The 136,432-nt window shown below is 41.5% G+C and overlaps 12 protein-coding genes across 21 annotated transcripts; 7 read left to right on the top strand and 5 right to left on the bottom strand.

Annotated features, from left to right (window-relative positions):
- The first annotated feature begins 20,198 nt into the window (after positions 1-20,198).
- Positions 20,199-30,944, top strand: LOC113135847 (uncharacterized). Of its 3 annotated transcripts, none has more exons than XM_026316159.2 (12): positions 20,199-20,375; positions 21,347-22,211; positions 22,415-22,595; positions 23,261-23,400; positions 24,511-25,073; positions 25,325-25,598; positions 25,788-25,983; positions 26,159-26,343; positions 26,830-26,925; positions 27,212-27,376; positions 28,328-28,421; positions 29,105-30,944. In XM_026316159.2, exons 2-12 carry the CDS (start codon positions 21,386-21,388, stop codon positions 29,166-29,168), a joined length of 2,784 nt encoding a protein of 927 aa, XP_026171944.1. In that variant the 5' UTR covers positions 20,199-20,375; positions 21,347-21,385; the 3' UTR covers positions 29,169-30,944. The 3 variants fall into 3 exon arrangements, with proteins under 3 accessions (XP_026171944.1, XP_026171943.1, XP_026171942.1); XM_026316158.2 differs by having other exon boundaries at positions 20,199-20,493; positions 24,508-25,073; XM_026316157.2 differs by having other exon boundaries at positions 20,200-20,375; positions 24,508-25,073.
- Positions 30,945-31,477: 533 nt separating this feature from the next.
- On the top strand, positions 31,478-40,925 carry nlrc3 (NLR family, CARD domain containing 3). The gene is made up of 19 exons (XM_026315889.2): positions 31,478-31,721; positions 32,991-33,155; positions 33,461-33,724; positions 33,991-35,734; positions 35,816-35,902; positions 35,980-36,063; positions 36,628-36,711; positions 36,809-36,892; positions 37,008-37,091; positions 37,323-37,406; positions 37,555-37,638; positions 37,724-37,807; positions 38,063-38,146; positions 38,642-38,725; positions 38,974-39,057; positions 39,223-39,306; positions 39,696-39,779; positions 40,255-40,338; positions 40,483-40,925. The coding sequence occupies exons 2-19, from the start codon at positions 33,035-33,037 to the stop codon at positions 40,571-40,573; spliced, it is 3,399 nt and encodes a 1,132-aa protein (XP_026171674.1). The 5' UTR covers positions 31,478-31,721; positions 32,991-33,034; the 3' UTR covers positions 40,574-40,925.
- Positions 40,926-41,446: 521 nt separating this feature from the next.
- On the top strand, positions 41,447-57,734 carry wdr90 (WD repeat domain 90). Of its 3 annotated transcripts, none has more exons than XM_026316196.1 (43): positions 41,447-41,719; positions 41,801-41,892; positions 42,142-42,318; positions 42,482-42,620; positions 42,704-42,874; positions 43,318-43,444; positions 43,585-43,652; positions 43,734-43,846; positions 43,986-44,222; positions 44,377-44,433; positions 44,542-44,610; positions 44,686-44,796; positions 45,000-45,145; positions 45,275-45,332; positions 45,453-45,571; positions 46,531-46,692; positions 46,806-46,936; positions 47,023-47,139; positions 47,529-47,761; positions 48,173-48,309; positions 48,640-48,770; positions 49,104-49,234; positions 49,569-49,730; positions 50,119-50,247; positions 50,631-50,764; positions 50,850-50,890; positions 50,991-51,113; positions 51,743-51,904; positions 51,999-52,081; positions 52,170-52,272; positions 52,701-52,822; positions 53,083-53,239; positions 53,388-53,578; positions 53,837-54,005; positions 54,202-54,325; positions 54,567-54,738; positions 54,872-54,994; positions 55,212-55,380; positions 55,612-55,742; positions 56,440-56,583; positions 56,737-56,853; positions 56,963-57,047; positions 57,166-57,734. In XM_026316196.1, the coding sequence occupies exons 1-43, from the start codon at positions 41,656-41,658 to the stop codon at positions 57,321-57,323; spliced, it is 5,589 nt and encodes a 1,862-aa protein (XP_026171981.1). In that variant the 5' UTR covers positions 41,447-41,655; the 3' UTR covers positions 57,324-57,734. The 3 variants fall into 3 exon arrangements, with proteins under 3 accessions (XP_026171981.1, XP_026171979.1, XP_026171982.1); XM_026316194.1 differs by having other exon boundaries at positions 50,991-51,116; XM_026316197.1 differs by having other exon boundaries at positions 42,139-42,318; positions 50,991-51,116.
- A 1,001-nt stretch (positions 57,735-58,735) lies between these two features.
- On the top strand, positions 58,736-66,149 carry rhot2 (ras homolog family member T2). 2 transcript variants are annotated; one of them, XM_026315141.2, is made up of 19 exons: positions 58,736-58,946; positions 59,659-59,717; positions 59,863-59,944; positions 60,120-60,163; positions 60,510-60,563; positions 60,676-60,728; positions 61,016-61,124; positions 61,307-61,408; positions 61,653-61,751; positions 61,854-61,962; positions 62,049-62,169; positions 62,391-62,475; positions 62,587-62,732; positions 62,878-62,978; positions 63,410-63,540; positions 63,688-63,768; positions 63,860-63,982; positions 64,120-64,328; positions 64,486-66,149. In XM_026315141.2, exons 1-19 carry the CDS (start codon positions 58,910-58,912, stop codon positions 64,601-64,603), a joined length of 1,863 nt encoding a protein of 620 aa, XP_026170926.1. In that variant the 5' UTR covers positions 58,736-58,909; the 3' UTR covers positions 64,604-66,149. The 2 variants fall into 2 exon arrangements, with proteins under 2 accessions (XP_026170926.1, XP_026170927.1); XM_026315142.1 differs by having other exon boundaries at positions 58,748-58,782.
- A 1,165-nt stretch (positions 66,150-67,314) lies between these two features.
- Positions 67,315-68,666, bottom strand: h1-0 (H1.0 linker histone). The gene has a single exon (XM_026315144.2). The coding sequence runs from the start codon at positions 68,390-68,392 to the stop codon at positions 67,805-67,807; it is 588 nt and encodes a 195-aa protein (XP_026170929.1). The 5' UTR covers positions 68,393-68,666; the 3' UTR covers positions 67,315-67,804.
- An 8,930-nt stretch (positions 68,667-77,596) lies between these two features.
- rhbdl1 (rhomboid, veinlet-like 1 (Drosophila)) lies at positions 77,597-108,663 on the top strand. The gene is made up of 8 exons (XM_026315145.1): positions 77,597-78,041; positions 84,901-85,059; positions 91,904-92,128; positions 93,038-93,186; positions 93,287-93,399; positions 104,552-104,652; positions 106,583-106,643; positions 108,039-108,663. The coding sequence occupies exons 1-8, from the start codon at positions 78,003-78,005 to the stop codon at positions 108,308-108,310; spliced, it is 1,119 nt and encodes a 372-aa protein (XP_026170930.1). The 5' UTR covers positions 77,597-78,002; the 3' UTR covers positions 108,311-108,663.
- Positions 108,664-113,616: 4,953 nt separating this feature from the next.
- Positions 113,617-115,874, bottom strand: LOC113135310 (uncharacterized). The gene is made up of 6 exons (XM_026315227.2): positions 115,772-115,874; positions 115,538-115,689; positions 114,812-114,905; positions 114,484-114,643; positions 114,093-114,245; positions 113,617-113,896 (listed from the first exon to the last, which is right to left on the bottom strand). Exons 2-6 carry the CDS (start codon positions 115,660-115,662, stop codon positions 113,715-113,717), a joined length of 714 nt encoding a protein of 237 aa, XP_026171012.1. The 5' UTR covers positions 115,663-115,689; positions 115,772-115,874; the 3' UTR covers positions 113,617-113,714.
- Position 115,875: 1 nt separating this feature from the next.
- wdr24 (WD repeat domain 24) lies at positions 115,876-121,823 on the top strand. 3 transcript variants are annotated; one of them, XM_026315225.2, is made up of 11 exons: positions 115,876-115,945; positions 116,638-116,724; positions 117,033-117,517; positions 117,902-118,079; positions 118,267-118,939; positions 119,214-119,326; positions 119,418-119,545; positions 119,670-119,774; positions 119,903-120,237; positions 120,664-120,848; positions 121,234-121,823. In XM_026315225.2, exons 3-11 carry the CDS (start codon positions 117,037-117,039, stop codon positions 121,400-121,402), a joined length of 2,367 nt encoding a protein of 788 aa, XP_026171010.1. In that variant the 5' UTR covers positions 115,876-115,945; positions 116,638-116,724; positions 117,033-117,036; the 3' UTR covers positions 121,403-121,823. The 3 variants fall into 3 exon arrangements, with proteins under 3 accessions (XP_026171010.1, XP_026171008.1, XP_026171009.1); XM_026315223.2 differs by having other exon boundaries at positions 119,900-120,237; positions 121,234-121,822; XM_026315224.2 differs by having other exon boundaries at positions 115,906-115,945; positions 116,569-116,724; positions 119,900-120,237.
- A 602-nt stretch (positions 121,824-122,425) lies between these two features.
- Positions 122,426-128,659, bottom strand: anks3 (ankyrin repeat and sterile alpha motif domain containing 3). Its single transcript, XM_026315226.1, has 16 exons — positions 128,601-128,659; positions 128,051-128,248; positions 127,612-127,810; positions 126,817-126,938; positions 126,656-126,737; positions 126,363-126,480; positions 126,098-126,247; positions 125,717-125,839; positions 125,426-125,541; positions 125,170-125,334; positions 124,946-125,070; positions 124,715-124,856; positions 124,330-124,603; positions 124,174-124,245; positions 123,990-124,081; positions 122,426-123,912 (listed from the first exon to the last, which is right to left on the bottom strand). The coding sequence occupies exons 2-15, from the start codon at positions 128,215-128,217 to the stop codon at positions 123,999-124,001; spliced, it is 1,938 nt and encodes a 645-aa protein (XP_026171011.1). The 5' UTR covers positions 128,218-128,248; positions 128,601-128,659; the 3' UTR covers positions 122,426-123,912; positions 123,990-123,998.
- A 406-nt stretch (positions 128,660-129,065) lies between these two features.
- c19h8orf33 (chromosome 19 C8orf33 homolog) lies at positions 129,066-131,824 on the bottom strand. The gene is made up of 5 exons (XM_026315553.2): positions 131,624-131,824; positions 130,949-131,406; positions 130,781-130,871; positions 129,746-129,892; positions 129,066-129,650 (listed from the first exon to the last, which is right to left on the bottom strand). The coding sequence occupies exons 1-5, from the start codon at positions 131,649-131,651 to the stop codon at positions 129,439-129,441; spliced, it is 936 nt and encodes a 311-aa protein (XP_026171338.1). The 5' UTR covers positions 131,652-131,824; the 3' UTR covers positions 129,066-129,438.
- A 1,045-nt stretch (positions 131,825-132,869) lies between these two features.
- h3f3d (H3 histone, family 3D) lies at positions 132,870-134,739 on the top strand. Of its 2 annotated transcripts, none has more exons than XM_026315138.1 (4): positions 132,870-132,956; positions 133,699-133,841; positions 134,059-134,212; positions 134,305-134,739. In XM_026315138.1, the coding sequence occupies exons 2-4, from the start codon at positions 133,714-133,716 to the stop codon at positions 134,431-134,433; spliced, it is 411 nt and encodes a 136-aa protein (XP_026170923.1). In that variant the 5' UTR covers positions 132,870-132,956; positions 133,699-133,713; the 3' UTR covers positions 134,434-134,739. The 2 variants fall into 2 exon arrangements, with proteins under 2 accessions (XP_026170923.1, XP_026170924.1); XM_026315139.1 differs by having other exon boundaries at positions 132,872-132,956; positions 133,706-133,841.
- A 278-nt stretch (positions 134,740-135,017) lies between these two features.
- uqcc4 (ubiquinol-cytochrome c reductase complex assembly factor 4) lies at positions 135,018-136,182 on the bottom strand. 2 transcript variants are annotated; one of them, XM_026315911.1, is made up of 2 exons: positions 135,976-136,182; positions 135,018-135,489 (listed from the first exon to the last, which is right to left on the bottom strand). In XM_026315911.1, exons 1-2 carry the CDS (start codon positions 136,065-136,067, stop codon positions 135,153-135,155), a joined length of 429 nt encoding a protein of 142 aa, XP_026171696.1. In that variant the 5' UTR covers positions 136,068-136,182; the 3' UTR covers positions 135,018-135,152. The 2 variants fall into 2 exon arrangements, with proteins under 2 accessions (XP_026171696.1, XP_026171697.1); XM_026315912.1 differs by having other exon boundaries at positions 135,018-135,486.
- Between the last annotated feature and the right edge of the window lie 250 nt (positions 136,183-136,432).

Here is a 136,432-nt window from a genome sequence, read left to right as displayed (position 1 = left end):
CTTATCACAGCAAAAAAAAAAAAAAACTGCTGTCAAATCCTTGTCGCCTTGCTGGGGTGTATGACTGAAAGAGAACTTGAAGGAAAATAAATAATTCAGGTTTACTTACAGCAAATCAGCAAATACAGCATTGAATTTTTTTTTTTATTCAACCAGCTCATCCAAAAATGTTGCATGTGGCTTTTAAACGTGGATGTAGAGTGTTCAGCTCAAACATCTGGCTGTGCATGTAGATCACAACCTCCAAATTCCTGCCTTGCAATACTAGAGAAAGCTCTGTGTCTTTTCCATTCACAGATGAAGATCAGGACAAATTTCTGCAAACTGAGGTCATGGACGTATAATTCCTGAACTTTACTTGAACAATAAAGACACGCAGCTGCTGTTTAAACCAATTACTGTGGGTTTCTTTAGTGGAAATTCAGTCGTGGGCATGCAATATACAGCCGAAGTATTCTTCTGTAGGTGGTACATATAGTAAACAAAGGAGGCTGGTATTTTTAAGCTTCCTAAGTTGCAGACTACAAAGTAATGTTATTTTCTGCTCATTTTAACACTACAGGGAACATATTGTACAGTGTTAAACCTCTGCTTCTTGACTCCACACCTACACATGAATCATTCTGAAACCGTCAGATGCACCATGAACTACTCCACAGTCCCTGATGTATTTTGCAAAACAGCTGCAGGCATGACCAAGAAAATCCAGCCAAAGATATGACAGTCAGAATCTCAGATAGTGATCCTGGTCTCAGTTCGGGCTGACGGCTAAAAGCGTGTTCTCTGCTCCTTAAAAATCTAGACTCAGACGTCATGTGAAACAGTGGCTGATCAAAGCTGTGGAGCTGGGAAGAAAAAGGAAAGAAAAAGGGTGAGAGGAGAGAGAAAGGGGTGTGAGCAGGAAGTGATGTGTCAAGTGGGACAAATTGTTTGTGTGTGTGCTAGAGAAGAAGTCACACAAGGACAAAGTGAACAGCGCAGAGGAGTCGTTAGAAAACCTTGTTTATCCTCAGTTGTTTTAAGGCGTTTCCATCAGAAACCTATTTCTGTGTCCTGTACCATATGTGTGTGTTTATGTCCGTGCCAGACATAAACTCTCAGACAGTGTGTGGTCGTCTGCCACCATTGCTATAGCAACTGAGACAATCCCAGTTTAGAAAAGCACTGAAATTTCTTTCTTGTTTTAGAAACCAGAAGCACATTCATCGCTGTGAAGCTACTGTATGAGCAATTTCTGGAAAGGTGACTGTGTATTTTTGTTTTGATTAACACGACTAAAACATTTTGTTCTTTATGTCAGAGTGGGTGTTCTGTCTGCGTGCATGCAAGGTTGTCACAGTCGGATTAAAAAAATGGGAAGCAGGAACATCATTGATAACGTTACTGATCTTTTAAGACTCTCTAAAACCTTTGCATCTTCCATCTTCATCTATGAACTTTCCTCTTGTGCCACCCTCAGGCCACAATGTCAAACTAGCACAAAAAAAAAAAAAAAAAAAATCACTTCATAAAAATCATAACTTGTCACAGTTATGGTTAGATATGGGCATCGTTTTAAAAGGTTTTTTTATTGTTTAATTAAGAAATATTAAATGTTCTGGTCAAGACTGTCAATCTCCAAGTGTTTCTCTTTCAGCCCTGCAGATTCCTTTATCAACATTAGAGAAGGCAAACTCAATAGCTCGTGTTGGAGGTCAGCTCTGAGCTGTAGACAAACACGGTAAAATGCATAAGAAATCATCATTTTCTTGCCTGTTAAATGCACAAATCCCTTTTGGATTGTGCTAGACAATAGCATCGTTTGCATGTCATTGCCAGCTTGTAAACTACAAAGACCCCTGGGATGCTGCTCAAGCGCTTCTCATAATCAGTGTCGTTATTTTCAATTATCTAGTAATGAGTTTCGCTAACAAGTGGGGAAACAAGAGGTGCAGCTGTGATGGAAGAATTACAGCTAGAGGCTCCACAGAGATGATTCATGTCCACCGTCATTTCATGGTTGCAGTAAAGCAAACCACCATCTCCAGTTGGACATGGGAGATGATTTCCTGCATCGTCGTGGCTGAATGATTTAAATGATCTTTTATTTGGCCAAGACAAGCAAAGAATAATCATTTCACCAGATTACAGGCCTGAGACCTACTTTCTCTAAGCAAGCCAATGCTTGAACCACCCAACTCAATAGTTGTGACATTTACCATAACATTACTGCATGGTAGGAAACACTTTTCATCAATGCTTTCATTTGCAGCCTTATTCAGTGACTCCCAGCCAGTCAGGACTTTCAATTAGTGTGAGGTGTATTTAAGACTCCTGCTGGGACATGGATTTTGTATCATTACTGCTGGTGAGGATTGCCCCCACTAGGCAAAGTCCCCTTGCTGCATACTGTGGTTAAAGAGCACAGGAATACAGTGAGACTATTAATGCACCTGTGACTAAACGGCATCACATTTACCTATTCAGTTTTATTCTCCCACCATTTTACTATTCTGAATGTCAGCTTTTTAATCTCATTGTCTTTTAGATATGTTTCATTTTCCCTGAATCCAGCGGAAGAAGCCTCAGTTGATTATTACAAACCTGTCCAGTACACACAGCAGACTTTCTTACAAACTGCAGACGTTTGTGTTGCCTGAAGCTGCAGTGACCTGGATGGACGGAGGAGCTCAGCCTTCTCAATATGAATGCATTTATCAGACTGGCCTCTTTTTCTCACCCTGCGTCAAATAACTGACTGCTACTATATATCATGTCCATGTGGTTTTTGAACATCGGTGGCTGGTTGATGAAGCTTGGTGCCCCGCTGCACTGACAAGTTTATGAAGAAGCCTCAGCGTTGACATAGCACACTCACCTCAGCACCCATGGCACCACCATCAGCTGTGGGTGAGTGTGCACCGGAGGGACTCTGGGAAAACACTCTCCTGTCTGTAACAGATAATTCAGCCAGCGGTGACATGGCACAGCACACACTCTGCCAGTGAAACAATGACTCTATTTCAGTCACTGTGTGACACACTTATAGATGAGGACTAGAGCCAGGAGAGATGGTACTGGAATTACATACATTTGAATTTGTCACACTCGGGTTTAATTCAAAAATTGAAAACGAGACGAAAAGTCATTTTCTAAAACACCTTTTAAAATTAAACTGCACAGGCTTAAAATCCAGTTTTAGTTGTTCTTAGTAACTGAAACATACAAGAATGAGATTATTTCATTTCTTAATTTAACTAACCAGAAAGGCCAGGTTCCAAACCCGGGACCTTCTTGCTGTGAGGCAAGTAACAATAATATACAAATAAAATACACATACTTTCACCACCACACACAGTACAGCAGTAAAGTACATGTGTTGCAGCAATTGAGTGGAGATACAGGCAGTTACTGCTGCTTATGTGGCCGAAAATAGCTTTGAATTGAAAAAGTTAAGACGTGTGTGTGTGCTACAGGCAGAGACCTGAATGAGTCATACTGTACACCCCTGTGAATGAACCGAAGAAATGAATCACCCTCACTGATTTCACTACCGACAGCTCCGCGCTGCTCCGCATCGCTTGTCACTCACTACCTGTGATCTCAGTGCTGTTTTCTGTGAAGTGGAGGCAAAGTCTGACTGGGGTGACAGCACACACCGCTGGTTTACAAACGGCGATTAAAAACAAGTCCGTTTCGGTCTGAAGTTATTGCTTTGCATCTGGTGTAAACACACAATCATGTTGACTGTGTAATCTCAGTTCATCACCCTGCCTGGTAACAGAATATGACAGGATGGTTGTTGTTTGTCATTAAAACGACTGAGGAGAGAAACAGCTTCAGTGAAGAAACAGAAACCCCGCTGAGAGAGCCATCCACTCCCTGAAAACGATGATACATCATGAAAAGAGATGAGATGCTTTGGGAAACGAGCAGCTTGGAGCGTTTCTTATTTGACTGCCAGACGGCCAATCTCAGAGTTTTGTGTTGAGAAAAGAAAACAAATGACTTCACTTATTCTTCTCAAAGCAACACTAGCTCACTAACCGAACAGTTAGGAGTCCAGTTGCATTATGGGAAATATCTCCGGTTTTGCTGCATATAATTATTACAAAGTGATATTATTCACTCTTTTTATGCTAACAACATTACATCTAAATATCCTACATTTTACACCACTAACCTTTAACAGCTTTAAGGCACCACTGCTACCGTCTTGTACAGTAACATGTACTGTAATCCCAGACAATGTGACGTTAAACTCCTACATAATATGTGATGTAATCTCCTGCATTATTTTTTCTCCAGTGATGACTACCTACGTTGCACTGGGCAGGATTCACATGAGAATTGTTGCGTCTAAACTCCTGAATCCGGGAAAAAGACACAGCTCCACCTACAGCAATCAGGCCAGAGCTGTCTGTAATCAGAGCTGATGAAGACCAAGCCCAACCTAAGAATAAGCTCTGGCAATACAATCAAAATAAAACATTACACCTGATTAGGTATCAAATGAACCATTATGTCCTCTATATTGGGATAGGGTCGTCTAGATATAATCACAATATGTTCTGAGGTTCTGGTGTAAGCTTGTTATACAACGCACTCAGTGGTTGATTAAATTTTGTCCTATTATGTAAGCGTTTCTTGAAAGCTGGGTTGCCAGCTCTGTACAATGGTAGGCAACAGGAAGAGTTTAAAATTTAATCATTCTTAAAGTGCTTCGGCCTGTCTGATGGAACTGTCTGCGTCTTGGCGGGTTTGGCCCACATCAAAACAGACGGAGCAATGCTGGGGTGCAGTTTGGAAGTTAAAAGCAGGCTTGACTGTAAACATCCATAGCACTGCTCATTTGAAAAGTACTTTAGAAATGAAGACAGGAAGTGTAGTTTTGGGATAAAAACGGCGGCGACCCCCTCACACTCAGCTTTAAAGATGAGGTTGCCTAGCAGCAAATAAAAGACCTCCAAGCTTCCGCCTCAGAAAATCTCCTGTGCTGCTGCGAGCACTGCTCCTTTGGACAAATTAGTGTGATGAATGAAAGCAGGAGTATTGTCTGCTGTAAGCATATTCATTTTCATACTGCACAAATCTATGTGCTTCATTGTGCTAATAATAATGCAGAGAACATTTTCTACTGTGATACTGACAGTACAAGACATATAACTTTCATCATAATAAAAAGAAAATACATTGATATTACAGCCTCTGTTTGATGTGTTGATTAGCATTTTCTTTTCAAATGTGTAAGGAAAAAAAAAAAAGTTTTCTAATTTATCAACACAGCATGTTTACAATCCCTGTCCAATCAGATTTCTGGGCCGACCCATTGTATGAGATTAACATGCATTTTTATTTTTGCAGTTACTCAAACCCAACCAGTGAAATCATGCTTACGATAACAAATCTAAAGTACCTATGTGAATTTAATTAGCATTTTGTGTTAGTCCTTATAAAGCACCCTATTGATTTACTCATGCATTAAGCCACCATACTTGTACATTAATAAATGCAGGTACATCTCTTTCACCTTGCTGAGCTCAGCTTTGCTGCTCATGTTTATTTGGCTATTTTCTGTTCTTCTCATAAATAAGTATTTGATAGAGAGCCAAAATTGCAAGATCACATTAGCACCCTCTGTCTCCTTCATAAATATTTCCTTATCTCCTTCCTTTTTCACACATTAAGGGTTTATTCCCAGCTGCCAATGCTAAAGTGTCGTACATGCAGTTTACAGTAAGGTCAGTGATGTCATTTCATACTTGAATGATTAGCTCAGGGCAGTTGGGACACTTTAAAAATATGATAATAGCGTTTTCATGCCATTCGTCTGCCGCGCTTATGTTGAGTAGAGAGCAGAGCACTGGTGTGCATCATTGCAGTCATCCTCCTCATAATCAGCTAAACCTTTTAAATAAGTAAGTCACGTATGTTAGTGTTCCTGTCATCAAGAGGACCAGCTCTGCACACACATTTATTCTGTTTACCCACAAGCTGTAGCTCATATCCTGGTCCAGGTTAATTCCTGGATGTACTCTGGCACGATATTAAAACGGACAAACAGACCACAATGTTTATAAATACAATCACTTAGAGAGACAGGGTTTATATTGCAGCTCTTATGTGAAGATAACAGGTCAGACGTAGGAAAGAAGAGATGTATGTGTGTCCATATCCTGAGCACAGGTGCTGTAGTCATCATTGAGGACATGTCCAAAAGTATTTAACTGTAGGAATAGGGGAGTCTTAGCGACACCAAGGAAGTTTACATTGCACAAATAAAATTTCACACAGTGGAATTTTTGTGGTTAAATATTTTAGCACTTCAGACCTCAGAAAAAAAAGGACTTCTTTAATTCCAACAGAATAAACAAGAGATTCAATCTTTATTCAACTCTATTTAATGATTCATGATGTTGATGGCAACTTTCTACTTTCAGATGTAACTTTTTTGGCAATGTACAAATAATCACTCTCAGACATCGGTTAAATAATTTAACTTTATTTTGATTATTTTTTTCAGTCTGAACTTGAAGACAAAAACAATGAAGAGCTTTGAATCCAAACGAATGCCCCTCCAGCCTCTTTCTAAACATCACTTCAATTTGAAACACTTGCTTGGTGTAGTAAATTGGCATTTGCCTCGCCGTGGCAAACACAAACATTTATTCATCAATCTGTCCCCTCTCACATTCCCCACTCTTCATCTGTCTCTCTCAGACGCCTCCCTTTCCACTCCCATTTCCTTGTCTCCTTTCATTTCTCGCTCTTCTCCCTGCCTTCCTGCACAGTCCCAGTCCCCTGTTGCCACCTCCCCACTTCTGCCTGTTTCTCTCCTGAGGTCTACACCACCTACTCTCATGAATCCATCTGCGTCATTCTTCCAATGCAATTACGTCAGACCTACTTAAGGATCCCGGAGGGAGGAGGGGGTTCTTTTTGTAATGCACCCTCATCCATAAAGACGAATATGTTGAGAGAAGAAATGGGGATGAATGAGGCTAAAGTATGGGAATAACTAGAGACAGGAAGTTATAGAGGAGAGGGATGGGTGACAGTGAGAAATAAGGCAAGAAAGAAATCTGATTAAATATGGGGTGCAGAGACTTGTGTCAGGATGAGGGTTCTGCTGCACGAAATCTATATAGATCACATGGTACAGCAAGTTCTAATCATGTTTTGCTCCCAGTGCCAATCTGAGTTTATGCCAATATTTCTCACACAACACGTTTCCAGTTTGGTACATATGACACTGAGGTGTTTTTGACAGTTGGTGTAACCAAACAAAGGATATGAAATGGGGCTTCACAGTTGTATATGAGGAGGAGAGAAAATTTAGAACAGTGTACAATCTGAATGATGAACGAAATAGAAAACAATGGTTGGCTGTCTTTATTTATCGTATTTTGATAAAAATGTACATGTCTCCTGTAGCAGAAGTACTATAGTTTGTTGTTACTGCTATTTGAGACAGACTTTTTATTTTTATGTGTCACATTTTCCTAGTTGAAGTTTGTTTCATTCAGTTTTATATTTTTTTTTTGCTCCAGGTTCCGTGTTGGATTGAATCTGCATTTTCTTTGTTTGTTTAATGAATATTTGCTGTGTTATGTGTTATGTTGTTGTCTTTGACGCATTTGTGTGACTGTTCAGTGAATTCCCTTATGACATAATGCGCCTTATTTTTGCTCTTCGCATTTTGATCCCATCACAACCGTAGGACTATACTGAGCTTTCATTCAGTAGGCTGACAGAAATCCTGGAAGGCGATGACATTAGAACGATGTCAAATAAGCAGCTTTTTGGGGAATGCCAGAAGGGACTCTCAGCCCTGTCATTGAAGTCTGGCCTGCCATTCATGCTCTGGGGCATCTCTCCCATTAATCTGACTTCTCTTATCTTCAAAGGACAATGAGCTTTTAGAAATGGAAGATAGCACAGAATCTGTAGCCTCTTGATATTTATATATATTAATTTGTCATGATGCATAGGCCTAAAAAGAGAGCAATACTCTTTTGATTATATTTTTATCTTTTGCAGTAATTTAATATAAATGTGTATCTGTGTTGTGTTGTGTTTGCATTTCAGTCCCTGCGAAAATGTCAGAATGATGGGCCCCTCGCAGTCATGGCCCACTGAAGCTCTTACATCATCATCAGCGTCAGCGATGCCCCCAGTCTGGAAAGCTAAAGATGGATCACATCTTAACTGGCAGTTATTAAAAGAAGACCAAAAATACTCTACCCTGCACTCATGCCAGGAAATCTAAACAGGGAAATTGTGGCTAAAAAAGGATTCGCTGAGGTGATCGTGTCAGTAATATGACCTTTGATCTGTGAATCAAACCTGCCTCGCTTTTTCTTTACTATATTCTGAGTTGTTTGGTCTTTAGCTTGTGTTTTTTCAGTCTTCTTTCTCTTTCAGTCTTTTCGCTTCATGCCATCTCTTTAAAAAGCTTAAAGAGGAAGTGCCATCTGTCCTTGGCAGACTCAATCCTGGCTCTGATTCTGACTAGCCACTATAAATATGATCAGGGCATATGTGATGGAAACACATACGTCTGTAGAGATTAATTGACTCACATGATTGTGATATGTATGTGGCTATGTCAATATTGACTGTACATTTTAGGCGGCTATCTGCAAATGCAGCGTGTGTATAATGAAAACTCGAATAAAGGAATTAAATTGATTCTGTTAAATGACAAAAGAAACTGATGATTAAGAGATAATCACCAAACTGAGGAAGCAGTAACAGACACTGCATCTCTGCAAAATACAGCTGTGTGCCTATTAAAACACTAATATGCATTTCAAAACACACACACACACGGTCCCTGACACATCATTCCACCCTCAGGGTCATCAGACATTCATCTGCAGCTCAGCAATATTCTTGTGGACAATTGATTTCCCCAAAGCACTGAGCAGCCTCTTCCCTCAGCACAGGAGTGAATGTATGTGTGCGTGTGTGTGTGTGTGTGTGTGTGTGTGTGTGTGTGGGTGTGTGTGGGTGGTGTGTGTGTGTGCGTGTGCGTGTGTGTGAGGGTGTGTGTGTGCGTGTGTGTGTGTATCTGCATGTTGAGGCGGCGTGCTGAGGCCAGCTGTGGGCTTCAGGGTTTCTGTCCCACTTCACTGTCCCTGTCTGACCTATTTTACTTTCCCTATTGAGGCTGCTGGGAAAAAAAGATAGACCACATGTGAAGATGAGTTGATGAAGCGAAGGGATGAACTGTGCGAATGTAAATGGCTGAGGAAGAACAGCTGACCATGTATGTATAATATGCCAGTTGGGACTGTCTCCCACAGGATGCTTCCCTTTGAATAGCTTAGTGAATCAGCTGTGTGCTGCTGCGGACATCTGCCAAACCGATCACTTTGCCCCTGAAGACTACAGTCTGGTCAAACCAAAACACTCTAATGTATTTCTGAAAAAGTTACAGATATCTAGTCCAAGTTTGCATCTATGGGGGAAATGCCTCATTGTTGCCGTGTGTAGATATTTGGGAAAAACCGTTCTGATACAGTTCTTACCAGCCGCAGCCTCGGGGGGCAGTAATGAGCCCATTAGAGCAAGGAAAAAGTAAGAAGTATTCTCCAACTGTATGTTTTAGTTTTACAGAAAGTATTTGTAAAAGGGCTAACTGGCCCATTTGGCAGACACGTTTCTTATTAACTTCTCCATCTGCATTGCTAATTCTCTAAGCTTTTCATGAGGAGGAACATTTGGATATGCTTCAATGGGCTGGACTGGGGATCTTGCACTCGGGTTGTTTGAAGATTTTCTTTTCGTCAATTTAACATGATGTTTTGAGGTAGCACGCTCTGACAAGTGGCTTTTCTCTCTATCGTGATGACATCATATGGGACTGCCATATGAATAGAGAACTGATTCACAAACCAAAGCTCCTAATTTCCCAACTGGTCCTCATCCTGTACCTCCTGCTGGACAGCACACGAGATGAGGAGGGGTCGGAATGAGAGCTTGTTTGAGAGCATTGGTACAAACAGTAGGGAGGACACCACGGACACACCGGGGGTCTACATGTTCCAGGTTTTGTGGGAGCATTTGGGATTTCAACAATGTTGCTGGGGAAAAGGACGCCTGAGTGCCACTGATCACCCAGTTGCCACGGCAACCCAGTACCGGATAAGGAGTGAAGAAAGTGATGGATTAGTACAAGTGAAAAGTTTTAGGGTCCAAGAATTTTGCCCTGATGGGAATAAAATTTTAACTAAGATATAATTACATGTAAATCAAAGCAAGAAACTGTCAGCAAAATAATGATGAAAACTGTGCCTTTTTAGCAAACCCTTAAATAAACACCTCCACTGTGTAAGACGCCTAAGAAAAAGCTGGGAGATATTGGGTTTGTTAACCAAAACATGAACAGCATGATGCAAAATGTAAACCACTTTGCTGAATTCATTTTTTTAAATATAATATGTAAGTTGAAAAAAGCACATGTAGAAACAACTTTTACTGCAGGCAATGATACACACCTAGTGACAATGTTTTCTTATTTCCATGTTTTAATATATACCCAGGGTGGGCCACCCATTTGGGGTTATGGTTGAAAGATCAGGGTGACTAACAGCCACTCACACCCATGGGCACACTAAATGGGAGAGAGCTGGGACTGCTCCAAGGGCCCAGGAGAAATAGGGCCCTGCAAAATGTATATATAACATTACGCAGGGGGCCTAGAATTATAGTCCTTCATGCCCCTCCTCACATAACAGAGATCGTGTAGAATACATCTAAAAATCAGTTTTTGAATGCATCTTATAGTTCTTTTTAATCATGGGGAAGAATTGTATGCTTGACAGCAGAGAAATGAGACCTGGGTCTCCCCACACCCTAATGAGGACCTAGTGTCGAACTAAACAACCTTCGACGTGATTAAATTTGTACAACTCATTAGGCAGCAGTGATTGAATATGCAGACGTGTAAACGGTGAGGCTTATGAGACTGCGACCTTGCAGACTGGGAAAGCACCCAGGTTCTGTGCATGGAAAAGCGCCCTTTAACATTCTTAAATCTGCTATGATCATTTTCAGCACAGCCGGCGGCAGCCAATCCCAGCTGCACCTCTGAACCATATTCCCTGGGTGGTGACCAATCAGGACTCCTGTCATCAGAGCAGAAGAGTTAGACTTAACAATCGATTCATTTCTGCTGACAGCATGGAGCCTGGGGCAGGAGCTGAACTGAAGAAGGAGTGTGGAAAAATAACCTTCAGGTTTCAATGTAAAAACAAAAAAAAATCTACTGTGGTGGCTGTGGGTGATTGAAAATGAAACAGAAACAGACCACTACAGTTCATCTTGGTTATGAGTTATAGTTTCATTGTATGCAGCTTATCGGAGGCTATTAGGACATCCTAGCAATAACCTGCACATATACTGTATAGAAACCTCCAGAATTGGATATCTTCACAAATGTTGTGAAGAACTGTGTGACAGGATGTGCTGTTGATGAGAGGTTTTAAACAAAAGCTTCCCCCTGCTGTTCAGAAAATAATTATGGGAGGAGGTGAAAAGGGTCCAACTGGATTTTTCCATATCAAATGGTGACACAAAAAGAATTTTTAAAAAGTACTGTATGTTCTCTCTGTGAGCATCCCATACTGTATGTAAATGGGTATTGTCACATGTTGACTTTCCATATTTCTCTGCAAAATCTCTATTTATGCATGCAGCAATGCCCTCCAAACCAATGACAGCTATTGATCACACTGTACTTTCAAGTCTGTTAACACTAAATTGCTCTGGATGAAAATAATGACAACCGTGGGAAAAACAATGCAACCGGGCATGGAGGAAAGGCTGCTAAATGAAAGAAGACATTCCAATGTGATTAATCCGGGAGCCAAGTCAACCAGCTCTCCTTCGGCTCAGGGTAAAAAGAGAGAAAGGGCTCCCAGCAAAGAAGGTTGTGTTGATTTGTTTTCTTTTTTTTTTTTTTTTTCCAGGGGTATTCATCAGTCAAAAATAACTCGCTCATGTTACAAATGGAAAGATGAAAGAGTGAAAAAAAAAGTGACTTCGGGGAGAGAGAAGGCTTTCCAGGCTAATTGTGGTAGCTTCTCATACATAGTGTATCAGCATGCACGGTGCTGCGTCTGCAGCTGTGAGGAAATGAACTGTGTCTAAAATGAAAACATGGGAGAATTTGTACACAGCATTTCTTTCAGAAGTAACACGGGAGGAAGCTCTGTAGATTTGAATGCACTTTTGTTATACAGTGTTCTTACATCTTGAAGTCAGTGCAGAGATGCTACTGCAGGGAGTAAGAAAATGTATCTAAGAGTTGCAAAAGAGTCTAGTTTTTCTATATTTTGAACATGATCACTAAGTGGGCTCACTGAAGGGTGTCACCTAATATTGTTTGTGCTGTGACGACCAAAGTGTGATGCATTGTCTTGCATAATTTCCCCCCATTCCCTGTTCTGGAAAACCATTAAAAGTTAATGAATCCTCACAAATGGTTGCTCTTCAGACTATAAATTCCATTTTTAATTATTATGATGACACTTTCAGGCAAACAGATTCACTGACCACATGCAGCTGAACTGGCAAGATATGAAACCAGTCCCTGGAAGAAAAGATAGTAAAGGTGAAGATGTGCAATTATGGCCTAATGCAGAAATGATATTTGCTTAATGTTGCTCAGGCTTTGGGCTCTCAGATGCTTCACCATCTATACAATGAATATGTTGTATTCCTAATTAGGGTCACATGGATCTGCTGGAGCCTATCCCAGCTCTCTTTGGGTGAAAGGCAGGGGTCCACCCTGGACAGGTCACCAGTCCATCACAGGCTGCTTATACATGCTATTCCTATATTTTCATAGTCTTCATATTTTGTCCCAGGGCTCAATTTATTAAAGACTGACAGAAGTAAGAAGGGAAAGAGGTCCAAAAACATAAAATGATTGTGAAAGACAGACCCATAAAGTGTAGAGAACACAGTGTGAAAGCAATAGATTGCATATGCTGGTCTTAATATGCCCGTTACCTTCACATTTGTTGTAGCACTTAAACAATAGGTAAGCTCTTCATTTTTCAGGAAGTTATATATCTTATATAAGTCGAACAATTTTAGCATTTTAGCAGGCTGTAAGACATACAAGATATACAGAGTTATGTAAGGAAATTATAGATCATACTGATAATTGTATGATCAAACTGTCAAAGACTTTAGCCTGCTCATGCTAACAGGCAACTGGAATCTCTGAATCAAAATGAAAGGGAATAAATACAAAATAGTATAATTATAACCACTATTAATTGTATTTACATGAAAAACTTCAGGGTTCATTTGGTGGTTTGCTGCTCATCCAGGTGCACCTACTGCATATGCTACTTTTTTGGCCCACTTTCCTCCATTTTGTGGATATATTTGTCTGGGTAAGAAGTGGGCCAGAACCTTCCCATGAGCCTCCACATGTAGACAGGAATTAGATTTATTACCCAGAATGCCCCACGGGGGAGCACTGTCCCCTGCCCTGTCTAGGTAGAATCGATGAAACATGCAGGAGAGGGGAGAGGAGTGGAAAAGAGCAAGATGAAGCAATAGCTAATTTGGATGACAGTACACCCATGAGAAAGAGAGAGACGGAATATATAGTGAATGAAATGGAGAGTGAAAGCAAAATGGGGCGATCAAGGGGCAAAAGGGGCAACTTCTTTTAGACCTAGAGCTCCATGAATCTGCGGGCGTGGCGCTTATACTTGCTGTTGTCACACTTTTTAACTTCCTATCCCCGAACTTGAAGTGACGCTCGCCTCCCAGCTCCCACGTTTAAAGCGGTGAGAAGTTCAACCAAAGATAGACTGTTTTATTTAAAGCAGCCACAATCAATATTTAATATTAATAGTGGATCATATCACTAATTCTATGTAAAATGAGTAGCTCATTGTGATGAATCCAACCAATTACCACCCAGCAGTAAAACTGTCTCATAATTCTCTTCTCAAATCCCTGTTATTCAAATGGATTAGCTTTAAATGATGTTTCTTTAATGATACTCGTAAAACTGCAAGTGTTGTCATCTTGTTTAATTATCTGTCAACATATTTATAATAATACCATTGTGTTTACAGTGGCTGTTGTAAACACTGAATGGCTGCTTGTCTCGCTGTCTTTGTTGACACAACTCATTGACAGCTTTTCAGAAATTGTGAAAGCAGCTCCTGGCTCCTCTGGTTTTGTTCTCGCCGTGTCTGATAGACTCATCCAGCAGCAGCCCAAGGTCCCCCACGAGCTGCTGTACGAAGCACCAGTAACAGATGGCTAGTGCATGTTTGTGTACATACAGCACATATATAGGTCAGGTACACCACAGACTCCGGTTGCCATGGGAACTAGGTATCAAACATGGCTGCAATCTCTCTGAGAAATCGGCTTGTGGCCAAGCTCCTGCTCTCGCACGTCTCATCTGTTCATTCCCGTTATGTGGGAATTATCAGTCGAGAAACGTGCCATCAAAACAAGCTCAGACTGAGCCCGCGAGGAGAAGGAAGCCGGAGCAGCACTTCAGATCAATAACCCAACACACATCTGGTAACCACAAGTATATCAGTGAGGCCTGTGCTGCTTACAATCCCACACTCTAACTTCAATATCATCTCTGCCTCACACTTAGTGCCTGTTTCAATTTTGTTCACAAGTCCCCATACATGACCTTGGGGGTTCCACAGGGGACACAAAAGGATTTTCCCTGCCTGTCTCCCACACACACACACACACAAGCATTCACTCTGTATGGTAAGTGCACGTGAATGGATGGAGTGAGCTGGTGATGTATGTTGAATGTTGATGAGGTTCTGTGGGTGCCTCCTTTAAAGAAAAAGGAGAAGTGGGAGAAAGCCTCCTCTGTGACTGCAAGACAGAGAGGAAGGAAAGGAGCGAGAGAGAAAACAGAACTTCTCACATTTTTTTCAGACGCCCTCACCTCCTGGTTAGACCGTGCGTGCGCGTGCAAACCACATATCCACACACATAGGTAGAAATACATCTGCACGTGTGGGATTTTCCGTGAAGTGCTGGATGTATTCGCAAACCCACATTGTCCTCGGTGTCCTAGTTGTATGTATAACCAGGCAAATGAGGTGAAAATTTACCTTGAGGCACACCGGGAAAGCTTTTAGGGTCAGCAGCATGCCAAGCAATTTTTGATGGGAGATAGCCGCAGATAGAGCATTGCATATTTATGGATATGTATCGGATGAATAAAAAATAAGAGCAAGGTTTATAAGGTTCTCCCAGAGAAACAACTCAAAGAAATGTGCTATTTTTTAAATGAGGTTCAACTATAAAAGCCAAGAGAAATTGAGACACAATCTGTTCTGTATTTATACTGGATGAAATCAAAGAAATCACATTTCTCTTATGTTAATCAGACTGCATATTAGCAGAACTGCATACATGTGGCTGGAAATATTCTGATATTGTAATACTGTAATGTAAGAAGCCTGTATTTTAGACTGTAATGGTCTACCATGTGGAGTCTGGGGCAGGATGTTCTTTGGTTTTATTTGATCATGTCAGCTCTGGTATTTGATCTGTCTAGAACTTGGTCCTATTCTCTCCAGGAGTGAAAATGTCCTCACAGTGACTGAATCAGCAATGATGCTTCCTTCACTACCGACATAAATGACTCAACACTCGCATCCAGCCGTTGTCACATCCTTCACTGCAGATCAAGCAGGTGACATGACAGCACATTCATTTGAGATACTATGTGCATCCTGCTGTTTAATGCTGAGTTGGATGCATTTTTGATTTTCTGGCATGCAGATTCAGATTCAGATTGTTTTGTGTAGCTTTGTCTTTTCCCTAAAAATGACACACCAAACCAAAGCAAACCAAAGAGTCAGAGACAGATTTGAAATTCCTGTGTAACCAACTAGTTTGTTTGCAATTCAGTACTTCATAGAGAAAGACACTTGACAAAATTCACTTTAATTGATGCATTACCCTGAATTGGCATGATAAGGCTGTGTCTCTGGTGATTAATAGTGTGTCAGAGGTTGAGTTAACCTTCTCCTCAGTTACCTTTGACTGTTAAATGAATCTCCAGCAGACTTTCTATCGATTCTGGAGGAAAGATAATAGATAAGCCTTTAATAAATCTTCAAGTCAAGTCCGAGCCTACAATCTTTCCATCTGCAGGAAAGACTGTTTTCCACCACAAGCAGGGACAAGCGATGAACTGAATGCCACGACATTGAAATAGTGAGTCATCGGAACAAATCGGCCAAATGAATTAGATGTACCTTGTCAGTGTGTTGTTGACTCTTCAAAAGCCTTCAGTTTTTTGACCGAAATTCAATTTTAAATGTTCAAAAACCAGGATAGCACCACCAGTGGCATCATGCACATGCACACACAAAGTGCATACATCATTAACATTTCAGCTGACCTTTTTTCTGTGTCAAAATATTCCTAGACTCATCAAACAGCAGAACACAAACACCAGCACGTTTCTCAGAAAGCCAGAGAAAGCCTTCCTGTACTGGCGGACTTACCATAACAGCTTCACTTCAGGGAACATCACTTATTAGGGGCATTTTTGCTTATTTTCCCCAGCTGATAATTTAATTTTGTCCACAGGCTTGTGGTACATCAGCTCAAACACACACTTACAGGGCCACCTTGTGGTGCTAAGAGGCATTGAAACAAAACAACAGGCCCTAAAAATGAGGTGAAAGAGCTTAGTTTTATTGATGATAATAAACTTGATTCTTTAAAAACAGGCTCAGGCTCTAAGCTCCAGTTCAGGAAGTATGTTAAACAGGCATAATTTGACATATTTGTAATTTGTGATGCACATTAACTTTAACTTCCACTGCCTTTCTCTCCTTTTAGCACGTTCATATTGCAAGTGTCTTTTTCACATCCTTCTCACCTACCCTCTCACTTCCTAAATACCATGTATTACAGCAGCTATACTGATGTGAAGATCAACATTTTAGCCTCAGTGTGAAAACATCATGTAAAAATTTATTGGTTTTGTGACATAACCCTTCATTCAAAATGAAAATAATTTGCTGGACACAGAAACAAAACCATACTAAAATCCACTAACGTAAAATGAAAGGCTTTAGCAAAATGAATCCTATAAAAGCTAAAAAAAAATTATTCACACTACTATTCAAAGCAAATGGAAATCAAGAGAATTAATAGGAAGGGTAAAGGATTTATGAAAAACAAATAAATATACTCTGCCTGTAATAAAGGAGATAGATTAAAGCAGGACTGCTTTGTCTAAATAAATTGCTGCTCTAGCCAATGTAAGGTTCTTGTGCTGGCTCTAATCTGGTCACCAAAATGTCACTGAAACACTTTGTTCATCTATAGAATAATAAGCAAAGCCTTAAAAGCCATTCGAAAACAGCTATTCTGTATAATAAATATAACATACTTTTGAAATGATCTGTTTGTGCAATAAATAACCTCTGACACAGCAAAACGTTTGTTCATTCACATGATGGTCAGAGTAAAACAGTTTCACTTCCCTTTCTGCTGCCATTTGAATCATCTTGTTCTTGCAACAGTGTCCAGGACAAATAACAAACTAAGAATGATTTATACATAATAACCACTGTTCAACTGAATAACATCAGAAAATAGGTGAACTGTAAAACAGTCACTGTGACCGAGAATAAAACAACATTCGTCAAGTTTACGTCAAGTTTCATATTATTATATTTATAATTATCAGTTTATTTCCTGGTGGCACTCAAATGATATTTGTTCTGAACATTCATAATTTATATGAATGCTATTATGAGCAGAAAAGAGCTGAAAAGAGTTTGTGTCCACCCATGGCTAATTGAAGGTGGTTGAATATACACATGCTATTACAATAAGCTAATTATTTATAGCATAGATGATGTCAGTTTAAAAAAAACAAAAAGAAAAACGGGAAAATCTGGCTTTTTCGCCATAGTGTAAACTCCCTGATCACAGAACAGAAATGATACTATCAGTCTAGCGGTTAAGTAATATTATACTCTGTGTCCTTAAAACCAGGTTCATCGTGGTTACTGTTCGATTAAATGACTCCTGGAAGCTTGAGAGCAACTTCACTGAAGTGGCCTTTGTAGCGTTTTAGGCTTGTTCATGAGTGGCAAGTCTGTTACTGCACACATTCTTCTGTCCTCCTGAGATCTGCCAATTCATTTTTGTCCTCTGTGGGGGACGTGACACTGTGGCCTTTATTCCAAGCACCATGCCTGCAATCTGTTTGTGTGTCCTTGTGTCCTGCAAAGAGGACATCCTGGGTTTTCTAGTGATGAGCCAACAGAGCATCTGTTTTGTCTTTTCAAAGTGCTGGCAATTGCAGCAAGTACCTTCTCTGGCAGTATGAGAGGTGAATTATCAAATTTATAAAGACAGTATCTATGTGTTCTTCATAATGATATTGTTTTTATTTATAAGGGTGTTATCCATATTATTTTACAATTTAAAAAAATCATGTTCATTTCAAAATGCACATTTTATTCCATGTCCTCTGTAGGGAGCAATGGAACTTGCTTATTCTCATGTTCAGGCACTTTCCTTGACTTATTATGATGAAAATGTCTAAAATGAAAATTATAATGAAAATGTGTCTAAAGTGCAAAATGTTTCCTTGTCTCAAAGACCAAGAACTGTAACACTTTCTCAATCCAGGCTGGAAAATATGTCACACAGTTTCAGTTTAGGCACAAAAAAGATGCAGTTGAATTTAGAATAAAAGCTGCATGGATAGGGACAGGAACAAAAGCTGCTTGGTTAGGTTGAGGAACTAAAGCTACTGAAAGATATTTCACAAAGCATCTGGATTTGAGGTCTTGGGAATGAGAAAAGGCTGAGAACTGTTTTCTGATGTAGTTTTCATAATGCACTGACAAGACTAAACAAAGTTTTGAATAAAATGAATAGATTTGAAGGTTTTTTTGAGAAATGACATTTTGTAAATATATGAAATAAAAAATATTTAAATCAAAATAGTAAAACCTTTTTTCTTATGGGCTATTCCTGAAGTGATGCATAGATACATGTATTAAAGCACCATATATATTAGAATTGTTCAGGTATTATTGTGTACATCACTTTGATATTGGTAAAAATAACAGTAACAACTTCATATAGTACTTAAAAACCTTATATGGCCAGTTTTATCCTGGGGCTCTACATAATAGGCCCCCACACTATGTAAACGTATCACTGAGGTTCACACTGAAGCTTCAGTGGTCCAGACTAATTCAGTTATCACAAACTATTTGATACACAGTGAACCTGGGGATCTAAGGGGGGCCCTCGGGGGGCAGTGGCCCCTGGACAGTAGCCTGCTTTGCCCAGCAGGTGATTGTTGGGACATGAACCACAACTGTGTCCCCCCGAGTTGGTTTATTTGAAGAGATCAGTCAGTAGCCCATTGAAGATTCTATACTTTTATTGTTTCCACAGCAAAACAGATTACATGAGCAAATATGGTCAGATGTATCTGGAGTTCTGTGACACTATTTCTAATGCATGCAGCCACAGAACTCAAAACAAGGAAACACACAGTGGTTATATAGTGTGATTACACCCTTCTCAACTGTAACTCTTGCTGTTCAGCTCGTTCCCATATATGGCCTTTACATGTGTATGCTCAATAATATTTCCCCTCCTATATATAGTCTCTACACCAGTATATGCTCAGTAATATTTCACTTCTCATATATGGTCTTTACACCACAATAATTCAATCTTTTATCTTTTACCCCTCGCATGATCCAGATTTTCATTCACCTTGCAAGAGGTTTTGATGGGTTTTATTGTCGAAGTTCCAACAGCCCACATCTACAAAAAGTACTAATACAGCTTTTAAGAATCTCTCAAAAACCAAACACCAATATAAGCTATTATACATGCTGTTAGAAACAGTAACCTGGTCTCACCACTGAACCCCGTGTCAATTCATTCACAATGCAGGGTCAGGGGCCCCCTTCAGGTCTTTACAAAGCTGCTTGTGGATGAGCTCGGGACCAGAATATCATTTGCTCCCAGATCCCTAAAATCACACAGCTCCACAACAGAAATAACATATGCACAGTTTATTTGGTGGGTTTGCTGCTGCTTTATGTTCAGCTGGGCGGCTGAATGTGGACTGAGGAGAAAGAGAGCGATCTTCCCTGGCAGGCATCATCCCCATCAGTCAGTCTGACCGCCCACAGCCCGGGGGTGGTGGGGGTGTGGGGGGAGCAAGTGCTGCTTTGTGAATGAAGGGAGCGGCGGAGGGCAGAAAACAAAACTTTCCCAACATTATTTCCGACGGCTGGCGATTCCTCCATCCAACCGAGCGCTTTCCGCGGTGCACCGAGCGACCCCTGGCCGAAAAGGAGCAGCAAAACACGGTCAGTCGCGACGTCTTTTAGGACCTTGTGTGGCACTGATAAAAAGCAGATTGACAGCCTTTTTTTTTCGACGGAAAGATGCGTGGATAGCAGCCTAACCGTGACTGGAATAACTGCGGTGAGATGGGAGATCATTTCAGGCCAGATTTCTATCTCCACAGGCTCTTTCTTCATCCACAGATCTTCTTTTTGTCCCGGCGTGCTTTTCCCAGAGAGGGACTGTCGTGCAAACTAATGCAGACACGTTTTATTTCCAGCCTTAAAGCTTTTTAAGGGATTTGATGAAGTAATATATGATTATCAAAGTGCATCGCGTGTTTTAAGTGCAGTCCTGAAAATGATACTAATCTCATCGTTTATTTTTATTTTAAAATTAGCTCTCGGGTTTAATCCAATTTCTTTACCGTTTCATGCAAAGTTTCCATCTGCTTGCTAGTGTGTTTCGCAACATTTCATGACTCATGCCGAAGACGTGCGATCCCAATGTCACCATGAAAAAAAAAAAAAAAAAAGTCACAGAAGACTCATTCATGATATTGTGAGTCCAGGGAATCTGGTCTGTCCGTAGTCAACATAAAAAAAAAATTGTATCACAGTGCTGGGAACGTCTGTGGAGATGTGGCCCTTCACATTATCCATCCATCCATCCATCCATCCATTTTCTATATACCCGCTTATTCCTTAACCGGGGTCACGGGGATCTGCTGGAGCCCACCTTCACATTATTAAGAGTCATAACACTTGGATGCTTTTAATCTCAATCAGTTAATTTAGAGTCTTGGAGAATGAGGAACTGATTATTCTTTGCACGATTCATTTATATCTTCATTAAACAAATGGATAATGGCAGCCATCATTTCCTACCTAAGTGTCAAATCTAAAGAAAAGCTATAAATATGCATGTCTGAGAATTTGATTGATCAGCTCTATGAAAATGCAACTGGTGGTGTTTTTGTTCCTATATTTTGCAGACGCTGTCCTGGTGTTCAGGCGTTTCAGAAAAGCTGTGAATGATGGTGGAGGGTTTGGCCCATGTGATCTGTCTCTGCATGGTGGTGGTGGTCAGCGGTGACCCGTGCCTCATCATAAGCGAGATCAACGCAGACAACCCCAGACTGGACACCACTGAGTTCGTGGAGCTGTATCACACCAGTGGACAACGGGCCCTGCTGGACGGCTACACCCTCGTGTTCTACAATGGAAATGGAAATATAGCCTATAAGGTGCTGGACCTCAAGAGTCAGAGCACAGATGACAGAGGTTTCTTCCTGGTGGGCTCGGTGGACATGCTGCCCAAACCGGCCATCCTCCTGCCTCCCAACACGGTCCAGAATGGTCCAGACGCCATCGTCCTCTACCACACGTCTGCTGCTCGCTACACCGAGAAGATGAACGTCACAGCTGTTGGCTTGGTGGACGCTGTCGTGTACATGACCCGCCGTACTGGGGGAGCAGAGTTCCTTGCTGAGATTCTGACACCTGGGGAACCGGCCTTCGTCGAGGATGAAACAACGCTGGAGGGGGACGAGTCCATTGAGAGATGCCTGCTCTCTGAAGATCGCTGGGGCTTTCAGGTGTCCTCACCCTCCCCAGGTCAGCGAAACAACTGCACCCCACCTGCCGCCCCAGCGACCAATCCGGTCATTACTGAGCTGAAGCTGGGAGGAGGGCAGGTGGACGGGTTTGTGGAGCTGACAGGGGCTCCAGCTGCAGGTCCTCTGGTGCTGGTAGTGTTGGATGGGAGAACGGACAAGGTCAGTGTGAGTGTGGACGTCGATGTGGACACCTCCAGGAATGGGTTGATTTCCTTGACCATAGAGAAGAACTACATGAAAGGTCAGTGCGCCGTCAGGTGTCGTGACCCTGTTCTAAACCTCAGGATCATACAGGTCTCCCACACCTTAGAGTTTTCTATGAGCCAGATCATTTCAATGGTTTGCTGCATGAGGAAGCCATTGGTGTGCTGTGGCAAGATTTTATTCATTCATTCACTTTCATTTTCTTGTAAATTCTTTATTCCTCCTATGATTTCCTCTCAGGAGATGAGTCTGGGGCAGTGGCCATTTACAGCGGCAGAGCTACAGACTTCCCTGTGGGCGGTCCACTGAGCCAGATACAGCCTTTAGATGCGTTTGTGTTTGCTGGACCTGGAAACAAGCCTAGTGCCAACCTCACAGAGACTCTGATCCCAGGCAGACAGCCCTACCAACTCAGCAACAGGCAAGAAACTATGATGGTTTTGAGGCGTGTTTTGCTCAGGGAGTGGGGTAGAGGGTCAGCTTGTGACCACTTCCTGTTTTTTTTTTTTTTTTTCTATTCGGTGTGTGTCATCAGAGATCAGCAGTAGTCATGAGTAAACTCAAACACTCGAATTTGACTGATGCATTTAATGATCACCTTGATGTTAAAAATGTGGTATTATATAACACCATTAAGGACTTACAGCCATGCTACCAGCTCTGTGTGGGTGTAGTTAAATGCAGCGGTGCTCTAAGTAAAATGCCACTGTCAGCACAATAACATTGCTCACAGTGACTGTGTTAACATGAGGAAGGTTAGCAGGGAAACAGGTTTAACGCAGAGCTCTGTGTTGACCAACCATGAGATGGAAACTCAAGTTTTTGGTGTCACAACAGTTGATCCTCAGTCTAAGAGTTAAGGATGACATGAAAAGCCATCATCAGTGGAGCTCCAGTGCTGCAACTCTGTGTTATGACTCACTAAACTTAAAACACAGCCTGTCAGATAGTTCCTTTAGACTCAGCGGGAGAGGAGGAGAGAAACTCTGGGTTTGTGGAAGTAAACCTGCATTTGCCATTGTGGTTTAAGAGCCATTTAAATTAAGGCTGGTTTTGTAATGCTTTCTCTAATGATTGTTTTGTCAGTTTGAGAGAGGGAGGCTTCTACCTCAGTCGCTGTGGTGTGGCCACCTGGGCCAGAGATCCTGGTGTCTTCTGGGAGGCCCCACAAACTCCTGGACAGCCCAACCAATGCCCCTGGCCAAAGATCTGCCCTCACAACATCGGTGAGTTGTTTCACGATTCTTACATATTAAAATTCAGTCTAGAGTGAAGAACTGTAAAGAAGGGATTTCAGTCTAGGACACAGATGGATACTACAAAAATTTTCAAACAAAGAAAATCCACTTTTTGGAGTAAACCAGTCAGAGCTGAGATCCTAACTCAGGGGCAGATGCTGTGTAATGAGCTCAGAGAGTGGTCTCAAGAGTACGGCTGAACTGAAGCACTTCTGTAAAGAATGGTCCAAAATTCCTCCTGAACCTTGTGCAGGTCTGATCCACAGCTACTGGAAATGCTTATGAGAGATTAGTGATGCCAAGGGAGGTTCAACCCATAATTAAATCTAAGAGTTTGCTTACTTTTTCCACCAGCACTGTGAGCATTTAATGGGTGTGTTCAAACAAAGACATGAAAACATGTGCTATTAGGTAAAGAAAGTTGTGTGTTTTTATATTAGATGTAATGGTTTCTCTGCTACTTAATTCTGCTCAACTTAAATGTTAAATAGGTACACGTATATGCATTACATTATAAGCCAGTTACTATAAACTGTATCATTACAACCCTAGTCGCGTCTGTGTCTTCTCTGTTAGCAGGAACAGAAACCTTAGAGTTTCTACTTTATATAACATGTGTAAACGTTCTTCAGACAGCACACGTTACAAACTCTTCCTGGTACTCAGATGTCACTGATGAGGTCATGGCCCTGAGTTTATGTGAGAGCGAGACCGTGTGCGGACACGGGAAAATGACGATGAGTCATTTGCAGCGAGAGACTATTGTTGGTTGTTGAATACTTGGCACACGTGGCAAAGGAGCTGCATGTATATGCACGCAAACCCAACTGATTTTTGTTTTCATCTTGGGGAACCATGGAAAAACTGTCAGAGAGAAACTACACAGCTACTCGTCTCTGGTAAACACAGACTTGGTCTTGGACTTGGTCCTCCGTCGCTTAGACTGATGTTAACAAGCTGTTTTGTCTGTTTGATAAAATAATGTAGCAGGATTTGCTAATGACATTAAATAAAAATAACAGCTTGCTGCTTGTATCTTCATATTTATTTTATTGCTTTACCATTGACTAATAAATGCCTTTTTTTACACGTTAGCAGTTCCAGGAGGTACAGATTCACCGCCTCACCTCCCTCCCTGGGGGAACAGTGACTTCCTGATCAATGAACTGAACACTGATACCCCTGGTGCAGCTGAGGATGGCGAGTACATTGAGCTGTGGCACCCATCTGGTCGCAGAGTCTCCCTGCAGGGCATCTGGATCCTGTTGTTCAGCGCACACAACAACAAACCCTACAGAGAAATCAGCCTGAGCGGGCACTTCACCACTTCTAAGGGTTACTTTCTGCTGGGGAGCGACAGGTTGGTGCCAGCTCCATCGCTTCGACTGCCTCCAAATACCATCCAGAACGGGCCGGACGCTGTGGCGCTCTACCGCAGCCTTTATGGCGCACCATCAGCTGCACAAAGGGGGATTCCTACCAAAGGCCTGCTGGATGCAGTTGTATACCGGCAGCGAGGGTCAGATAGGGAGGCGCAGGAGCTGAGTAAAGCACTGACCCCAGGACAGCTGCCTCTGCTGGAGGATCCAGAGGTTCTGCCTGGTGATGAGGCCCTGAGCCGCTGTAGAGGCCTTTACCCCTATGACCTGTCTGCTTTTTCAGTGAGTACAAAGGGTCTGTCTTATAATAGCTTAGCGGCTAATAGTGATGCTGCTGACTAACTCTGATTTACAGACATGACAGAAACCTACTATTGTAGAAAAACAACCTTCATTTCTAATCAATATGAACAATGTTAAAGGAAAGCAGTATGTTTTAGCTAAACAGAGTCCCATCTTCTTTCATTAATATTTAAATGATCTGATTATGGGAAATATACTGCCATTTTTAAGCTCTGCGTGGATCACTACAGGTTGCTCCGCCCACTCCTCTGAGAGAAAACAGCTGTCCACGCCCACCTCCAGCCCCTGAAGGTGTAGTCATCAGCGAGGTGGCTAGTGGCCGCTGGACCAATCACAGCGAACAGAGGGCTTTTGTGGAGCTGCACGGCCTCCCCATGACTGACCTGCATGGCCTGGTGCTCACTGTGTTTGACCAGGAGCGCACTGGGACTGTCATCGCCCTGCCTTTGACCGGATCTATTGACCTGGATGGATTTTACATCATTGGAAATGTCACTGGAGCAGGTGAGGGCAGCGGAAAACCTTGCTCAAGATGGATCGGCTTATGAATGAAACAAAACATTTTCTACCTCCTCCTTAATAATAGTCTCCCTCCCACAGACTTTCTGTCACTTTACTTTTTCTTATTCTGATTTTGTGCCTAATGCCGCCCTCTCTCAATACTCTCCTTTACCTCTGCTCTCTCTTGGATAGATCAGACTTTCCCGGAGGGCTCCACAGTACCAGCACGAGGAGCAGTAGTGTTGTGCTACGACCTGTTCAGCGTCTGCAGAGCTGGCACTGCGCTGACCAACTCCAGCCTTAGAGATGCACTTGTGTTCAGTGAAAACCAGCAGCTGCTCTCCTCCCTGTCCACTGCCAGAGGGAGACAAGTGATTCCAGCTCTCAGGTAAACAAAGACATAATTTAATTTCTTATGCTCTGGGCATTTTTGAGACATCATTACTGTTACCGTAACTGTTTGAAAATACACTGTTCTCTTAAACTAATTGTTATGCATGGAAAGCTACTGTTTGTTTTGATTTATGTATTTCTAAGACATTTATTGTTCCGTGAATGTGCAGGTCAGTGGAAGATGGCCCTGTCTCACTCAGTCGGTGTTCCTGCTGTGAGGTGAGGAGCCCTTCCTCCTGGACGAGCTCCTCCCCAACACCTGACGGCACCAACCTCTGTCCGAGCGCCGCCTTCTCCAGTAACATCGATCTTTGCCTCGGACCCCAGTCCAGTGACTGGCATGAGCAGTCAGGAGGTGAGATACTCTAAATGAACTACTTCAAATGCAGAAAATAGAGGGTGTCTTCTTGTTGTAGTTCATTGAGGCAATTTTTTAAATTCAATTTAAAATCATGCTTTGCTACTTTAAATCGCTGTGTTATTAGAAATACCAGAATCACATCCCAATTCTACACATAATGACTTTAAATATACTTTTTGTGCATGCAGACATTGCATACACAACTTAAAACATTCACAGCATTTATAGTTTTCTAGAGCCTGATTAAGTGCGTGCATTGTCCCTGTGTGATCCCAGCTGGGGACCTTTGCATGTCAAGCCTCTCTCCTCACGTTCCTTGTTTCTACCTGTCCAGTACAGGTGAAAATATCCATAAAATAAAATTACAGTAATGAAGACAAAACCTTAATGTGACACTGAGCTATTTTGTTGTCAAAAACCATGATCTATTATTATGTATTATGGTCATAATAGAGTAAATATACCTTGTTCTTTCCACAGACTGCAGCGGTCTGATACAGAGGAGGGGAGTCGCCGAGGTGGCCGACTACCTGGAGCAGAGGTGTCACTGCGGCATCTCTGCCTTGTATCTCCAAGGTTAGGCACGTTCACACTGTTTGGAAAAGAGCTTTGAAACATGCTTGTTCAGAGGATTTCAGTGAAAAAGAAAAGGTTACAGCCCACCGGCATCACTGCATCAGGGGGAGAACTTGACTCCAAACAGTCAACACCGTGCCGCAGGACGCTGTTACCATGGAGATGTATTAAAGTGGCGATAATGAAATGTGCTCATGTTGCAGGAACACACCATCACAGCTGACTCTTGGAGCACATGTTGAACAATGTCCTGCAGATTATGAAACAGCGTCTGTTTATGTTTAAGGTGCCAACATTTCTTGCGTGTCCGGGTGGCTGCGAGTGTGGGGGAGCATCCAGGCTCTGTCGGACCACCAGAAGGCCCTCATCATCCAGACGTCACACATGAATCCTTCATCAGCTCAGGGAGACGTCTGTTCCTCCCCCTCCACGGACCGTTACACAAGCACAGGTTAGCATCTTTTTTTAGCACATATCACCAGCTGCCCAACAAACAGAACATTAGTTTATGCTTAAAATAGTAGGTGTCAAAACGAACTCATCATCACTTGAATACTAATGAGCTTGTTAAATCTCCTCGGTATGCTCTCGTAATGTACTGACTGAGACAGAGCGTGGCAGGCTCCAGCCTTTGGTGGTGAGTCCTCTATAAAATGTGTCAAAATGATCTTATTTAGTGTCGATATCAAATATATAATGAAATCAATGTCTCAACAGAATTTTTGAGTCCTGCAGTCACTTGTAACATCGAAGAATTAAATAAGGCTGAACTTTTTGAGGGCTTTTAGAGCCATAGTTACAATAAGCAGTATCGGGAGAAATGTATAAAATCTAAATGTACAGATAAATATAATTTCAGGCTTTTTATGACAAACTCTGATGTTATATACGCTGTACGTAATAAACCCTGTTGCACTGTGAGTCTGGTATATGAAGTCTGGCCCTGAAAGTACTTAACCAATTTTACTGCCCTGCTGTTACATGAAAAACCACCTAGGCTGAGTGCAGCCACTCCAGGAGTGTTTGCTGTTTTATTAATCCACGCTTAATGTTGCCCCCAGTAACCAAGACCGCAGCTAAATCAGCCAGGACTGAAATCTTCAGCAGTTCTACTTCAAGTACTCTCAAGTGTTAAATGCTGAAATAACAAAGTGTAGTTTTTAATGATGAACATTGAATCCAGAGATGTTAAAACATAGCTCAGTAAAAAGAGTTAAATCATTAACTGCTTGCTTTGGTCTCAGCAGGCTGGCCTCCACAAAGACAGCTGGGGGATTTTACAGGTCCTACGTGGGCTTGTAGAATCTGCTGCTGGTTTTACGTTTCATCAGGCCATCTTGTATTTAAACTCATAAGCTTGTTCAGAAAATCTTAACTGAGTTTTCATTTGATTGTCTCATAGCATCGACCCTGGGGTTACAGATAGGGGGGATCATAGCAGTTCTCCTGGTGATAGGAGTAGGAGTCGCTCTGTTCACATATTTCTACAGGAGGAGGTGAGGACTCTTGTTCTTGTACTTTTTCCATTTCTTGCTACCTCTTTCCGTCATGACAACAGCATCTTATTTCTGTATGTTTCACTAGGAATGATCACATAGCCAGATTATTAAATTGCACCATGGGAAATGTTGGATCCAATGTTTTTGAAGCCTAATCCATGTTAGAAATAGTTTCTGACACTGCTGCTTAAATTTCAATTGTTCTTTTTCTAATGTGTCTCAATTATGTGAACGTGAAAACATTGTCCTATTCCAACACAATAGTTTGTTTTCCCCCAAGTGTGAAACATCAGGTTTGACGTGTGACGCTATAGCTCAGGATGAAACAGGCCCTCTTACGTTTGTTGACATTTTATGTTAACATAGAGCAGTCATAGAGAGGGGAAGTTCATGTTTCAGGTGCAAGTATTGCCACAGACCATAACATCTTAGTAACAAGCTCACAACTGTGCTACGCAAGTTGAAAGTCACTGTGGGAGACGAAACAAATCACAGAATAAAAAAGATAAATCAGGGTGAAGGCAGAGTGGGCTTCAAAAAATGGTAAATATTAAACTTTGTCAATAAAATTCCCTTAGGAATAGTTTGAATTAGAGGCTGTAGTGTAACTAGCATGTGTAGTCTCCCAGGGAATTGACCGTATGCAGGTTTGTTGATATTGTTGTAATCTGTTTTCCCAGGCGTCCTCTGGACTATTACACCATGGAGCTGAGCGAACACGGAGAGGGGCTGTCAGATCTATAATCCCGGCTTTGAATCACCGTGTTTGTATTAGTAAGTGCTTGTGTGTGTGGAGCTTCAGCAGAGCGAGCAGATGGGGGGGGGGGGGGGGTGTAATTAGAGGTTGATCTGACCTGTGCGTAAGTGATTGTGCTATTGTTTTGAAATGAAATGCCACCACAAGTGTCCTTCTCTATGTCTGTGGGAGATCGCTGATGAAGAGGGCTCGTAGTTGGCAGTTAACACTGCAATTGCATCCGGTGTGTGACGTGATGCTTCATGGCACCAGTGACACTAAAAACATCAAATCAGGTAGCCAGTGATCTGAACTGTAAGATAATAATTGTAACATAAGATAAAATCATGTGTAGTGTGTAACTATTGCCTGTGAACAGTGCTGTTTACTACTTTTAAAGGAAAATGAAGATAAAAGGGAGGATTTAAAAAAAGAAAAAAGAAAAGAAAAACTTGAGTCCTAAATGGTCATGTCTGTTGACTTGTTTAAGCTTCCTTAGATAAAGACATTTTTAAATTAAAAAAATGAATCAGGCCTGATCTTGAATCTTAGGCTAGAGGTTCATCACATTCTCAGCTGGTACTTCAGTCTTTTAACAGGAAGTTTTATACCCAAGATAATATTTGTTGAGTTCCCATTTATTCTTCAAACTGGGTCGACTTCCTGCTTTATTTTCCTGCTCCATGCTGTTATAGTCCATTTTAGACTGTAGTCACTCAAAGGGCTTGATTGTCTGTTTTTTTTTTTAATGTGAATGTCTTCAGCTAACTTGCGATGAGTGTCTGTAACCACTTTTGTGTGCTTACTTCGAGCAAACTGTTTACATTTTCTTTCTGGGAGAAAATAAGGATGTGAGAGGCGGAAATTGAAGAAACTGAGGTGATATTGCTTGATATTGAGATGGAGAAAAAAAAATAATCAGAGCTATTTTATGCTTCACTTGTGTGTTTTTACTGGATATGAAACCTCTACTGTTCCTATGACCTGTGTTATTTGTTAAGCTGATTCCTGTTTTATTACAGGGAAAGTACAGCCATCTCTGCTCCAGCCATAAGTGTAAATACTATGGATATGATGTTAGTAATGCCAACTCTGAAATGTTAAGTTATTGTAGTAATATGGAAAAATTTCAATGGGATGAGTTAGTGTGATTCCAGTTTTTCTAATAAAATTTAAATCTAGGTTTATTCAAAATAATCCTAACATTGCAAAGACAAAGTGCCATTAAATAAACCTATGCTTGGATGTGCTCTGTGTTGATAATATCAGTGTGCCGCTTGCCTTGTAATGTTGCCTTACTCTTCTGCTGAGGTGTAAAGATTTTTACTTGTTTGCTTTAATTTGCTTATTGAGGACATTTTCCTCCTCAGGACCATTTTCCTGATGTTATACACCCCTTTTGAAGACAAATTAACCCTATAAAATCTGATTTGTTTTGCAGCAACACTACTGTTTTCATTAAAGTTCAGCTGTTTTGTAAAATTAAAAGCCTCCAATACATGAAAAACCAGCAAAATTGTGTATATGAAGTACTTTTTTTAAGCTTTCAAAGTAAGCAAATTGCTATTTTCTCCTTGAAATGATGTTAAGTAATGATCTTGAACTGTCTTTTGGTGTAAAGTTTTTTTTTTTGTTTTTTTTTTTAGGATTTGTTTTAAGTAGCACTTGTAGTACATTTTAAACAAAAAGCAGGAGGATGCAACTGCACCTCAAGGTTATACCCCAGATAATATATTGATATGCAAATGTGTTGACTCTTAAATAAAGGAAGAGTTGTGTGGCTGAAAGAATATGTCTGTATTTTTTTGCATATTCCCAAATTGAACACAGCTGTAAGAACACACGAACCCTGAAAGTGTGCAGTAACTGTTTGTGGTCTACAGCACTGAACACACATGTCAGGGGGGACACTAGAAAGAAAACCTTGTCTCATCTTCATCCACACATCATTAAAAAAAAAAAAAAAAACTTTTTTTCGGTGTTTCTGTTCCAGTATTACTCACATGTAGCAGGTTTGAAATTTGCATATATGCTTCAGAGAACAGAACCTGATGTGTATCCTGCTTGTTGCTTAGAGAACAGTGTTTACATTGAGGTCATTTTCTAAATCATTTTCAACCTACAGGTCCCTTTGACAAACCTTAATAAAAGCGATCATGATCATCACCTATCTCTCACCTCAACTCATCTGTGGTTTGACACCAGCTACATAGTTGAGCTCGGTCCATGTCACATTGCGTGCACAAGCACTAAGCCAATTTTTTTTTCTTTCATTTTACTGTTCAACCTGCTAACCACAGCACAGGAAGGCAGATTAGATAGACAGGAAAGAGCTGCAGTGTCTATAGGAACAGTATACTCACTTATGATGATTTCAGCTCCAGAGTATTTGTGACTGGTTTCATTTGCTCGCTAGTGTTTGTCTTGGACATTTCTCCAGTTCTCACTGTATTTGTCCTATGCTGATTTCATGAGAATCATGGTGCTACTATATAAATCATCTGAGGGGGAAGCCTTTTTCAGGCTTTGACACCTTGAGACAACTTCGACATCCGCGCCTGGTGAGTTACCTCCGTTTTTGTGGTCTGTTTAAAACGCTTTAAATTTTTGGCTTTCACAGCTACAGAAGGTTTCTAAAAAGACTCCAGCCATAAATGTTCACACCCAGTGTCGACGAGACGTCTGTTTTTGTCCCGGGCTAATTAGAACGAAATAAAACGCCTTTATCAGACTTTCATTCACTTTACAATAAGCTGCTCTTCATTTCCAGTGTAAACCTACACCTCATATTTGTTTTGTTTAAATTCCTGAATGCATATGCTTGGCTTGTTTCAGTGCAGTGCAGGCATGCATAACATCATGCACATGGTACTGCTAGTTTTTGCTTTTGTTTTTTTGTTTTGTTTTTTAAATAATTTTGTAATTTTACAGGCTATTCTGGATCATTGTAGCTATCCATCACCTGCTCATCCATGCACGACATTTGCCCAGCACATAACGACATTATCGGCTGGTTTTTAACTTAACACCGGAAGCTGGCAGGCTGCCTTTCGTGCATCTGAGGTCTGGCAATTTGAATTTGCTTCCTTTGTAAGAAGTTACGTGATCAGCAACATACCACACAGGAAGGTGTTTGCTATTTCACGTTGTCTCAGCAAAACCTCAGACATCACTTAATTTGTATGCAGTACTTTCACTGCAGTTAATTGTACAAACATGTATTCATATTAAATTATACGTCCAAGCTATATTTATGCACTGTGACCACTTTTACCATGAAAGCAATAAAACGTGCTTTGCAGAAGTTAAACAATTTGAAAAGGATTTTAGAAATGCTACGAAAGATGCTCGGAAAAACAGAATAGATTGTGTGTGATAGAAGTCTTTTAAAAGCTAAAGTGCACAGTCTTCTCAGTCTGGGGTTAATAGCAGGGTAATGACCAAAAACAGCAGTGTATCCATGGAGACTTTTCTTTCTAGGAAACAGAACCAAAAGAACCAAACACTCATTCATAAACATGATCACTAGAATAAAATACAGACGTGAGGTCAAAAAGTAGCAGAAGAGATGTTTTTTAATCATGAACACAGCCTTCAGCATCATGTGTGGCAAAGAAAGATACTGTAGTTTACAAGGAATTCATTTCATTGTAATCAATATAAATAAATATTTCTTTACGCCAATCTCTATTTGATAGTGAAGTATCTGTTGCTTTTTTTAACAGATCCTGATGTTTTTCAAGATATTGAGGCCTTGGTTAATTTCTTCACTTCCCTTCATCACAGCCTCTAATGCTTGTTGCACATTAATGCTGCTCTGCATTGTGTAGGCACAAACAGGAACATCTGCGGGCAGAAAATATCAAACTCGCTCATGGACAGGAAGACACATTACGATTCTATCCTGGACCGAAGCAAACGCATCATGTGGCAGGACGACTGCTACATGGATCTTCAGTCTACGTCCTCTCTCTCTTCACAAGCAGAAACAGACGGTAAGAGAGTAGTCTCCGTTTTCTTATGTTATTGTGGACGTTTTTGTCTTATTTTCAAAAAAGTTAATCCTCGAAATTTCTGTGGCGGTCCTTCCAATAAATGATCCTTTTTTATAACATGATGAAATCTGCCACATACACTTAAAATTAAAGCAGAGAAGTGAATGTTCTCACTTTCAGTAATGCTTTCTAATCTAATAAAAAAAAAAAGGAAAAGGCATTTTGGGCCAAAATCAACAATTTTCATTGTTTTTTGATAATCCCATTAGTCCTGATTTTTCTCTGTTTTGTGCTGTTTGGTGCAGATGTTGGCTGGATCCAACATCATCAAGACCAGCTGCAACGCTTCACTACCACCTCCTTCCTGGAGGAGATGTTAACCCACCTAAAAAAGGTGGATGTGTTGAGTTTGGCTGAGGAGAACAAGATCAAGGAAGCGGGCCGGCTGCACGACCAAGTCACCGCACTCACAACTATATTCACTGGCAAAGACACTCAGGGCTCTGATGTCCTGCGGGGTTTCATAGAGAGCTCATCTTCTCAGGTGGCAAAACTCATCATAAACTACGGTAAGAGGCTTCACTTTCTGTGCTGGGTATTCTTTTAAATGATGATGTGTACAAATGATAAGTCCCAAGTTGCTCCTGGTGAGCTTTTTAGTAGTTTTGTGTCAGTACTGTGTCAGTGAGTGTGGGTTCACACACACTGACATACACTCACACATTGGAAAGCACCCGTCTCGAGCTAAAAACATCATGTAAATACAGCTAATTTCCTGCTCCAATTTTCTGGAAATCCAAAAATGAAAAATAACCATCAATTTTCCTTTTTTCAGAGAACATGGTGAAGGAGCACAAAGAGGTGTTGTTACGGCGATATGAGCAGTACAAAGACAGAGATTCAGTCAGCTGCTCCAAGCTGAACATCTCCTCAAGATCATTACTTCTGGTTGATGGGCTTTCTGACCTCCAGCAGAAGGAGCATGACCTGATGCAGGTTGGGGCAACTCGAGGGGGCAAAAGGACTCATCTGAGACAACTGGGGCTCACCAAATTTCTGGAGCCCATGACGCGGGTCAGTTTTCCTCCCAGGGTCTCCCTCACAGTCGGGGTGGCTGGTATTGGGAAGACCACCTGGGTCCGACACTTCATCAGACAGTGGAGCCGAGGAGCTATCTGTGCAGACATTAGCTTCGTCTTACCTTTTACCTTTTGTGAGCTGAACGCACTGGACAAGCTTTCAGCTGAGAGGCTGATAAAAATGGCTTTCCCTCATTTAACAGATCCCAGTCTGGTTCTGAGCAGCTCCTGCCGGACTCTGCTCATACTTGATGGTTTGGATGAATTCCGCTGCACTTTAAACTTCTCTGATGCGGCACCGTGCAGTGACCCAAAGAAAGAGGTGTCCATTGATGACTTAATTACTAACATCATCCGGGGGAATCTGCTCCCTGATGTAGCAGTGTGGGTGACTTCCAGGCCAGGAGTGGCCTCGTTCATCCCTGGAGGACTTGTTGACAGGGTGACTGAGATCCCAGGATTCAGCCCGGAGGACATCCAGATCTTCCTGAACCACCACTTTTCTGAGAGGGATTTTGCCAGCAAAATATGGGCCCACTTGGAGTCACATAAGACCATGATGGTGATGTGCTACATACCATGCATTTGCTGGATAGTAGCTGATACTCTGCTGTACATTATGCAGAGTGAAACAGAAAGCCTTCCAAAGACTTGTACTGAGCTCTACGCCCACTTCTGTTGCATGAAGGCAGAAGTAGGTGAACCAAGAGGCAGGGAACCTGTAAAAATGGAGCAACTTCATGGGAGCAATCGGAAACTCCTGGCAAATCTTGGAAAACTGGCTTTTTATGGGCTTCTCAAACACAAGTACACCTTCAGTGAGCAGGATCTCAGGGCATATGGGGTAGATCTCCTGCTAACTCAAAGCAGCCTTGGTGCTGGAGTCCTGCTCCGCGTGGAGTCGATCATCTACACAACATACCGCTTCACTCATTTGACTCTGCAGGAGTTTCTGGGAGCTACGTTTTACCATGTCTCTTCCAAGCGGGCCATCTTTGACTTGTTCTCAGAGAGCACCATGTCCTGGCCCAAAATTGGTTTTCAGAACCACTTCAGAAGTGTCTTTCAGCACTCACAACAAGCTGAGGATGGTCACCTGGATGTGTTTGTGCGCTTCCTGACAGGCCTGCTCTGCCCAGTGGCACTGAAACCTCTTTCTGGGCTTTTGACTATCGGGAAGGATGATGGCAATCAGAAGGCCTGGGCAGCAGGGTTTTTACAAGGCCTCTTGGTCAGCGGGGGGGCTGTGGTGTCCCTGCGTTCAGTCAACCTGGCTTATTGTTTACAGGAGCTGCAACACACAGAGCTGTTGCGGAGCGTAGAGGAGGATTTGCGGCTTGGTAGCCTAGCGGGAAAATTAACACGGGCTCACTGTGTTGTCCTGGGCTACCTGCTGCATGTGTCTCCCCACTGCAGCAAACAGACCAACCTGACAGGCTCTTTGAACTACGCCACCGTGAAATGTTTGCTCCCACAGCTGCTGTACTGCACCCACCTCAGGTCAGCTCCTGAAATCTCTGTCACTCAATGAACAGTATTTGAGGAGAAAAGCTGAAAGGTCATGTTCTATCTGTTCAACAGGTTAGAGAACAATCACTTCAAAGATGATGTCATGGAATTGCTAGGAAGCCTCCTGAGCGCCAAAGACTGCCATATTCAAAAGATAAGGTGAGATTGCACTTTTTATCAAGGTAAAGCAACATATGGTGGCATATGAATCTAACTTCTTTTATGCATCTGTTCAGTTTGGCTGAGAACGCCATTGGGAACAAAGGTGCCAAAGCCTTGAGTCGAGCCCTCCTGGTGAATCGGACGCTAATTTCTCTCAAGTGAGATCTTTTTCTTGCCTTTGAAAACAGGCCATAACCTTTAAATTTCAAATGCTGTTATTGGGAATGAGATGTAGAATAAGAAATGGGTGGGAATCAGTCAAGATGTTGTGTGTAATACACAATATTGAATAATCTTACTAAATCCATGTCCATGTAAACAAGAGCAAGCTTAAAGCTACACAGTCTTTGCTGCTGGCAGGTCTAAGATTGTATATTACATCATTAGGTAAATATTTTGGTGCTCATTTTTATAACATGAATACTTTGCCATCTGTGAAGTTTCATACCAAAGACTGGAAGCAAATTTCCAAATCTGCACTCACTTGAAGGGAAAACATATAAATCACTGTCTGACTTATAATTTTAAGTGTAATGTTGTTCTTTAGGTATTGGCCCCTGCAGTTCATTTGACCTAATCTGTAGATAACAAATTTGTCTTATATAAAAAAGACAGCTACTGATCTTTGTCTTGATATTTTCATGCCTGTGCAGTTCATTGCCACTTAGCAATTCAAATGTGATCCTACATTACTGTCATCTAACCATCTGTTTATAACTCAGTCTTCGAAACAACAACATCAGCTCTAAAGGCGCAAAATTCCTTGCAGAAGCTCTGAAAATGAACCAAGTCCTGGTATCGATCAAGTGAGTTTAATTGCTGTAGGTTTTGCTTTTGTGCACAAACTGCCAGTGAAACATTTTTAGTTGGTGCAACCGCTCAATTTCCCTCACCGCTCCTCAGCTTCCAGAACAACGGCATTGAAGAGGAAGGTGCGCAGGCCCTTGCAGAAGTACTGCAGTGCAACCGCAAACTGGTGTCTCTGAAGTGGGTTTCATCTTCGTTTCCCTTCCTGCTTGTTGCATGTATGGTGCACACGTGTGCCTATGCTCATGATGGGGAATAATCAGTATGTTTGTCTTCCATGTGTGTATTGATTTAGTATACGGAAGAATACAATCGGAGCAGGAGGAGCCAAAAGAATTGCAGATGCGCTGAGGACAAACCAGACTCTCACAAAGCTGATGTAATCTTAAAATAATATTTTCATCCTCTCCATTGATTTTGATGACGTCATAGTTTATGCACTAATACTTGTGAAACCATTTTTTAACATTTAAAACCCTGCAAGCTTTTAGTTTTCCTTAAATTTATTCATATAATTGTGTTTAGTGATACAATAGCTCACCAGCAGTGTCAGTGTCTTCACTTTTTTCTTAATGTGGTCTGTCTACTGTGTTTTTCTTTTTGTCTGCAGTCTTTGTAGTAACCAGCTTGGGGACAAAGGAACAATCGCTCTGGCAGAGGCTTTGAAATTCAACCACACCCTGCTGTCTCTTCAGTCAGTGCCCTCTGCACAGGCGTGCACTGTCGTCTCTGTTTAATCCATCACCTTCTATTGAAAAGTCTACAGCCGATTCATTTTACACTATGGTTTGTTAGACCTTTGATCACATACCGTAAAACGTGTAAAACCTTTCTTTTGCCAGACTTCAGAGTAACTCTATCAGCAACAGGGGCATGACGGCCTTAACCAAGGCGCTTCAGCAGAACCGTGGCCTTGTCTCCCTGAAGTGAGTATCAAACTCTTCTTCTCTCTGTTCCCAAAATAAGCTAAGACCAATGTTATTCAGGACTCCATCTACCTGTGTTGGTTAGTTTAAGGGAGAACTCAATCGGGGTGGAGGGAGCAAAGGACATGGCCCATGCCCTCCATGAGAACAACTCTCTACAGGACCTTGAGTGAGTCACCTCATTAATAGCATTGTATAGTGTAATGACCCAAGGGAGCATGGAAATGTCCGACCTTTCAGTAAATGCCAAACTGCAAGTCCCATTAGACAACTTTATGAACTCTGCGGCTCTTTGAAGAAATACGGTGATAATGAAGTCTTTGACCTTCCAGTATAACACCTAAAGTGTATCTCAGGTGGTAATCTGTCTTTTTCTTTGCATTTATTGTTTATATGTGTGTCTTTGCGTCTGTGTGTATCCCAGTCTCACAGCCAACCTGTTGCATGATGAAGGGATTCAAGCTATAGCTGGAGCAGTCAAGTTCAATCGAGGCCTCACCTCTTTGCAGTGAGTGAGGCTTGTGATGCAAAATCAAGCATGCATGCACTGTAGACACACACAAGAGCCTGAGAGCAGATCAGGCATCACCAGCTTCAAACACTTTCAAAATGTTCCTGTTTCTCAATGTGAATGACTGTAACTGTATTTCAGAAACATTTGTCAAAAGCCACAATATCATAATATATAGTGGGTATCTATTTTTTTGCAACACAAAAAAAAAGTGTCAACAGTCATTAGCACCAACACCATGCAACCATACAATACCAGAATAACATGTACTTGTGACATAAAAATCAGTGGGGGAAGTAATGATAAAATCACATAAATCCCATAAATGTAGTGGGAGAAAATGTGAACTCTGGAGCAGAATTAGCAGAAAACTGAGATACTGAAGTAAAGTCTGAGTACATCAACATAGTACTTAAATACACTGCTGGATTAGATGTGCTTCCAGTCCTGCAGAAAACTCACATACCTCTCTCCCTCTCTCTCTTTTCACAGTCTCCAGTGGAATTTCATCAAATCCACTGCCACTAAAGCTCTGGCCCATGCCCTCCTCTCCAATGTCACACTGCAGCTCCTGGAGTAAGGCAAATAGTTTGTCAGCCTCCCTTTGTTAATCTTAATTTCACTAACCCTTTTCCCACACAATGGTTTCTCTCATTAAAATGACCTAGTCAGCATGTCAAACCCCTGCTGTGTCAAGGAAATTAGAAATTAGTGTTAAATGTTTTTAGTCTTTATGAGCAACAGAACAGTTACGTGAAAATGTAATGTAATCACCAGGTGGTATTCATATTTACAATTGCCATGGTGTCTTTGTGTGCTTGCAGTCTACAGGAAAATGCAATTGGAAATGAAGGCGTCATTTTTCTTGCTGAGGCCCTGAAAACCAACTCATCTCTTCGTACATTATGGTTGGCATTACAGCTGGGTGCAAGTCATTAAAATTCTGTGACATAGAATGACAGAAGACAGACGTTTTTGTACACATAAATATCACACAAAAGCTGTGATTCATACAATTTGTTGTTTTCTATTTTTCCCCAGTGTGTTCAGTGTTTTGTGTGCTGTCTCTTTAGTCTCCAGGGGGTGTCAGCGGGGACGAATGGCGCCATTGCCATGGCAGACGCTCTGATGTCCAACCAAACCCTGCAAACGCTGGAGTGAGTCCAAGCTCTCAGTGTCACACTGTTCTTTTATTATCAGACATTCAGCCGGATATCACAACTATGACAAAATATAGTTGGGTCATTGAGAGTTTTTTAGTTGTCCTGGAACTTAATTAGAATTAATATTTCCTTCTATGTAATAGCACAAGAATTAGGGGAAAAGGTTAACAAAATATGCAGTATACATCAGCTTTTTGTGAACCTCTCCAGTTTTTTCATTACTCAGGGGGCCCAAAGCAGCACATTCTTTTCAGTGGCATTAATAAAAAGAAGTGAACTGCTTTAATAAGTATCTATTTCACTATTCAGTTATGTCCCTAACACCTTTTTGTCCCTGGGGTCTTGTAATTGATATTTGCACATTTTTCTATTGTATGTTTCAGTCTACGCGGGAACACTGTAGGGATGAAGGGAGCGAAGGCTCTGGCTAATGCACTGAAAAGCAACAGAAGCCTCAAGTCACTGAAGTAAGTCCTGATTGAGCTTTTTGTCATCCATGTGAAACAAAATTTTTGTGACCGTCTCTTTTCCTAATAGAAAGCAGTGAGATTTTTTCAGCCGTCTTATTTAAAAAGGCATTCAGCAGAGATTACCTTTTTATTACATTATGCAGTTTAGCACATCTGTGTACAAGAAAATTCTTTTTCTAAAGGCATGTCTTCTGTTATGTAAGCGCATGTGAATATACTCTCCCAGTTTATATATGTTGCTCTTACTTCAGCTTCACAGATACAGTATATTTGACCAAGGCACAATGTTGGGAGTGGAAAAATTTTGCTCTGTTTTTAATCCCTCTCTTTGTTGACTGGTTAGCTGGAAGGTAGTTCCTAGTGTAGGGATTCATATATCAAGCATGTTGCATTTGGAAATAAAAGCTTTATACCTATATTAATGTATATTTGACTAAAGTACAACACAATTTGTTGCTGTGTGCATTGTCAGTCTGCAGGAGAACTCTCTGGGTATGGATGGAGCCATATTCATTGCCACAGCCCTAAAGGGAAACCACCAGCTAACATACATCAAGTAAGATTTGTCTTCTCCACCTCTCTCATTTATTGTCTTATATCTGTAAATGTGTGCGTGTTTGTCAGAGAGGGCAGGCTTTCAAGGATGACTCCAAATTCTCATTTGCTCATTTTAAAAATGTACCTGTGTGGTTTTCTGCAGTTTGCAGGGAAATGGCGTTGGAGAATCTGGAGCGAAAGTCATATCTGATGCAATAAGAACCAATGCTCCAGGGTGTGTGGTGGACATCTGACCAAGGAAAGAGCAGCTTTTTCTGAAGAAGGCCATATACGTAGAAACAAAATAACATTAAGCAGTGTAATCATAAGTCGATGTAAACTATGTAACTATGTAACAGACTCAAGCTGAGTAATGGTACTGCATATCACTCTGTAACAATTATCCTGCTAGTTTCAACATATTATTATCTATATGTTTTATATTTATTGTGACAATAAACAATTTTCTTAAGGTAACTGTTGCCCTGAGAGGTGGGGTAAAAGCTTGACTAGTTGAGCTACAACCCTCTTCAAGTTGTCATTCTGTACATTTGCTCTATTTGCACAATCGAAGCTATTGTACAGAAATAAAACTGATAAAACAGACATTTAAGTTTATATTTATTTATAGTGCATTTCTCAACACGTTTCAACACACTTAACACTCCTCACCCTATCTCTAAGGGAGCGCCCGGCCAACCTGCGGAGGAAGCTCATTTCAGCCGCTCATGCTTTGCCTGGATGCTGAAACTGGAAATAACAATTGAATGAAAAGGAACAAAAAAGAACAGTAAAAACAAGTTTGGTTGGGAATGCATGACAGTGTTGCAGTGTTGATAGCAGTAACGTGTGGGTGGCAGGTAACCTTCAGCCATTAGCGATCAGGATGTGCCTTATTTACCAATTAATCAATTTAAAATGTCATATTTATGTGAGTTACTGTTATATAATTAAAGGGCAGGGTGGTTATACTACTTGTTAACACTGACATGTCGTTGACATTGTAAAAAAAAAAAAGTAATACAACACAAAAAATGTTGGCTGCCAAAAACGCCCATGACAAGAAGAACTTCATTACCCAGAGTTCCTATAAAGGAAACGCACAAACGTTGATAGCGTCGCGCTGTCGTTGGCAACGGCGCAGGCTGGAGCGGGAAGATCTGCCGTAAACTCAAAACTATTGTTTACTTGACACCGCGGTTGATTTTAAAGCTCTTGTTTGTCATGAATGATGTGAAACTAAATATTCTTATCGTTGTAATTACTGGGGCGCTGAGGGAAGCGTCCCCGACCGTTTTCGGCTGTGTTTGCTAGCTAACATTTACACTAAGGTTATATGGTCGAGTTTGAACAAGTTGCAGCAAGACTTTCTCGTTTTCGATTGTCAATGGCTTCAAAAGGTAAAATGAACTTTAATTTTTTGAACTAGTTAAAGTTAGTGTGGATGCGTCAACTAACTGAACCGTGTTTTGATTTCGCAGGTTGGCAGCATCCTTATGTTAACATATTCAAACATGTCAGAGTGGCAGAGTGGAAAAGGTCTGCAAAACAGGGCGATGTGTCAACATACACGGTAACTTAGTGCTACACACTATGACTGGTATTTAAAGTTACCCCCCTAAAAATTATCTTTCAACTATCTAGCAATTATAAATAACAAGTGTCATTTTTTTTAGTTTAAACCAAAAAACATTTTGGCTTGGTCCTTGTCAGTTTTAAATCTTATACAGATTTTCCATTTTGGGGTGGAGTATCACTTTTAACTATGAGTGGTCAAACCAAAGCTTGTTTTCTTAATCCTTGTTCTCTATGAACCAAGTAGGACAAGACACTGAAGTGTTTAGTGTTCCGCATCAAGGGTCCTGTTCCTGCCAACAGCTACATCCTGATACCCAAAAACAGTAACCAGTCTCTGGGGCTGACAGGATGCTACTTCTACCTCCTCTTCAGGCCCACCCCTGGCAAATACTTTGTGGTCCACCTAGATGTTGCTACCGAGGTATCAGAGCTGATTTTATTGGATGATCCTGACTATGTTTTTGTATGATAACAATGATTGGTATATGTATGCTACTGATGACTGGAGTTTATTTTGAAATTCATCAATAGAACTAATCCTCAGGTTTCCTTTTTTTCCCCTCGCTGTCTCCTTTGATGTGTAGAGGGGCCAGGTGGTTCGTATCTCCTTTTCCAACATGTTTAAAGAGTTCAAGTCCACAGCTACATGGCTTCAGTTTCCTTTCCTCTGCGGAGCTGCAAAAGATTCAGTCTATGAAAGCACGGCCAAATCTGCAAGACATGGTAATTCCAATTTACTTTAGCGTTTAATATAAGCTTGCTTATCTTGCTACAGTACTAGCAGCATTTCTGTTTTTGTGGCCCAGGTTTGGTGGGTCCAGCTCCCACTTCAGTGCGTTGGACCTGTCTGATGCTGAATCTGCAGTACACACTTTCTGTCTACCTCAGCCACTGCTATAATCACCTGAAGAGCATCAAGCTTTGCTCCAACATGGCAGTGAAAAACCTGTTTACCAGTGACCTGCTGTTAGATCCAGGTGATTTTCCCACCAAGGCGGTGTATGACAGTCTTTTCTGTTTCATAATGATACGATATATATGTGTATTACTTGTCAATGTGGTTTTCTGCTATTTTGAGGTCATGTCATGCAGAGAATAAGTGAAATGCATAAATATGTGAATATTCTTTACAGGGTGCTATCATTTGAAGACAGCATGCAGTGATTAGAAAAATATGGTTTTATTATTGAAGCTTGAAGAGCCCTGTCAATATGAAACCTTGTTTTATTCAAACCACACAAATTAAGGATGAAAGAGGAAAAGATTCTGTTTAATATAAAGAAAATTTTGAGAGCGCTTGAAGGCCTTTAGGAGATAAATATTTATACCTGTCATTCAGTGCATACTCAGATTTTGAATAATCTCTTAGTGTGTGTTCTCTTTGTGCGTGCATGACATCTCCAATTATCTCTTTCAACAGGAGTTTCCTTCAGTGAAGCCAAGCTGATGGGTCTGGCCTCTTCTCAGGGAACAGGCGCGATGCCCAGAGAAATGTCATTCCCTGTGCCTAAGGGAAGTTCCTGGCACGACCTCTATGATTACATCAAGTACGGTTACCTCACCAGGGACCAGGACGGGGATCATTGACATTGTGTTAAAGACAAGATCCACTATAAACACCTTTCTTGAAAACACAAAATGGGGGTTGTAATTTGGTCAAGATCAGCTTCTTGTTTTACCCCAACAGGTTTCCCTCAGAAGGAACAAAGTTACCCTTTGACTCCATTCAAAAAGACAGTCCCAAGGCTGAGACGAGTAAGTCATTTTCTTTTAATCTACACACTTTTAGCTAATACTGTTAAGAATGTAGCATTACTTCATTGTTGTCTTTACCAGGATGTGTTTCCAACCTAAGAAGCCCCATGAGAGAGAAGCCTCACTGTGTTAACCTCAGAAAACCGGTTAAGGATCGCGTGTCTCTCATCCAGCAAATGACCACCCCAAGATTAGTAAGACTGATGCTTAAAGTGCTGTGTTTTCACTAAGCATGATTTTTTGTTTCTGTACGTATGTCAGATGTATTCAAAGTGATTTATCTAGGAGGCTGCCGTTTTTATTTTTCAGATTTTTTTACTTCTGTGTCCTTAGCTCCCGATGAATCAAACCCCTGTGGTTGCTGACATACCTGAGCTTGGTGTGGTCTCTGTTCATCAGAAGGATGACAGTGTTTGCCATAAGGGTGATCAGCAGCAGCAGGAGTCAGTGTGCTCCAGTTTACGCCAGCTCACATCCAGGACATCCTGTGCTACCGATGATGATGGAGTTCATGTGTTTCTGCATTCTGAAGACACTTCCAGCAAACATGGGGCAGACAGTGAAGAAGAGGTGATGCTTCACACAGACTTTTTTCACACAAACTTAAAAGCCTAAGAAACCCCTCTTTTGTAAATCATGTTCAGTACAGCTGTTTTCTTTGACTCCCTGATCCCTTTTGTTTAGTTGACTCCAATGAAAATACTGTGTATTGTTATATTCCCAGTATGTCTGCACTCCCGTTCCACATCCTGTCCATCTGTCATCATCCAAGAAAGCCACGGTAAGAGATGAGGACTGTGGAGCATGAAATGAAAACAGTTGCTGAGACACAATTTATTTAAGAATTCCTTTGAAAACAATTGTCTCTACTTTTCCTGCTCTTCTTTAGAAGCTGCTTCCAGACCCGATTCTCAGGCTTAATCGAATCATCGGCTTCGGAGGAGCCACTACTAAATACGTATGCTCATCAGGACTTAAACTGTTAAATCAATGACAGACAGAGGTCTAACAGCAGGTCTTTATTACACTGTAGGCCCTGTGGACCAAATCGGGTGATGCAGTGGTATATCCATGTCATGCTATTATCGTCTCTATGAATATATCCTCTAATAAACAGAGATTCTTCATCGGCCATACTGATAAGGTAAGTGAGCTGTGATGTTTAGTGCAGCAGAATCATTTCCAGCACTGATTCTGCCAACATCCTACATAAGATACTTTGTAAGTGTGATTTACTTTATTCATGGTTTATGAATGCATGTTTCATTCAGTGAAGAAAGAGAATTTTCTAGTGTTCATTATAAAATTTCAATTCTTACAATATCTCTCCACGGGTTTTCACTGTAGGTGTCTGCACTCGCTTTTAATGGCAACACAACAATGCTGGCCTCAGCACAAACTGGCAAGCACAGTGTAGTACGAGTATGGAACTACAACAAAGGAAACTGCCTGGCCATGTTTAAGATTCATGCTCATTCATTATCCTCTCTTAGGTAACCAATTATACACACCCACTCACATATGCAACTTACATCACATGGAAGTGTGACCTTATGTGAGCGCTGCTTTCTCAAATTGATTTTGTCTTTTTTTTGTTCATCTTTGATTTTTTTCCATCTAAGCTTCTCATATGTCGGAGGGATTCTCTGTGGAGTGGGTAAGGATAGACACAATAAAACAGTAAGTGCAGCGAATGCTAATTCTCCCTCATGAAAATACAAAAACCTTATTATAGTGTATGACTCGGCAAAGCGGTGAGTTGACTGCCTCTATTTGCTGTCTGATTTCAACCTTTCATAGATGGTGGTGGTGTGGAACACTCTGAATGTTAGTAAAGGTGGAGAAGTGACAGTCTTAGCCAAAGCACATACAGACGTGGATGTTCAGACCATGAAAGTTGCCTTCTTTGATGATACAAGGTACCCTTCTTTCTTTGTGGTGGTAGTTTTGACTTTTATTTGTTCAAATTTTCAGCCATCAGCATGTTTGTATATTTGGGAATGTGTTTCTATGTGTTGGCCTTGTAACAGTAAATGTTGCTGACATTTCATATATCTGTTCACTGATTCACACTTAACATAGTACAGTACATGTTGTTTTAGAGGTCTGTAACAAATATAACACCAAAATATTTTTTCAGACAGTGAGTTGCTGCTGTTATACATCATACGCACAATGATAAACATCATCTCATAGAAATAAAGGTTTACACTCTCAAAGTTTCGAGCGTTATATAAAGTGGGTTTATTTACCTTGTCTTTTGTAAATTTTCAGTCAAAAAATTTTCATTCAGTTTATATATAGGTGTTTTTGTAAATGTAAAATCTTTTGAAGGTGCTTAAATTACTAGGGTTTTATAGTGATTCTACTATCTGAAGAGCTACAAATGTCATTATTTATGAAGTGAGGATCTTGCAATGCCACATTAGCATAATTTGATGCATGGATGATACTATTCCTATGGTACTTTGCAATAATATAAAGGTGGATGTGTGATGTCATGACAGACCCAACAGTGCTCTGGCATCCTCACAACTCATGATCCTTTAAAGCTCTCAGTGGACTGCAAACAGCTGAATCTTCAACCTTAAGGTCAGGCAGGACGCAACTTTAAATGTAGATATAGGTAAAGACAGACTGCACACAGTGTTGGTAAAAAGCACTTAGATGTTTTATGTCAGGAGCATATGGAGGAATCCTGTAACGGTCCACTCCCTCACCTCCTGTGTCATGTACCCTCGGTACAGGAAGGTGTGGAGAGTGTGAAAGGTGAGAAGACCGTGGCTGCAGCGGCAGAGAACAAACCGGCCTCATGTCTGCTGGCCAGTAAATTAGAAATCTGAGTTTGTGGGTTAATCTGTGAGTGTGCTGGTTTCAGGATGGTGTCATGTGGTCGAGACAATATTCGTCTGTGGCGAGTGCGGAATGGGACGTTGCGCTCTTGTCCAGTAAACCTTGGGGAATACCACTCAGTGGATTTCACCGATGTGGCCTTTGAGGAGGGAAACACTTTCAGCCAGCATCTTGAAGACAGAACGCTGTGAGTGAGCAATCACTGAACTACAGAGGTTTATTTAGCAGTGGTAGAAGCATGTATCAAATCTGTTGTTATTAAAGTATTACTGTTTTCACCCTGTAACTGTTGTCCTACAGGTTTGCCAGCAGTCGGAGTGGTCATATCTTTGAGATTGACTACAGCAGAGTTGTTATTAGAAATGTGAGGAGGCTGTTGCCTGCACAGCAGCAGCATGCAGAGCGCAGAGAGAAATGGACTTTTAACTCAGGTCTGATTGAAATCAGTCAAAGAGAGAAAAGTATTTTTCAGTAGTTTAAACCTGTGAAGGCTACAAGGTATATCTGTCTGTCCCAGGTCCAGGTATTGCCATCAACAGCATCAGTGTGTCCTCGTCATTCTGTGCCACGGGCTCTGAAGATGGGTACTTGCGTCTCTGGCCCCTAGATTTTTCAGCTGTCTTCCTGGAGGCTGGTAGGGTTAACAGAACGTGACATAACAGTTCCCACTCCACAGGCAGGGATCTAATCTTTAGTTTGTGTATGCTTAGATAGCATTTTTTAGTTTGCAGGGGATGCATTTATCAGGTTCTGTCTGATTTGTGCAATGAATATTAGGCATATCACACCATGTTTGAATTTTCATAGTGTATCAAAACATAACAGCGGGATCCTTCTTAGCTGGACCATGAATTTTGCTTCACTTTGTCAGGTTGTTAAAGGTAACAGAAAAAAAAAGATCTTTGTCATCAGCTCTGTGTACTGGCATTAATATCCATGAATTTATATGGCCACTGTTGCAACCTTGCACAGAGCAAACATTCTCTTTGGAAAATAGGTCTGATTTGTGTCGTTGTTTTCCAGAGCATGAGGGGCCTGTGAGCCTGGTGTCAGTCTCATTAGACAGCCTTCAGGTGCTGGCAGCCACCTCCACTGGTAACCTGGGTTTCCTCGATGTGCGCAGCCGTGGTTACAACACACTTATGAGGTCGCATACAGACACTGTGCTTGGCTTCAGTGTAGATTGCATTCGTCATCTCACGACAGCCTCTGCTGATGGCACAGTGCGCATTTGGAATATGGATTCTTTGCATCAGGTTATTACAATAATAATATAAATGTATAATGTACTATTTATGTGCTTTATTGATATTTATCATGTTTCAGGCCTCAAAGGAAATTATTTTAATTTTCATAAAATCATCTGTGTCTGTCTTTGTATTTATTTCCTGTTTGTTAAACAAGACTAATGGTTCAAGTCTCAGTTACAGTCTGAGTTTAGAAAAACCAGGCATAGCCTTTTTATGTGGCTCTTTGTCTGTTGTCCTTTCTCTGTTGAAGCAAGACCATGTGAGGCTGAGCTTTTGTTCCCTGTCAGACTGTTTTGTGCTGTAGAGAGGAGAGATACTTGTTAAGGTTGTCTGTCTTTGTTGGCAATAACCATCCCTGTTACAGTTGGCCTACTTGTTATTGAGCTAAATGTCTGTCTTGCTGTCTCCTCTGCTTAGTTGTATGATTTTGTGTCCGAGGACAGCCCCTGCTCAGTGGCCTTCCATCCCATCGAGCAGATCTTCTCTTGTGGCTTCAGTTCTGGCATCGTCAGAGTGTTTGATATCTCCAGTGCCAAGCTGCTGGCTGAACACAAGTATGTCTAAACTAATGAGTGTTGGAACAATTACTTTATGTTATGGCATGACATGTCAAGGTGGGTCCAGTGCTTTCAGCTGTTTGCGGCAATCGTGTGCTTTTGATTATGATTATGTAAAATATGCTACAAAGTGACTGAAATGGTAAACTGACACATTTTCAATTATATATTAGCATCGATAGTACATACAGGTTTCATGGCATGTGTTTTGAAATACTAAAGCTTGTGCATCTTGTGTGTGTGTGTTAAAGGGCAAGGAAGAAAAGTAATGAATGGTTTTGTGTTTTTGTTTCTACATGTTTTTTTTTATGTTTCTATATATTACAGGGAACACAGAGGTGAGGTGGTGGGACTTACCTTCTCTCCAGATGGGCAGTTCATGTACAGTGCCGACTCTCAGGGCTCTCTGGCACTTTACGATTCCTCTGAGGAAGATCACAATGTGATCCGAGTAGCATGTATGTAAATATATGTACAATTCAATGCACAAACACACCTCAAGTTGATTTCAGTGCATGGTATGTTAGATTTATCAGAAATATCTTCATTAAACAGTTAAACATTTATACAGACACAACATCAGATTTCATCAGTTCTCTATTCCATTACATAAATTGACCTCACTCAAATAATGCATACATTTAATATATTCATATATTTATATTTATATAGTATTTATTAGCAACTGATAGTGAATCACACAATAGCTTACAGGGTGGAATCACAGAGAAGCTTAATATATCATGTTCAACGAGGGTGTTGTTTCATTCACTCTGTACCTGGTTACCTAGGTAATGTGGCAGCCCAAGGCACTGACCGTGCTCCAGATGCTCTCACAGTGAGCAATGACAGCCGCTGCTTGGCTTTTGTCGGTCCCTCGGAGTACATTGTCACCATTGCTGACGCACGGTCTCTGGATGAGGTATCTTGCACACTGTCACCTTTAAGCCCCATACCATTGAGTGCACTGCTCAGGCAAATTAAGGGGACATCTCCTTTAAGAGTTACAAAGGAGCAGTGAGGCAGCATCGCCCGATTGTTGCTTCTCTTTTAGGTGTTTTTTTTCTCCCCAAATCTTAACTGTATACTATATAGAACATTTTCACAAGATGAAATTCAATGTGCTATAACTGCTCCTAGCACTTAAAGTTAATTCATCATCATTCTATCTTTGGAAGGCATGTTATTTAGTTTTTGTATATACTGTACTACTGTGCTCATACTTGATTACATTGACCAATGCCATCTCTGTCTAGTTGCTTCATGTAGATGTGAGTATTTTGGACGTAGAGAGCCCCTACCTGGATTCTGCTCTGAAAGTCTGCTTCTCTCCCTCCTCCACTGAGCACTTGTTGGTTGCCACGTCAACTAACAAAATCCTCTGGGTTAGCACCAAGACAGGCCGTCTGCTTCGAGAGGTAACAACACCGAACTTTACCAACAAAATCTAGGTCTGAAACTCAACAAAAGAATTGTTGAGTTCAGGATAGAGCATTTACGTGAGACACAAGAAGACATGTAACAGGGTCTAATATCTGTCGCCACTCAACTTCATGAATGGTGACTGGAAATTAGTGAAAACATTTTATAGTCTTGTCTGAAAGGTGACTTATCATATGGCTAAGTAATTAAAGTATTTAAAAGGACGTGTGGGATTTGAGAACAGGTGGATGTTGTGTTGAGCAAAAATCAGGACACACATTGTACTACAGTATATACTGTATAAGAGTTTTGTTATGTACAGTTTGACGCTACACAATCATTTGATCCTGTTGTCAGTAATGTGTGTTTCTGTCCTCCGGACAGGTTTCTAAGGTGCACAGACACCAGTGCTCATCCTTGACTGTGAGTGAGGACAGTCGATTCCTGCTAACAGCTGGAAACAATGCAGTGAAAGTGTGGGATTATAACATGCAGCTTGATATTAACTCACAGGTAGCTTACAATTAAAGAATTGATATCATTTTTTTATAAATACTACAATATACACTGCAAATTATCAATTTATTGTTTGGTAAAGTCACAGCTGCTGCTTTTTTGCATTTACATGATGTCTCAAATAAATGTTAACGCAAAGTTGATATTGAAAACATCACACACTCACATTTAAGAAACTTAAATCAGTTTCTAAAATTATTAAAAGTTGCCGTACTTGATTAACACTATTTAATTTTCTCACCGTAATCACCTAATTAACTAATTGTTTCTGCTTTATAAACAAAGTAGGTTGTCTTCATTTAATTTAGCAGCAGTGAACAGTAGAGTATCAGTAGTTCATGTTGTGTCAGTAGTAATTGAAGCATGTGTTTGTCTATTAGATGTTCATCGGCCACAGTCAGCCCATCCGCCAGGTGAGCTTCACCCCTGACCAACTCACAGTTGTCTCAGTGGGAGACGCCATATTTATCTGGGACTTCCTGGCACATCCTCTTGACTCTTTGACTGAAAGCCGGTAATAATCTGTTGTGTATCGTATTCATGTTTTTTTTGGGCTTTTTTTTTTTTTGTACATTTCTAAAACTTCTCTTCTCTCACAGTTCACCTTTCAGAGTAAGTCACATCTCAGCTCCTAAAACAGGTGCGTTTAAAGTTCATAGTTCTGCTTAAACAATGTTAAATGTGCCTGTTGTAAAAGTTACTCACTAATTACAAACTGTTTCTTTTTTCTGTTTGAACAGCTCACGCAGATGCTGAAGTGAGTAGAGTTCAAGTGTCCAATGGGATGCCTCGACAGACAGCGCCCCTCCCCTTCTCTCCTCCTCCACGACTGAACGTCAGCACCATCGACGAAATTGACCAAGGTGGTAAGTTCTCTTTTACAATTTTAAATTATACAAAAGCACTTCCTGTCTTTTGTTAGTTCTGTGATTAGATGACAAAACTGAAGCTCTTTTATGAACAAATTTGTAGCTGGCCAATTCTGACCAATTTTCAAATTGCATGAGAAAAACAAACATGTATTTACACACATCTGCCTTTGTCTTTATAACTTAACAATAAATGAAAAAGTCTCAACAGTCATCGTAGTAAAAAGGGTAAATTTGCACCTAATCAGTTGGAGCTTGAATTTACACTGAATTAGGTCTTATTAGTGTTGTGGCAAAATGCATTCACAAAACTGTGGTAATTGCTCAGCTGTGACTAAGATTTGGGAAATGTTCCAAATACAGGTGCTTGCTTTTCAGTTAATGCTTTTTGAGTAGTCCATCCATTCATGAACAGATTTTCAGCACGTTTTATTTCTAGTTTGTGTTTCCAAGAAGTTTTACAAGAGGAGGTTTCAAAAACAATGGCAGAATATTTAAATAAATTTAATACAGTGATACATCTTTCTGATTTACAGTACACAGATTTACAGTATGAGTATCAATAAGAGGTGTTGAATGGATGCAGAGACTTGACTCTTTCCTCTCCTGTCTCTCTCCTGCAGGTTTTGGCCACTCATCTATGTGTGATGACTCCCCAACCATGTCAACTGTTCCAATCAAAACCACAGGTTCAGGTTCTTCATCTGACCTCAAACCTGCTGTCTCCTTTCTCAAAGTCACAGAGCTGAGCACATCTCACCTTAATACCACTCACATGGACACTGGCAAGTGCTCAATATATTGACAGTGAACCCACCTTTTGTTGTTTTTTACCTTCCACCCTCTGTGTTTTTAAATGCTTTTTTTTTTCTAATTTAGTTGATGTGAGGAGGAATAAGTCAGTGCGACCAGATTGTTACAGGCATTTTATCCCACGTTTCAATACCTCCACTCTTGGTCAGGTAAAGAGCACTTTGTCTAATGATAGACTCAAGTCAGTGAATGTATTAGTTTGTTTGCTATCCAGTCTTACAGTTCTCTGTCGTCCAGGCTGCTGCGGCTCCCCAGCCAGGAAATGAGGGCATAAAACTGAAAACAGTGATTGGCTACAATGGAAATGGCCGTGGCAACATGGTCTGGAGCCCTGACCAAGGTTAACATAAGTAAATCAAAACCTGTAAAAAGAAACGGATGCCCGCTTTGCAAATAAACAAAGCACGCACATAGTCAGAGAGAAAATAACTGACAGCAATGCTAGTTTTGGCCATTTATCTGTCTGTGATGACACCTGGTGTCATGATGACACACTTATCTCCAGAGTTTATATAAATATATTTGGGTCTGACCTATAGTTAGAAACTGGGTGTAATGTTACCATGACAGATGTACTTTCCCAAGCATGAAGGTAGTTCTAAAATATGGCTGCAACATTTGTTGTTTTTCCTCTGACATGTTAGAAAATTCAGCCCATGAAGATGTATAAATACAAACTTTAAATGCTAACAAAAGCTAAACTAAAGCAAAATTGCAATGCACAAAACTGTGTTTTTGGTCATTGTTTTGTCTTCATTTGTGTTGCAGGTTTATTTGCATACTCATGTGGCAGTGTTGTGGTGGTGGAGTACCTTCATACAGGAAGGCAGAAACACTTGAAGGGCCACAGCGAGGAGATTTCCAGTCTTGCAGTCACAAATGACGCACGGGTACATTTTAATTGTTTTAGACTTAATGTTATTGACACTGAATTAGAACATTAACCGTGACTGTAATTTGTGACAGTAATGACAAGTGGTTGCTGGACCATGACATTTTTTGTTTTTGCACTGGTGTCGGATTTTTAAGTTTAGCTCCTACTGCCACAAAAACAGGAGAATTTGTAACTGTCTGAAATCTTTGCTATATTAATCAATTTTGCATTGTTTTATGGAATCTATGATGCTTTTGTCTTTTGTCTCCTGACCAGACAGTGGCATCAGCTTCTGCTGGCAGTAATGGTAGCAGAAGCCTCATCTGCATTTGGGATGTGCAGAATGTAACTTGTCGTAACACCATCTCCTACCACAGCGGGACAGTGCAGAGTCTCGCTTTTTCCAGAGATGATCGCTTCTTCCTCTCTGTGGGTCAGTAAAATTTCACTATTTCATTAACATTTCCTGCAAATTTAAATTTGATCTTTTGCGTCACTCAACACAATGTTAAAATAAAAATAATGCCTATTCTACAACCAATGAAATAATTCTGCTTCTGCTGCCTTCCCAACACTCCCAGGAGACTTCTCTGAACCAGAGGTGGCTCTGTGGAGCAGCGAGACATTCCTGATGCTGTACAGCATGAGAGCGTCAGGGCCGATCCATGACGCAGCCTTCAGCCCCTCAGCAGCTAGCCAGTTGGCCTGTGTGGGCAGCCAAGGGGTTTACTTCTACCTCATCCACACCCATGGCCATGATGTAGACGTCAAGGTAACCCCACAAAGGCAGACTTGGTAGTTTAAGAAAATGAAGTTGTCAAAACATTCTCAACTCAAGATCCACTGTGTTGGCTAAAAATGTGTGGTGTTTTATTCTGTGGTACTTTAATATGTCCAAAACATATTTATATTTTGTTAGCATAAAGATCTTACTCGCTTTGACACATTAGGATTAACCACTCTTTCGCTCTTAACCACTCTTTCGCTCTTAACCACTCTTTCGCTCTTAACCACTCTTTCGCTCTTGCAGGTTCAGAATGTGAAAGCACCAGCAGAATTGGGTGACGTGGAGCTAACGGCTCTGTGCTACTACATGGAGTCTTTTCTGTTCACCGCCACCAATCAAGGGCATGTTTGTGTCTGGGACATTAACACACAGCACTGCTTTATGACCTGGGAAGCTGATGCGGGAGAGATTGGTACAAATTTATTACTGTATATTTTCTTGTTATATTCCACTCTGTCATATAGATAACATTTTTAGCAGAATACTAATCTATTATATTTCATTTGGAAAAATAGCCAAAACTGTTATTTTGAGTTAGGTCTTAAAGGTACTTTGATCCTGGGTGGTTTCTATAAGTGGTAATTGGTTGATGCGGTTTCTTGCTGTAGGAGTGCTGCTGTGTCGAGGGAACCGTCTGTTAACAGGCAGCAACACCCTCTGGTTGCGACTGTGGGAGGTAGAAGCCGTACAGGGTGTGAAGCCTCAGGAAAAAGTCTCCAATGTGGGAGACAGGTCTGTCGCTAATTCTGTAATCATCCTTACTGTGGCTTGTCTAGGCAGTAGCCTCTTTTCTTTAAGTGTCTTGTGCGATTTATACATGCTGTACATGCCATCTAGAGTCCATTTGTAGGGAGGAACACTGAAGAACACAATTCTTCTTATTGTGAGAACCAGACAAAGACTGAATATGGTACACTTTCAATCTCAAGTGGTTATGTCTGCAATTTATTAATGAGTCATTGTTTTTGGTTAGTGGGACCACAGTGGTGTTAGAGAAAGAGATAATGCTGGATGGTGCGACGGTCAGTGCAGCATTTGATAACACAATGGACATGGGCATCATTGGCACCACAGCAGGAACCCTCTGGTACATCAACTGGTCAGACAATAGCAGCATCCGGTTGGTCAGTGGACACAAAGTCAAGGTACCAGTGTGAGCTCTGGGAACATAACCAAAAAATTAACAAAAATGCACCTTTTAAATAGCAAAAAATGACAGGTTGTTTTTAAGAAGTGAGGATCATGCTGTTAATGTTTGTCTGTTTGTCCTCTTTCCAGGTGAACAATGTGGTGTTCAGCTCTGATGAGAGCCATTTTGCTACCTGCAGTGAGGACGGTAGTGTGAGGGTGTGGTCGTCCTCCAGCAATGAACTGGTGGTGCAGTTCCAGGTCCTCAATCAGGTGAAGGACAACACAAATATTTTAAGTGAAAATCATAGTCCACGTTCAGAATAAGGACATCAGGGAAGACAGAAGGACAGCTGTAGTGTTCCTAATGGAATAAATTATACAACTTCATATGTTCATTAAATTAACTGGTGGACTCCTAGAGTTTCTACTCCAAAGCAATTTGGTGAAATGCAATTAAAACCAGGTTGTGTTTTTCTCTGTTGGTCAGGCCTGTGGCTGTGTATGCTGGAGCCCTTCTTCCATTAAGGACAATGCATATGTGGCTGCAGGATATAGCGATGGGACCTTGAGAATCTTTCAGCTTGCGTCCTCAGAGATGGAGATGAAGCTGGATCCCCACCATGTGGCTGTCACTGCCATCCAGTACTCTGCTAATGGTAAGAGAGGACTGCAGGGCCAAAAACATGAAGTGTTTGAAGTACTTCTACTACCTGCTTTGCAGGATGTTTCTGTTTACTCCTTTTAGAGATTTGTAGGCGTTTCCTGCTTTGATCTCCAGTGAAGGGGTTTATATCTGTTCTGTTTTGAGTGTGCCCATGTGCAGGCATTAAAGTTTAATGCTATATTTCACCCAGTTTGACTGGTCCAGTGGTTTTGGTCCTCTGCAGGTCATGTGATTCTGTCAGCGGGGAAAAATGGTCTAATAGCTGTCAGCAGCCCAGTGAATGGAGCGACTATCCGTGTCATCAGGGACCACAAAGGAGCAGTGATTACCAGCATCCAATGTGTGAATGAACAGGTCAGCTCAATGAGTCTAACCCAGGAGCACAGCTTTGTTAGAGCTTAACTTTTCACCACAATGGAAACAGTGAGAGACGTGCGAGATGTTAGAATTGCCTCAGTGAGCAGCATTTTGAGCAATCGATTAGAAAATATCATCCTATGAGTACACTCCTGCAACAGCAGTCAGATGTTTATGAAACCCTTCATACATTACTCTTGACTTAATTTCACTCTGAAGTTTTACTTCCAGTAGGTGTGTTTTCTGTGTACATTTGTTTGTATTAAATTTATTATATACTATTATAAAACATAGACAGGTATAGATGTATTTTGTTTTAAAATGATCTTTTTAAATCTGCCTCACTTTTGAAATACACTTAATTTTTTTTTTTATGACTATAATTTTCTTCTGGGGATCAATAAAGTGTCATCTAATCTAAATGCACTTAATTTTTGCAACACATCATTATCGCTTAATGTTGAGAAACAAAGTGGTACTCATCTCTTTCAGCACAAGTGCTGTTGACAGGTTTTCAGCCTGACCCCCATTATATCATCCTTTGCGCTGATGATATAAGGTTATGTATCTTATTTGATGTTTAAATGCGAGAAAGAATTTGCTTCCTGATATTGTACCTTTGGTTCTTGTAACATTTCATGACACCTTTTTTCTTCAGTATGTGTCTAAAGCTGTTTTATCTTCTAATCTGTAGTGTAAGAATTTCGGACTAGAAGGAAATGAGATGTGGTTGGCTGCCAGTGCTGACAGACGTGTCAGTGTGTGGGCTGCCGATTGGTTGAAGGACAAGTGTGATCTACTGGACTGGCTGACATTTCCTGCTCCAGCCTATACTGGGGTACCACCTATAGTTTTTGTAATTGTACATCATACATGACTGGGCCTCTCACTCCGATATATATATTTATTTATGCTGCAGGTCTTTTTACTTTTGCTTGGAAAGGTTTACACACCTTAGCTGTTTTATATTACCCTAAACTCTCTGTTACAGGATGACAGCCCACCACCTAGCCTGGCTGTCTTCTGCCCATCTAACCCTGATTTGGTGATCTACACTGGCTACGGAGTAGAGAAAGAGTTGATCTTTCACAGCCTGACTAAAAAACAGGTACTATATCTCCTCCTCTGTCACTACTGACTTAGTTGTGATTCTTCCATGCCTTCACACTGTTGCTGAGAAAATATCCACAAATGTGTGATCTAATTTTTAATTACAGGTAATAAAAAAGATTGCCCTGCCCCACTGGGTTACATGCTTCAGCTTTTCTGCTAAGAATCAACTCATAGCTGTGGGATCGAAAGGTAAAGTCTGCTCTTGTTTTTATGAAGTATCACTATATGGTCCCAGTAAAGAAATTAGCAATGCAAGTTTTTAGCATGTGTGTAATTAATTTCTCACTACATGTCCAATGTTTATCAGAACGAGTACTGAAGTTGATCAAGTCAAGCAACGGCATGTTTCAGGACTTCCTGTATCACAGTGACGCACTACAGACGTGTCACTTCTCTCCCTCTGGAACACGTCTCTTCACTGTGGCTTATAATGAGATCCTGCTGTGGGAGGTGCAGGGCCTCTAAGGACCTCCCGTCTGTTTATAAACCCCAAAACTTGCAGGTTTATCCCCTTTCACATGTGGTGCCTACTTTATGTTCTTAATTTATGTAATTTTATCATTCAATCTCCATGAAATACATCTTTATATTTCCTAGAGAAGTTCTGTGTAAATTTTGCCACGTTAGAGTTTATAAAATTCAGACATTTGTTTTAAAATACAGCCATTTTATTGAAGGGATTGTTTTGCTTGTCCTGCTTAAATTATATTAACTATTGGTTTTAAGTTTTCTTGCTGTGAATTCAAGTGTGTTTGAATGTTCACAAGAGTTTAACTGTTGTCATATCTGCTGTTTTTAGTAGTAGACAGAATTATGGTTTTGTAGGCTGCTGTAGGATGGGATGGAGTTTAAATAAAAGGCAGCATGTAAAATTAACGTTTGATGATGCAAGAGTGGTGCAGATACACGTGTAAAAGAGGACACCTGTATTTCTGTTTCCTCCTTCCACAGTCACATTTGCATTGTCCAACAATGATGGTGGACAGGTGCATTGATCTTCATCTTCTTCATCTTCTAAAGTTGTGTAATAATTTTTTAAAAGGTCCTAGAGGTAGTGAAATGCACGCTCTTCATCTTGTCTAACAGGTCAAATGCTTGCATACAGATCCTTAAATGCAGTACTACCAGTGTTTTTACTTCTCAGATTTCGTTCTAAAAATACCATATGTAGTGTGTGTGTGTGTGTGTGTGTGTGTGTACCTGTACTTTATCTTTGTGAGCACCATTTTGAGCATATTTCTATCAAGGTGAGAACATTTTTCCAGTCCTAAATTGGTTCAGACTCCTGTTTGAGGGTTAAGACTTGATTTTAGGATTAGGGTTTAATTATAACCCTTGGATATGCTGGTTTCTGTGAGCAAAAGTTTTAATTTTTATAGTTTTAAAATTTTTTGAATTAATAGCATTTTTGTCGATTTAATGGTTTCAGCCATTGATGTAATTTCTAATTCTGTATTCTTTGTTAATGTATTGTGCAGCACTTTGGGCTGCATTCATTGCTTAAAGGTGCTATATAAATAAATTTGACCTCAACCTAGGTTAGGGGAAGGATTGGGCTTAGATATTTAGTTGTGATGGTTAGAGTTAGGGTGTAGGGAATGCATTATGTCTATAAAGATAGGATAGATATACAAATATGCTTTTGATGCTCTTGGAGGAATGGACTTTTGTTTTACTGCTCTTTCACAAAATACATCAAATTTACATGTAATTTATTCATATTTATTAAGTCTCCCATCAGTCTCCCTAAAAAAAAAATCTAAACTGTAAAGCTCTGCAGCTCGATGTGGTTTATATTTAAAGCTATTGTTACAGGTAAGCTGTGATTACAATATGCTATTTTATGCCACTGTATTTCTAAAACACGTGTTTGTCCAGCAGAGGGCTCGTTGTGTCAGTCTCCTGTGTGAACCGGAACGATATGGTGGGTTTCACCTTGGATGTGGAGAGGCACACGCTTGGTTTTAGGTAGAAATTTGACATTCAAATGAAAGATAAATGCCCCTGTAGTGCTGCAGCGCGTCGGACTGATCTTCACACGGGGCTGAACCATGAAACAAGACGTCCGGATACTTTTACTGGGGGAGCGTAAGTCTGCCCACAGGCTAAAACACGTTAGCTGTTGTAGCTGCCTCTCACTAACTTGTATCTGTGTTACTCCAGCCTTGAATGTATTACAACGCAAATGTATATATTTATACTAGCTAATTTTGTCCTATTGGATAAAACTTTTTTTTCTACGGCGCGTTCTCAAAATGCTAATTTCCGCTGTTATGCTAACCCTGCTTTAAGTTGCAGTAAGTTTTAAGTTGTTAACAGACGAGGTAACTTTGGCTCCCATAGAGAAGTTAATAAACGTGTTTGTTTTATTTACCTTATATATTTATGCAGCTTTATTCCAGCTAAAGCCATATTACACAATTGTTCATTAGTATTATATTAGTCTCCTATATGTTGCAGCCCAAAGGAAAAGAAGAAGATATGTTAGCCTACATGTTAACCTAGCTAACGTTGTCAGTTAACGCCTTATAAACTAGCATAACTAGTTAGATAGTTGGTTAAACTAACGTAGTTGTCTGTTGGTATAACTGTTCATATTATTATGTGCTCTACTGAAAAACACCAGGCTTCTTAGTTAACATTAACTAGCAGTACCTGCAGGGGGGTTGTATGAACAATAACTTACTAGCACATGTACATTTACAATAAGGGCTGTGTCACTTCAACATACAAACCGCTCTGGACTCTTGAGTCTGTCTGTGTTGGCTCCCCTCATCCTTTGTGTTATGTGTCCCAACAGCCAAGGTGGGGAAGACATCTCTGATCATGTCTTTGGTTGGAGAGGAGTTCCCTGAAGAGGTAAGTGTCAGTTTCTAGTTGAGCTTACTTTTTCTTGTCCTTGGGTGCACTGGTCCCTGAACGCTGAGGGATTTTCAAGTAGCTGACCACCTGCCTCTTTCTATTCATGGTGAAGAGTTCTTATGTGATCTGCAATCTCTAAAAGGTTCCCCCCAGAGCTGAAGAGATCACCATCCCAGCTGACGTGACCCCAGAGAAGGTCCCCACACACATAGTGGACTACTCAGGTAATATGACACAAAAGCATCATTACTATTTTCTATTATCTCTGTGCTTGTTGCACAAAGCTGCTGTAAAGCAATTTGATGTGTATGTGTTGCTTGTTGAAGCCCCACATGATGCATATTTGTCAGATTTGCATGATTTTCAAGGTTTGTTTGTGTTTGTCTGAAACCACAACAGAAAAAGAGCAGAGTGATGAAGTCCTTAGAGATGAGATTGTTAAGGTAAGCACTCTGCACAGCACTAAACATAGACCATCAGTGTACGTTTTATGAGAAACCAAAATTACACGGAGCCATTGCCTTGGACAATTAAATCAATACTGAATGAAAATATGCAGGTTTGAGCTGTATAAATAAATATTACTTAGCTGTGAGACTCTTTCCAACTTGGTAAGAGAAATGTGGAAAAACACTGAAGTCAATTCTCCTGCTCCTCTAGTTGCCCTTATATCTTTTATGGACATATCTTGAAATGATTATGAGAAGTATAGTTTTAAAGTTGATGGCGTAAAAGGGTTTATTTATAACACAAGGGAGGAAAAAAAACTCCTCTTCTTTACCCACACAGGCTAACGTGGTGTGTGTAGTGTATGATGTCACAAATGAAGACACCATAGATAAGGTAATAGTCTCCTGTTTGCTTTACATCGTTTAGTACATATTTTCCATTTACTGCAACATACAGTTTTAAATACAAGTTTCACTTTCATCATAAGTTGCATCTTATTTTTCAGATCAAAACTAAATGGATACCTTTAGTAAATGGAAATGCAGAGAAAGGGAACAAGTATGTATAAGCTGTTGATGGGTGTGTGCTGACTTTGCTCTGCTTTGCTCTTGAACTTTGTGCTCCTTCCCACTGTTTGAATGCAGTGTTGCCAAACTTGGCAGTCTGGAAATCTAAGCTTGTTGTAGTGTTACATCACCCTGAAAATGATAGAGCATCAGAGAAATGCCCCAAAATTATACAGTATCTGTATCCATAAGTCTTTATCAATATAACTTGCCCTGCACATGACATTATAATGTGATGATAATGACATTATCATAAGATTTGGTTTTATGCGATTTCAGGGTTCCCATCATCCTTGTGGGAAACAAGTCTGATTTGCGCTGTGGGAGCTCAATGGAAACCATTCTTCCCATCATGAACCAGTTTTCTGAAATTGAGACATGTGTGGAGGTGAGACTAAACTTATCCAGTCTGTGAATCACTGATGGCTGTACACACCTGCGAACTTCACCTTTGAGACACACATGGTTGCTGGGCTTCAGACAAATATTTACACACACACTTTATCTGACTCTCAGATTGTGTGGATAATTGTATCTCAGATATTCTCTCTACCTTTTGTTTCTGTCAAGTGTTCTGCAAAGAACTTGAAAAACATTTCAGAGCTCTTCTACTATGCACAGAAGGCAGTTCTTCATCCTACTGCCCCTCTTTATGACCCTGAGGACAAACAGGTCAGTTCTTTTCTATCTACCCTTTTATTGTATGATACCATGTCTTTTTCGTAACTAAAATCTCAAGCAGATATTTGTAAAACAAAGTTAGAGGTTACATTGGAGAGGAATAATTTTTTTCTAAATGGGATCCCAGCTGTGGAGTCAGCCTATCTATCTATCCCATGTCTACTTTACATTTGTGCATGCAAACGATTGGTTGAATAACGTTTCCGTTTCTGTCCTCCAATATTTTTCCCCACAGCTGAAACCGCTGTGTGTTCGAGCCCTTAGCAGAATATTCTACATTTCCGACCAGGACAACGACCGTATCCTCAGTGATGCAGAACTCAACAGATTTCAGGTACCGGTTAAAATAATTTAACATGAGTTAAGCTGTTATTTGAACTAAAACGTTTAGTTTTGCTACAAAATAATCACTTTTTTTTTCTTTTTCTTTTTTTAGAAATTTTGTTTTGGGAATCCTCTGGCACCTCAAGCCTTAGACGATGTGAAGACAGTAGTTTGGAAGAATACCAGTGATGGAGTGCAGGACAATGGCCTGACCCTAAATGGTAAAAATCAGTCATGAATATGTACATGCAACTTTAAACAGTGTTGTTATAAGGCTGTACACAACTAATGGCCTCTTGTTTTCCAGGTTTCTTATTCCTTAATACATTATTTATCCAGAGGGGTCGACATGAAACCACATGGACCATCCTCAGGAAATTTGGTTATGACGACAACCTTGAGCTAACAGATGATTACCTTTACCCTGAGTATGTGTAGTTAATGTATTGTAGCAGTCATTTCACCTGTAAAATTTTCTATTGCTGGTAAATATAGGGAAAAGGTCCATATATATAATTTAGTTTTCTATCTCACATTTACTATTTTGTTTTATGTGCTCATGTGACGTTCTACTATGTTTATTGACACACTTTAGTCAGGCCTGCCCATGCACTTCAGTGTGTAATTTTGTGCTGTTTTGTGTGGTCAGACTACGAGTTCCTGTCAGCTGCAGCACAGAGCTTAATCATTTAGGTCACCAGTTCCTCCAGCAGCTGTTTGACAAGTATGATGAAGTGAGTAGTGATGTTGGTCAGAATGTCACACTGTAAAGATTTAGGAACATATAAATGTTAGCACAGCACTTCCCTGTTGTTGTCTAAGTTGTTTTTTTTTCTCTATTTTAGGACAAGGACTCTGCCCTGTCACCAATAGAGCTCAGGAACCTGTTCTGTGTATGTCCCTACATGCCCTGGGGTGCAGAGGTGTATGTGATGGTTCCAACCACAGATGAGGGCTACATCTCTAACCATGGCTACCTTTGTCAGTGGACGTAAGTATCTCACGTGGGTATTGTTTATCATGTATGTCAGTATAAGCATAACCATGCACTATGTTTATGTTTTATAATACACTTGGAGCTAACTTACATCCTGCACAGCTCTAAAACTCACGTTTGTCCACACCTTCACATGCAGGCTTTCTGCGTACCTTGACATCCACCGTTGCCTGGAGCACCTAGGATACCTAGGCTACCCTATGATCACTGAGCAAGAGTCACAGACTTCAGCTGTCACAGGTGTGCAAGTGTGTTTGACTTTTAATTGTAGGTAATCTATCAAACAGAATGTAAACTACAAAGGCAGGGACTATCTCCTCATGGAACATGGGAGGCATGCTGTATGTCTGCCTTGAAAATTTAAATCACAGACTAATTGTTAAGAACTAAAAGACTATTACTGGCCTTAAACAAAACCCACTCTCACCTTAAAGATTTACGTACAAGTACATTTGTCCTTAAAATGTCAAAGAGTAGTTTACTTTGAATTAAGAGTCACTGCATGAGCGTTCACAGCATGATATATAGTGCATGCTTCATTAGTATTAAAATCTACCAGTCTATAATTTCACTCCCTGGCGATGTAATGCAGGTGTTCAGCAGACAGAACAGTCCTCTTGTGTTTGTGCACTGGGTTTATATTTTGTCTTGCTGCTTGTTTATATGTGCAGTGACACGGGAGAAAGAGGTGGACCTGGAGAAGCGCCAGACACAGCGGTCAGTGTTTCTCTGTAAGGTGATTGGACCACGGGGCACAGGAAAGACGGCCTTTCTCCAGGGCTTTTTGGGCCACAACATTGTGGTATGGCACCATCTGCAATCTGGAGCTGAAAATGTCAAATGTTGCATAGTTTAGTAAAGCTTAGACTGGTGTCCATAATCAACACTGATGCCAAGGTGTGACACTTTACCTGTTCTGTGTGTTTTGTTTTTTTCCCCTCTCATACAGAATAAGGGGAATTCCAGCAGTGCCTTCTCCCCTTATGCCATAAACACTGTCCATGTCGGCAGCCAGGAGAAGTACCTTATAGTAAGTATCTCCCATGGTGATCACAATGCTGACCATTAACCTCTCACCTTCACTAAAGACTGAGCAGCATGTCCCTCCGCCCTTAATACAGCTCAATGAGGTGGATGTGGAGGCACAGTTCCTGAAGGCTTCAGACGCCTCGTGTGACGTCGCTTGCCTCATGTATGACGCCAGCGACCCACATTCCTTTGACTATTGTGCCAGTATATACAAGGTCAGTCACAGCAACAGTTACAGGAGCGCTACACAGCTATTCATTTATTTGAAGTTTTAGTTTTTCCATCTACTGTGGACTCTTTGTGCTGGTGTTAGCACACAGTCAGCTTGGTCTTGGTCTTTTTTTTAACTTAGCAACACTACATGGAGAGCAACATCCCATGTGTGCTGATCGCCTCCAAGGTGGACCTTCCTGAAGCTCAGCAGTTCCACGGGATGACCCCAGCAGAGTTTTGTTACAAACACCGACTGCCTCCACCGCTGCCCTTCTCCAGTGTGTTCCTCGACTTCGACTCCACCAGCAAGAACATCTACACCAGGCTCGCCTGGGCAGCAATGTACCCGTACGTTCTCGTTAGACAAACATAAATGTCAGTCATAATAGAATACTGTTTAAACATTTACTGCTAAAAAAAAGTGCAAACATTTGGATTAATAGTATTTTTCCTACATTTTTCAGTGTGACTGATCTTTTTTTTTTTAATTTCCTCTGATCTCCAGACACCTGAATGGTTCAGACATGAGTAACACATCGTTCTGGTTGAGGGTGGCCTTGGGCTCAGCTGTGGTTGCAGTTTTGGGCTTTGCTGTCTACAGAGCCGTTATTAGACTGAAATGACCACAAGCCTGCTGAGCTCTTGTTTTATTTCCAACATTACGTTCCCTCCATCCATCCATCAAGACCAAACCTTCAAAACCACATCCAGAGCCATGGCTCCACATTATCTTCCTTTTCATCCCGGAGGATCTCTGAAAACTCTGCTCTTCTTCTTTGCTGGGTCCTACACTCTGCGTCAACAGATTGCAATAAGCCAAAGGCAACAGAAAGCTAGTCAAAGTATTATTCCTCACTCTGCGTGCCCAGTTTTTTCTGCCTTAGATTCTTTAACCAAGTAGGAGTTAGCCTGCGTGTGCTCAAAGAATTGCTACTGTCCATAACGGTGCTTTATCATCATGGAAGAAATGCACGGAGGTAGTAGTCCACTGCTTTCCTCACAATTATGAGTATTAATGGAAGAATAGACCGTTTTTAACATTCATGCAGTGTTTCCTAAGCATAATAGAAAAAATGCCAAATTGAATAGACTGAAGAACCAAAGGGCAGCATATGAATTATTTTTAACAGAGGACACCCAGGCTGTCTGCCGCTGAAACTCCTCCGTTGACCAATATACCACAGATGCTAGATATTCATTTCCGATTTGCCAAATGGGTCTGGCAGTAATTATTAGATTTAGCATGTTATTTGCCACTTAGGCATACTACTTTGAATGAAACATTTCATTTAGCTTGAATTTTACTGTTAAAATAATTTTAGCAGTACTGCCCCCACTGATCCTCTGTGACAGGGAGCGATTTCTCTTTGTGCATGAAGAAAATTGCTTTTATGTAGAAGGTGGCAGTTTGTATATGCATCTGTGAGAAAGCAAGGAATAATGTGCTCCTAAAAAAAGACAAGGCAAACCTTAAAAATAACTGAATGTTAAAAGAAAAATCTCTCACATCTCTGCTTTCACTCAGATCCTTTCTGTCTACATTGACAGAATTATGTTCAATTGATGCTGAAGTAGATTGATCTCTTTTTCTTTTTTTCTTTTTTTTTTGTCTTCACATGTACCTGACATTGTGCATACACTTTGGCCATTTCATTGTTCTCCTTGAGTCCCTGAGTCAGTCCTGTTAATGTTTTTCTTTTTTTTTAGCTGGGGGCCTGTTGTTTCTGCAGGACGCATATCTGTGACTTTTAAAAATGACTGTTTCTTACTGAACGTGAACTGATTGAGAGGCTAAATAAAAGACTAGACCAGACAGGGCGGGGACGTTTGACATGTGCCCAAAAAATTAAGGTTATGGCTACTGGAATGGACAGCATGTTGTTGATGCTGTGTTTTTTTATCTTGTTGAATTGTACAGTAGCATCGTATTTTTGGCGGCTTAGATGTGACTGAATGTAGTTTTTAGAATTAATATTTGAAGTACCTGACTTCAGAGAGTCTGGTACATCATTTGGTTTACTTTGAGGTACTTTTAGTGTGTAATTCAGAGGAATTATTAACTGTTAACAGTCTTGCTAACTTCAGTTTTGTTCTATCGGTGTGTTTTGAAGTATAATTAATCGTCTTGATTATAATTTCAGATATATTGTGTTAAAGATGTTTCTTCCAGTCGTAGTGTTCTGCCTTGCTGTTAAAATTCATGCTGTATTACTCTGTAGAAGCAACAAAAATGACTGCTCTTTTGCACAAAGCATCTTAAAATGCAGCAGCAGCGTGCCTTGGACAGTGTGGATGCTCCTCTTTGATCATTCGGTCTAAAGCTGTTTAAAAGGGTCAGTTTGTTGCTACAGTCTGTAGACATGAAAATAAGCAGCAGAATCTAGAGGGTAACGTGTATCTAATCTGAACTTTCATCAGTTTGGGTCCAGCCTGCCTGCCTGCTGCCAAGAGGGGTCTTCTGTTCCTCCAGGGCGCCAGGAGATGGCACTGTCGCACCCCAGTACGTATATAAAGCACCTCCTCACTGCTCCCGGAGCTTGTTGGGATTTTGAGTTTAATATCGTGTGGTCGCAGAGCAGGAGGAAAAACGGTGATGCAATTTAACCATTATGTCCCATGTTCAGGTCAGTTCTGACTACGCACCGAGCTGTTTAACTATTTTACCGAAGACTTGATCCATTTCTCTGCACTAAATGAATCTCAGCCGTGTGTTTACCACCATCCCATTCCCTTAGGAGACTTCTATTTCTTTGAAGTTTCCCAAAAGGAATTTCTAAGATTTTTTTTGTTGTTGTTGTTTACAACTCTAAAGAATCATTAAAAAACATTGTTTACCCCAAAAAAGTAATTGTTGAAGCAGCCAGAAGGTAATTCAGAGTGCACGACTGTAGCGCACTTGATATTTAACGCTGCTTTTCATGCGATTTCTGCGCCAAATTCATAATACATCTTTAAAAACAGCTGAATCCTGTACGCTGTTGTAAATTAAGATATTCTCATATATATCTGTCTTTTTTTTTTTTTTTTAATGTTTACGTGTCCACATTTATCACATTTACCTCCCTGCGACAGAATGTCATCCCTGTTTTCATGGGCGGGCTTTGTCTGCAGCGTCCTGGCGCACAGCGTCTCCGATCACTCCAATGAGGTTAATGTGTGACAGTAACACGCCTGAAAAGTGGACGGGTCGTGTTATTGTTAACCTGATATGTATTCGGTCTGTGTATGGATATGTGAAAAAGTCATTTTTCGGCCCCTTCACTCATGTTGACCTCCTCACCAAGGATCGATTACTCACGCGTAAAACGCGCGCATTAAGTTGAGAGACTTTCTGTAGAAGATGACAAAGGTTTATTGAGTTTGGGTATAAACAGTCTTTAAAAGTGACTGAACAATGGGGTGATTGTATTTTACGAGGCGTCTGAACATAACAAAGTGTACAGAATGACAACTATAGAGCCTTTAGGAAAATCCTGCTGACGTCCACTGCCCATGGTCTGTACATTTCAATGGCTCAACAATGCTCACCATTGAAATATTTGTATTTTCAGTATAACCCCGTGCACTAACAATAACTATTCATTAGTCCAACTGTATATACATTGTTTTTTTTTCCTCTTTCCTGTATGTAACCAAAGATCAGACAAATTAATATTATTAACGCCAAATAAAATGCTCACAATTATTTCTACACAATCTTTAGAGTGCAGTTGAGAGGAAACTACTAGTAAAAACAGCATTTGCATGAGACCTTACAAAAATAATACATATACGAAAACATTTCCTTAGGTATTTACAGTGTCTGTTTTTCTGTTATTGTCCCTTTACTTCTTTTTTCCTGTTTTGGCTGCTTTTTTGGGAGACTTTGCCTTGGGCTTGGCTGCCTTCTTTGCTGGTTTTGCCTTGGGTTTGGCTGCCTTGGGCTTCTTAGCTGGTGCCTTTTTGGCTTTCACTGGTGTCGCCTTTTTCGCGACCTTTTTCACTTTCTTTGCAGGGACCTTCTTGGGTTTTTCCGGCGTCTTGGCTACCTTCTTGGGCTTGGCCGCCTTCTTGGGTTTGGTGGGCTTCGCCGCCTTCTTGGGTTTGGCAGCCACCACCGGCTTGACGGACTTTTTGGAGTCCTCAGGTTTGGTCAGCCTGAAGGATCCGGACGCGCCGATGCCTTTGGTGTGGCGCAGCATCCCGGATGCCACCAGCCTCTTCAGGGCCATTTTAATCTGCACATCGGCGTTGTCGCCCACCTTGTAGTTCTTCCTCACGTACTTCTGGATGGACTGACGGGACGCTCCACTCCGGCTGGCGTCGTGCACGATGGCCGCTTTAATCATCTCCGAGTACTTGGGATGAGATGCGGGCTTTTTGGGCTTGGATGCCTTTTTAGCTTTGGCCGGAGCTGCCGACGTCTCTGCCATAGCGACTTTCTTTTGAGTAAGTTGACCAAAAAAAAGTCCTGGAGGTGTAATTTCACCCGGCTCAGCTGTTCCTCCGGAGCGTCAGAAACAGCGAAATATGTGAACGGGCAGCGATAAAGCTTTTCCCGAGAAAGTCCGAGTTGGCAGACAAAGCCCCGCTTTCTGCTTTTTGAATAAAATGTTAATATAGTCCAGGCAAAGTGCGACGTCGGTTCACTGGATCACTTTAGTGTCTTATTCCACGGGCGCCTCAGTGAGCCTATGAAGCCTATCTGCGGACGTGATTGAGAACAGCAACTGCCAGCAGCTGATCTAGCGGACTCCATGGAACTGGCGCCGTCCCGTTTGTGTTTCTTCATCCTCCAACTCCCGTCAAATATAACAACCACGGCGGAGGACTGATCCACAAAACCTTATGAGCTGATAGCGGAGACATTGGGCTTCCCGGAAACACACTTGTTCCGCTTCGTCCGCGCCGGCGAGCAACTTTTATTCCAGGAAAACCCGCTCGAAGTAATGCGTGCTGTGAACAATTTTGCACAATTCGCGTTAAATTGACCCAAACAGACGGAACCAGGGGTAAAATCATTCAATGCATATCGAAATTGAATCTATGCTCGAACGGATGCACGAGGTTTGGTCAGTGCAGGGCTCCGTTTTTGCTTTTAATACATCGATACATTTTCCCAACTAACACAGTCCGGCCATTGACTTTGAGTGACGTGGTAGAGATTATTTACTGTTAAACCTCCTATAAATTAAATGTCACAGAATCTAAGTTACAGGTGACACTTGGGGCGATAATATGGTCTTACAGGGGTTGTAATACGGCGGATGGGTTTGTTGTGTTTGCTGGTTTTTGGACGGAATTGGTTATAAGTGTCACTATGGCAGTCGCCACTCGAGCTCCATTGTCAGGAAAGTTGCCAGCACCTCCAAAGATCAGGGATTCTGATAGTGGGTCATAAAATTGATCCCCAGATTCCGGGCAGAGGTGTAAGTGGCTGTTGTGTGACCAGGTGTGAGTCCAGCTGCAAGGGGGGCTGCAGTCGAAACCAAAGTCCTTCAATATAGGGCGCAGTGATGGCTTTCTTTTGTTCAGGAACTGGCGCATCAGACCACAGTCAATAACAGGTTTGAAATCTGGCTTTCCTCATTGATGTGAGTGTCTGTGGTGCCAGTCCAAAGCAACAAAAACACCCCAAATAACGAACTTTACAAACACTCAGCTTTAGTGTCATTATTACTATTTTCAAATCAGGTCTGATGTCCCTCCCTGCAACGCCATTTTGGTTCTTATATATATGAAAGTCCCAGTCACTGGAGTAGTGCTTTCCCCCGACTTTTGTGGCATATTTATCCGAGTTATTTCACACTATTTATGGACAGTAACAACATTTGTGTAATAGTCTACACCAGACTCACTGGTATAAAACCACGCCGGACAGCCAGGCTGCTCCTCTACACTGCACTATAGGAGCCTGCCTGTTTTAAACCAATGAAGTGTCCACTCCTGTTCAAATGGCATTGTTACTAATTATTATGTCCTGCAGGGACCTGCACATTTACTATAGAGTAGCAGTTCAATCATTAAAAAAAATGAATTTAGGTTCTAAACGTGTCCATGTGCCTCTGTCTCCAGCTGTGTCCTTACATTGAGTTGGTGTCTGTTTAGGGTTTTTGGTCTGGTTTAACAAGAGGGTGGGCGAGGTACAGTGGGTTAGCGCGCAAGGAGAAGATTGAATGAGTGAGAACCAGGAGAGGAAGGGAGGCTGGTGGAGTGAAGTGAGTGAATGAGTGTTGTTGTGTTTTTTTTTTTTTTCATGTGTGGCAGTTGAGCTAAAAAGGGAAGGGGGGGATGAAAGGATGAGGTAGTGGACGGAGGCAGGGGGAGAATGGCTTCATATCAAACTGGATTTAGGATGTACTGGACAGCACAAGTGCGTAACAGAGGGAGGGGGAGTAAACAGATGAGAGGATGAATGAGTGAGGGGAGGAGGTAGGGAGTGACTGAGTGACTGAATATTTACATGGTGCAACTGAATGAGTGCGTAACAGAGGTAGGATGGGGATTAGGCTTTGCGCTGCGCCGCTTGTTTGCGCGCGGTAGTAAACGCTCTATGATGACATGAATAACATGTCTATTGTTTGCGACTCCTCTTCGGACCACGTGTAGCAGGAACAGCTTGCGGCTCGTGTTGGTATTGTTTGGGTAGAGGGTGCTGGGCCGTTTGTCCGCCGTGATGTGGTGTATTGTCTTTGGCCGCTTGTGCCCCGTTTAGGAAGCGGCGCTGAACAGCAGCAGCCAAACACAGACTTCTCCCCCGGCCAGACCACTCCCTTCATCCGCCGACAGAGGGACGCCCTCCACAGCGACTGGACCCCCCGAGCCCTGCTCAACGAGCAGCAGAAAGCAATTATGAGTATAATTAGATGTAACTCGCCCCCAGTAGCCTGTGTGTTATTATGCGGGTCGCGCTGTAGAGGCGACAGCTGAGTGGGCCTGATGTCCATCGGTCCGATGGTTGGAGCTCTCCAGCCAGGATCATACTGAAGGTTTTGCCTTTAGGCTCAGCGTCCTTTTCTGGTGGCGGTAGCGTTGAAACGGCTAGTCGATTAATCGATTTGGCCGATCGGCGAAAAAACGAACCTGCATCAATTTCGATATTTATATAAGCATTTCAGTTATTTTCAATCACAAATTCTAACATGTTATAATTTAAATATATTTAGGTTTCTCACTGTTTCGACCAAATAATGAATCTGATACTGTCAATTGTTATCTGATGTCTGGACCAAACAATCATCAAGAAAATAATGAGCAACAATGAAAACAGTCTTAGTTGTAGGGCAGCTTGTATGGTGACCATATAGGTTACATACAATTTAATTTTTATTTTATTTTTACCTACAGTTTTTTTTAAAGATGGCATTTTATTAAAATCACCTCATTGTCTAAAGTGACAATACATTTATCTTACATGAAGCTTAACCCAGCTTCTGGTTTATTTGTCCAAAGTTGGAGAGAGTCTGGTGGGAGTTATGTTACACCTTTATTTACAGAAGACAGCTACACCATCATGTTCAAAGCGTTTTAGCCTCTAAATTTAACTGATGCCAGTTTGTAATTTTAGCTGCATAAAACCCTCTCAAGTCTTGTCCTTTCTCTGGCCCAAAGCATTCTGGGTAACAGCACCCACCATTTTATTACTGAAGGCCTCAGTGTGCTGAGTATCAGGGCTGAGGATCAGCTGTCAGAGTCCCAAACTATCCAGCACATGACCACACTGTGTTACATTAAAAGCATTCTTCCTGAGTCGCTTTGATTTGAAAACCGTGTAGTCGTTTATTCTGGCTTTAAAAGTCCGATAAGGTTCAATTAAATCAGATCTTTTTTTATTTACTCAGGTTGCAAGGAAAGCAGCTCTGGAGGGGAGGTTTAGATTAGATTTTTTTTTTTCTCCTGTGAAACCTCAGGATTATAATTACAAACTGTTTTACTTTACATGAGGTCTTCAGGCAGAAGGCAGAGGTGTGTCTAGCTTCTAAACTAGACACTTATAAACTCATTTTAACTTTAGGCCTACACATTAATGTGTGATGGGGAGAAAAAAACAGTGAATTGTGTTGAAGTAAAGTTAATAAAATATGTATATAACTTTAATCTAAGGAAGGTGTAGGGGAAATGGAGTGATTGTTATTAATGACACTGTCGAGAAGTCAAATTTATTCTTCATTACAATTTCAAATGACAATAAGACCAAAACATGCCCCAAAACAAAACGCCTCCAACAGGCAATACAGGCTTGTGTTTTTATTATTTTAAAATTTTAGCCTGCATCTCTAAACTTATTACAATGGTATAATGTGGTTTATGTCATAATGTGCATGTTTTCTCACTCTAATACTCTAATAGAGCTGTTTGACCGTAACCTGGGGAAGAGGTAACTATGAGCAATTCTGTAAGTTTAATTTATTGATGTGATTAAAAAAAAATAGGAAAAAAAAACTTTTACATGTTTGTTTTTTTTTTTTTTGGATAGGTTTACTTTTTACTCTGTAATGTCGTTTATCAGCTTGTGCTGGACCCATTGTCACGTCACAGAAAAAACTGTTCATTCTTTGGTGATTAAATCTGTTCTTAACCAACAGCTTGCCATGCTCAGACAACAGAACGTGAGAACAAGACACTGACACCCTAGCAGTTTTAATACACTTGTCCTCGGGCCAGCTGGGGTGTGAGGTAGTGTGCATGTACTTTGGGGTTTTGACAGTTGTGACAACACTTGTCTGTCTGAGCAGGTGTCAGTGGCCAAGTGCTGCGCCGACTGCTACGCGGCCGAGCCAACAGAGGCCCGTCAGTTTGCCCTGCACCAAGCTGCTCTTTGCGAATGTCCTACCATTCCCAGTCGAAAACACCCTGCGTTTATCATCTCAGTATGTAGAGCAGGTAACTATTTCCACCGTGTCAGCTGTCAGAGCACCTCTCACATGACAGGCTTCCACCTGTGAGCTGCCAGTCAAGCAGCGGAGATGACTCTAACAGAAGCTATTGTGAGCTATTGTCTCTCATGCTACAAGATGACATCATTTTTAGTTGGCGCAGTATATTATAAACCAGCTAGTTAGTTACTTTATAGTACTAAAATTATATTATTATTGATGACAATAAAACTCTCATGCAGAACTTTAAAACTACATTTCTGACATTTTCTTTTGAAGTTGCATGAACCTACACGTGAGACGTGTTGACTACAAGTTATCACATTTTATGCGACACTAATACATTGCTACAGTCTACATTTAGCCCTAATCCTGACTTTACCCCTTGCTTCTTAAATACTTCAGTAGAGTACATTAATAGCACAAGCTCTTTCAACAGGCTTCCACTGCACCAGAGCCATCTATTGTATATAGGCTTCAAGCATAGTTGTCTTATTTCTTACAAAATATTGATTATGATTATATGCATATGATTATTATCATATGCAAACAGCTTGAAGCATCACCTTTTAAGCACAGACTGTTCTGTCTCCTGCTTTCTTATTACAGAATGTTCTGGGGAAACTTCACAACAATGGCTGAAACAGTTTTTGCAGGGACTCTGTTCCTTGTATACATTTAAGCAGCTGTTTTTTTGGGTTTTTTTTTAAAAGCACTGGCCCAAGTATTTTGGTGAACACTGTTGCAAGCCGATTTCACCAACAGAGGGCAGTAGCAGCTTAGACAAGTAATTAGCAGTGCAATTTGCTATCCATGCAATCATAGATTTGGCATGAATTGTAAATATAACAGGCTGCTTCAGGTATGTCTGTATAACATTAGATGGTAATAAATGTTGAAATGATATCATAAAGGAAGTCTGTAAAGTTATACTGTTGATATATCTGAAACAGTCTTGCTGGGCTGAGTATTTCAGGTTAAGTCACTGCGTCTCGTTTGTTAAGACTACTTGGGTGCTCTGTTGCCTTAGGTGGGTGTCTGCCCTTACAGCCTACGATGCAGCTGCAGGTTTGGACACCAGAGGTCTCTCTACACTTCAGCTTTACTGCTGTGACTCCTAAACCTCTTTAAAAGCTGCTTTTGAAAATCCAGTGCTCAACTCAGCAAGAAGTGTCACCATGACACTATAATGTCAGAAATAGCATTTAATATTTGAGAGGAAGGTCTATCCCTGAACAAGATGTGAATATTGCAGAGACAGAGCTGTAGGAGTGGATTCCAATTTAATTTGTAATATGCCCTTATTTTTATTTTTTCCCTTTGTTCTCCTTATTCTTCTTCATTTTCTCCCCTTTCCATCTTCCTTTCCTGAAATCTTTCCTTCCGCTTCTTCTCTTCTTCTGTTTTATGTCCCCAAGAGATTTTCTAAATAGAACAGTTTGGACTAAAACTGTGTCATTCAGTGACCTGATTGATTTTTCTGCCTTTTTTTTTTTTTTTTAAGTCATACCGGTGATTCCCTCTATTGCACAATCCCTGCTGTTTGACATCCAGAGGCTCAAGTGTGAACATCGACCATCTGCTTTAATTCTCGTAAGTCGAGACTATCTGGTTCCAGAAAGTCCCCAGAACTGGTCTCTTTGATTATAAAAGACTAGGTAAGCTAAGAGAACAATGTGGAAACACTATAATGCTGTGGTCCTGCAACAACTTGCTGTGTTAGTTGTATTTCATGGACTAGGACCAGTCTTTATCTGTCATCCCATGTACTGCTGTAGTTAAAACTTCCTCTTGTTTTGAATCTCAGCCTGTAGCTCTTTCAGCCCAATTAATGTTTTCAACTTTCTCTTCCTCTTTTTAATGGGTGGTAGATGGCAGGAATGTTTCCCAGCATACACTGGGCTGCAGTCAATCTCAAATCGATGTCTACAGAGAAACAGCCTCAGACACTGATGTGGCTGCTCTCTGCTGGTTCACATTGACATCCAGTTTAATTAAGATTTCATGAGGTAATTTCTGGTTATTGCGTTCCAGTAGGAGAGAGAGCAATAACAAGTCTGGCTAGGCTCTTTTACTTGTCTGACTGTAAGGACCTCTGCCTTCTATATAGTCTTGTAGGTATACTTGCAGGGTAATGATAATGAAATACCTTCAAAATTACTGTTATTTGAGTTTAAACAACATCAGATAGACATACATGCTCTCTTCGTGCTAAGGCCCTGATGCGGAGTATGTTTAATTAAGACACAAGCTAACTGCATTCAGACCTTTAAGGCATACATTTATTGCTCCTTCTTACCTGCCGCTTCACTGCCAGAAACACAACTGTTGTCACTCAGACACCAATAAATAAACACCTGTATTTTGGACCTGGAGGTCATTAAGCTGGTGAGGAAGAGTGCAGGCTGGCGCTCTAATTAATGTTTGTTTCTGCCTCCCTGAAAGGACTTGTTATTCTCTCTCTGCTCTCACACAGAGACCAGACCAGTGTTTTGTCTCCTTCTCTCAGGTCTTGTTAAAAGGTTTCTCCTCCTGCCGCCTGCATCCGTCCACCAGGGGCGAATAGAACATGAAGGGTTTAGTCGAGCTCAAGAGATACCGTTCAGTTGGGGATGCTTTAGGCAGCCGAGACAGAAGTTCACTGGAGGCTTATCTTGCTCCGTCAGTCATCTGGATAATGTCACTTGGTGACAGTGTAATGGAAACAATGATATGGACGTGACTCTCCGAGGGTCTGTGAACCTACTTGCCCGTGTGTGTGTGTGTGTGTGTGTGTGTGTGTGTGTGTGTGTGTGTATGTGTGTATATATATATATATATATATATTTAGACAGCCCATGCACTTATATTCTGAATTCTGAACAGCTACGCTATATAACATATATAAGCTACATTTATAAACATTATAAGCATAATATTTCTTAAACATAGCAGAGCCTCTTTTTTCTATAAAATGGTCTCTGCTTTTTTCTGTATTTTTTTTGTTGCACTAGTTTTTTTTTTTGTTTTTTTTTTTTTCCAGTCCATGGTACTTGTCTGTCATTGTTTGATGGGAGTCCTTTGAGGTTACCAAGGCAACAGTTGAATTGGGTTTCATTTTGGTTGTTCTTTCAATCTTTCCCACTTATTGCAGTTTGCAAATCCTCCAGCAACGACCTTATAATTAGATTTGTCTCATTCATGCTCACAACTACAGAGAATTGAAGACAAATTCACTCCTAATATTGATTAGAGGCTGAACAAACACCCCCATGGAATGATTTCTGTCGTTCCTCACAGAAAAGGGGGGATCTTGCCTTTTCTATACACTTGGGTGGTCATTAGGATTTTGTTTAAACAAGAGTGTTTCAGATGGACATAATGGAAGGTGACAAAGGGAAAGTCTGGGAGCTCTGCCATGTTCAGGGTGGCCCCAGCCCAGTCCATTAGGGCAAATACAGCAGTTACCCATAGCTTCATATAAGCAGAAGCCTCAGTCTGAGCCAATAAAGCACAAGACACATTGCTGTAATGAGTAGGTCCAGATATTTTTTAAATGTGTCTCACACTGAAGAAGAATTATAACCCTTCTTGTTTATAAGAAAATGAAAGTGCAAACATCTGGTGCAATCTTGGTACTTAAACAGGCGAGGCACTGTTTATCACAGAGCAAGGCACTGAGTCAGACTGGCGGTAAATCTCAGAGGATCACTGCAGAGGAGTAGAAAGCGCCCTGCTTCAACCATCATCTGTTAGCCCGACTCGTCATCACAACACAACCCTGACGGTGTCTTCAGCTACAATCAACTCCAGGGCACTTAAAGCTGTTTTATGAGTTAGGATTTATGTCCCGTCCCCCCCCCCCCCCCCAATCACCACCACCTCACTCCCATTACAGTTGTACTGAGGAGGAGGGGTCATTGCAGATTTGTGCAGAGAAGAATCACTTTTTAAAGGGGATCTTAATGAAATCAAGCACAGCCACTGCCTGCTGCCCACATCGACAGTAATAAGTTCGTTTCCATCGCTCATATGTTCTGATCATCATATGCTGCTCCCTGCATGCCGGTCTCTTTATTATGCATCACATTAATGAAAAAAAGAGCATTTGTTCTGGTATTACTTATAGTGGAGTACTGTATTGAGGACTCAGTCTCATTATAGTGTTGCGGCAGTATTCATGTGGGTTCATTGGAGGATCAATGAGCCATCCAAACAGGCTAATTCATTTTTATGTTTGTGTATGTGTCCTGGGGATGAGAATATGCTTAATTGTGTAGTGGTGGGTGCATACAGTGTGCTAATGTGCCAATGCTTATAATTAGCACAGGGATAAGAAGGATGGAATTTATAGTTTTCTTTAGGAGCACATCTTTAGTCTTCCATGCTATTCATCTTGTCTTATGCACAGTAACTCTAAAACACACAATCATAACACAGATTTTGCCATATGCCTGAGTATTAGTAGCTTTTGTCTTGTTTACAGTGTGTGGGTTTGTGTGTGAGCGCCTGTCAGTAACAGACCAGACGTGTGCGTGGGGGGGGAGATCTGTTCCAGTAGTAAGTGCAAAGCCGCAGTGGAACCCATCCCTTGCTCCCTCCCTGAGACACCTCACTTGTAGTGAGGAGAGGAGCCGCAGCCCCTTGCCACTCCTTCCCCATCTACAATTGGAAGAAAGAGGCCACCTCCCTCCCCTGCCTTATTGGTATTCAGGCAGTGCAGTGTGTGTATGAGGAGAGGGGAGAGAGAGAGGTAGCAGTCAGTGCAATGGGATAGAGGAGAGCGAGGAGGAGGAGGAGGAGAGTGAATGAGAGCTGCTGGATCTGCCTTGCCTGCGTGCCTGCCTGCCGTCTGGTGAAGCTGGGTTTACTGCCACGCCACGCTGCACTGGCACAGAGCAGAGTCACGGCCAGTTTGCACCACCATCCGTTCACACTCAGCACCGGTTCACACTCCAGCGACATCACCAGCAAGGAAAACCAGTGACCGAGCCCACCAGACGATTTCCATCTTCAAGGGGACGCAGCAGCTACGAAGGGGCCTGACGCTACAATTTAGGCACCAGCTGCTGCCTCAAGAAAATCCCCCTCCACCTTATCCTGTCCTTACCAACACCACCACCACTCCTCTCTTGCTCCTCCCTATGCCCTTGTCCTCGGCGGCTCCTTTCACCTCCCTGGCCAGTATATGGATAGAAGCTCCCTGTTTCAGCTCATACAAGAGCAGGTAAGTGAGCGAGCAAGCAGCGGCGGAGGTTTCTATGGTTACAGGCTCTTGGCCACATCACCATCTATCTGGGGATTGAGACATGGATGCTGGGGTGAGAGATGTTAGGATTGATAGCAAGGACTGTCTGCATGGGCAAAACAAGAGAGGGAGACAACACAACGGATGCGAGCATCATGGAGCCATGTGGGCCCCAAGAATGTGAGGTCAGATCATGAGCCAGGGGGGGAGACAGACATGTCTTGTTTATGGAAGGGAGGGAGGATGTGTGTGCATATAAATGGATTGATATATGAATGAATATATATGTGGAATTGATTGTTTTGTTTTTGTTTTATTTGCAGAATGAAGTCAGAAATAATTAAATAACAGGCAATTACAAAGAGAAGTCACATTGTTGCTGCATTAGCGCTTGCAGCACTCATGCTCTATGTGCACGGATGTCTGTCTGTCTGTAACTGTGAATGTGTCTTTCAGTCTTTCAGTTTGGCTTTATGTGTTTACCCAAGTCTTATCTCAGCGTCACAAAAGCCAAGGCTGATTTGGCTTTTTCTATCCACAGTTAAAGCAATGAGTCAGTTCCTGTGAAGCCCAGGTCAGGGTTTTTTCTTCATAATAGAAACTGTGATTTGGCTTTAAACTTTTACCCCTTTTTCAGCTCTGTTGTTGAAGATGGTTACCAAGACCAAGCACACAGTGTTGGTGGTCATATGTAGGCCAGTGAAAATGTTCCTCTTGGCATCTGGGTTCTTAGAGTTATCGAGAAAAGCTGCTGTTTTTGTTGTCCGGTCAGACCTATGTTTGAATTTAGCTTCGGTCTACCCATTTCTAAAATTAACAAACCAAAATGGATTTGAAGGCAGATTTTTATCCTTAAATTGTGTGTATATTTGCTTAGTGCTCATGAAGACATACAGCATGTGTGTGTCTGTGTGTGTTTTCAGCTCTTTTCATGTCTGGTATTTAACTCCTGTTTCTTGATGATCAAACAGCCTATTGGTGTGTGGGGTGATTAGCAGATAGATGGGGCTGTCATTTTGTCCAAGAAAGAGATTTGATTTATTGATTTCTGTTTTTTCGCTGCAGGGTTTAGGGGTCGCAAATGGCCCATCAGCAACACATTGATCAACAGACTCAAAACGCTTGGGGAGATGTGTGCGTGTGTCCGTGATCACGTGCACAACTGCATTTTTATGAATGTGTATTATAACGTGCAGGAAGCCCGTGTTAGTGGAGGAAGCCCGTGTGGGTTGAGTGAGAAGATGCTCTATGAACACTAGTGAGCCATTTGGTGTATAAGCACTTCTGTGATGCAGTAACAAGCACTTAGTGATAGCTTAACAATACATTTTTTTTTTCACAGACACATTTTAACGGCTGTGTCAAAGAGGCTGACTCATTTGTGTCAGTATTTGAAGCAGCAAGTCCTTGGTGTGGAGATGAAACTAGTATTCACATTGTTTTATTGACTGTGGCGTTTACTTTTATTGTCCCAGTATGTCCATATAGACAGCTTGCGAGGCCACAGTTGAGCAGGCTGCAGTCCTATAAAGCTAAAGTCTTGACCAAATCACTCACTATGGCTGACAACAGTCTTTTTCCAGCTTTGGGGCTCCATGCGGCAGCCTTTGATTTGGTAAAGGTCTCCCTAACTAAACAAGAATGAAGTGAAATCTTCCAACTGCGTTTGGACTGTGAATATGTAACCTTGTTTTGAACAAAGCCTGCTGCCAGGCCTAAACATTCATCACTTCTCTTTTCTAATCCTTATCCAGGAAAATGTTTTGCAGAGCATGCCTTGTGGTTTTGCACTCATGCCCTCCAGATTTATTTCGACACATTTACAACAGGCTTCAGACAGCAACCACAGTATCCCACTGTCCTCTAATCCACAAGAGAGAAACCGCACATTGGAAGCACTAAACTTTAAGTAATATCACACACCAAAAGAAAACTGGACATGCTTGATTTGTATAAGCACTGCAGGTTTAAAGTAGAGGTGAAGTTGCGGTGTTGTCACCACATGAAAATGCTGCGTGGGTAAAGGAAAAGGAAAGCAACAGCGGCAACATGAGTGTGTTTATTAGTCTTTGTCTGCAGGAGGTTGCAATGCTGAGCCCAGGCTATTTCTGGCCTGCACAAACTCACACATATGCTCATGATCAGAGTATGCACGCACACACTTAGACGCAGTTTCTCTGAAAGCCTTCCTATTGCAGAGCCACTGATAAGGCAACTTCATAGTTGGTAGCACTTAGCCACTGAAGTGTGCTATCATTAGGTGCTGAATATTTCTCCCATGTGTCCTTCTGTTCTTATCTGGCTTATTTCCATCTCCATCTTAAGGACTGAGGCTTCTGAATGCCATTCTGACATATTTATGTCAAGTAGAAAGAATAAGGCTCTTATATGCTGTCCCCTTTCATCATTCTCTGATGCTAATTTGCACTGAGCTGTAAATGCCTTTGGCTGTTAATACAGTATTAAAACACCAGGAAGTGTAGTTAAATGACTGTTTAAATTAAGAAAAAATTCTTTAAAAGTCTCTCCACAGTTGTCTCCACTTGAGGAGAGAGTGGTTTGGATATTAGGGCCATCATAGCTACCACTATAATGGTAGTGGGAACAGCAGGGCAGAAAGAACATGCATTGTGATAATTACAGAGTCAGTGGCCCAGTTGTTGTTGAACACCAGTGAGTCCTGAGGGCAGCAGAGACTAAGCACAAGGCTTTATCTGATGCCATGCAAATATGCTCTACCCCGTAAATGCCACTGCCCTCTGTGGGTAGACGGCCTTTTTAAGGCTTGACAGTCTTGTTCATGCAGGCCAAAGTATTCTGTAGGATTGGCTCTGGGCCACTGAGACTGGGCCTGGGAACCATATCAGTAACTTTTTATAATTATCATTTTCTAATGAGAAAGTATTGTTGTTGTTTAACTTCCGACAATGATTTCCTTTTTTGATTTGTCATTTTTTATTCATAGCTTGGTCTTTACAATGTCAAGAACTTGTGAAAAAAATGCCAGTCACAGCTTTTCTGGAGGATGAGGTAATGTAATCATTTAAAACATGTTTAAACTTCACATGTAATAAGCTGGAACTAGTTATTCCATAGCTGATCAACTAATTAGTGAACACTAAGAGTATCAGGAGGAAAGCAGGAGGATTCTTAAACAAATGCTTTGCTCTCTATCTGTATATCAGTTAAGTTGAACGTCTCCAAATTGCAGCCAGGGAGAATTTTTACCATCACTACTCCCTGCCACATTTGTTGTGACCAGATCAGCTTATGTTGCATACACAGGGCCTTGTGTTTGCTTGTGTAACAAGGTTCAGGATGTAGTGCAATAGGACTGGCTGCATAGCCTGTTGGCTGCAGACCTATAATGGCTAAAGTTTTGTGGTTCATCTCCGGGCTGGTTGCTTCATTCTGCAGCCCCTGTGGAACAGACAGGTAAGTCAAGCGTGGGCTCAGGTCAGTCGGAGTCACTGCTCTGAAGGTAATAGAGGTCCCGGGGGTTAACGCTGAGATTGTTCCCCTGTGGTTGGAGTTCCAGTGTTTTTTGCTGCTCCTGCTCATACTTGTGTGTACATTTTCATCCTCAGCCTCCTCACCTCCACTTTCTATTCATAATCCCCCCCAAAATCTAAACATCTAAACCCTGCATTTGTCTTTTTACCACCTAATTCTTATCTCTTTCCATCATCTGTACTCAGTTTTCCTTTCCCCTGTCAGGCATCCTTGCCTCCTTTCGAAGTCTTCTTTCTCTGTCCCTTTTGTGTCTTTCCTTTGCCTCTCCAACGCCAAGATGTTGGGGGGGAAGGGGGAAGGGGGGAGAGGGGAAAGGGGGGTGCAAGAAAGGGATGACACACGGGCGACTTGTAACCATGGTAACACGTGCAGCTTGTCAAAGTGTCGCCCTCACCAGTGCTGGATCGCTTCAATAACTGCTTCCCTCTCAGTGCTTTTTTCCCTCCTTCTTCCAACCCTTTCTTCTCTCTGTCTCCCTCCTCTCTCCTTCACCCACATCACCAGGCTGCCCACGAAGGGGAAAAAAAACAAAAACAAAACGGACTCTTCTTGCCAACGCTCTTTGATCTCAGTGTACCTCATCCCCCTAATTGATAACCCTAATTGGCTACAAGAACCAATCCCCCACCTCTTTGTATCCTCAGCAGACAGTCTCTCCTGTGTGACGGTCTTCCTGAATAAGGTCAGACTACGAAGGGAATAGTATCTGTTCGGTCTGACAGCTCAGCGTCAACACTTGGTTTGTGTAAATGTTCACAGCCATATACAGTGTGCCGCTGTGTCTGGCTCTGCGCTGCTTCTGTATGTGCAGTGATGTGCTGACATATGGAGGCTGACAGTAATCAGACGTCCCCAGTGTGGCTCTCTGTTCCCCCTGTCAGCCTGGGCTGAGCCAGGAGCACATTAGAATCTGATCTATCTCCCCTCTGTGGCAAGTGGATGCAGAGTACTGGAGTGTGTCACAAGCCTCTTATAGGAAAGAGAAAAGGACTGTTGCCAGACTGCTCTGTTAGGAGGACTCACAGAAGAACAGAATTTCTATTCTCTGTGCGTCTTAGATTCATTTCTGTCTCTTCTCTGACTCTCTGTTCTTCTCTCTCTCCTCTATTTCATACCTTCTCCTCCTTCTACTGTTGCTTTAATTTCATCACTTTTCATTTCTTTCATTGCACTGACTGACAGCCCCCCTCTCACTCCCATTTTCCACCTCCTGCTGCTTTTCTGCTTTTGCACCCCCTCTATTCCCCACATGTCTTCCTGGTGGTCTACACATCACAAGCACCATATCTTCACCATTTTGCTCAGCTCTCCTCAAGGGAAGAATAGGGCCATGTTTTAACTAACATCCATGGATCGTGCAATTAAGGGGATTATCTAAAAATAGACCTGGACCCAGTTTCTTTCCCGTCTTGGTTCATTTTATATTCACAAATTTGGTTTTCTGCATTTCAGACAGCCTCCAGATTTCTGTCTGTCAGTGCCTACTAGCTAGGAGCTTACTGTGGTGTTGAGATTATGGTGAGATTTGTAAGGAATAATGTCCAAGAGGGAGATATGCTGTGGATTTTTCCCTTCATGTGTGCAGTCTTCATTTAAAACAATGCAATGAGTTAAAGGTGTTTCCAGTAACTGCCCTGGGGACCACGATGTGTGTGCGTGTGTGTGCGTGTGTGTGCGTGTGTGTGTGCTGAACCGTGACTAAAATTACCTAACAGCAGTTTCTCTGCTGCAGAATTGTGTTAGTGTACACAGAGCGTTGTAAGAGTATCATAACTAACAAAATCCCTCGACTGCATCAACCAGCAGTGGGGAAAACACTCAACTCGAGTCAAGCATCATCAAAACTAACACATTAGTTTCTGCCTCTACTGCACTCTCCCCCGTGAATAAATAAGTGTTCAGGGGAGTGAAAAAGGCAGATTAAATGCATTTGAAGGGATGTTTATGTTCAACTAAATGGCTGTAAAAACCCCTAGAAGCAAACCACATACAGGAAACACTTTCATACGGACACACACTCTGAAACCAACTGATTCCCTGATTGATCTTCTTTGCTCCTGTGCTGAGCAGCAGAGCCTTAAGCTTTGAGCCTCCTGTAGTAGAGGCACAGTCTGGTTTAATGCCACTCTCCTCATGCAGCCAGTGTAACTCCTTTGCCTAACCATGTCAGAGCACACCCAGTCCAGACTAACACGGCCTAGATGGGATTCTTCTTGTGGACTCATGACATGGGCAAGGATGATCCAGCACGACTGACTCCACACTGACGCAACATCTGAAAGCTCACTCCTCCCTGGGGCAACAAGAGGCTGTTGATTTACTATCCGAAACCTAATGAGGCCGTGTTAGCATTCAGGAAACAGTAAAATGGTAAGCAGAGAGGGTTCTTCCCATGTGGTCTCTTTGTACTGCTCCAGATTGTCCTCGGGCACATTTTCACAAACACAGTCAGATGCATTAAGGAGAGCTGGCATGAGAAATTAACGCTCTATTGGAGAGCAATTGAACTGCATTTAAGGGGAGAAGGTAAGGGAAGAAAATCATGGAGTAAGTATGAGAAGCCACTGCCCCCAGAAAAAACCCACATTACATAAACCAAGGGTAGATACACACCCTATACTTTAAAAGCCATTTTTAACCCGGCGCTATTTTGGACAACTACACTCAGCCATTTTTGTGACACTCTCCTGCTTAAATCAATTACGAGGAGCAGCTCTGGCATACAGGCATCAGCAGTAATAACCCAGGGGGCTGTGGGCCTCAGTGAGTGAGTGGTGATTATAAAAACCACTGACTGCAAGCCGCAAATGTGACCAAGGATGGACTCACACAGTCAAATGAAGCATCCGCTCCGAAACAAAGACTGAAAAGTCAACCTCATTTAATACTGAGGGATATATATATATATTTTTCAGGGAAGCCTCAGGTCAGTGCGTATTAGAATGACATGCCAGCCTGTCTTCTCCTGCTGCTCCGTTCGGTTGTTTGCTGTGACAGACCTGCTACTTTAATGAGGTTGAATGGGGCCTTTGCTTTCAAAGGAATCATAGCAGCAACACAGCTTAATTATTTCACAGGTGTCACCGTCTGAGCTTATGTCTTCAGCCTCGTAGCTCTCGTTTGTCTGGATGAGTGTTTGTTGTGTGCCTGTGCGTCTATGCTGATGCACTGTCCCTCAGGGCAGGCCCACACTTCATCTCTGCAGTGCTGCTTATTATTTAAAGTCATGACAGAAGCAGCAGTTTTCAGTGCAACTGTTATCATGCAGTTTTTATCCCCAGTGGTCTGAGCTGTGAGCCGTTTTTGTTTTTTGTTGTTTTCCCAGCTGGACCCAGAGAACACCGGTTTCATCGCAGTGGAGAACTTCACCAGCCTGGTGGAGCACCATGAGCTGCAGCTGGACCCGTCCAAACTGGACATGCTGTTAGCCCTGGTCCAGAGCAATGAAGAGGGACAGGTGTGCTACCAGGAGCTCATCGAGCTGGTGAGTGGAAACCAGGCTGCACGGACACGGATGCAGATGATAGTTAATGCAGAGGGAGACACATAAAGCATTTCGCTTCCTGCAGCACAGACAGAAACTTCCACGCATGCACACGCTTTAGTTAGATTTCAGAAAAGGTTACAGAATTGATTCAGACAGAGCCTGCAAGCTCTGCAGTGGCGAAAATTGACTCGACCATTCAGGTCATTGTCCTGCAAAAGGAGGATCAATCTTTCCAGTTAATGTGTCGGTAAATCCAGACACTTAACCTCAAAAGCCCTGCACAGCATTAAAACTGCAAATTATATTCACCATAACTGATCAATGCTTTTACAATTTCCTTGTAAAGAAATAAATATATTTAAATAAATGTGTAGCTGCACAGCTCTGTTGTATTCTAGCAGCAATAAGACTAACTCTGAATGTGTTTATATAATGGTGTTCAGCCAGATTTCTTGTTCTGAGACATTTTTTGTCCTTTTTCTCTGCTTTGAATGTGGTGTCAGACCACAGATTCTTTATTTCTTCTTTTTTTATTCATTCCTTGCCTTTTCACCTGTCTGTGTATGCAACTGCGCTCCTATTAGAAATCCATGTAGAGCTTTATATGTGAAGGACTGATTACCTGAGAGTGTGTAGATGAGCACCTGCCTTCAGCTCCTGGCACCATACGGGTGTAAGCGCCGTGATTAATTCAACGCATATTTCACTTCCTTAAGCTCCCCCCCCCCAACTTGCTTTCTCTCTCTGTTTTTGCATCTATGGTTCTGTCTATGGTTTGTAATGAAGGCCACAAGAGGCCACTTAATTTACAGCGGTTCCCATTTCTGAGCCTTGTGTCACTACAGAGGAATCACTGTAGAGGTACTGCTCCCACAGTGCAGCTTCTTCTTTACATCAGCCCTCCCTCCTCTGCCATTCTTCAAGTGTTGTTACTATTTTTTTTTTTTTTTGGATCCATCTCATTTAGTGCATTCTCATTTCCAAGCCTTCCTTCCTTCGTCGTCAGGCCTTTTAATATCGTCCCTTTTTATTTTGAACCTGAATGCTAAGATCTTATTTCCTTCTTTTTCATTCTGCACTCCTTGAGCATGTGTTAGTTAAAAAAAAAAAAAAAACCCTGCCTCCCCTCCGACAGCATCAGGGAGACACTTTTAAAATTGCCCATCAGCCAAATGCAAATTGCCTTCGATTAGCCCAGCATTGGTAGTAGCAGGCAGTAATCGGAGGTAATTTGAGAACGCCCGGCCACACACAGATATCGACCCCCCAGGTTTGATTTTAAAGATTTGTGTTCAGATACACACACGTTATCGCGCATAGATCATACCCAGATACGCATGCACATATTTTCATATACACAAACACTTGAAGCGTCTTATTATTAATTAATGCAGTCACCCACTTCCTCTCTCTGTTTGTCTCACTACTCCCTTCTCGCTGACACACACACACACACACACACACTGTCTCAAATAGAGACAGACTCTCATTCATACAACAGTGCTGCCAGTACAGATTTGCTGACTAATTTAGGAGAGTATTCGAATGTTGATGTGAATCTGGACTCCTGCTGTGCAGCATGTGATGAGTGAGCTCAGCAGGTCTCTGTTCTCTGGGCTGAGCTCCATGCTGCCACGGGGAAAGTGCTGCATGTAGCATGACATTTTCAACCAGGTCATCACCAGACACCCCCCCCCCCCAGCTTTCTCTCTCTCCTTCCTTTCTGCTGCTGTCTGAGTTTTATCGTTTCTGAATCTCAGGGATCCTCATTTTCTTTTCATTTGTGATTTCACTCTCTAAAGACTTTATATAGTGTTGTTTGTTCATTTGTCCAACCCTCCCACTTCTGATTTTCTCACTTCCTCCATTTACACCTGTGTATTTCAGGTAGATTTATAATAAGGTGTATTGTGTGTGTGTGTGTGTGTGTCCTTTCGTCCATGCCTTTTCAGTGCTTTTAGGCCCCAAGCTGCTTTGGTGTTCACTATTTTTCTGACTTGTTGTTCTACATTCGCTCGGTGCAGCTGTGAAGCCACACTGCTTTTCTCGACCTCAGCAGGTGTAAATGTGTTTGAATCGCACCGTTAGGCAACAGCTCCTCTAGTGTGAGTGTGAGCGTAACCATGTGTAAGACCATCTCTGACATCGCTCATGTTCGACCCATCTTTCATCCAGGGGGATCTTAGCCCGAGAACTCCATCAGTTCAGCCAGAGGGGTGAATAAGTAATGCTCTTCTAAAACCTCTCCTGGGGAGTTGTATGCATACATTTGTACTGCTGTTTTTGTGAAGACACATTGCTGAGCCTCTTACCTTAACCTTAACAACCCCATCTAAACACCTAACCCTAAACCCTAACCTAAATCTAACCCTAAAACCAAGTCTTGACTCTCTGACAGTCTTTGGCATGTGAGGAAGTGAAAACCACGTCAAAGTTGTCCTCACAGTGAAAGCCATACAACACACACTCACGGCTTACGCTCTCACGCCGTTATCTGACTACAGATCCACATTTGCACAGAAATCCCAGCAAGACACCCGCTGCATAATCCACTGATGGTGACACATTTCCACACAATCACATCAGACATTTTGTCGATGCAGGAGGCTGAGAGACGCACAGGGTGCAAAACTCACACATAGTAGGGCTTTCATCAGGACAGTTCTGTGATAGACAAGCATCTGCTTACGCACTGAATTTAAAACCTTGAAGTCAGACATATTCCTATTTAAGTATTGGCACGTATCGACTGAGAGTCCCTTGACGCTGTTGTGGACCAGCTGTGCAACTGAAGAAGTGTGTCATTGTTTTCCTTCGGGTGGTAATGTTCGACGGTGATCCAAAATGGCTGCCATGGTTAATTACTCAGATAGGGGTGTATATATAGAGATTATTGGGAGGGGGGGTCTCTTTGTTTGGATCGGAGGATTTTTTTTTCCCCTTCTCCCAGAAACGCTTCTTTTTATATGTATTCAAATTTTCTTCTTTAAAATCACTAAGTCTTTTGCCACATTTAAAGCAGTGTTGTATTGAAAGCAAAGACATGAGCTTTGGTTACAGTACCAGTCAAGTGACTCTGCACGTAGTTGATATACAGTATTTTATAGTTCTCGGGTCATTTTAAGTCACCTTAAGTGCCCACAATGCACCTCTCTCCAGGGACACAGATGCTACATATCAACATCACTTCACAGACAAGGCTTTCTGTCTTAGAGGGGTTGCTGACTAAAAGTGATGCACTTTTGCTTAAGTGTCCTGGAGTGAAAGGTTTTTTCCCCTGTGTTTTAGCACCACAATGATTAAACCATGAGGGAAGGCTGTGGCCGCATGTTGCTGGAGGGAGGAAAAAGAAGAAGAAGAAAGTGGACTCTCATTTTAAAAGGATTTGGGCGAGAGAGAACCCAAGTATCTGGGTCAGGGTAGAATCAGTGAGGCTGAGATCTGCAGTCAGTTAGATTCAACCGTGAGAGTGCATGTGGATGGGAGAGAAAGATTTTGGTTTTCGGAATGACCCACAAATTACCTAGTAAATGTGTCTAGAGATAGTGATAGCCTGGTGGTGGTTAATCACTATATAAGCTCTGTTAATTAGCACGATCTCTAATCTGCTAGTATCAATAAATGATGTGTGTGTGTGTGTGTGTGTCAACAGAAGTCATCCAAATATGCTAACTATTATATACTGTGAGCAAAATAAGAATAATGTGTTTTTTCTGCAGTGCAGACATTTGAATGACCTTTAAAGCGCATGGTCTAAATTGTTATTACTAATTAATATTGAGCTGTGAGGTATTGACCATGTGGTGTGTCTAATTAATCCATCATGGACAATTGAATAAAGCTGAGAGCAGCATGTACAGTAGGTAACACGCAGCTACTGAGAGGGGCAGGATGGACCCTTGCTGTTTCATACACACACACACACACACACACACACGCGCGCACACACACTGCTGTCAGTTTGGCCCATTCAGCCATCCCTAAAGGGACACACTATCTTTATCCTTGCACTCCTAGCCTCAGCATCAATTATTCCCTGACAGACATTGCTTTGTCAGGGAACTTCAACTATCACTGATGCAAACAGCAGAGGTTTCCCAGCCTCCCATGTTCCATGCACCTCTCATCCTCACTTAGTTTATTGGTATCCAAAGTTTTGCCTGCTCATGTGTGCCTTATTGTCTCTCTCCCATCCCTCTCCTGCTGTAACTTCAAAAGGCTGCTAATGCTCACTTAGAGGCGGCAGTCCTACACGTCAGAGAAGGCAAAGCCGACTGACAGCTCCGCTCAGCTGTGTCTCGAGGGAACGAATTTTTACAGAGGCAGTACGAATGGGAGAGAATAGAGTGCAAGGTGGAGAGGCGGCAGGTGTTGTCACTGAGCCAAGCACTGGTGAAATATTTTTTTAATTTATTTAGAGAAGAAAGAAAGCCAACAGAAAAAGACAACACAATTACATTTACATCCCTTAACCTCTCTCTTTTCCGCCTTTCTGCTTCATACAAGCACACGTCTTCTTTTTCATTAAGAATTCAACAATATAAAGTGTCTCATTAGAATGAGAAAGTGAAGATGTCTCACCTTCACCGTCCACCGGTGGCACCCAGAATCTGTGAATTAAGCTCACACAGGCAGACGTCTCTTTCCCCTTCTTAATGTGCCCCCTTCTGCCTCCCACTGTCCCTCTGCTCTTTTTCTGCTCTCACTTCCTGCCACAACTATAGTAATAATTGCATTTTCCAGGCCTGATTTCCATACTAAACATGCATCCCTCCATCTCCATCTGGAGAGCCAGCAGCCCAGCTTGTTGTTCTGGTTATCGCTGTGCGACAGGCCCTCACTGTATAACCACCAGTGTCATAATTACCCATGGTTAGACTAGTTGCCGCGTCCTCCTCTGCTAACTTATAAAAGGGATTAGCACTTTTTTCTGTTTTTCCTGAGTCATTTCTTAAAGAGGGAAAGAGGCAGCTGCTCCCAGAGAAATCTGTTCATTATGTCTTCATTATTTGCTCGTTTATTTATAATCTTAGTCTTTCACTATGTTGAGGTCATTAGCGTTTGTAGAAATTGACCCACAGTTTATGTCACTGTGCCCCCTGCTGTGTCTACACATAATGAGTCTTCAAGCAGCAAGACCTGGTTAATGAATTACGAACGCTGCACTTTTATGGTCGTCGTTCTTCCTACAGGTGAAGCTGCCTTTGTGTCTAAGGCTACTATTACGAGAAGCCTATACATGCAGTCTGCTGTCATCGATTTAGACTGTTAACAGTAGCAGCTGCTGTCCATGTGTCAGCTTTCTCTTCCCTCACTCCTGAAAACGTATTTTCAGTTTCAGGTGTTACATCTCAGTATAACACGTTCGTTATTTAGAGGTAATTGCTTAGTCGGCCAGTTTTCTTCGAAGGAGCTCTGGTGTATTAGCTACACTAGAGATATCAGTTATTTGGCATCACCTCTGTGTCACCCATTAAGTACATTTTACCTCTAATTTTATCTTGAAGAAAATGCAGATATTGGCACTAAATGAGCCCTGCTGTGGGTAGATGGCCAGGCAGTATTTCCAGCAGGAACTGCGACAGAAAAGAACCCTCTGTGTTCCAGACAGCTCTCTGCAACGCTTGTCAAAATAGTGGCATTAGGACAGTTTTCATCCTAAGCCTGTATTAAAGAACTTATCAAGAATTGGTCTTGCTGGCCTGCAGGCTGCTGCAGAGCCACTGCTCGCTGAGCAAACCTGGAGCCTGTGATAATGTGAATATACACACACACACATATACACACACTTTCTCTCTTAACAAAGATTTTGCTTTTCAAGGGCAAAATCACTTCAACAGCCCATTTGTGATGATGTCTGAGCTGCAATCAAATCTGCCAGCAGCCACACTTACATTTTGACTAAATGAAACCCCACTTATACATTATTCAAGTTTCTTATCAGCTGAGATCTTCAGCCATAGTCCTGTCCTCTCTCCTGTGGCAAAAACGTGATTGTCAGTCATTTACTCATGAATCATTATATTAGTTCTTTTATTTATTTATTTTTTTACTGCTGCTTAGATATATGAGGATAAAGACTACATATAATTACCACATTCATATAGACACTACTTTTACCAAAAGTCAGCACATGTAAAAAAAAAAAGCATGAAATGAAAGGTAAAAAAAAAAAAAAAAAAACACTAGAAAATGCCAACTGGTTGCAGCAGTGTGCAAGAAACAGTAATTTAGTTTGAGTAGCAAGAGGGAAGCTTTACTGAACAATGTCAGAACAACCAAAAACTTCCTAAAAGATAAAGTGTCATCACCCTTTCCCCTGACTATTTAATGATAGAAGTAGGACTTACATAAAAACATTATATAAACTGTCAAGCTATCCCTTGTGAAATCAGTACTTTTATAAATGTCGGCTTATCCCCATCCAGGATGATTAGTCACACTGATGAGCTTCTCTCAGATTATATGGATAGAAGCTATCCTCCTTTACTGATGTTTGATCCACTTAGTGTGAAGAAAGTTATGGATTTAATTGCTAAGATGAGAAATTCAGCAGCGGCAGGCGATGATTAGATCTGTTCATCCTAGTAAGGTGTGTCCCCCAGCTGCTGACAGCGATGCTCGTAAAAATGACTCGAGACAAGTTTATTACAAATAAGACATTAAGCCGCCAAGCAGCAAAAACACAAACACAGCAAATGAATCCAAAAACTGTCTGCTGAAAAATACCGTTTCTCATCTGTTCTTTCAGGCGTCAGAGGACACTGATCTTCTCATCTCTCAGCTTTGTTTATGTTTCTTTGAAGAGTAATGCATGTATGTATTTCTTTTATTTCCTCAGATGAGCAGCAAACGCTCCAGCAGTTTCCGTCGAGCCATCGCCAATGGCCGCCGCACGCTGCAAAGGGAGATCCTGCTGGACGAGACGGGGCTGGGTCTGTACAAACGCTTTGTTCGCTACGTGGCCTACGAGATCCTTCCCTGCGAGACAGACCGGCGCTGGTACTTCCACCAGAACCGCCTGTGTCCACCGCCCGTCTTCATCGCCATTGTCACCATCGTCCAGGTTAGGGGATGACGTTACCAACTTGGGGTTTGGTAGTTCATGAGAAAAACCTTGTGCCAGTCACACAATGACATGTATGTTTTGTAGTTCTACAGATATATACCACTACCTCTCCAGTTTATTCAGAAATTCTTAAAACATTCTACGAAACCCATTATTTTGTGGCCTACTAACCTACAGAGCCACTAAAAAGATTGTCTGCCTTTGATCACATGCTTTTACTGTGAGCTCGATATGAGCTGGTAACCCATTTGAGAGTCAGGGGGTTAGTGGGTGCACTTAACGCTGTCCCTCTGTCAGCCTGCTGCAGGGATTTTTTTTTTCTTTCACTGATTTTGGAACTTGGAAACCAGGTCAGTAAGCACACTGGCCACCACAGGGACATTAACTGACCTATTATGTTCATTTGGGGGGGGGAGAAACAAGCACAAAAGCCATCAGAGTTCATGTTTGAATAGTTTGGGATTAACTGGGAAAAATAACATACAGCGTCTGCACAAAACTTTCTAATTTTCCCTGAAATCATTATAATTCTTACGAAAGAAAGCCAAGTGCTCTTTTAATGCATCCAAGTGGTACTGAATGGATCTGTAATGACAATGAGAATGTGATAATAACAGTTCACATTAATTTTAATTCACAGAGACAATGACTCATTATTCTATGAAAAGAAATTAATGGGAATGGACCAGATGTGCTGTTTTTTTTGGGGGGGGGGGGTTTCTGTGGTGGCAGAAATGGTCCATTAAGCATCAGCTGAGGAACACAGAAAATAAAAGAACACTCATGTCTTTTATAACACACATGGTTTTGTTTTACAGGGCAGTTTCCACCTTTTGTACCAGCAGTCTGCAGAAGGAGAGTGTAACGTGTCAGCAAGAACAGTCTGGTGTCATGTCTGTGTTGCAGATTATCGTCTTCATGTGCTATGGCATCATGCTAAACAAGTGGGTACTGCAGACCTATCAGCCTGACTTCATGAAAAGCCCCCTGGTCTACCATCCCGGTCACCGTGCACAAGTGTGGCGCTTCTTCAGCTACATGTTCATGCATGTCGGGTACGTTTATGAACCACCGCTTACCACTGGTTAAATTCAAATCTGAGGTTTAGGAGCAACAAACAGTTGATGCTGTGATCTTCTTGTTTTTGCTCCTCAGTTTGGAGCAGCTGGGGTTCAATGCTTTACTACAGCTGATGATTGGCGTTCCTCTGGAGATGGTCCATGGCATCTTACGAATAAGTCTCCTTTACATGGCTGGGGTGCTGGCTGGTGAGTGTCTTTTAAAATTATATTTCATAATCTGTGGAATGCGGTCAGACCAGCCCCAGGGTGCTGCAAGATTTCCGTTTTTTTTTTTTTTTTTTTACTGTACATTATTAATAATAAGGCTTTTGACATTGCTGCAGTACTTTTGAACAAAACAACAGCAATATGTTTGCAAACAGCATGCTTATACTGGATGCGTGTGTGGGGGGTGCAGTGAAAGAAAATCACTGTGAAATGGAACCACTGCTGCTGTTTGACAGTTTTAGTGAACCCGAGCCAGCTGGTGGTTCCACCCTTTTAAAAGAAATGCAGGCCACCAAACTAAATACAGCGGGCTGACTCACGGCGCACAGAGGTCGCACTGCAGAGGTCACTTTTTGTTGACAAGAAACCTCATTAAATTTCATCCTCTTCAAAGCCAGAGTGGAGATGGGAAATTTTAAATCTGTACTGATTGCACGATGTGGGTCCTCACTTCAGTTTTTGCTGTTTATGTGTATTTGCAGAAGTCCTGTCAACACTGTCGCATAAATCTCCTGCCCTTTCATCTTCAATGGAAACTATTTCTATCTTGGAACTTGGAAATTTCTTACCGACCATTATTTTGTTCCTGTTTAGCGCAACAGCCTCATTCATATAGAGTTATGTTCAGTCATTCATATGGCGTTATGTAATTAAAAATCCAATTTTTCATTTTTCCTTTTCCTAACCTCTCTCTGTAATTACTGTAGTAAAATGGAGTTAAAGCTACTCAGAACCCGTTGTGCTCTGTGAAAATCAGACCCTCTCACATGCACACACACTCTTAACACTCATGAATTATTGTAGCTTTGATTTATTTCAGCAGTGATGACAGAGAAAGAGCAGGCGGGCGAGCACTGGACTTAGAGGAGGAAAAGTGGGAGAGTAATGCAGGGTTTCTCTGTAGGGGATAAGTCTAAGTGCAGTTCGAGACACTATTTGGAGATTTAAGTTGCGGCCTGAATCAAAAAGGAGGAGAAGGATGTGACTAGATCGTACATGGTGACATTTGTACCTCCTGTTGCCTGGAGTCAATCTGTGTGGGATTCAGTTTGAATTTCACTAAATTTAAATTTCCATGTGATATGATCAGCGTTATCACAATTAGCATCACAGTTCATGAGTTCTAGTTCTTCAGTCTGAAAAATTAGGGGGAAAAAAACGATTTGAAAAAACTGAATTCCTGTCCTAAACAGCGAGGAAGAGCTGAGCTGTCCCACGGCCTCAGGATGATGAACAACTTGATTGACGGAGTTAGAAATTGGAGCTCTGCTGGCACACATGTTGGGATCTTTTAGAAAGTGGTCCATTAGAAAGCAGGTTAGAAGTGCACTGGGACGCTGTGTGTATGTGTTTGGAGTTTAGGTCGCATCTGTAGGGGGGTCTCTGGGTTAATGACGAGACAAGACAACCCTGCTCAGCTGAGAGCAGACAGGCAGCACTGCTCCCTCCAGGTGAGAGGCCAGACAAAGGCCACCACCTGGGCTGTGGGACACAGCAGGAGCTTTTCAAAACACACTCTCTCTGTTGGTGCAACACACTGGAGCAGAGGATGGTTGTTGACTGCTGGATGGCCTCTACATTTTAAAAAAGCCAATATAAAAAAAATCTTCTTTGTGATGTTCAAATTGTTGTGAATTTCTAGTGAGTTTGAGTTTTAGGGACCTGAATTAAAAAGGCTACATGGTTTCTACTTAAAACACTGAGAAACCATATGTTCATTTTTGGTTTTTCTAATTAGTCGGTCTCAGTTTGATCTGTGTAGTTTTTTTTTTTGGTTTGACCAGCAAATTAACTTGGAAAAATAAATGATTATGGGGATAAGGGATGTGTTCTGTCAGTGTGGTGTTTCCCTGCTTCACACTTTGTATTTTGCCGTTATGCCTTCAGTCTTAGTAAACGACTGATTGCTTGTGGATATTAGAAATTGCTCGGTGCTTCCTCCACATTCTGATGCCAGTGGCTGTATCATATCAGTGCTCAGTATTGTCAGATGTTGCTATCTGCTCTTGCATGCTTCTTAAAGAGGCCTCAGTCTGTGCATGCATCTCAGCAGCGAAATATTTCAATTTAAAAGGAAATATACATTCGTTTCACAAAGGATTTCATCTGTGTAAGTGAGATGGTGTTACATACGCTACAATATAAATCTTAGATATGGGCTGATCTTCACTCCATTGCACTGCTCCTGTGTTGTAGTGCACCCTCAGAAAATAAAGTATGACATTGTACTTTCTCTCCTTGGATGTGTTCTGACACAAGGAACAACGCTGTAATTATTTTCAGGATCTGAACCTTGTTCCTGTTCGTTTCGCATCCACTCAGTAATCCTTCACGGCTGTGCCGCACTAACACTGGATCAAGAGCCCCCACTTCAAGTTCAGACGATATTGATGAGATGAATCTAAATCATTGAGTCGCAATGATCAACAACAGGTGCCAGCACACCGTGTTTTCCTTCATAGCTCTGTGTGAGCCTCAGGGTGTCTGCCTCCACTAAGACCTTATACTTGAGACAACCCAAATTTTCCAGCAGCCTCTCAAAATAGCAGACTTGAGGTTCACTCAGTCCCGCTCAACTCAATTGTCAGTGTGTTGGTGAGGTTTGTGTATTGGTATTTGGTGCTATGATGCTTTTTCTGCTCTTTGTTGCCTGTCAAAGTCAATTCTGCAAACCTCAGTCCAACAGAAAACTTTGAATCATCAGACTTTTGAGAAACATGAACACATTAAATGTAAATGTAACTCTCTTTCCGTACACAGAAACAGCTCCTGATTGCATATTTTAGTTATCACTGAGACGTCATCATGCGTCGTACATGTGACCATGAAGAATGATATTCAGAAATATATATTTTAATGGGATTTGTTTCAGTTTATTTATTTGTTGTCTATTTGAATGAGGACAGACACATAAAGACAGCGTATTTACTGATGCCACAAATTCATAACATTTTAATTTGTACTCCTAGTCCCTAGATGGGCTTTTATTAAAAAATAAAGATATATGCACAGTGCAATAAAAATGCATTCAAAATCCAATAAAATACCTATGCAAATGAACTAAACAAGTAATAAAAAGAAAATAAATATTATTGCACAATTACCATAAAAGAGCACACCTCATCACACCTGGCTCCGAGATGATTGTTCTGCAGAAACGGCTTCGACTTGGATTTCAAATGTTCCCAGTTCTGATTAATTTTACTGTCTTGTGTCTGAATAAAGATTCACAAAATGGTGCTCCTAATGTATCTCTCTTATTACTTTCCCACCACGTGTAAATGTGGCACAGTCACTCTAACATGCTGCCCGTGACAAAGACCTGCTAGTACATTCATGCAACTGTATTAAAATACAGTTTGAGGAATTTCACTTTGGCATTTCTGGATTACGCTGCTAACACAGAATATATTCTCTGCCAGCTAGTGTGTGCACACACTGATTATTAATGTCCTCAGTCAGGAGGAGGAAGAATCATGTGGCCTGATGTCGTTTGCGGCCTGTTGGGAAATTGTAATGGAAATGTGATAGATGGCGGCGTGTCAGTTTAACCTCATTGTTGCAAGCTGGTTTATACTGTCATTACTTAAAAGCACCACGCCAACTAACATGTAATGTTTAATCCTTCAGCAGTTGATTAATGTTCTGATTTCAGGCAGGACGCTGGTGGTGTCAGCTTTCTGCTGTGGCCGTGAGACTCGCTGTATAGTCGTTCCTAATTAAGCCTGATTATAGTCTCGCTCATGCTATTAAAAGCCTATTCTGTTTCTAAATGGCTGCAGGTCTTCAGGCTGCACTACGGTTTCCACATTCCTGTTATATAACTGATTGATGCTTTTTAAAAGCAGACCGCTCATATCTAGTGAGGGTAAATATGATTGTTTCGGCTGCCAGTGAATAGAGAATGGGACTTGGTGCGTGGCCAAGGATGACTTTATCCGTTATGCATTTTGCTGATGTTTGAGTGAGACAAGTTTTGTTTTTCCATGGAAATCCAGGAGGTCTGAAAGTACAACTCTGAGGTGGAATCTGCTGGATTAAAAACTATAAACTCAACTGAGACTTTAGGTTTTATTAACAGTTGACTAAATTTTAATAGGAAAAAGTAAAGTTTTAAAGATTTTAATGGTTTTCTTTAAAACATCTCTTGATAGACAATACTTTGTGATAAGAGCATAAAAGTTCATTCCTGAGCTTGGAAAAACAGCAGTTTGACAAAAAAAAAAAAACACTTAATTTGAGTGAATTTACTGCCTTTGTCCAGAGCTTCCTGCACATTTTAGTCTTTCTCTGTTTCTCTGAGCTCAGGAGAAGCCAGTAAGTGGATGGTGAGTTAAGATACCGTTGAGTGGTTTATTAAATGCTAAATAAAACTAGATCTTTTGATACTTTATAGTCTAATCCATAAAGCTTTGTAGGAAGCTGAACTGGATTAAATTAATGAACAGTAAATTGAAGTACATTATGGATTAGGCTGCCTACACTGTGCTACACACAGGGTTTCATGTGATCAAACATACTACTTAAAAGCATATAAAAAAATGTGATTGTGTTTAAAGTAGCAGACAGTCATGAGAGTTTTCTGTTAGTAAAATACGAGTGTTTCGAGTCTGATAAACCTTCACGCTGCATCAGCAACCAAACTTAGGTAAAGAGGGGGAGACAAGAGAGAACAAAACAGGAGAGGAAGCATCAGAAAACAGAACGCTTGATAAATCTGCCTCTGACTTTGGCTCTGACTCACTTCAAGAGCTAGTGTGAAGGTTTGTAGCTACACACTGATTTGATTGACTGGAGGTGAATCTAGTGGTGATTGTAGAAAGCAGAGGGCACTGGTGGGACTGTGAGAGCTGTGGAATTGTCATTGCTTTGTTATTTCCAGGCGAATACCAATTATTTCCTGCTTGCGCTTAATTTGAAGGCCTGTTGGTGCAATGCGTGGCCGTGACTGTGCATCATTGCTGGCATGTAAGGATAGAGTTGTCTTTTTAGACAACGTTAGCTGCAGAAAACTACACACATACTCTGACGTGGTGCATATAGCGTTGAGGCGTCTGATCCTGTGTTTCTGGATGTACTCTCCTGAGCTGAACTGAGCACTGAGAATGCAGGGTGACCTTGGTGCGTCGCAGAGCCTGCCAACCTGATTATGATAATTCCCACACCCCCTCCACCCCCCATTCCACCCCATAGTCAACTCTTCCTTGGTGACACCGATCGTACTTCCTCTACCACCACCCCCTGCAGCCCCACTGATAACACCACAGAGGATGATGAATATTTCTACCGTAATGCACCTTCATTGAAGGTGTCCAATTTGTGTGGAGCGAGCCCTCTGTGTTTATGGCTGTCTTTTTGCATCGACTGTGCAAAGCCCAACCAGGACAGCAGTATTTCTCAGGCAGTCTGTTGAGTTAAAAAGGAGGCTATTTCTCTGCTCACTTTATATTCCATTTATTTACTTTGCTGGTTAGTTTCAAGGTTTCCCAAGGAAGAAGCACATCGTGCTCCCTGTAGACATCACTGTGGCTTTATAACCTTGAGCCAAGGAAGTGATTTCATGCTGTTTTTCATTGAGATGTTGAAAGGATTTTAGTAATTTCCATTCAAGGTTGGCCATTGTGTTTGTTAGATGAAAAGCAGAGGTGAGCGATAACCATTTTGGTTGTGCTGCATTCCAGCTATTCTCATAGCTAAAACAATGGACTCTCACTAATTTCTAAATTTTGTTGCTCTCTCCTCCATCATTGCCATGCTAATATGCACACACCTACTCAGATCAGCAATGATAATACTTTTGCCTGACTGCTGGTGCTGTGTTGTGCTGAGAGTGTTCACCTCTCAACAGCTCTGATGATGTGACTTGTGGAGATGATTGATTTTTCCTGATGCCCCCTGGGCTCTAGGGTAGCATAAATATTATCATATTTTCCCCCCACGTGGCAAATTTGGACATGACAGAAAACTGTTAGAAAAAAAAAAAACCACAATCAATCTCTAAGGAAGCCAAGGGCGAGGTGTGTTTACAGTGGCCATCTTGGCACGCTGTGAAAATTGATGAATTGTCTGTTTCCTCCAGGGCAGAGTTTAGCATCAGCAGCACTGGAATGGTGCTGTGTTTCCTTGCTTGTTGTTGTTTTTTGTTCTTTGGTATATGCAGACACGAGGTCCTGATTTATGCTGTTTCTCTCACTGAAGTTGTTCGTCTTGTGATCTGCGCTATCTGCAGTGCAGGTGAACAGGTGTGTAGTGTTTTGTTGCTATGATGATGATGATGATGATGATGATGCTGACAGTTTGGATGCTTTTCCACAGCTTGATGCTGCAGATAAGTAAAATTTTATAGACATTGTCTTTCTCTTCACATCGTCTGAGGGTTTTCATCCCCTCCGACTCGCTCTTCACCGGGGCACGAGGAGACAGATGAAGATGTTAGATTGGATTGACTGATTGCAAGTCAAACTGCTCCTCTTGAAGGGGAGCGTCAGTAGAAAAGGTGATATTTCCTTTATCTCTCTCTGTCTGGATGACATAGAGGTGTCCATCTACTTCCCGGGTGGAAAATGTGTTTAACAGAGCTCCCCTGGTCTGACAGGTCTATTATAGGTGAAACAGGCTTTAAGATGATTGCCAGTCCTAAATGGCACTTGATACAATATATATTTAGGCCTATATTTGATACATGCTATATGAAAGTGGTGCTATAATTAGTAATATCTTCAAAGTCTCCTACTGAGTGCATGTCACAGTTCATAAAAAATCAAATAAACAAATTTTAGGCATCTTTATCAAAAAGCTTTTACATGGGCCAGCTCCTTGGTGGTACATATTTAGCAAATTTGGGACTTGTTGCTCTGACAGCAACTCTATTTGCATTTTAAACCAGCTTTTAGAACAAGAAAACACAGAATCTGCTGTCCAATGTACTCTGCTTTTTGACTAAAAGCAAGCTTATTTTAATGCAAATGGTAATAACCTGATTTTCACAATGCAGGTATTTTGTGCACTGGTGCTTTTATTTTTTCTATTACTTAATGTATTGAGTGAGAAAATCACTAAAGCAGAAGTTTAATCATAATTAGCTTAGTTTTCCTGTAATTGGGCAGCAGAGTAGTTAAAACATGACAAACACACACAGAGAATAAACATCTGTAGCTCTGAATGCATGATTGCACCTTTAGCGTGTCGCCGTGCCTCATGCACCCACTCGCCATCAGTCTCCGTCTCTCCTTATTTGTGCTTAGTAAATAAATCTGATCAGGCATTTCCCTGGTTTATTAGCCAGCAGAGGCAGCCCTGTGACTACAGGAGTGCTGACTACAGCACATCTCTGCACAGGGCCACAAGATTTAATGCATATGGTATAGATCTGTCTGAGGCGACTGACGAACACGGCAAGAATCCCACAATATCAGCGAGTGGAGGATTCCCTCAGTCCTGTTAGCTCCAGGCAAAGATCTGGTTTTCCATTGAAATATTTTACTTCTTAATGAGAGCAGGCTGGCACAAAAATGTGTCCCCAATGGACCCAACAAAAAATCCTCTTCTCATATCCCACAATAAAACATGACAAAATAAATGACTAAAAGACTTAAAGCACAGCACTGGGGTGCCAAATTTTTTTGTACCCACACTGACTAAATCACCGGAATAAACAAAGACTCATTGTCCTTTAATAGTCCTCTCCCAAGTTATTTATTGGCTTGCCAACCAAAAAATGCATCTCAGTGCATGTTAATGTTCTCAGGCACGTATTGGTTTACCCTTAATGTTGAATGGTTTTACAAATATAGGTTTGTCTCAAATACCTCAAGGAGATTTTGGCCAAATATCTGATTACAAGATCTAAACCAGCCAAAATACACATGAATGCTTCATTTTTAATAGAAAGCACAAGAAGATGATACGCTGTATATTCAATCACAGGTTAGCTAATTTCAGATATTTTAAATAACTGCAGCTATTTAGATAAAAATGTCCATTCAACAAAATTTGACTATTGAACATGTCCATTAGCCACGTTTCTCTAATGACTCATGATTTGCTATAAATAGTCTCATGTATACAAACTCTAGGAAGAAGACAGGTATGATCCACCATATTTCCAGACTGGATTTTTTTTTTTTTTTTTTATTGCATCATTTACTGTGATCTGGCACATCCTCCACTGGAGTGTTTACACAGCAGCACAACCTCAGGCACTGTCAGACTCTGGCCTCAGATCAGCTTACCATCCCCTGAGTGCACCTTGTCCCAGAGAGACTGGAAAATGCAAAGTTGACCCACAGCTTAAGGGTAGCCTGGAGTAACAGTAATGGTGTAGCAAGTTTGGTTTAACAAAGAGACTTAGTTCTGCGAGCCGCATTGGGGATTATAGAGTAGATGGAGTGTAGCCCTGAGTGAACAGTTGATGTACAGTCTGTGTAGAGTACATCGTTTTTACTGTCTGTACTGCAGTGCATTTGTGGATGTTGCAAGCTCTCATAGGGGTTTGGGGATGCTGATGATGACTTCAGGAAGGCAACAATAAATAATCTGTGCATTCGATGGAATGTGTCAGCTCAGCACTGAAATAATCGTACACCTCACGTCTCAACTCAGCTGAGTGCAAGAATCCTAAATCTTAAATCCCCCTTAAGCACTGGAGCCCACATGACAGGTCTGTTTAATATTCAGACTGTATTTTGGAGCCTTTCTCCAAAGCAGAGCGAGCAGGAGGAGAGAGCAGTTTGTATCCTCCCTGTGGAGCCTGTCTCTTCCTGTGAGCCGTAGGTCTCAGGTTGTCTTCTCTTCCTCACCCACAGATGGTGCCGTCACATCGCTGACGTGTCTGTTACGAGGATGTGGTCTGGATTGGTAGCCAAACAGCCCACTACTCCTGAAACTACTCTAATAAATATTCTTACATTGGCAACTAGTTACTATGTGTAATGTGAAAGGGCTCACTGGTTGGGTTGAATCCAGCTATTTGATAAAACCTCTTCCATATTAACTTGATTAGGTGTTAACATATTAATGTTGTGTTGAGAGCTTTTGTTACTGCAGGCAAGTTTTTGTCATTGACCTATAGCATTTGAAAAGTGCATTGCTTGCAGGGATTTTGCTGGTCTTGAATAGAAGAAAATGTGTTTCAGTCACACTGATAAAACTGTATAATAAATTCTCATAATTGTATAATTTAATTGTATTGAAGCCCAGTGTAAGACTAAAACCCAAGATCCCCAAAATATTTCATCAATTTATTTCCAAACTCTGAGGCACTGAAGTAATGAAATTAATTGCAGAAAGTTTTGAAGCTTGGGGAAACACTAAAAGAGAAACTCAGATGTTGATGTTGCTGAAGTTGCTCAATTCAATTTTTCCTTTACTTTGAAGAGATCAGAGACCACATACTGTATGCTACACTGTGTAATTGCAATTTCGTGGAACTACTAAAAATGGGGCAGTGTGAATCTCCTTAAATCTTTAGCGGAAGCACCAACCTTCATATGCCCCATAAATCTAAGTGAAATAGTCCATAGGTGTCGGAGCGCTGAGAGATGAATGACTCTGGAACGCTCTCTGATTACCATCTGTCTTTCCGTGATCATCACTGCCACTGCGGGCTGACAAGGCGTTCTTTAAGACTATGTTTACTTTGTGCGGCCTCACACTGCGCGCACGCAAACACAGAATATGAATGTTACAACATGCATTATAGATCTGAGATCACAGCTCCAGCAAACCCCAACTGTGATTAAAAAGACGCTGTTTTGTTTTATCAGCCCTCTCCGCTTCCCTTATCAGCTCATTTGCATAATTAACAGCGGCTGACGCTGTCCTCACAAGCAAGTGCCACTGTGATTTCTCCTGCTTGGAATTCTGTCCTACTTCATGGAGTCACTGCAACCTGTTTCGTTTGGTGAATGCAGGTGCACCCTGCTTCACTCATACCTCCATATACCTTCAACACTTGAAAAAGAGCGGCTTCTGGCTATATGAAGTTCATTTACATAACATTAATCTGGGCACTTCAGCAAGAGACAACACATTTTGGGAAATATTCAAAAAAAGCTCATTTTGTTGCATAGAAAGACAGATGAGAAGGTTGATACCACTCATGGATTTCATGCTAGTAGTGGGTTGTCTGATTGTACTTGATTGACAGCTTCCTCAACTGCATCTCTAGGGGCCGGACAAATTATGTCATTATTGTAGCGTTTAGTGGCATCATGCAGTTTTAAAAACAGCTGCACCTGAGTTTGACCTGACCACAGGGCTGATTAACCAGAGTAATTGAAAACACCTATATCAAGGGTGTTTAACATGGACAGAGAGTTCAAGACTTCAACGCCAAATGATTGTTTAAAAACTAGAGTATCACGAGTATGTACAGGTCTCTGAGCACAGTAAACCTCAGTATTTTATGTAGCAGTATAAGTGTGCAATCACTACGCGTTGCAGTAATGTGTGCGGTAAATCTTCACCTCCTCGTCACCACCGTGACTACCACTGTACCTTTCACATCATAAGTGTCTTTTTAAATAGCACATTTGGCTTCGGTCCATATCTACATATCCTAGATTAGACTTTTTTAAAGCTCACAAATTGGACATCATCCTCTTCAGCAAGGTTTTCTGGTCTTTTTTTAATAGAAGCATCCTGAATGAAAATCCAATTAGAAATATTTCATTTGTATTCTTTATTGTTGTAATATAATTAGTCGGCTGCAGTTGGAACAGACTGCTAACATACATGGAAAGCCTGCACAATTTTGTTCAGGACAGGAGAGTGTGTGTGTGTGTGTGTGTGTGTGTGTGTGTGTGTGTGTGTGTGTGTCTCATGTATTCTGGATGTGAAAGAAAAGTGCACATGAAGGTCAGCTGATGTAACATAGCCCCTGTAAACACAGGGTCATTTTAACAAAGAGGTCTTTAGAGAAACGCTCGGAGGAAGGTGACTTGTGCTGCTGCGTGATGAGTAATCTGACTATCCCTTTTTTTTCCCCTGTTCTAAAATACTGTCCTTTGCTCTCTCTCTTCCTCACAACACACACACACACACACACACACACACGTCTGCATTGCCTGTGCTCCCCTCTTACATCTATACTTCTAATATGTCTAATCTGTCTCTCCGTTTCTCTCTGCAGGCTCTCTGACAGTGTCCATCACCGACATGCGTGCTCCAGTGGTGGGAGGGTCTGGGGGGGTCTACGCTCTGTGCTCGGCGCATCTGGCCAACGTTGTCATGGTAACTCCCATCATCATCATCATCTTTATTGTTAGGTCTGAAAACAGCTTTCAATAGAGATGAAATGTCAATCGTCCACATCTTGTGAGCAAGATAGACCACCACATGGTCCCGGACTTCACTGTGGTCCTTCTAGTTTAAACCTTTTTTTTTTTTATTTGCCAGCAGATGCTAGCTGAAGGGTTTTTTTTTCCTGCTGCACTAAGATCACATCTTTGTGATAAACACTTCTCACTGCGCAGCAGTTTTTGAAAGAATGCCATTGCATATCCTCGAGACCAGGTGACCTCTTATCTAGCCGTCAGCAAAAATGAAGAAGCTCCAGCTGAAGGTTGTTGATGAGAAACATACCCAAAGGACCCTTTTCACATCACATATTGCTGAACTTTTCCTTTTTTTCCCCATTCTCCTCATCTTTATCAATGAATCTCATGGGAACTGGCATTTCACACTCTTACATTAATTATTTAGGCTGTGTTTGTTTGTGCAGACTGAAAAAGCAGGCAATGAATGTCCTAGATGCTGCAGGAAGCCCCCCCCCCCCCCCCCCCCCCCCCCCCCCTCAGTATTTGTGTATGTTTCTGTCACAAGGTCTCTATGTGAATCGCATTCTGCATTCTCCTCAACTCTCGAGGCGGTGTTACATCTGACGAATCACTTTAACTAATGTCGCTGTTCACTGTGGGCGGCAGAGATGCCAGCAGGGATAGAAATCAAAGTGCACTGTCGGGCCTATAGCAGCGCCTGTGTAACTGTAAAACCTTGTGCTCATGGCAGATAACGGACAGTTTATTTGCTCTGGGACACTTGTTGGGGAAATCCCTTGAGGCACGTATTAGTTTTATTATATGTCTTTTTTTTGTTGTTGTTATTGTTGTTGTTTTGTTTTTTTAAGAAGATCTTAAAACTCTTCTGGTTGTGGCCCAATAAATTCCCATCAAGCACCGGTTCCCTCAAAAGACATTTTTAGTTTCAGTGAAGTTTCAAGAACTGCTGTGGATGCAGCTTGTCAGAATTCATCTTGAACCCATACACTGCACAAACGTCAGACATTGTACTTAAATCTTTCCTGCTACATCTTGATATTTTGAAAGAGTTTTTTATATTTATGCCTTCCTGAGCAGAATCCCTCTTTCTCTCAATGATCCTCTGCTCCTCACAGCAACTCTCCATTTCTCTGTCAGCAGTTTGATAACAAGGTCTGTAACAGACAAAATGGATCGGCTGTCCTTTGGTTAAAGATCGCCTTTATCCTGAGAGAGTGGAGGCACGTCAAAGCAAATCAGCCTCCATCAGGAAGCAGCGACGTCAAATCGCAGCCAGCTCAGACCGCCTCCTCTGTACTACTGTGCTGACCTCTCTGCTCCATGATATTAATCATTTATTTGTAGAAAATATTGTGACTGCTTCTTCTGTTTCAAACACAGCAGGCTTTTATTTATATATTGCTCTTGAATTTTGCATGGCAGCCATCATTTCTTTTTCTGAGGTGAGAAAACAGGAGAAAAACTGGCACTGGGGCATATTTCCACAGTCAGGGAGGTGAGGAGGGATACGACTGGTGCGGTTATTCCTCTTGGGGAGTAAATGTGTTATTCTAAGTCAGGGTGCCACAGTTCTTTTATCCCAGAAGAATCACAAGGACTATTTATTGGCCGATTCACTCCTTCTGTTAAATTATCTTAGCCCTAATTAATAGAGTGCCACTGGGTTGGAACTAGTAAGTGGAGAGCAGCCAGGTGTATAATCACATCTCTGTCTTGTGTAAGTGCTGCGTCCTCTCCTAAAGACAATCCATATCCATTATGGATTGTCTTTCTCTCTGGTTTAAATATGTACAGAGGACAGAAAGTGAAGTGTCTCTTGCCAGACTGTTAATATTGTGTCGTGATTGTTTGCGCTGACGAGACACTTTCGCTCTGTGTTGCAGAACTGGGCAGGGATGCGCTGTCCGTACAAGCTGCTCCGCATGATCCTGGCGCTCGTTTGCAGTAAGTTCTGCAGTTTTACTATCAGAGCTCTGCGCTCCTCTTCCTGCTGTTGCTATTTATGTTGAATTTATAGTTTCATTGGGTTGGCACGGTGGATGGGTGTTTAGCACTGTTGCCTCACAGCAAGAAGTTTCTGGGTTTGAATCCCGTTCGACTCCAAAACCCCATCGCTCAGTGCGCCGGAGTGTGTGTGTGTGTGTGTGTGTTTTCAGCAAATGTAATGTCTGTACAGCTGTTCTCATACTAATTCATAATAATAACGTAACATAGCATAAAAACAGTGTTTATTGCCTGAATGTGGTTTTAAAACCTCTTAAAGCTGAGACAGACATGCTGTTTAAGTTGTCACAGTTAATGGCTCAGAGAGAGGCTCCCTGATTGGACATGTTGCTTTGTCTGGGAAGAATTTGACTCATACAACTTGTCCTTTTCCGCCACATGAGTGCCGATACACTGTGACTTTCATTAGTGAGCAATATGTTCCCTCCATCTGTCCTGAGCCGGCCGCCCCCAAACTGTGAGAGCAGCGAGTTTCTGCCTGAACATTAAATCTCTCCTTAGTGTTTTACAAACAGGGGATACAGCATTTCAAAATAAACTGCGACATTGGTGTCAAGTATTTAAGGTGAGTTTGGAAGAGAATCAACAAGCAACAGATCTATTTCTGATCAGGCGCTAAGTAGACTTTGATAAAACAATGTACAGTGGGGCTCATCTCTAAGCACTGACATAAAGTAAGAAGTCCTAGACCTTGTTCTTTCTCTGAGGGAAACAGATTGAATGAACATAAATCTCACCTTTATTTCAAAGTATATCACGCTGCTGTGAAGACAACTTTATCTCACAAATCCTTCAACTGTGTTTTCAGATACAGATTAGCTGACTGAGAATTAACAGGATAATTATATCCTGGATTAGATTAAGTATCTTAGATTAGTTAAAAAAGGATAGTTCGATATTTGGGGAAATTTGCTTTGTGGCAAAGGTTAGATGAGAAGACCGATACCATTCGCCTTATCAGTTTGTTCAATATGAGGCTACAGCCAGCAGATGATGAGCTTAGCACAGCACAAAGACAAGAAGTAGGGGATAACAGTTAAACTGGTGATGTCTGAAGCTAAAAAGGCTGTTTACCAGCAGTGCTGAGTAAATTAGGTATAATATGTTAACTGGTAATCTCAGAGGTGTTGTAGGTGGGTGTTATGCTAAGTTAGGCCAAGCAGCCGGCTCTAGCTTCATAAGTATAATATAGACATGAGAATTATTTCAGTGTTTACGTGTAACTCTCAGTCTGAAAGCAAATGTCATACTATTCCTCTAAGGCACACTATAAAAACAGCTCCAGTCATGGGCAGATTTCTCCGCACTGATTCTGTCATTTTTCCATCCCCGCAGTGAGTTCAGAGGTGGGCCGGGCCGTCTGGCTTCGCTTCTCACCGCCGCTGCCATCCTCGGGGCCCCAGCCCAGCTTTATGGCACACCTGTCGGGGGCCGTGGTGGGCATCAGCATGGGGCTGCTGATCTTGCGCAGCTATGAGGAGAGTCTGCAGAAGCAGTGCTCCTGGTGGGTCATTGTCTTCTCCTTCATCACCTTCCTCCTCTTTGCCATCTTCTGGAACATCTTCGCATATGAGCTCCTTGGGGTGCAGATCCCACCTCCTCCCTGATGATGGCCCCCCCCTTCATCCCCACCCCTGGGTCATCCTCCACATACACACTGACTCAAACCCTGTTCCAAACAAAGGTTCCCCCTTTGGCCATAGTTAACTTACCCATTTCCTCTCAAGTTAGATCCAAATGAAATGATATGAAATCATTCAAAACTAAAATTGACCAAGAATTCTTTTTTACAGATACTTTGCAAATCAAAGAAATATATCTCTTTTATTAAAGAGGGATTACAGTAGCAACAAGTACAGGTGAAAGTTCCTCAGATCCATTTTGAGGAGCAATATATCTTTTTATATACATTGAAGCCTCACCCACATTACCAGCGCCAACCTTTCAGTGAGCATTTAGCCAGTGGGTTGTTTTTTTTTGTTTTTTTTTTTCAGAGGCTTTTTGAAGAGTTGTATCCTCAGTCGTGTCTTTGAGTGCATCTACAAGTAAAGACCTCAAGTGAGAAGAATCTGAGTTTATGCCACGTGCCTCTTGTGAAAAGGAATTAAAGGGAGGAGAAGAGTAGGAGTGTGTGGAAAGTGCTAGAAGAAATTCTGTCTTTCATAAACATCAGAGATCATCAGCTGCAAACTAATAGTGTTTCACTGTTTTGTGTGAAGGCATTTAAGCAGAGTCCTTTTCCTGTAAATCAGATCTGCAGAGAAAGGTTTTTAAGAATTTCAGTAAGAAATATAGAAATATAGAAATATAGAAAAGAAGCACCAATGAAATATGGTGGTTGATATTTAATTTCACATTCCTGCTTGTAACTCGTAGGAGTCACTGTGGCTTTTTTAGCAAAACTGCTGGCACGAAAACACAAACAATCCAAAATCAAAAAGTGAGAGCAAGAGGAATGAAGGAACAAGTTTTACATTTTATTTGGATTCTGACATCCTCAAAGAGCATCCTGAGGTTAGAGACATCACTGTCATTTTCACTTACAAACAGGAGGGCATCAGTTTTTCTGTATTATTTCCATGACATGATACCTACACTGTGGATACAGAAACATAGTACAAAAAACAAGGACAGGACGTGGAGATGGGAAATCCAAGCTACTGTGTGACAGGAGAGAAAAGGAAAAAGAAGTTGTTTAGGAGAAAACAACATTTGCGGTTTCTTGGATGGTCATCACTTCAGCAGGTGAACTCTTCCTGTTGCTGTGTGAAACGTTAACCGCCAACTTGCTAGGCGCATCATGTAAAATATGCCATGTCATGCTCTGTGGCTCTCAGCGAGACAAGAACACACACACACACACACACACACACACACTTCTCCTCTTTGAGATCAGTCACTGCCTGGTTCTGTAGGTCGACACAGACAAACTGAAGAGAGGAACAACACACATACACACATACACACATACTGGCCTCTGCCTGTTCTCGCTCTGACAGACTGAACTGGGGAGGGCGCGGATGTGTCATCACCTGACCTCTGACCTTCGTGTCCCACCGGGCATTGGGGTTTCTCTGTCAGGCGCAGTCTATACCTCAGTTTCTCATTCTTAGGGACTGTACACTTTTGTAAAGGAATGTACGTATAAAGAAAAAAAGAGTGTTATTAAGTTGTCCCCGTTTTTTCATTTGATAGTGGATGTGTATATTGTATGTTCATAACCAAGAATATATTTATTTGTATTTTTTTTCCTTTTTGAGGGAAAATGAGAGCGGTTTCCAATGGTGCAAAATTAATGCTATGGTTGTTGTTCTTCTGATAGCTCCTGTACGGCTTTGATCCTCTGAAAAATAGTCTGAGGCAAAATCCCCGGGTTTGTTAGGCGACCACAGATGACTCACTCACTTGATTTTATAAATCTTTAGTGCTTTACAAAATAAGCCATAGAGAGAACTAAATAGAGAGGGGGAATTCAGAGGGGATTAAAAATGTTTGTTGGTTTGAAACCTGCTGATTGGTAGCCTCTGTCAACCTTTTTTTTTTTTTTTTTTTTTTTGTTTGTTTGTTTGTTTGTTTTGGTGTGATCAAACATAATTTCTTTATTGTGAATATTCAACAAAATGAGAGGTGAAGAAGAAAAAAAAAAACTGTGCAAGAACACGCCTGTGAAACCCTGGACTGTTTATCTCAAACATTTTCATGTAGCTGGACTCATTTTTACAAGTTGTTCGTCAAATTGTTTGCAGTCGATGCAGCTTAAATTTGCAAGTGCCCACATTTCCCAACTCTCCCCTGCAGTGTGTGGACGCCTCGCTGCAGCTCTTGTTTTGCAAATAAATTACGGACAGGACTTCTGTCATATATTATCTCCAGAGCGATTCAAGCTTTTGGAAAGCTGAGGCAAGGATAGCAATTACATTTACTCATGCTATGTTCCATTTTTCAGTCATTCGATCAATAATTCATTTGAATGTCCACTGACTGTCTGGGGGGAAAAAAAATATGCATTTTCCAATTTTGATAGCAGGTCATAAATATGCTCCTCAGCATTTGCTTCCACATGAAACTGTCAGTAGTAACAGAAAACTCCCTGTTAAATGAAGGAATCGGTATGAAATAGCCAGAATAAGCCGTTTTCGGATATTAAAAACAGAAAAGATCAGCCAATACATGGTACTAATGTATCCTTGATGGAAAATCTTGAGAAATATAAGAAAAATTATTGCTTGGTTTAGCAAATAATGAATAATGTATACATACCCTGTTAGCCTATAATGAAGATAAAGATGATGCCTGAGAGGAGGTTAATATGCCTCTTTAACTTAAGATTCATAGGAACCCAAAAGGGTTGTTTAAAGGGCTAGTAAATGGCTATTTTTTGTAGAACATATTAACTGTGAATATTACCCCTCCTGGAAGTACATGCAGGACTAAAATCGAAGGCTTGTGAATTCTAGTTGCCCCTAAAACCCAAAAAATGATACTCAGCTGAATTCTTTCTCATATAAAGTGAAATGTTCGGTGTTTTGTTTGCTATTAACTCAGATCTCTTCAGAACAAAGCAGAAAATAGCATCATCATCAACAGGAAAGAAAATAAGAAATGCGAGTATCCTAAGTAACCAGCTGAGGGAAAAGTTTTCAGAATAGTTTATGACTTTTCTGTAAGCTAAATCTCCTGGTCCTAAACCTCAGCCAGCCACAGCACCAACACATCTTTATATAAAAAAAATGAAAAAGTCTTCTCCTATCTGATAAAAGCCTCTCCTGCTCTCAGACAGCGGCTCATCTTAAAGGAGAGGAGCGAAGGAGGCCTGACTCTCATCCTCTGGCTGACAGCATGTGACAGTTTTGGTTTGTGAGGGACAGCAGAAACACCAGACAACAGCGCCGGCACTCTTCATAAAACCTCAATGCTCTTCCCCTCCCTGTCGTGCTCACATCACAACACCCCCAGTGTCAGGATGATGCATGGCTGCTGTGAGAATACACACGAACCCAGAGCCAGAGCATAAACAGGAAATCTTTCTTTAATAAGTGGATCTGACAGGCTGCATGATGTTAATTTAATTGCTGTCTTTGAGTGACATATTTGTTTTCAGCAGTATAGGGAAGGCTGGATGAGCAGCCTATCAATAACATGTGATGCATCACTTTGGGTAATCCACATCCTTCCCCCTGATTATTGGCATGACCGCAGTTCGAACTGATCTTTGAAAGTTAGTGCCAATTTAGAGCAGAACCTGCTGATACATAAACCTTCGTTGATGAGACTATACCCAGAATGCTTTTCATTTCCCTGCTTGTCCCATTCAAAAACCATTTTGCTGACTGCTGTGTCATAAGTGGGCTTTTTTGCACTATTACAATATAGTTAACTGACATGTTGTCGTCGTGTGCCATATTTTCTACTGCCATAATCATTCTTCGATGCTTTTTACCTCCCTATGCCAATCCATTGTGCTGTTATGCCCAATGCCTTGTTATAGTATATAAGCCCAAGACTGAGCACAGGATAGAAAGGCTTCTTTGCTGTTAGCTGTATATGATTTATTCCACGTGATCCTGCACACAATCCATACAAGAAAGAAGCTGAGGTGCAAACAAATGTATATCCAGTAGCTGCTCTAAACTGCTGCTTGCCAACAGGCCAGCCAGGTTGCCTTTTCTCAGCGTTTATTGCTGCTTAGATATGGGTGACTGTCACTGCAGGACTGTGTAAGTAAAGCAGGCGACTGTAGCTCCACAGATGAAACTGTATTGTGAGTCATTGGATGCTCACCAGGACATAAATTTATACTCTTAGAGTTTTGGTAAAGACATTGAAACCTGAAATGCCGGTTTCGAATTTTTAAAATGTTTACACTGAGCTCCCCAAAGCGACAGATATTTGATTAAAAATCACAAAACTGCAGTGCAGTCAAAAATCTGCATCTTCGCATTCCAGTGTTTGCAGATAAATTTCCACAACCTAAAATATGTGAGTCTTCAGTGTTAAACGTGAAATGGTTTTCATGTGGATTAAGTTTTGTCTGCCACAGCTAAAAAACAACCATGAATAAGGTTTGTTTTTCAGTCCGTATGAGAGCACAGATATATTGTCCACTGATGAAAAACTCAACATTTTTACTTTCTGGCTTCTAACAAAACTAAAGTCTTGATTTCCTGGTTTTTAGCTTTAGTACAGACTTTTTTTTTTTTTTTTTTCATGTTCACAACTACTGCCTGAGCCACTTGAAGTCATGCAAGTATCACAGGTGGTTTATTAAAATGCACGTCATCTCCCTCTGATGGCAAAATTAAAAAAAAAAAAAAAAAAAAGAAGTCATATCTGTGCTGCTGTGGTAGTTTTTCATGAGCTGCTTACTTGTATCGATAAAATGGTGCCAAGCTTACAAGGTTCAATCTCTCACACCAGACAAGAGGTTGGACCAACACAGCGTTTACAAAAAGAAAAAGCAGAAGAAGCTATTTTTCTCTCGGTCATGAGGAAACTAAAGGAAAACTAAATTTACGTATGGATTATTTATATCAAAGTCCTCATTAATTATTTCACAATCTATTGTACTTTTTAAATGTTCTGAACGGAAACATTTTATATTGTATATATATGAATATATTTTGTTTTATTTTGTACTGTTCATTGTACTTTGATTTCATTTAGAAACAATATGAATAAAGAACAATACTGTGGCAACATCCCACTGCTTTTCTTTCGGTCTGATTAAACATAGCATCATTTTTATTGAACTGCTATGACCAATCAAATAGCTGATAAGCAAAAAAAAAGGCAAAAATTTACTGCTTTTAGCTCCTTTTCGGTCTTAATGACATTTATTCACATTTATTGCATAACTAACCTTAAACATCAGGCTTTTACACAACCTTAATCAGACTCTGCATGAGTTAAAACGTTCTTATATAAATGCTTTTATTTTTAGAAAAATCTGAAATGATTCAGAAACATTAAAGCAGGTTTAATGTTAAATGTACTGTACAATAGCTGTGATGTTCATTTTGTTTTCAGTTTCTTTTTTGGTCTCTGGTCGGTGTCGGGGTCCGAGCACTTTTCTGTGATGCTGCTGCCCTTCATGTCGACATCCTTTAGAAGTGGGAGCTGCTGCTGTGTGGCTATGGTCAACGCCCACAAACACAGCTCCAGCCTGTGGGGGGTCCAGTCTTGCTGGGGATCCACTGAGGACGAGAGGGGAGGCCAGAGAATAGCATCAGCGCAGAATATCAAGGCTATAGATACATGAAAAAGTACAGGGGCAACACATAAAGGGAACACGAGGTGATATACAGCACACTACACTGCCATAGCACAAGATATAAAGAGAACATATGCAGATGTAATGTACCCACTCTCATATCCACATCATTACCTCACCTTTGTTTAGTTTTTCAGTTTGCTCAACCATCTTAGCCAGGTACAGAGCGTAGTGCTTGGCTGTGTATTGGATAGGCTTTAGTCCTGGTACACACTCCATGGCTTCATCTGACATGAAAGCAGTTTGTTCTGGAGCTCCTGCTGCCAATACAGCTGTAACAAAATGGACAGTCAGTCCCAAGCCAAGCTGAATGTAGCCATGAAGTGCATACAAACTATTCAGACAGAGAGCAGGGAGTCCCAGCTGCCCAGTCCATTTATTGGGAAGGCAATCTTTTTGTGCTTTAACAGGATCACAAAGGCATTTTCTCAGGGTGAAAGCTTTTATCAGTTTGCTGACAGCAGATTCAATACATTGTCTTCAGAAACAGAGCAGAGACGTGCTGCTAACCTGAAGCAGTGGCTGGGCCGACCCCTTTCAGGGAGCTGAGCTCTGCAATCGCTGCCTGCACGTCAGGCAGGAGGCTGAAGGCCTTTCTGGAACATTGCTCCACAGTATCCTCACTGTTGGACGCCACCAGCTGCTGCAACCTCGGCCTGAACTTCCCTCTCTGCAGAAAGGCACGCAGGACCACTCAAGGACATTAATGAACTGAGTGCAGTTTTATTGTTATTGCCACTTTAAAGTTATACTTCATGTCAAAAGAGCCAAAATCTTTTTCATGGGTGTGCTAAAGTTTCTTGAAATTATTATGATTCAGCACCTAGACTCTACTTACAGTGAGTTTCCATTCCATCAGCTTCTCCAGCTCTGACAGAGTCACATGTTTGTCACTTCGACTTGATATCAGTGTAGGCAGCTCTTCTTGGTACCTGATCACAGATCAGTTACTTAAAAGCAAGGCAAACTAAACAAACTAAATTGATATAACAGATTTGTTCTATTTCTTAAAAACCACAGATACAGAGGTTTTAGACTATGGGGGGGGTCTAAGAAATGTTAAGGCAAACTGTTGTATCACACAGTACCATCAGGGAAGTATCTGATTCAGTCTCCAACATGACAACAAGCCCAAGTCATAAAGAATTATTTTCAGTAACAAGACGTGCAAGGAGTCCTGCAACAGATGGTGCAGCCCCCACAGAGCACTGATCGAGTCATCGTGGAGTCAGTCCGAGATTACATGAAGAGATAAAAGTGAGACACCCTAAATCCACAGAAGAACAGTGGCAGGGTCTCCCAGATGCTTGTTACAACCTCCCTGCCAAGCACCTTGAAAAACTGTGTGCTAGTGCACCGAGAAGCAGTCAGAGAGTGGTGATTTAGGTTTTCTGTTTACATTCATGATGCATAACACCATGACAACTATGTTAAAATCAACCTGACAACAGGAAGAGAGAGGACTGATTAGACATATTTCAATACAGAAAGGAGCTAGTACATCTGTTGCTTCTACAAGTGAGTGTAGTTTTGTAACTGCTGCTGAGAGGGGGGAAAGAATTACCACTTGTCAAGCTTCAGCAGCTTTCCAGGTGTCTTGCCTTTGGCCTTGGCCTCCACTACACCCCAGTACTTCTCATACACACTCCTCCATGTAGCTGGATCCTCACAGGCAAACAGAGCACTCATGGCAGCACAAAGGGCTCACACCACCACCTTCAAAGAGACCAACATTATCTTGATGCGCTGTAACACTATTTAAGTCATTAAGTATTAATGATTACCACACCGATGTCACCTTAAGATCCATTTGAAGACACTTAAAACAAATTTAGGTAAGTAATCTCCAGTAAACTCTTGAATGAATAGTAGTATCGTAATGCTTCCGTTATGAGCTGCGGAACTCTCGCGAGATGACAGAGTTGATTACTACTTCTGGTACCGCCACAGCACTGAGCAGCAATTTCAGAAGGTCTGTCCCCTGAAATACTTTATTTGCTCTGCACATACGTATTTACTTAACAGGATACGATTTGTTGACAGTTATCCTCGTGTCTGTCATACGTGTAAAACTTAGCTCGTGTCGTGTGCGCTTCCTCTTTGCAAGAAAAAAGCTCGGTAGCTAGGTTAGCCAGCTAGCATTAGCATCACATTCCAGTCATGTTTATGGTGCAGCTACACCTTTTAGCATTTTGTGTTTCTAAGATGCCAGGAGCTGTCGTAATGCACAGCTGCAGACTAACCCTGTTTTGGAGTAAATTGAACCCCCACCGAAGTAAGAAATAAGTAAGAGAATTTAATGCTAAGCAGCAGAGGGTTAAAGCTCTCACTTCTGTCAGGGGTCAAAGTGTTTACGCACAAGTTAAATGGCACTTATATATATATATATATATATATATATATATATATATATATATATATATATATGTGTATTATATTATATAACACACCCTCAGCCTAAGAGAATCTGTGGTGCACTGATGAGACAGAGGTTAACACATTAGACCAAGTGTAGTTTCACCACATAAGATATAGTTGGAGCAGGGATATCTTTGTGACAGAGTATAAAATAGATCTTTTGACTGTTTTTCCTAGTATATGTCAACATGTGAAACTGTGAACCCAGACAGTGTCACTGTTGCTTACATGCCAGTATCTCACTAGCAAACTAGGAAGCTGGCTCTCATGGGAGCACATGAGGAGGACTCTGCGGTGCTACGAAGACTGAAGAGACTGTGTGTTCTTCATCAAGTAAGTACTCGATCTCTTTCATTGTGTGAAATGTTAATGTATATATAATATTGTTACTTCTTTAGTTTCTAATAACTTACTTACACCCAACCTGCCCCAACCCCAAGGATTCTATGAATTTTATTTTTCATTTTGCTAGAGTGCCATCTTCTGGTGTATAGATGTCTTAGAATCATGTCTGTTTTGGACAGCAATCACTAATGTAAAAAAACAACAGCAGTAAATCACAAGTGAATGTGCAGTTTGCCACATGGATCGTTGTCGCATTCTGTTGTGTTGTTGTAAAAAATCATTTTTGTCTCAATCAGGAACATGGAGAAGATGTCACGGGTTACCACAGCACTCAGCAGCAATGCCATCAGTGGCAGGACTATGTTCTGCCACTTGGACGCTCCTGCCAACGCCATAAGTGTGTGTCGAGATGCCATGCAGGTGGTGGTAGCTGGTCGCAACATCTTTAAGATATATGGATTGGAGGAGGAGCAGTTTGTGGAGAAGCTGAATCTCCGCGTCGGTCGCAAACCGTCGCTCAACTTCAGCTGTGCGGATGTCATGTGGCACCAGATGGAGGAGAATCTTTTGGCTACAGCTGCCACCAACGGGGCGGTCGTCACATGGAACCTGGGAAAGCCTTCTCGTAACAAGCAGGACCAGCTGTTTACTGAGCACAAACGCACTGTCAACAAGGTGTGTTTTCACCCGACAGAGGTTTACATGCTGCTAAGTGGTTCTCAGGATGGCTTCATGAAGTGCTTTGACCTGCGGAAGAAAGAATCTGTGAGCACTTTCTCAGGTAGAGACCGTGATAATGATGACATTGTAACTATTCTTCTGACTTCTTTGGATGAAAAAATAACAGTGCAGCAACAGTAGCAATGAAGAAACAGAAGTGATATTGTCAAGTCAGTTTTAGTCATATATCCCAAAATGACACTCTCTATCCTTAGACCTTTAATACTGTAGTTCAGTGCAGTTTATTTTGAGGAATGTAATAATTTATTTTAATACTGTACTGTTCTGGGGAGACTGGTACAAAATAAGAGGTATATAGTTGTAAAATATTAAGCAAAGCAACTTTTTTATGACAAAGTGATTTTATTTATTTATTATTTATTTACACTATATAAAAATGTTCTCCAAAACAGAAATAGTACTATATCATCCCCCTCACTTCTAGGCCAGTCAGAGAGTGTGAGGGACGTCCAGTTCAGCATGAAGGATTATTTCACATTCGCTGCATCCTTTGAGAATGGCAACGTCCAGCTGTGGGACATCCGACGGCCAGACCGCTATGAGCGGATGTTCACTGCCCACACTGGCCCTGTGTTCTGCTGTGACTGGCACCCTGATGACAGGTGGGAAAAACCGACTTTGTCATACGAATTTAAGCCTTCCTTTCTTGCATGTCGCTTGCAGTTTTGAAAATGTATTTTGTAAATTTATAGTGTGGTTTTATTTTGTGAAAAAAATCAAGCATGTATTTGTGCTGGTTTATTACATATAATCCTTTTTAATGACTCCCCACTCTTGTTTCTGTTTTAGAGGCTGGCTGGCCACAGGAGGCAGGGACAAGATGGTGAAGGTGTGGGACATGACCACTAACCGGGCCAAGGAGATCTACTGTGTCCAGACTATTGCCTCAGTGGCACGGGTCAAGTGGCGTCCAGAGAGGAAATTTCATCTGGCCACCTGTTCCATGATGGTGGACCACAACATCTATGTGTGGGACATCCGCAGACCTTTTATTCCCTTTGCCACCTTTGAGGAACACAAGGATGTTACCACTGGTATTGTGTGGCGCCACCAGCATGATCCTCATTTTCTGCTTTCTGGCTCTAAGGACAGCACCCTCTACCAACATATGTTCAAGGATGCCACTCGCCCCGTGGACAAGGCCAACCCTGAGGGTTTGTGCTTTGGGCTGTTTGGTGACTTGGCCTTTGCAGCCAAAGAAAGTCTGATCAGCAGTGATGCCAACAGAAAGCCTTATCCTGGAGGTGACCGTCGCTACCCAATCTTTTTCTTCAAGAAGCCGGATCCGACAGAACAGTTTGCCAATGTGTCCAGTGCTCTTAGCGTCTTTGAGACAGATTTGGACAGTAACCGCATGGACTGGTTTGTCAAGACAGCACAACTCTACCTCCTGAGCGGGAAGCCTTTCGCTGAGCTGTGTGATCACAATGCCAAGGTGGCCCAGGAGCTCAAAAGACCTCAGGTCAGTGTCTGTGCTTAGTGCTGTATTGTTTGTTGTTACAATGACTGTCTCCAGGGCTGCTGTTGGCTCATTCATAATTGTGATATTTCTCGCATATTATAAGGGCAGGACAACACACTGCAACAGTAATTTTATTAGCAGGTCACTAGCAAGAAATGGCAACCTTTTTAATGCAGTTTATTATAATCATCTTCCACGTCAGGAAAAAAAACACGAATCCAGTTGTCATCAGTGTGTGTTATGAATAATCTGGCTTTTTGCCATTATTTCAAAGGTTTCCACAACTTGGACCATGCTGAGAATCATGTTCTCTGACCCAGCGAACCTCACAGCACCTGGTCTAAACCACAGTCTCAGTAAACTGGGCACGTTGCCCTTAATGAACAGGTAAATTAGCTTTTTAGCAAGCCATTACAAGAAAGTAATAAAGGTCATCCACAGCCTAACATGCTAATGTTGATGTACATTATACTTTTAGTTTCAATATGAAGGAAATGGGCTCGGGGTTGGGCACCGAGAGCAGACTGGAGCGCAGTAAAGGTGAGAGCAGGCAGGACAACATCCACCTGGAGCCTGGGAACTCACACATCAGCAATAATAATGAAGGTGAGGGTGGTCATTAAAACTCTCAGAAACCAAACTGGCCACTGAGGATGTGTTAATGTTGTTTTGTTGTTTATTTGGTATTCATGACTAGTATAAATATTTCAAACATTGAATTCCTCTTCAGAAAATGAGGAGACGGAGGGCAGTGAGGGCCAGGCTGAGTATATGTTCGGTGATGCTGAGTTAGATGATGATGACCTCTATTCCATGGAGCACGACAACCAAACAGGTCAGTCACAGCCGCATCACTGAGGAAACTAAAGACTTGCCTACGTCAGTGGCTGCTATTTATAACTTCCTCCATGCTCAGCACTCTTTAGTCTAATATTATCTCTGCTCCTTTTGTCATAAAAGAAGAGCAGGAGTACACGCTGCCCCAGGAGGCCTTCCAGCTGCGCCACGAGATCATGGATAACCCATCTGCTCCCGAGCACCTTCAACAGGACAAGGCCGACTCCCCGCACGTCAGCGGCAATGAGGCAGAAGTCACTTGTCTGACACCCATTGAGTCCTTTTCTCTCATTTCCCTTTCCCAGCCGCTGTACAGCCCACACCTGCCTGCCAGCTTCTTCTGCCCTATTGTGCGGGAGATGCTGAGCTACTACGCAGAGCAGGGCGATGTGCAGATGGCTGTGTCTGTGCTTATCGTTTTGGGGGAGCGGATCCGTAAAGAGATTGATGATCTCACACAGGTCAGATGGCAAAAACAAACACCGGTGCCTTGTTTAGTGCTGCATACAGCATCACTTCCATTTGAAACAGTTCATGGACTCATTTAACCATTGGTTCTTTAGGTCAAAGCTGTGGCTAAATGACTTCATGTTGATTTAAAATAGAAGTTATAGAAGAGATTAGTTTATTAAATTGAAACTGTTAACTGAAGAAATGTCAAACATTTTAGGTTAAAATGTATTTGCACAGTCACATTAATTGAATATCATTCATGTGTATAGAAAATCCATCAGAGGTTGGTGCTACTTTGTGTTCTGAATGACTCTAAGTTATAAATCTGTCCACTACTAAAACAGCAGGTCTTAACATTCAGTTACAACATGTCAGTGTAGAAGACCTAATCGAACACAATAGGAAAGCTTAAGCAAGTTGTGTTTCTCTTTCAGGAGCACTGGTACATGTCCTACATAGACCTGCTGCAGCGATTCGAGTTGTGGAACGTGTCCAATGAGGTCATCAAACTGAGTACGTGCAGCGCCATCACCTGCCTCAACCAGGCCTCTACAACACTGCATATCAACTGCAGCAACTGCAAGCGGCCAATGAGCAACAAAGGCTGGATATGTGACAGGTATGACCACTGATTCCTGTTCAGTTTTGGAGGGCTGTGCATGTGTGTAGAATTGTCAAATGTACTGTAAAAGTGGTCTCTCTCTTGCAGGTAAAATTGATGCACGTTTAGATTTGCTTCAATAGACTATTTTCTACTTGTTTACTGTTCTTAAACTCTAAATTACCTAAAATTGAAATTAATAGATTATCTTAACATGCAGAAGTCTGCCTACTAGTAAGTATTAAGCTCTGAGTGTTAACAAGTTGTAACACTTGTTTATTCCATGCAACAACCAAAATATACAACTAAAAACTATGATTTGTCATGTTTGCTTCTATTGTTTGCTGTTTCACGTAATTCTGATGTGAACAGAGATGTGAATCGCCCTCCGTCTCTTCTCTAGATGCCACCAGTGTGCTAGTGTGTGCGCAGTGTGCCACCATGTGGTGAAGGGACTGTTTGTGTGGTGTCAGGGCTGCAGCCACGGTGGACATCTGGAGCACATAATGAACTGGCTCAAGAGCAGTGCACACTGCCCTGCCGGCTGCGGTCACCTGTGTGAATACACCTGAGCCCATCACAGCCACTGTTCACACAGCTGGTCCTCTGTGGCAGTGGAAATCAGTCCACACACAGGCCTGGATATGACACACACACACCTGAGACAACCGAGATGTCGTCCTGCCTCCATGTGGGCTGAGTCAGATCAAAGGTTTGATCTACTGATGGACAACAAAGTGTCTGTGATGTCCTGGACAGCCATTCTTGACCAAACACAGTCACCTGTGAGTTCATACTTGCATTTGAATTGGTTTTTGAACCATTTGGGAATTTCTATACAAGATGATGTTCAATAGATATTCAAAGAATTTAACTGTATTTTCAGTGAATTCACATATGCTGCATTTTACACAGTTTTTAAACCCCACAGTAAAACTCTGAAGGCTATATAGGATATGAACTATTAGTTTGTAACACTTGGAACATATTTAGAAGAACTGTAGATGTTGAATTAATTTATATGAAAAGTAGCTATTAAAGCAATACATACTACATTACTACTTCTGAGTTGTTCTGTAGCCGTAAACTTTGTCACCTGTGTTCACCAGGTAAATCCTCTATTCCTTGCAGTGTTCACATCATTCACATGTATACTTATCTTTTCTGATTAATCAGTGATTGTGATCGAATCCAGGTTAATAGAACTAGTACTGTCACATGTTCTAAAAGTTCTGAACGATTGCACCTTAGTGAGAGGAAAGGACTGTTATTTATTTTCCCCAACCAGTTTTTTCTCATGGGTGCAGAAATCCTGGATGGCAACCTGCCATGTCTCTAGCCTCTTGTGTTTACCTATGGCAACACAAAGTGTGCTGCTGTCTTGAGTGAAGAGTTTGTTGTTACTATAAGACTACATGCAGTGATGCGCAGCACTGATGGCAACTGCTCCGGTGAGTTTACCATCTAGTTGTCAGTTTTACTGGCAGACTTTAATGACGTTACTAAACTATCAGTGAGAGCTGCAGAATATTTTCAGTCCTGTGTTAGCTCTCAACACTGTTTATGTTTAGGTTAATTTACAGTCTGGAGGCTGCTCACCATCAAGTCTTTGTCTTTCTGTCAGGCATCAATAGTGCCAATCAGCAGCAGAGCTCCTAAAAATGATAGTCCTCTGCTCTTTGGCTTTATTTACTGAAAACTAAAAAAAAATGTAAAACATCATCGTTCTGGTGCACTAAACAGGAAAGTGTCCATAGATTTCACAATGCATACAAATTAATTGGTATATTCCCACAAAGCAGTACAGCTGTATGTCATGATTTTTGTGCTTTGGTCATTTTAAGGTTGCTTGCTTTTCCCACAATTTAGAAAAGAATACAAACTGCCTTGCACAGGTGGTTAGCAAACAGCTATAGAAGGAAAAGATCAGGACAGTGTCACTCATTGCCCCATTTATAGCAGTTTACCTACTATAACACTATGAAGCAAGCTATCTTTCCTATTAACCCGTATTGTAGTAAAACAATATTTCTGTTCTGTCTGTCACAAGGCCAGAACAGTGATGTACAAGCTGGAAGGAGTCTGTGCTCATTTATAAACCTACATGCTGGAGGCTGCTATATCTGGATCAGCTGCTGAAGCCAAACTCAGCCAACATCCATATCGTGCCAAGGCTGTTACTGAGCATCAACTGTCATCACATCGATTTACAGCCAAGGCCTCAGGCACAATAGAGAACTTTTAAATGTACTCCATATCGGGACATCCCAGCACTTAAGAGGAGGGGGATCCCTAACCTGGAGGCTCAGTCTGCACACACCTGTAGTGTTAGATGAAAATAGTGTGAGACTCGTCTGAACCACCTGATTAGATCAGACATGTAGTAACTCTTCTGTTATTTTATTCATTCATAATGCGTTTGAATGAATTTATTATAAGGAATTCTAAACTTTCCTATGACAATACATTTTAAAGACTGTCCCTGTTTTAATGTCATGATTAAATGATTGACAGGCGTCAAAGAAAGTTCTCCTCAAAGTGCATTCAGCAGGATGTTGTTTTCAAACATACAGATGAGAAGACTTGATTCAAATCACAACCTACTGTTCTGCAGAATTTCCTTTAACTACACAGACTGTAACTATTCTACTTTTAAGCAAATTGTCTCTTGATCTGGTGGCATGAACATAATTTTAAGCACATTTCATATAGGAAGAGAGTGAATGTCTTTTAGAATGTCACAGTATTACAGCATGTGATCCACAAGCAGTTCTTCCTACTCGCTGTTCATTGTCACCATCCAGCTACAGGAGTTCATCATACACCAGCACAAGCATGTGAGGGTAAGGTACCCTTCCTGCCTGCTTGTCGTTTCCCTGCAGTCGCTGCCGTTGCCCCCGGACTTGTCCACATCTGGTGAGCTCTGGTCTATCACCCAGTCCCAGAGGGCCGACAGGTCAGCTGCTTCGCTCCCTCAGCCATTCTGGCCTGGCAGGGCTGGCCTTGTCTTTGGCCTTCTCTCATTTCAGTGAGATAGTTCAGGGTGGTTAGATCACCCTCCGTCGAATATTTGTAGAAGCCCCTTCAGACGACAAGAAGAAGGAATTATTTTCTCGTTTTAGCAGCTGTACCTGCTGTGTCCATTCACTAAAGACTCACCTGTAAAGGTTAAGGCCGTTCCCAGCTATCTGAGACTTTTTCAGGAGCACTCAGTCGCCTCAGACTCTGAAGCAAGGTTTGTAGATTCTCAGCTGTTAAGATGAAATAACCAGACACCAGCGTTGGCATTACACTCCACTGATGTCACAAAGCCACTTTAAACACAGAGTAACTATTCTCTTACCAAATTCTCCTTCATAGGAATCCAGTTTTTTCATTAGTGCTACAACACTGGAGCATATCAGGGCCTCCCCAGCTGCAAAGACACACAGTGTCACTTTCTAACTTATATTCTGATCATAAAATGTAAAAACCGTTAGCCAGCACAGCACAATCTAACCTTTATCCCCACTGTCACATTTCGTTTTATCTTCTGCACAAGTAAAAGAGCTGCCATTTCCATCAGCAGTGAGACAGGAATGCAGTTCAGCAAGGCAGGCTCTGGCTTTTGCCAGTGTGGCGCTCATGTCCTGGGCCAGCCGGTGGTCCTCCACCAGCTCAGTGTGGACCCTCCTCCATGCCATCTTGTCCTCCATCAGACATCCCTCCATCACAGTGCGCAGCTCCTTCTCCTGAGACACCTGGCTCTGTAGGCTCTCCACCTCCTCACAGCGCTGCAACAGGTAAAGTCAGATGTCTGTAAAATCCTTTCAGTTAAGTCGAGAAAAGTCAGAAATGTGAAGTGTTGCTATTGCAATAGAGGTGAGTATTTGCTTTGTATTTACCTTGTGTAGCTGAATAGCCATCTCCTGCATCTCAGCCTCCAGCTGGTCAGCATAAGCCTGTTCCAATGCATCGCTGGGTGGTCGTGCACTACTGTGCCACCTTGCTATAGCTGAGGTCATCTTACGCTTGGGTCCAAACAATCTGGAAATTTAAACAAATCAAATATACCTATTCCTTCCATAAGAAAAAAATACAAACACTGAAGATGCTTTGGTGTATGTGTATCGTACGAAATTCCTATTTCTTTAAGATCATTTTCAGTCAGGGTGAGAAATATCCGCAGGTCAATGTCTTGCTCTTCAAGTAAAGGGAGATACTTAGAGAAACCAATTTGCTCCAAGAACTCTGCCAGATCCTACAGGAAGAAGAGATTTAAGGTGCAGTCAAAAGTCAGACGATTAAGCGGACACTGAACCACCAAGTCTATCAAACAGTTGTGCAAACACAGACATGCCTTTGGCCCAGTGTAGGAGGGTGGAGGAACAACATGTGAGCGTATCCCACAGTTTCCTGTACCACTGGAATGAGCTGCATCATTGCTTCCATGGCGACTCTTTCCTTTTGAATGATGACCCTTGTTTACTCTGCGAGAGCTGCTTTTTCTGCCCTGGTCAGAGTCCTGGGGGACAAAGGTGAAGATGTCACATCACGTCTAAAAAAATTAGCTGTTTTTCTCCAAAACAATGGGGCTTCTGTTCTTGTGTGTTCACCTCATTACTCTCCACAGAGGCTTCCCAGTTGAGGTTGATCACATGAGGCAGGCCTTCGCTGCTGCTACTGCTGCTCCTCATAGTGGGCATATCATTCTCAAAGAATGGACTGTCATCTGTGGCAATATAAAAAATTATTAACTGCTTTGGCAGACGTCAGTGCAGCTGATGTCAAAGGACATTACTTTAATCTATGACCATGCCAGCTGCAGTATTTCTTCCAAAGGTATGTTTTCATTTCAGGGATGTATTTCAAATGTCATGCAGCACTGCAAATCATGTGCCTCTCACCTCTGCTGCTGTTGCTCTGGCCATCCAGCTCATTGATAGGTGAGGTAACGTCACGGTAGCAGATGCCCTCACTCTGTTCACCAATTTCATGAAACATGTAGCCTGGTGGCACAGCAGGAGGCTCTGTGAGGAAAAAGAGCAACATTACCAAACTGTTGTCCAGCCCACGACTGTCTGCCCTCAGTTTGCTGAAACATTCTGTCATAATGTCAAGACTGTCAAGCACTGACGGAAAACTGATCCACAGAATGGTGTGTCAGACTATTTCCTTTCTCAGAATGTGAATCCTTTGTGTAATTTGACCTAACTAGCTACACTCTTTGGATGACCAGTACTAACATAGGTTAGCAGATCTGTGACTGGATTTTTATGTGACACTACCACACAGTTTGCTGGTGCCTCCTACTCGGAACTTGGCGATGGCCTGAGGCCCATCGTGGATGCTAACGCCTTTAGCTCGGTTTCGACTCTGTCTTATCCTCGGGGGAGCGCTGTCTGAGTCCTCGGAGGAGCTCAGGTCTTCAAAGCGTCCTGACAGGATGGATCAGAAATTAGAAAATCCATCAGACAACAAAATACAATGAAAGGTTAATGATGCATTTTATAAAAAATAAACAATGAAAAATAAAGCTCCTTAAGCAAGCACCTGATTTGAACCTCGGAGAACGTGAGTCAATGAGACCAACGATCTTGGTATAACCATACATCATTGCTAGGGCACGGGCTGTCTCTCCTTTAGCATTGCGGTCATCTACTTTAACTTTCTGTAGATGATTAAACAGAGCAGATGTCAGAATCACAAAGCATAACCTCTCTAAGCAGCACAATGAGCTGCCTCTTTAGGTCACATCAACAGCCATCCTGAGTGGTGGGCAAATTTCCTATTGCTTTGTCTTTGACAAAAGACCAGCAGATACCTGTGCACGGTGATCTACTCACATGATCCAGCAGGTACTGGACTATGATTTCATGTCCAGAAGCAGCAGCCTCCATCAGGGGAGTGAAACCAGACCCTGGCTCTCTGTGGATGAAAGATATAGCCCTTAAAAACTGTATGAATGACGTGCCGAAGTAGTTTGGGGACACATGAAAATACTCACTTGATGTTGGCATCAGCGTTGTTATCCAACAGAAACTTGACCATCTGCTGGTGGCCTGTGCTGGTGCAATGAAACAGAGCTGTCCAGCCTCGAGAGTCTCTCAGCTCTAGCTCAGCACCTTGCTGTTGTGTTAGAGAAAACAAAAAGCATTTCACACTCTGAATAAAGAAGCACTACAGCACAGAGTCATGAATCAAAACAATCAGTTAAAGAATGAAAACAGCATACAACACTGTATGAGCTTACACTTATAAAATGCTCAACATTAATCCACTTCTATGTTAAAGGATCATACTGGTGGTTTTGCATCTTTTAGCCCATTAACTATACAGCACATTAGTTTCTTAATGGACACTGGCAGATTTTTTTTAATCATACACTCCACGTAGCATTTGCTTTTCACTGGTTTTATAGTATGAAAATCAACCTGAGATTTAAACTTTATGGAGGCAGCTGGGCTGTTCCTGTTAATCTTGTTAGACAGTGCAGTTGAGAGGTAACATAGTTTGAGCAGTAAATTCTAGGATGGCACAACATCTGTGTTTTGGGAGTAAACACACCAAGACAGCACACACTTTTCCATTAAAAAAAAACAAAAAAAAAAGCACTGACACCACAGATGTCTGTTTATACTTTGCCTTCTGGGTTTGATTGTCAAACACACAGTTAATGGATGCAATGCTTCTCTGAAAAAACTGTATTCTTTTATTGTATCCTGTGACAATTAAAAAAATAGACTTCAATTGAATTTATTTAACTCATGAAGTGTAACTGTTTGACAGAGGCATTTTGTACCTGAAGCAGAAAATATGCAATACTTTCATTCCCACAGCTTGCTGCCAGCATCAGCGGGGTTAGACCTTTAGGAGTGGTAGCATTTACATCCACCCCGGCCTCCAACAGGAGATTTGCAATGTTGTCATGGCCGATGTAGGATGCATACATCAGAGGGGTCCATCCTCCAATATTCTTGCAATCCAGGTTCACCTCACGCCTGAAAACAAGATCATATGTATACAGTGCATTCAGAAAATATTCAGACCCCTTTCACTGTTTTCAATATTGTTATGTTGTAGCCTGATATTAAAATCGTTTAAGTTCTTTTTTTTCTTATTAATCTACACTGATTACCACATAACGACAAAGTGAATCGTACTTTCTGAATGCACTGTATATGTATAGGCTATGGACGAAAGCTGTGCATGTGAGGACACTTGAATATTCAGACACTCACTCTTTGATGCACTGTGTCACCACATCGTACTGGCCGATGGAGCAGGCAGTGTGGATATCCAGAGGGACATCCAGCTCCTCGGGTCGCACCATGGAGTCACCCAGCCACAGTGAGAGGCTGGCACCCAGCTGCTCCGACTCACTAGCGTCGTCACTTAGTTCAGACATCGTCCTCCTCCACGCTCGTCTCTTCACACACCTGAAAACATTTGGGCCACCACCAAATATCCAACACTGTGAGGTTAAAAACCCAGGATTCAGACTTTTAAAACACGCCCGCGCAATGTCGTGAGCTTTAATTTGTAATAAACATACAAAATAACGACTAATACTCGCTTTGGATTTGTATCACATTAAACCTGGCGTTAATTTAGCTGTTAGCGTTAAATCTGTATTACAGTTTTAGCTAATTTAATGTTAGCTTAGCGAGATATCGTCCACCCCGGTGTAAAACTCTCCCCACAATGAACACACAGATAAAACCGCCAAACGACAACCTAAACAAACTAGTGTTTCACACCGGAGATGAATGTCCCGAGTTTAATACCTACAAACAAAAGTTGTTGTTAGTTTCTCGGCCGAAACGGGGGGTTTTTTTTTTTTTTTTTGGTTTGTGTCACACTCAAATGTGCTCGGGTAAAACCATACCCCGTCCTTTCCTGTTTTAAAGTCTGCATCTATAGCCAGTGTTTTGTTGGGCTATCTTAAAGCAACAGCATTGACCTGTGGGATGAAGAGTTGTTTATTTTTTTAACTTACGAATCTGATTGTTTTAGTCCTGGTCATTCCCATGTGTTGGACTGCTCACCACACATCTATGCTAAGAGCTATAATCAGGTTTCACTAGTAAACTTAATTTTGAGAGTCAAAAGACCACTAATGTCCAGTAGTACTATAATAGAAATCACACTGTTCTCACGTAGAACACGTAGAACTGATCATATGTGATAATCCATTAACATGCTATCTCCTAAAAACTCCTCAATCCCCACCCATAAGGAAACTGGGTACAGTGCTAAGTTCACATACAATCTGTGTATTACATGGACTGACCTGATATTACATACAACATTTTATACAAATACTGTGCAAGTGTTTGGTACAACTGTCACAAATTGTGTTTTACATATAATTAATTGTTGCATGTAATTAGTTTGTTACAATTTTACATCTTCCTATTAAATACAAACAATGTAAAGAAAAATATGAAGCTGTTTATTGAGGAGTTGAATATTAGCTTTTCAATTGGAATTGTTTATCTCCCGTCAACTCAAATGCAGATCCTTGTTCTTCTGTGCTTTTTATTGTTTCTGGCACAAAGAATGTCCAGCACACTGCTCAGACCAGACTGTCCAGGCACAGTCCAAAATATCATCTTCAGGAGTAAGATCAGAGAAAATTGAAGTGAAACACCTCCTTTGACGGAGTAAAGACAAAAGCTGCTGTCTCCTCCTGAGTCTGTTTCAAGTCTGTAAGCTGTGTCGCAGTTTGCTGCAGGTTCTCCTCCATGGCCGGGCTCTGGGTTTTGACTTCAGCTCTGCGGTGGAAAACTGATTTCTTTGGGGAATCGGACACAACTTTGACCTCAGCTGATGCAGTTTCTGTTGGTAGCGGAGAAACCTGTGCATTAGCGATATATTCACAGATAGATGTTTGCACACGTGAGCAACAACTATTGTTGGAATCATTTACTCACCGCTCTGAATGAGTTTGAACTGCCTGTTCTTCTCCTCTTCCATTTTTTTCCTGTAGTCTCCAGTCATTGCTCTCATCAGCTGTCTCTTCTTGGCCAGAGGGGCCTTAGAGCTACGTAGAGTCTTCAAGGCACGAGACGCCTCCTCTTCTGCAGGAACAAAATGTTCAAGGTGTCAAACCTCAATGTGACACACAATTAACTCCTTATTCCCAATGTTACCATGATTCCCCTGGTTGGGAATCATGGTAACAGTAACACCTGGTGTAAACAGGTTAGATGTAGTGCCACATGGTGTACCAATACTAGAAAGGTACCTTGGTACCCTGCCTTTAAAAACAATATCTCATTTTTAAAGTATCAGTACTTTAATCACACTTTTAATAAGAGCTGTATATCCAAAGTTATGTCGCTGTGCCACAGCAGGCAGCGCTCTGCTCCACAGTACAGGCAGAGTGGGTTGTTCAACTGCTTTGTGAGAGAAAAAACACAGACATGACTGCAAGCACAAGTGCCTTTTCTGACTGCCAATGCCTTGAGGATAAAAAGAACACACAAAGTGTGTATGTCATTATTTTATTAATATGTCATTATTATCTATACGTAGCCGACAGTCAGGGCATTCAAATGTGCTTGTACTTATCTCTTCAACCTGAAACTTTTATAAGTGGCAGTACGACTTGAAGGTGTAATGTGATCTTGTAAAGAGTTGATCTTAGGTAAAAGTTCCTCTGTAGACCTGGCTTGATATTAAATCGGTACTAAATTGTATGAATACACAAAATGCAACGGTACAGTAATTCAGTGCTGCTGTTTTATGGCCTCTTTTCATTTTCTCCACAGCACTGACATTGTCAAAATAATTTTCTTTGTTTTGTGTTTATTCTTTTCCATATTCTGTCACCTGTAAGTCAATTTCTTTTCCTGATTAGTTTTTTTTGCCGTGTTATCGAGATACTTAGGCAGGTATTGATACTGAAGTCATAATTTTGGTGTTGTGACAACACTAGTTCGATGATGTGTAAAGTAACATCTTACTCTGTTTTGGTGTGCCCTTCTGGGATCTGAGTCCCAGCTCCAGCTGCTCAATACACCAGTCCAGCTCTCTGTTCAGCTGCTCTTCAGCACTCTGCAAGAAACAGAAATGTTTGGACATCAAATCCAAACCCACCAAGATTACTTTGAAGAAAAAGATTTCACACTGACCAGCTCTGTGACTTTCCCTTCAGATGGTTTCTGCTGTGTCTCGGTGCTATCTGAGGATTTTTTATTTCCAGATTTCTTCTTCTTCTTCTTCTTCTTCGCTTCGGAGTGCTCTGATGGTTCAGACGGAGACATAATGTCCTGCAGTGGTGAAATCTTTTCGTCTGTGACACACTGTCGGCTGCCTGTTGAGGAGGTTTCTGCAGCCTCTGTGGTCTCCATGTCTTCTGCGAGAGTGACAGGAGGAATCTGGAAGTTGAAAGCAAAAGCCGAACTCTGCCCGGTGAGGGATGTCCAACTTGTTACTGGTTCATTCCCGTCTGCTTCAGAAGTTTTCTCCTGAAGTGCTCGAGAGTCATCAGGGAAGAAGTTGAATCTGAAGGTGTTGTCACTGCGAGTCCAGACCGGCTGCTCAGCTCTGTCTTTAGTAGAAGTGCAGCTGTTTGGCTTGGATTCAATATCTGTTGAATAGACATACACACAAACCTTCCACTATCTTACTCATAAATTACTACTTAAGGCACTACATTGGGTTGGAATTACGAAATTACCTTATTTTAATTATAACAGATAAAAAACAAATGTGCAATAATGACCAAATAGGACCAATAAGGACCCGATCTTATGAGCAAAACACGACGCTTGTGCTGCATAACACGTAATTCACTCATAATGTACCAATAAACAGCAGCCGCTGCTCGGTCATGCTGGTTCGTCCAGTGTTGCAGGTTTCCAGCTTAAAGGCGCCTGTTCGACTCAACCGTAAACTTATAGTTAAATATATTTAACTTGAGATGCAAATACGCTGAGTAGAAGTAGAAATATTTTCAAAATACTTCTGTTTCATCATGTTGTTCACAGACTTACCACCGATGTCACTTGAGAATAAGTCCGTGAGGTTATGGACCCCGACATCTGTGGTTCCGCTTATTGAATGAACATTTGTGTTTGACACAAATACGAATTTATTCATTTAAAATCAAAGTATATTTAATCAGGACAAACTGAATTCATGTAAATCGTTAGATTTTAGAGATTGCTTTCATTTTTTGTTTTACAGAATACAGTAAGGCAATCAAACACATTTAGAAAAATTGAATAAAAAGCGACACGTATAATCCCAAAAAGGCTGTAATCATTCAATGCTAATAAGGCTCAGTGAGCGGGGGAGAAAAAGCTCATTTTAAAGACAAAGAAGAAGCTGATTTTGTCACCAGGCTGTGACTTTATCAAATCCTTTTTTAAAACGTCAAATGACATAAGGATGCACGACTTCGTTTTCTAAATTTTCACTTTAAAATACAAAGAACAGTAAGAAAATTTGATTTACACAAATCGTACATTATTACTATATATTTTAAGAAATAATCCATACAGGTTTTATCATGAGTTGACTGAATTTGTTTGATTCTCCGTCGTTTTCCCCCTATTTTTTGAAAATCACAGCCGTAGCCTATCTATATAGATTATGATGTTTTAGGCTCTTTTTTTACTAGTTATTTTATTTAACCAGGAAAATCACCCTGACTCTTACAAGTTTCAGACCACAACATGAAATAGAGCACCACACCAGGCAAAGGGTTAAAATGATCTGAGATGAAATGGGATTATAAAAACTACTACAAAAACAAATATCATTGTTCCTAATAAAAAATAAATGAAAGGGTTTTATCAGTGAGCACCATGTTTTAAGAAATCATTTGATAATCCTATACCATCATCCTAGAAAGGTAAAACTGGCCGGAGTAAGACTAGGCAGGTTGATAAAACATGTCGATGACTCATTTTGAATAAAGGCATTTTAGTTCTGATCTGATTCAGAGGCGGAGCCTCCTTTTTTCTCCACCAATCACAGTCCGTCAAGGACTTTCGTCTGGACCAATCCTGTGGGCCCAGGGGTGGGACTTGAGCCCCCGCTGCTCTCAGATTATAAATAGCACCCCCTCTTGCCCCTGGCGACCATAGTCAACCGACACGAAAGGAGGAGGCACCGGGAAATAAACACAAAAAGGTAAAGAGAGAGCGTTTACGTTTTTTGTTTGTGGGTTTCTGCGTTTGGTTACACTGGTTATCAGTTGTGATTCACTTTGATTTGTATACCGTTAACAGCACAGCACGTTAGGGCTCGTTTTAATCGCCGGTGAAGTGATAACAAAACGTAGCGCGCCATAGCCAGCAGGCTAACTCTTAGCTACATTTAATATGCTCCGTACAAACTTTACTTACTAACAAATTACAGTTACGATTAGCCATACAATGGTTTACCTAGCTTGTGTTATTATTCGTCAGATTTGTTTACATGGTAATCGTATCTTAATTTGAATATATACCTCTGGTAGGTGTCTGGCGCCATTTTGCAACCGTCCATGCTAGCTTTAATTTGCTAACGACAGTAAAGAAACGTGTGTGTCCCTCGCAGCTTAATGGTGGCGATGCTTTGAATAGCTTCGTACCGTTTTCTAATTACCACCATTTATGTGTCGACACGGGTTGAACCGTATCTCTGTAACACTGAGAACCTCCCGTGGGCAGTTACCGCATCAAAGGTTATGTATCTTTTCTTTCAGTTCAAAACGAGTCTCAGGTTTTAATGTTTTTCTTTTTTTTTGTTTTCCCATGTTGACTCATGGGAATCACTGGTACTTTCCTGAGGCGGTGATTCAGTCCTGTAACCTACAGGTTATAGTTAAATACAGGAAGAGTGCGTGAAACTTATTTGATCTCTACTTTTGTTTGTTTTTGTTTTTTCTCAGACCTGCAGGTGAAGAATGGCTCGTACCAAGCAGACCGCTCGTAAATCCACCGGAGGAAAGGCGCCCAGGAAGCAGCTGGCCACCAAAGCTGCCAGGAAGAGTGCGCCATCTACCGGCGGAGTGAAGAAGCCCCACAGATACAGGTACACATGCTCACAGTTCAAGTTTCTCTTGTGTTGATGGTGGTGCAAGTAAGACTTATTGTACTTAAAGGTTCAACTGTTGTTGCTTAAAGTATCTTTGAAATCTTTTCAGGCCTGTGTTGTTTTGTCTGCAATACACTGGTGCATTTGGTGCTTTCTTGAAGTTTGATTGAAATAGTACAGTTAAAGCATTTGGTGTGGTTTGTCTTCTTTGTAGGCCTGGAACTGTTGCTCTGCGTGAGATCCGTCGGTACCAGAAATCCACTGAGCTGCTCATCAGGAAGCTGCCGTTCCAGCGTCTTGTGAGGGAAATTGCCCAGGATTTCAAGACAGATCTACGTTTTCAGAGTGCAGCTATTGGTGCTCTCCAGGTAAGATGGATCTTTTGCCTTACCTTACAATTTGGTATGTGCCAGTTGGTTGTTCGGAGTTTAATCAGTTCTCTCTCTCTCTCTCTCTGTAGGAAGCCAGTGAGGCATACTTGGTTGGACTGTTTGAGGATACCAACCTGTGTGCTATCCATGCAAAAAGGGTTACCATCATGCCCAAAGACATTCAGCTGGCCAGACGAATTAGAGGAGAGCGGGCATAAATGTTTGGATTTTATCTTTTTAGTGGAGGGGGAGGGAGGGGGACTGTCTAGGGTTTGCTTTGTAAATCTTGAACTATTACCAGCATGTGTTCCACTTGATTTGTCATTTGTAGTTTAAAGCATGTTTTTGTACTTTTTCATTTTATTCTTGACTTTCTCCAGCTGTCCTCTTCATTGTAGAATAATTCATGTAAATGCTCAAATATCCCACTGCCTCTCAGGTTTGCAGGTGTATTTTAGAATCTACCTATTTCTGTGTGCATGTAGGATTTCTTGTGCTGTAAATAAACTTTCTGCTACCTCAAATTTGTGGCCTAAAGTTTTTACTTTATTTTGGTAAATTTGGTATGTATAGTTGTAAAATCCCAAACTCTTACACCAGCATAAATGCTTATTTGACTTATGTCCCAGTTTGTAATAAAATTTGACTTAATTGGCAAATATAGGACATATCTAGAGTTACTGAACTCCCACACTGATTTATTTAGCTTTCAAAAATCTGTTGTCCAACATAAATGTCCAGCACATAATGGGCAGCCAAGTTGAGAAGTTTAAATCAAGGTATTTAATATATTTGTTCTGGTCAGTTATAAAAGACAATATGTTCAAATCTCAAAGTGGTCATCACTACTCTGCGTAGGATATGTCAAAATGGTGCCACAGCCAAATACTACACACATCACAATAAATATACCATGAATCATACACAACTCCCACATTTAACTTGATTTCTTTTGGCCTTGCTCCTCTTCATTTGGAAGCAAGTCAGGTAAATGCTCAAACAGTGTTTTGTCCAGCTGTGCATCAGTGTCTGTCTCATCCCTCAGTGCACACCATAGGAGGAGGGCTGTGCCAAACAGGCTAATGGGGAGAACTTTCCACCATGGCCGCTCAAACTGGCTCCCCATGGCGCGGTCCACTTTCCAGGTCCTGTGACTGGCTTTGCTTGTGGAGAACTTTATGGGCTCATTGTTTATCTCATTGTCTTCTGATGGCCTCTTGGACCTGGCTGATCGCTGAGAGCCCAGAGTTAGGGAGCGCACACTGCTCAATCTGCTGACCAAGACAAATACATCTGTTAAGATTTACTGGTGAAAAGTACTAACTCCACTTACTGTACTTCAATATGTCCATTATGGATATTTGAATTTAAGGATTTTTTTTTTACACACAACACAAAATCAGTTGTATATTACATATGTGTATATACTGCTGGGATTAAGTATAATGACATATTCATACTCTTCCACTGCTGATCTTAATATTTAGTAATGATGCAATACTCAGTTTATTTATGACTCATTTTTAGGATACTGCTTATGCCCCCTATTGTTGACAGGAGACAGTGATCACAGCCTTTAGATAAAAGTAAATTATAATACACACAAATATTTCACATTATTGAAATATTATTCCAACAAGCTATTGAAAGTCATTATATCGCCAGCCCAGTTTTAATGGATGGGTTCTGATATGTATTAGTCTGTATGGTTTTACTGTCCAGATCACTTGCTTTCTATTATCCCACAGATTTGTACTCACCTCACGGTCGTGGCAGCTTTATGAATTAACATCCCTCGGCTCAAATGCACTCGTGTGAGACCGCTGAATACTCGTCCTGCTGTTGTAGACATGACTCTCAGCTGGCCATCGTACAACACACAACTTTAGGTCTGAGGAACTGAAGGTCTTTTTATATTTCCAGTCGTTGTCTGGTCAGGTCATGCAACCGTGTGTTGTGCAACCTTCTATTCCTTCCGATGCAACTGTTGAACGCGAGTTTGGACCGTTCCATCAAAATGTGATCACTTCACTCCATAGAATTTGCTATACTATTTATTTATTTATTAATTTATTTAAATAAATGCTGTAGAGATTTCTTTTTAATATAACTGTATTTGAAAATATATTAGGTAAGCCTCTTCTTCTTTTCCTTTCGGCTGCTCCCTTCAGGGGTCGCCACAGTGAATCATCTGCCTCCATTTAACCCTATCCTCTG

The sequence above is a fragment of the Mastacembelus armatus genome, chromosome 19, assembly GCF_900324485.2.
Source record: "Mastacembelus armatus chromosome 19, fMasArm1.2, whole genome shotgun sequence".
In the NCBI taxonomy this organism is placed as follows: Eukaryota; Metazoa; Chordata; class Actinopteri; order Synbranchiformes; family Mastacembelidae; genus Mastacembelus; species Mastacembelus armatus.
This window is presented reverse-complemented; position numbering and strand designations above follow the sequence as displayed.

Coding starts and splice junctions, on each gene's coding strand:
- LOC113135847 (XM_026316158.2), top strand. CDS start 21,386: ATGATGGTGGAGGGTTTGGCCCATGTGATCTGTCTCTGCATGGTGGTG. Junction 25,599..25,787: donor TGGAAATGTCACTGGAGCAG/GTGAGGGCAGCG, acceptor TCTCTTGGATAG/ATCAGACTTTCCCGGAGGGC. Junction 28,422..29,104: donor ACATATTTCTACAGGAGGAG/GTGAGGACTCTT, acceptor CTGTTTTCCCAG/GCGTCCTCTGGACTATTACA.
- nlrc3 (XM_026315889.2), top strand. CDS start 33,035: ATGGACAGGAAGACACATTACGATTCTATCCTGGACCGAAGCAAACGC. Junction 35,735..35,815: donor CTGTACTGCACCCACCTCAG/GTCAGCTCCTGA, acceptor TCTGTTCAACAG/GTTAGAGAACAATCACTTCA. Junction 37,808..38,062: donor AACTCTCTACAGGACCTTGA/GTGAGTCACCTC, acceptor TGTGTATCCCAG/TCTCACAGCCAACCTGTTGC.
- wdr90 (XM_026316194.1), top strand. CDS start 41,656: ATGGTCGAGTTTGAACAAGTTGCAGCAAGACTTTCTCGTTTTCGATTG. Junction 42,621..42,703: donor GGCCAAATCTGCAAGACATG/GTAATTCCAATT, acceptor TTTGTGGCCCAG/GTTTGGTGGGTCCAGCTCCC. Junction 55,743..56,439: donor TCCAATGTGTGAATGAACAG/GTCAGCTCAATG, acceptor TCTAATCTGTAG/TGTAAGAATTTCGGACTAGA.
- rhot2 (XM_026315141.2), top strand. CDS start 58,910: ATGAAACAAGACGTCCGGATACTTTTACTGGGGGAGC. Junction 58,947..59,658: donor GATACTTTTACTGGGGGAGC/GTAAGTCTGCCC, acceptor GTGTCCCAACAG/CCAAGGTGGGGAAGACATCT. Junction 63,541..63,687: donor TTTTGGGCCACAACATTGTG/GTATGGCACCAT, acceptor CCTCTCATACAG/AATAAGGGGAATTCCAGCAG.
- h1-0 (XM_026315144.2), bottom strand. CDS start 68,392: ATGGCAGAGACGTCGGCAGCTCCGGCCAAAGCTAAAAAGGCATCCAAG.
- rhbdl1 (XM_026315145.1), top strand. CDS start 78,003: ATGGATAGAAGCTCCCTGTTTCAGCTCATACAAGAGCAG. Junction 85,060..91,903: donor ACCAGGAGCTCATCGAGCTG/GTGAGTGGAAAC, acceptor TTATTTCCTCAG/ATGAGCAGCAAACGCTCCAG. Junction 93,400..104,551: donor CATGGCTGGGGTGCTGGCTG/GTGAGTGTCTTT, acceptor TTCTCTCTGCAG/GCTCTCTGACAGTGTCCATC.
- LOC113135310 (XM_026315227.2), bottom strand. CDS start 115,662: ATGAGTGCTCTGTTTGCCTGTGAGGATCCAGCTACATGGAGGAGTGTG. Junction 114,644..114,811: donor TGATGGAATGGAAACTCACT/GTAAGTAGAGTC, acceptor GCCTTTCTGCAG/AGAGGGAAGTTCAGGCCGAG. Junction 113,897..114,092: donor AACTGAAAAACTAAACAAAG/GTGAGGTAATGA, acceptor TCTCGTCCTCAG/TGGATCCCCAGCAAGACTGG.
- wdr24 (XM_026315224.2), top strand. CDS start 117,037: ATGGAGAAGATGTCACGGGTTACCACAGCACTCAGCAGCAATGCCATC. Junction 117,518..117,901: donor ATCTGTGAGCACTTTCTCAG/GTAGAGACCGTG, acceptor CCTCACTTCTAG/GCCAGTCAGAGAGTGTGAGG. Junction 119,546..119,669: donor CATCAGCAATAATAATGAAG/GTGAGGGTGGTC, acceptor ATTCCTCTTCAG/AAAATGAGGAGACGGAGGGC.
- anks3 (XM_026315226.1), bottom strand. CDS start 128,217: ATGTCTGAACTAAGTGACGACGCTAGTGAGTCGGAGCAGCTGGGTGCC. Junction 126,248..126,362: donor TTCTCCGAGGTTCAAATCAG/GTGCTTGCTTAA, acceptor CCATCCTGTCAG/GACGCTTTGAAGACCTGAGC. Junction 124,857..124,945: donor CTTAAAGAAATAGGAATTTC/GTACGATACACA, acceptor TTAAATTTCCAG/ATTGTTTGGACCCAAGCGTA.
- c19h8orf33 (XM_026315553.2), bottom strand. CDS start 131,651: ATGACCGAGCAGCGGCTGCTGTTTATTG. Junction 131,407..131,623: donor GCAGCGGCTGCTGTTTATTG/GTACATTATGAG, acceptor TCTATTCAACAG/ATATTGAATCCAAGCCAAAC. Junction 129,893..130,780: donor GAAGGGCACACCAAAACAGA/GTAAGATGTTAC, acceptor TTGTTCCTGCAG/AAGAGGAGGCGTCTCGTGCC.
- h3f3d (XM_026315138.1), top strand. CDS start 133,714: ATGGCTCGTACCAAGCAGACCGCTCGTAAATCCACCGGAGGAAAGGCG. Junction 133,842..134,058: donor AAGAAGCCCCACAGATACAG/GTACACATGCTC, acceptor TCTTCTTTGTAG/GCCTGGAACTGTTGCTCTGC. Junction 134,213..134,304: donor CAGCTATTGGTGCTCTCCAG/GTAAGATGGATC, acceptor CTCTCTCTGTAG/GAAGCCAGTGAGGCATACTT.
- uqcc4 (XM_026315911.1), bottom strand. CDS start 136,067: ATGTCTACAACAGCAGGACGAGTATTCAGCGGTCTCACACGAGTGCAT. Junction 135,490..135,975: donor AAAGCTGCCACGACCGTGAG/GTGAGTACAAAT, acceptor TGTCTTGGTCAG/CAGATTGAGCAGTGTGCGCT.